The 140,889-nt window shown below is 48.1% G+C and overlaps 4 protein-coding genes, 1 long non-coding RNA gene, 4 other non-coding genes and 1 pseudogene across 16 annotated transcripts in view; 8 read left to right on the forward strand and 2 right to left on the reverse strand.

Annotated features, from left to right (window-relative positions):
- Window positions 1-21,369: 21,369 nt before the first annotated feature.
- LOC124958453 (cAMP-dependent protein kinase type I-alpha regulatory subunit-like) lies at window positions 21,370-25,527 on the reverse strand (annotated as a pseudogene).
- Window positions 23,254-45,230, forward strand: Slc22a8 (solute carrier family 22 member 8). 3 transcript variants are annotated; one of them, XM_047518127.1, is made up of 11 exons: window positions 23,254-23,532; window positions 25,661-26,017; window positions 38,158-38,261; window positions 38,807-38,961; window positions 39,620-39,788; window positions 41,920-42,043; window positions 42,262-42,377; window positions 43,283-43,497; window positions 44,175-44,283; window positions 44,430-44,633; window positions 44,723-45,230. In XM_047518127.1, exons 2-11 carry the CDS (start codon window positions 25,685-25,687, stop codon window positions 44,820-44,822), a joined length of 1,629 nt encoding a protein of 542 aa, XP_047374083.1. In that variant the 5' UTR covers window positions 23,254-23,532; window positions 25,661-25,684; the 3' UTR covers window positions 44,823-45,230. The 3 variants fall into 3 exon arrangements, with proteins under 3 accessions (XP_047374083.1, XP_047374085.1, XP_047374084.1); XM_047518128.1 differs by lacking the exon at window positions 23,254-23,532 and adding an exon at window positions 24,901-24,953; XM_047518129.1 differs by lacking the exon at window positions 25,661-26,017.
- A 7,871-nt stretch (window positions 45,231-53,101) lies between these two features.
- Window positions 53,102-60,349, forward strand: Slc22a6 (solute carrier family 22 member 6). The gene is made up of 10 exons (XM_047518232.1): window positions 53,102-53,770; window positions 54,113-54,216; window positions 54,429-54,583; window positions 55,729-55,897; window positions 56,343-56,466; window positions 56,598-56,713; window positions 57,773-57,987; window positions 58,126-58,234; window positions 59,640-59,843; window positions 60,091-60,349. The coding sequence occupies exons 1-10, from the start codon at window positions 53,402-53,404 to the stop codon at window positions 60,173-60,175; spliced, it is 1,650 nt and encodes a 549-aa protein (XP_047374188.1). The 5' UTR covers window positions 53,102-53,401; the 3' UTR covers window positions 60,176-60,349.
- A 34,324-nt stretch (window positions 60,350-94,673) lies between these two features.
- Window positions 94,674-107,256, forward strand: Chrm1 (cholinergic receptor muscarinic 1). Of its 5 annotated transcripts, XM_047517327.1 has the most exons (5): window positions 94,674-94,706; window positions 95,228-95,332; window positions 95,772-95,864; window positions 96,725-96,834; window positions 104,746-107,256. In XM_047517327.1, exon 5 carries the CDS (start codon window positions 104,820-104,822, stop codon window positions 106,200-106,202), a length of 1,383 nt encoding a protein of 460 aa, XP_047373283.1. In that variant the 5' UTR covers window positions 94,674-94,706; window positions 95,228-95,332; window positions 95,772-95,864; window positions 96,725-96,834; window positions 104,746-104,819; the 3' UTR covers window positions 106,203-107,256. The 5 variants fall into 5 exon arrangements, with proteins under 5 accessions (XP_047373283.1, XP_047373282.1, XP_047373284.1 ...); XM_047517326.1 differs by lacking the exon at window positions 94,674-94,706 and having other exon boundaries at window positions 94,947-95,332; XM_047517328.1 differs by lacking the exons at window positions 94,674-94,706; window positions 96,725-96,834 and having other exon boundaries at window positions 94,947-95,332.
- A 14,853-nt stretch (window positions 107,257-122,109) lies between these two features.
- Window positions 122,110-138,671, reverse strand: Slc3a2 (solute carrier family 3 member 2). The gene is made up of 10 exons (XM_047516545.1): window positions 138,359-138,671; window positions 128,570-129,001; window positions 127,971-128,144; window positions 126,945-127,039; window positions 125,203-125,271; window positions 125,041-125,096; window positions 124,720-124,900; window positions 124,466-124,609; window positions 122,761-122,838; window positions 122,110-122,647 (listed from the first exon to the last, which is right to left on the reverse strand). Exons 1-10 carry the CDS (start codon window positions 138,468-138,470, stop codon window positions 122,285-122,287), a joined length of 1,704 nt encoding a protein of 567 aa, XP_047372501.1. The 5' UTR covers window positions 138,471-138,671; the 3' UTR covers window positions 122,110-122,284.
- A 193-nt stretch (window positions 138,672-138,864) lies between these two features.
- Window positions 138,865-140,889, forward strand: part of LOC124958489 (uncharacterized) — a 3,376-nt gene continuing 1,351 nt past the window's right edge. For both annotated transcript variants that reach the window (XR_007103901.1, XR_007103902.1), the window contains exons 1-6: window positions 138,865-138,889; window positions 139,397-139,441; window positions 139,661-139,733; window positions 139,940-140,031; window positions 140,383-140,417; window positions 140,593-140,640. This is a non-coding gene — a long non-coding RNA (uncharacterized LOC124958489). The remainder of the gene's footprint in view (window positions 138,890-139,396; window positions 139,442-139,660; window positions 139,734-139,939; window positions 140,032-140,382; window positions 140,418-140,592; window positions 140,641-140,889) is intronic.
- Window positions 139,503-139,577, forward strand: LOC124960811 (small nucleolar RNA SNORD26). The gene has a single exon (XR_007104135.1). It is a non-coding gene; the product is annotated as a small nucleolar RNA SNORD26 (small nucleolar RNA).
- On the forward strand, window positions 139,781-139,849 carry LOC124960810 (small nucleolar RNA SNORD27). Its single transcript, XR_007104134.1, has one exon. It is a non-coding gene; the product is annotated as a small nucleolar RNA SNORD27 (small nucleolar RNA).
- Window positions 140,237-140,311, forward strand: LOC124960808 (small nucleolar RNA SNORD28). The gene has a single exon (XR_007104133.1). It is a non-coding gene; the product is annotated as a small nucleolar RNA SNORD28 (small nucleolar RNA).
- LOC124960815 (small nucleolar RNA SNORD22) lies at window positions 140,676-140,801 on the forward strand. Its single transcript, XR_007104139.1, has one exon. It is a non-coding gene; the product is annotated as a small nucleolar RNA SNORD22 (small nucleolar RNA).

A 140,889-nucleotide genomic window follows, 5' to 3' on the forward strand; every position in this document is an offset into this window, starting at 1 on the left:
AATTAAACCCCTATCTCTCACCCTGTACAAAACTCACTCAACATGGATCAAGGACTTAGGAATTAGACCTGAGACCCTTTACTAAACAGAACAAAAAGTATACCCGAATCTCCATCACATTGGCTTAGGACCAGACTTCCTTAACAAGACTCCCAGAGTACAAGAATCAATAAATGGGATGGATTCAAACTAAATAGATTTTTCTCAGTAAAAGAATCAATAATGTGAAAAGAGAGCCTACAGAGTGGGAGAAAATCTTTTCCACACATACTTCACATAGTGCACCAATCTCCAAAATTTATAAAGTACTTAAAAAACTTTACACTCAAAATACAAAGAACCCAATCAATAAATGGGCTAAGGAACTGGGCAGACACTTCACAGAAGATGTACAAGCAATCAACAAATACATGAAAAAGTGTTCATCATCTCTAGTAATTAGAGAAATGCAAATCAAAACCACCCTAAGATTTCATTTCACCCCAATTAGAATGGTTATTATCAAGAACACAAGCAATAATAGGTGTTGGTGTGGATGTGGGGGAAAAGGCACACTTGTACATTGCTGGTGGAGTTGCAAACTGGTGCAACCACTTTAGAAAGCAGTGCGGAGATTCCTCAGAAAACTTGGAATGGACCCACCATTTGACCCAGCTATCCCACTCCTTGGCCTATACCCAAAGGACTTAAAATCAGCATACTACAGAGATACAGCCACATCAATGTTTATAGCAGCTCAATTCACAATAGCCAGATTGTGGAACAATCTAGATGTCCTTCAATTGATGAATAGATAAAGAAACTGTGGTATATATACACAATGGAATATTATTCAGTCATAAAAAAATAATAAAATTATGGCATTTGCAGGTAAATGAATGGAGGTGGAGAATATTATGCTAAGTGAAATAAGTCAATCCCAAAAATCAAAGGTCAAATGTTTTCTCTGATAAGTGAATGTTGATACATAACCAGATGGTGATGGTGGGGTAAGAGAAGAATGGGGGAACTTTGGATTGTGTAAAGTGAAATGAGGCAGGAGTGGGGGAAGATAGTGAATTGAGACAGACATCATTACCCTATGTACATGTATGATTACATGAACGGTGTGAATCTACATCTGGTACAACCGTAGAAACAAAAAGTCATACCACATTTGTGTACAGTGAATCAAAATGCAGTCTGTAAAAATAAAAATAAATAAATAATTTTTTTAAAAAATTCTTAGATGTTAAAATAAATAAATTAACAAATACATTTAACTGAGTGGAAAAAAGGACTATGGGGACTTTGGAAATGGACTAAATGTATTTTGAATTGTGAGATGGGCATGATGTTTGGGGGACCAGGGGTTAATGTTATGGTTTAGATATGAGGTATTTCCCCAGAAGCTCAAGGGTGAGACCTGGCAAGAAAGTTTAGAGGTGAGATGATTGGGTTAGGAGAGCATGAACCTAATCCGTGCATTAATTCCCTGACAGGAATTAGCTGGAAGGTAACTGTAGGCGGGTCCGCGTGATGGAGGAGGTGGGTCATTGGGGGCGTGCCTTTGAGGTTTATATTTTGTCCATGGTGAAGGGAGCTCTAAGGCGCTCTCGCGCTCTCTCTCTCTCTCTCTCTCTCTCTCTCTCTCTCTCTCTCTCTCTCTCTCTCTCCCTCTCTCTCTCTCTCTCTCTCCCTCTCTCCTTCCTGGTGTGATGTCCCCAGCTTCTTTCCTCTGTCTCACCCTTCCATCATGCCATTCCGACACACCTCCAGCCCTGAGGAACAGGCCGTCTGTGGACTGAGGCCTGAAACCTTGTGTGCCAAATCAACTCTTCCCACTCTAACAAACGAGAAGAAGAGAGAAAGGTAGTTCTCTTCCAGCTGGTCACGAACACTCGTCCAGCAGAAGCACTTCTGCCCAACACACAATGAGTGTCCCCTGCCTTGGAACCCAGGTTTTCATCAGGAAGGCTGTTCTCTGCAGAAAGGAACCAGGCCTGACTGGAGGACATGTGCATTGAGGTTGGAAATGGGAAAGATCCACGGTAAGTTTATTGTTGCCCAAGAGCCATGGTGCTGTTAAAAATAGGGCAATGAGGGCTGGGGAGATAGCTCAGCTGGTGGAGTGCTTGCCTTGCAAGCACAAGACCTGAGTTCGATCCCCAGTACCGCAAAAAAAAAAAAAAAAAAAAAAAAAAAATAGGTCAACGACCCCGGAGCCAGTTCTTGGGGGCTCCCTTCTTAGTTCAGGGTCAAGGAGAAGCAAGAGAAAAGGAGAATGGAAAGAACAAAGGGGAAGGGTGGTTAATCAAAGAAAGTTGACTATGCAAAATTCTAAGAATTCATAAGATTCAAAAAAGAAAAGTTAATACAAAGTATTCAAAAAGGGAGTTAGAATTTAAAAAAAAAGTGAATGAATGATCTTTGTTGATTTTTAACAAGTAGAAGATTATCATTTGTGGGGAGGGGCTACTAGGAATTGAACCCAGGGCCATGTTACCACTGAATTGCATCCCCAGTCTTTTCTATTTTTCATTTTGAGGCAGGGTCTCCCTCAGTTGCTGAGGTTGGTCTTGAACTTGTGATCCTCCTGGCTCAACCTCCGGTGTTGCTGGGATTACAGGCACGTGCCATCACACCCAACTGAAGAACATTTATATATTTGAGCCTTTTGTTTCTTCTAGTAAGTTTATGTCTGTCTGTAAGCAATTAATATGCATTTATTTCCATTTGCAACTATAGAGAATAGCCTGGAAAGAGCAGGAAGCGTATAAAGAACAGGAAGGATTCGTCAGCATCGATGATAAATCAGGCAGATCAGAACTCCAACAGTGAAGCAGTCCCAGGGGTCACACAGAATGGCCCAGTGGAAGGGATAGGAGTCAACAATGAGTTCCAAAGTGATTCATCAGTCAAATACAAAAAAAAAACAAAAAGAGAGAGCTGACTACCCAGACTTTCTGCTGGTCTCCTGACAAATGAAACTTCCAGATGGCCCTGCTAAATATAATAAGATGCTAATAAGGCAAGCAAATTTTCTAATAATCCTAACAGACCAGTTCAGCAAAATCTTAATAATAAGAGACCAGCCAAAGAAGATTCTAAAAGAATGTCACCCGAGGAGGCTCTGAGTCGTAAAATCCAAAAATCTACTTGCTGTAACCAGTTATATTTAAGTACAAAGAAGGAAGCTAAGACCAAGGACCTGTGGGCTCCAGTCTAAATCACCTTGGAAGTTCCCTGCCCTAATTAAAAACCAGTCCATTTGTAATTCAGATTATTTACCCTCAGCTGGTTTAAGGATTTGTGGCAGAAAGTGACAGTTAACTTCCAATATCCATTTTCCCTGTTCTTTCATTTCAGTCATCCCCCCACCCCACCCCACCCCCCACAGACCCTCTTGCAGAAAAGAGTGGCCCAGGGAGTCCCCAGCTGCAGGACCTTCTGGAGAGTGGAGTGTGAGCAGAGGTCATGTGTGCAACGTCCCGCTCCCATCCCGAACCCCAGTGGAGAAGCGGGTGGGCGTGCTGAATGCTCAACCATCCTGCCCAACATGCTACTTTGCCATGCGATCCAGCTTCCTCTTCTGCTGTCCCTAGGGTGTCCTCTTCATCATCGTGGTCCAAACTGATTCACTCTCCCTCCAGCCCGCCGCTCATGGGGAAGGGGAGAGATGCACCCCAGGGAGCTGACATCAGATCCCCAACTCCTGACACTATGCTGTAGTGCTCTGTAGTGGAATCAACTGGAACTTTAGTCATTAAGTGCAGAAGGCTGAGAGCTGTGTGTGTAAAGGGCCACCAGGTGTCACTACATGATAAGAACAATGTCCGGACACAACAGGCTACGGATGGAGTCTGGCTCATTCTTCCATCACCCGGCTGGAGACTCTCACCCCTTGTTTAGTAAAAAGGACTAAAGGTTTCTACCAGAACTGAGCCCAAAATAACCACGGCTCCTTGTCTGAATCTGTCCTTTGCACTGTAAACATATTCATTGAGCACCCAAGGCTACCAAGCAGGGCTCTATCTCTAGTGATCAAGAAAAATAAAGTCCCTCTCTCAAAGATGTTCCTTCTAATGAGAAAAAGAAGGACATGGTCAGGGAAGGAAAAGACAATAATAAGAATTAAAGCAACCCAATAAAGGTTGATTGTGTAGCGCTTTGAAGGTCAAGGGAAGCAATTGGAAGGTTTTGTTTTGTTTCTTTATCCATGCAACAACGTCTTTTATTATATATAGACTTCTAAAAATCATTTCCTAAATCCCTCTACACACAGGCAAAAATAGTACACTGTTTAATATACTGGAAACTTGCAAACTTGATGATTGTTGACTGCCTAGGGAAGGAAATTTTATTCTTAAAACATGCTTAACCAGGAGTTCAGTTATCATCAGCAGACCTCCAAAGGCATGGAGGTGAACCTGATGGACAATCTGGCCCCCACTGGACCTTCAGTCACCACCATTTTATACCATTTCTTCATGTCTTGCCAACAACTATTAAATGTCCAACAAGACTTTCATCATCTGCTGCTGCTGCAGAAATCCAGGATATGTTTTTTAGGTATCACCAGAAAATGTAGTGGTGCTTGAGGGGAAATGTCATAGAAAACAAGACAACATTCATCCTCAAAAGCGATTTTGGCTGGGACTCTGTGGTGAATGATCTTCCCAAAGCTCGTGCCACCTCCAGGCCCCGTCACCTGAGCACTAGTGATCTGCCAGTGCAGATCTCCATCTCTCCATCTGCTATCTCCATCCTGCATAGAAGCCAGGGAAATGACAATCAGAGAGTTTTGGGGGTTTTTTTAAAAAAATTTTTTAGATGTTGATGGACTTTTTTATTGGTTTATTTATATGTAGTGCTGAGAATCAAATCCAGTGCCTCACATGTGCTGGGCAAGTGCTCCACCACTAAGCCACAACCCCAGCCCCAATCAGAAAGTTTTTGACACAGGATCCTGTGCTTGGATTCGGGGTTTCTAAAACACCACTCAGCATCTTGGTGAGAAATGGATCGTAGGGAACAAGAATAGAAGAAGAACATTTGGAAGATGACCGCTGAGGTCCAGTGGAAAGGGGAAAGTGACTTGGATTAGAAAGAAAGCAGTAGATTGATAAACATGAAAAAGTTGGTCTCCATGGCAGAGGGAAAGCCAGCAGGACTCGCTGATAGACTCGACTGGAAGAGGGATGTCTAGTCCATTTCTGCTGCTATAACAAAGTACCATAGACTGGGTGGCTTATAAATAAGAGAACTTTATTCTCACAGTCCTGAGTCTAGAAGTCCAAGATCAGATTCTGGAAAACTCTCTTGCGTGGTTGAAGATTGCCGTCTTTTCACATGGTAGGAAAGTTTCTAGAAAGTTCTCTGCAGGTTTCTTTCATAAGAGTAATAATTCCACTCATGAGGGCTCCACCTAGTGGCTTACTCACCTCGAAAAGGCCCCACCTACTAATGCCATCACATTGCTGGTGGGGATTTCGACGAGACACAAGCATCCAGTCCATTGTAGGGGAGTTGAAGAAAAATTCATAATTTATATATAGCTCTCATTTGAGACCAGACATCTGCCCATTCTCAGTGCATCCTCTTTTTTCCTTAACAGAATCCCAAATAAAAGAACCATCTGGGGACTGGTCTGGACGGATTCCACCAAACACCCGGGTGATTTTTTTTCTGATAACAGGGATTGAAGCCAGGGTTGCTTTTCCACTGACCACACCCCCAGTCCTTTTTATTCTTTTATTTTGAGGTCTCCCTATGTTACTGAGAGTCTCACTAAGTTGCCAAGGCTGGTCTTCACAAATGTACAATCCTCCTCTGTCAGCCTTCTGAGTCACTGGGACTACAGGTGTGCACCACCATATCTGGCCCAAGATGATTCTCGATTCAGGAAGGGGCAAAACTGGTGTGTTGCCATGCAACTGCCCATTGAGTTTGTAAGTTCCTGGCCTGGAGCAAAATAAGTTGGGCCAGTTCCTCAGCTTGCTCCAAGCATGTGGGGCTGGTAGTCTTTCATCCTCAACCCCAGAACCTGAGAGAACTTCAAGATGCTTTGGAAAGTCCAAGTATGAATATAACACAAGGAATCCCATATACAGATATAGATGTAGATACAGATATAGATGCAGATATAGATACAGATATAGAAACAGATATAGATATATAGATATAGATACAGATACAGATATAGATATATGAAAATAGATACAGATATAGATATAGATATATGGATATAGATAGAGATATATAGATACAGATACAGATATAGATATATGAAAATAGATACAGATACAGATATAGATACAGATAGATATAGATATAGATATATAGATACAGATACAGATATAGATATATAATGCACCACCTGAAATAATAACAGAAGGGAGGTCAGTAGAGCAGAGCAAGCTGAGCAGTGAGGAGGGAGAAGGGCAGGAAGGGAAGGTCCTAGGGAAGGAGACTGATCAAACTCTGTTACACGCACGTGCACGTATGGCCTAGTAATTCCTACCACTGTGTATGATTATAATGCACCAATAAAAATTTTTTTATTTTATATATGGCTACATTTCCTTTTTAAGGAAAAAACTGCATCAGGTACCAATAGAATATGATAGTATTTGTTTTCCTCTCCCTCATAACACTATATCAACATTAAAATTTTTTATTTATGTATTGTTTGTTTGCTTGTTTTTTTGGTATCAGGGATTGAATCAACCCAGGGGTATTTTATCATTGAGTTACACCCCCAGTCTTTTTTTTTTTTTTTTTTTTAATGAGGGGTTTCTCTGAGTTGATGAGGTTGACCTCAAACTTGTGATCCTCCTGCCTCGGCCTCCAAAGTTGCTACAATTGCTGGCATGCGCCACTGCTCCTGGTTCAACATTAAAAAATTTTTAGGCCACACACATACACACACAGTAAAAGAATGCTTTGGGGAAAGCCCTCCCCTGAAGTCCCAGGGACATCCCCTTTTGCCAGTCTGTCAACAGCTCACTATTCTGTCATAGGTGTACTTATAAAGGAAATACCCCTCCAGCCTCAAAGTCTTTGGTCCACACCAGGGTGCAGGTGAAATGTTTGCCCCACGCAGCAGCCCAATTAAATACCTCCTGTGGCTAAAACTGGAACATCCTTTAACCTGTCCAGGAAACCTCAGCATAAAAAGTTTTTTTAAAAAAACTTCAAGCTGAAGGAATCACTTCAAATGCCTTCTTTACTAGGTAAAGAAGAGTAGTTTTCTCTGACTTTCTTTGAACCTGAGCTCAAAGGTAGTGTGCTAAGCCCTACTCTTTTCAGTTCATTGGGGTTCTTATATGGGTTGAATTTTAGCCCCCCCCCCAAAAAAAAGATATAATGAAATCATCACCTTACCTCAGAATGTGAACGTATTTAGAAATAAGAGTTGCAGATGTAATTAGATAAAATAAGGTCATACCGGAATACAGGGGGACCCTAACCCAATGTGACTGGTGTCCTCACAGGGGACACAGACACACATGAGGAATGTGTGTTTTGAAGACAAGGATTGAAGTGATGCACTGACAAGCCAAAGTTTGCCTGGGGCTCCTAGAAGTTGGGACAGACGTGGAACTGATTCTCCCCCAGAGCCCTCAGAAGGAACCTAACCCTACCAATCCCATGATTTTGAACTTCTAACTTTCCAAATTGTAACACGATAAATTTCTGCTATTTTAAGCCACATGGCTCGGGATACTTGGTTATGACAGTCCTCGGAAATGAACACAGAGTCAACCGAGGGGAGAAACTGAGAGCTAGCATGCAATTGAAGGTTGTATTCGCCCAGTTTGCAGTAATAAAATGAAATACCTGAGACTAGAAAACTTTATAAAGAGGTTTATTTAGCTCACAGTTCCAGAAGTTCAGGGGCATGACACGGGCATTACTTCAACTCTCACGTCAAATAGTATCACAACAACAGGAGTGTGTGTGTGTAAGGAAGAGATCACAACTCCAAACAAGAAGCCTGTGTGTCACTGGGGTCCCAGGTCCCCCCAAGGTCACGTTCCTAACTGACCTAAAGACCTTCCACGAGGCCCCAAATCTTAAAGGTTCAGTGCCATCTCTCAACATCACCACCCTGGGGATCAAGTTCCCACCCATGAACTCCTGGGGGACAAATTATACCACAGCAAGAATTCCCCATCAAATCAACTCTCTCCTCAGAAAGCAGTGTGACCCAACAGAAAGATCACAGCTAAGAGGTGGAACTCAGCAGACCTGGGTTTCAAGGCTGTCTTAATGCCGTATATACCCAGAAACATTATGAACTTCTCTAAGCCCTTCTAGAAAAACAAAGGGAGGAGGGAATGCTGCTATTATCCAGCTCAAAATCCTGCTGAGGCATTTGATGGTGGTTTAGTTAATGATTCGGGAATATAAACGTTAGTTTTAAGATCTTTGGGCTGGTAATCATAAATTAGGAAGCAAATCCACTATTAACCTTAAAGGTAATTTGATTCATGCTGAGTCTTCTGTCTATTAGATTTTGGAAACTGTGGGAGGCAGCTTTGAAGATGCCGGCAGTGACCCCCATCTCCTGGTATTGGAATTCTGGTGTAATTCCTCCTCTGAAGTGTGGGCTGCGTTGATTGATGTGTGTCCAACAAATGAAAGCATTCAAAGTGCTAAGCTAGCATTTCCAAGATTAGGCTGGCTTCCCTCTTGCGTCTCCCTCCCCTTCCCTTCCTCTCCATCACTCACTCTGGAGGAAGCCTGCTGCCATGCTTTGAAGGAGCCATAGGAGGCCCAGCAGGAAGGGACTGAAGTCTGACCACAGCCACAAGGAACTGGCTGCCCACAACACAGCCTTCAAAAGATCCAGTCAGAGCCACTGGTCAGACTTTAACCTCAAAAGACAGACACCTTGAGCCAGAGGCACCCCGCTAAGCCTGGCTGGAATCCTGATCCAAAGAAACTGAGCTAATAAAAGTGGACTGTTTTAAGTCTCTTAAGTTTAGGGAATATTTGTTGCACAGTAATAATCAACTAATAAGTGTTCCAGAATAATCGGCGTTTATGGAATGATCTGGAATGTGTGTTTCAGAGACTAGAGTTTGGATTTTCCTCCAACGCTATGGAAATTCAGAGTGGACGGAGGCTCGGGGCTCATTCGAACTGAAAGATGAATGGCACATTTGGGTCTGTGTGCTTTCCTCCATTAAGGAAAGTCCCTGAATCTAAGTCCTCCTCCTTCAGTGCCCACCAACATTGCCCGGTGTGGGGAAAGATGTGATTAAGGACTTTGAAAGGAGGGGCTTGTCCTGGGTATCTGAGTTGGTCTTAAATCCAGTGGCAAATGTCCTCAACAAACGTAAGACGAGGGTGATTCCACTGACCCAGGAGAAAGAGACAATGTAACCACCAAGTAGAGACTGGGGTGATGCGGCCACAGGTCAGGAAATTCCAGGAGCCACCCCGAGCTGGAAGAGGCAAAGAACTGATTGTCCCCTCCGACGTCCAGGGTTGCGCCCCGAGGACCCCTATTCCTAGTCCTCACCCTCACCCTCCAGGAAAGAAGCAGCGCTCAGGAACGCCGGTAGCACCATCCCTTGGGGGTCAGGAGATGTTACGTGACAGCTCCTATATTTCTCCCGCTCCCCAGGCGACCGATCAAGCCCCAAGCCGCTGCATCGATCCAGGGCGGCAGTCAGTCTGGCTTCCTTGCTCGCTGCAGGGAAGGAGGTCACAGTCCCGCGGCAGCAGCCCGGCGCCGCCACACGAGGTCGCTGTCGAGCCAGCCCCGCTCCCGCGCCCTCCCCAGGGCCAGCGTCGCCCCGGGTCTGCTGCACCCGCCACTGTGCCGCTGGGACTCGTACAGGGCACCTGAGTGGGGAGCCCCAGCCCCACTCAGGCTCTGCGGCTCCCGAGTTCCTAACCACTGCCCTGTCACTCACAGTGCGCCCTTTCCCTGCTCCCGTCCCATCCTCGGAGAGGCTGGGCCATGACTGCAGGACCGCTGGCCCTTCCCGAGGAGGACACGGTGGTCAGAGAGGCCTGCGCCCAACTCGGAGCGAAAAGGAGGAGACTTGCTACCGCCTCTCTAAATACAAAGAAAAGATGACCCTCACCCACAAAAAATCTCTGGAGGGCACCTGCCAGGGAAATGCAAATTAGACAAAATCTGCCAACCCATGTGCAAAAGTGAAAGAAGTGGCCGTTTACTAGTTAAAAAAAAAAAAAAAATGCTTTAAACCAGAATGTGATGTGCATGGTGGACAATCCCCTAAGAGTGTGCCAAGACAGGAAGAACTCTCGCCCTTCTATCCAGCCAACTAGAAAACGGCCCACTGCATGCACGTTATAAAATAAACAGCGATGAGGATTTGACAGCACCAGTGGCCACACGGGTTCTTCCAAAATGTACTGCTTATTAGAGTGGCCACCTGTGTCTGCCAATTGCCTTCCTGCACAGGAAAAACGCCTTTCTTCTATCTTTATGATAGGATATAGGTTGGTAACTTGAGGCAGACACCAGCTGAAGTTGGTCTCCTACCTCCCGTAGAAATGAGGCCAGAGGGCACTAACTTCCCTGATGGTTGCATTTCAAGGAGATGCCTTACAGGAAACATTCCTGGGATGGGAAGCCGGGGAGAGGTTTATTTAGCATTTGAAAAGATTGGTGTGCATTTCACAAACAAAAGCTTGTAATTACAAGGGTTCTAAGTTAATGCTCTAAGGGAGTGAGCGAAGTCATTTCCAATTAAACACTTTTTCTCCTTAGCTTTAATTTGTATTCATCCTAACACACCCACAGCAATAGTAAGTAGAGGAGGCCTCCCCCTTTCCTTCCATCTCTCCTCCCCTCCCAGACCCTGATGGCGCTGGAAGCAGCTGCCAGCAAGTGGCAGAGGCGGTGAATCCAAGACAGTAAGAACGCAGGCCACACACCTAATGCCCACCACCACACAGAAAGTCAGGCCCCAGCCCACTCGAAGAGAAGCTGTATATTGGATGGAAGACAATTTTTTTTTATTTAAATGGAATTGGTTATGGGTTTTAATTTGGCAAAAAGTTTCCTTTTTTCACCCAAATATTTATGAGAATTTTCAAACATACAGAATATGTAAACGAATAGTACAACACCCACATATTCATCTCTTACAGTCAAAGATCGTCAACATCCATCTTGACGATGGATGGTGTATGCGTGTATATGTATACAGTTGTCCCTTGGTGTCCATAGGGGACTGGCTTCATGACCCCCTGCAGATACTAAAATCCATGGGTGTTCAAGTCCTTTATGTAAAATGGGATGGTATTTATACATAACCCATGCAACCATTTGATGTACTGGAAGTCATCTCCTTTCATATAAATGCTATGCCGGCAGCTATGCCGGCAGTTGTTACACTGTATTGTTTAGGAAGTGGTGTCAAGGAAAAAGTCTGCCCCGTTCAGCATAGGTGCCTTTTTTTCTAATGTTTCAGTGTGAGGTTAGTTGAATCCTAGGATGTGGAACCCAGGGATACAGAAGGGCACCTATATGGTTTTGCTGTAACACTTGAAAACAAACTTAAGATATCATTACACGTCACTCCTAAATCCTTTGATGTGCATCTTTTTTAAAAATCAGACTTTTTAATGCCTGAAATCAAAATTCCTCTAATACCTGAAAGAAACAGGTATCTGAAACATTGTCCAGAAGAAGGGAAAGAGAAGCAGACAGAGCAAGTACAAATAGGAGAAAATAAGGTACTACCTCCTGTTTTGTGTCCTACAAAGTCCAGCCAATTGAACGAAACGGTGTCATGAAGATCGTTTCAGATCGGGTCAGATGCTATGAAGAAACTAAAACAGGGCAGAAGTGATTAGACTGGAGTGGATGGTAAGGAGTGAAGCCCCCTGCGAGAGGAGGTGACATGTGAGCTCAGAAATGAGGAGAACCCAGAGAACAGTGTTCAAGGAAATGTAACCTTCAAGGTCAAAGGCTTGGAGGCAGAAAGGAGCATGGAGCCATAGCTTGATGGGGGAGGGATGGCAAAAAGTCCTGAGAGAGGAAAGGTGATCAGGAGCCAGATTCTTCTGCCAAGGGGAAGAGTGTGGGGAGAATTTTAAGCAGGAAAGTGACTTGATCTGACTTAGCTTTTTAGGTACTCTGGCTGCTGAGTTGAAAAAGTCTTGGTGGGGAGGTCAAAGTAAAGCTGGGAGACCATCAAGGATGCTGTCTGCAATCCTCAGGGGAGGGAGGATGGTGGTTTGGATCGGGTGGTGGCAATGAGGTAGGCATTATTGCTCCCCATTTTACAGAAGAGGAGACGGAGGTGCAGAAAAGTTGAGTTACTTTGACAGAGGTCATGTAACTTTTTTACATATTTTTTTCACTGTAGTAAAATATACAAAACATAAAGTTTACCGTTTTAACGATGTTTATGTGTACAATTGTTAAGTATATCCACAGTGCTGGGGAGCCATCACCACCCTCCACTTCCTGAACATTTTCATGATCTTGAACAAATCTATACCCATTAATCATTAACTCCTCCCCCCTCAAGCCTGTGACAACCTCCATTCTAATTTCTGAGCGTTTGAATTTCCTACTCTAGGTACCTCCTATCAATGAGATTATGCAGCATTTGCCTTTGTGTCTGGTGTATTTCACTTAAGCGTGTTTTCAGGTTCCTCCATATCGTAGCCTCCGTCAGCAATTCCTTCCTTTTCAAGGCTGAATAACATTCCATATTGTTGTTGGAGGTCTGGGATTTTTCCAAGAAGTCTGATTCTAACCGGGTCCTGGTGAAGGCCGCCCCAAGAACGCCCGCGGAGCCCAGCGCAGTGCCCCCTGCGGCCACCAGAGGGCGAAGAGGGACACCGGGGCGCGCTGCGAGCGAGGGCAGTTTGAGCGAGGCCGAGCGACCCTCGCCTTTCGCACACCGGTCCTCCGCAGAAACGTGGAAATGAGAGGGAAGCCGACCCCGGGAAAACGACTGGACGGCAGGAAGGGCAGCAGGTGGTGACAAGCGGGGACGCCGGCGAGCGGGGAGGCCACCCCTGGAATCCCAGAGCAACGCCCGAAGTGGAAGCGGACGCCCGCGGCCACCCACGGCTTCCCAGCCAGCGTGAACCGCCCTGTGCGGGAGCTCAGTGAGGAACGTGGGGACTGAGTCCAGGGAGGCTCGGGCTCCGAGTCCTGCCCTTCTCCAGCAGCTGGGTGACCTCCAACGGGTGGCCGGCACATTTTACAGATGAGAAAACTGAGGCCGGGAGTTGTTCATTGATGGTCCAGAGCAAGTGGAGGAGCAAAATCTGAATGCCGCCTGGCGGCTCTTGTGAACTTCTCCTCTCTGGGCCCTGATTTCTTCCACCGCACCTCCTGACACGTGGTCCCCAGCCTCGCTGATCACCCCGCGACTTTGTCCTGTTTGGCCTCCCCACGGGGTACAACAGAATGGCATGTGGGTTTTGAGGCTGGCCTAGGCACCGAGCCTCCGCTTTCTGAGCACAGGGCCTCTAATATGCCACCCAAGCTTGCCCCGGCTGCTTTGGCAGCCACCGCGTGTTGCCCAGAATTTCCACCAGTGTAAATTCCTCGGCTTTTCTCACATGTGCTGGTGCGAAGCCGGCTCTCCCCCACTGCAGCCTTGTGCAGCTGGGTCTTTGGATCCCGGTCCAGGAACTGACATTTATCCCTGTCAAATTCATCTTGTTCATTCATCTGACAAACATTTGTTCGGTGCCCACGCAGTACCAGGCACTGGGGATACCGAAATGAAAGACAAGTCCCCTGTCCTTAAGAAGCTCATGCTGGCATTAGTCACAGGAGGAGCCACCAGTTAGTAAGGGCTGACCATGTGTCAGGTGCGGGTCTGGGTGAGGTTCCATGGGTTGTCTCATTAGCCCTCACAACACGACAGGTGGTCCTGTTTTGCAGATGGGAAAACTAAGATTCAGAAAGTTTATGTGACTGAGGCTGGGGGTGTAGCTCAGTGGCAGAACACTCACTTCCCATGACTGAGGCCCCCAGTTCCATCCCCAACAACCCCCCACCCAGGAGGGGGAGAGTTTTTGTGACTTAAATGATGTGGCATTGCTACAAAGTAGCAGGCTCCAATGAAAACCTCCAACTGCTCTGGATCCTGATCCTGTTCTGCTTAGACCACCCTCTAGCCCAGTTTTGGGTTCTCTGAAAACCTGATAAATTTTACTTCTCTAAATTTCATCAATCGTGATGATGAAACTAAGAGGAGGCCAGAACCCGAGGTGGGCAAAGTGCCCCCCACCCCATCTCATCTGACTCTGCATCCTGTCAGTTGGAAGGCACCTGGATACAAACCAGCTGACTCCTCTCCCACTATCAACCCCAGACCCAGGCACCCTTCCCCAGTGGGAGCAGCAATTTATCTAGTTGTTGGCGTCTTTACCATCAAACTGGTTCCCACTGCTGAGTCCTCCATGTGCAGGAGGCCAGTTGTGCCTTTACCACTAAGGTGAAGCTGCTTCTGCCAATCCCTCTCTCCAGGAGGGAAATCCTAAAGCCCAAGGACAAGGACAGGGCAGTTGAGCTGGGCTTCCACAGACTGAGCATCTCCCCTTGCATCTGGGGCTTCTTCTCTTCCATACTGTCTGTTCCTGGGAGCTCAGCCCATCGTTATCACTCAGCTCTTCTATGCTGAGGGAACCAACCAGCAGAGCAGGTCTGTACAGTGGCCTTGGGCAGAAAACATGCACCAGTCTGTGGAGGAGGAGGGTATCAAGTGGGCTCCAAGCTCCCAGCCAGGAGCCAGAGACACAGGGATGCCAGGCCCGGTAACAATCTTTGGGCTTACCACCCCCCAACACCACATGTACCACCCCTGTCACAGCCCCATAAGATTAGAACTATTGTCATTGTTCCCATTTTGTAACTGAGGATACCAAGGCCCCAAAAGTAGGGTCAAGGGCTGATACCACCTCTGGTAAGACTGCTTCTGGAAAGCAGATCAGCGGTGCCCAGGGTCCCAAAGGATGGCAGAAAGCAGGGTCCTGCCACGAACACACCCAGCAGAGGTGGAAGGACTGTCCACGAGGGAGGGGATTCCAGAGTCTTAAGACTCTCAGTTTAGCCAGGCTGGTGGCACACACCTGTAATCCCAACGACTCAGCAGACTAAGGTAGGAGGATCACAAGTTCAAGGCCAGCCTCAGCAATTTCGCAAGACCTGAAGCAACTTAGTGAGACCCTGTCTTGAAATAAAAAATAAAAAGGGCCGGAGGCATAGCTTAGTGGTAAAGCGTCCCTGGACTCAATACCCAGTACCAAAAAGAAAAAAAGAAAACCTCCCGTTTCGTTTTTGTCCATGGAGTGCGTCTGCTAAACATGAAACCAAGCTCCAACCATAAGCCCAAATAGCAGTCAGTATGCCAGAACCAGGGGCTGGGGTTGTGGCTCAGTGGTAGAGCGCTCGCCTCGCATGTGTGAGGCCCTGGGTTCGATCTTCAGCACCACATAAAAATAGAATAAAGGTATTGTGTCCACCTACAACTTAAAAAAAATAAATAAATAAATAAAAATAAATAAATAAAGTCAGAACCAGGCTCTCCCTTCACAACCTCCCAGTCAGCGGCAAGGGGCCAGGTAATAAATGGGCACACAGCTTCAGGCTATCACTGCTGTAAAGAGGGTAAAGTCAGGCAGAGAAAGCATTCCCCGAGGTGGGGTGCTGCTGCAGCTCACATGGTCTGGGAAGGCCCCTCTGAGGAGGTGACATTCAAGGAGATGAGTATAGAGATGCTGAGGGAGAATGAGTGCAGGGTGGTACCAAATCCATCCAGCCCCGCATCACAGGGAGGACACCATGCAGCTCTAAAGTGTGACCTCAGGTGGCGTGGAAGTAAGTATGTGGGACGGTGTCCCCAGGCCCCTGACACCTGGCATGGGTTCCATGGATTCCTGTCCACCCCCTGCTCCCTCCCTGGGTCGGTGAAGCCCCAAAGCAAGGCTGTGTCTTCTCCACTTCCTCCCAACTTCACCAGCTCCCGCATCCATTTCTGCACAAGGCCCAGTTCAGGGCAGGTACCGGATAAATGTTTGCTAAATCAATAAATTTCCCGACGGCCAGCGAGAAGGAGGTGTGAGGACAAATCCAAGGCAATCCTACCTTCCTCCACAAGGAACCACTTGATGGAGCCTGTGTCCCCTCTGGGTGGAAGAAGCAGAGAAGACAAAGGGATTCCAGAAGGTGGGAGGAGGGGTCGCCTACACAATTGGAAAATTTTCACACAAAAGTCCAGATTTCAAGCTATTTTTAAAATATCTGAAGATCTGGCAACCCGGAGCCTGCGCATCCCCATGGCAACACCAGCTGGCGCTGAGCGGCCCCTGCCCCCTTCAGACTGGACCTGCGCTCTGCGTTTCTCTGCAGACCCGCCACCTGCTGTTGTGACATCCGGCCCACCCTACCCGTCACATCACCTGGTCCCCTGGGTATTGGGGTCTGCCAGCCCTGGCTTAAGGCAGTTGATGAGCACAAAACCTTGCTGGGGACATAGGGACTGTGGCATCTGTCCCATCAACTTGCAGCTAAGGAGCAGCAGCCTGGGGTACCCCCCCTCGAGTTCTTAGGGGCAGTTTTCCAGTGTGCGGGGGTTTCCAGATCCACATAAATCTGTTCCCTGTGCTGGGGAACTGAGGGTGGTGAGGGGGCTCCAAATCAGCCACTCCATCTTGAGGAAAGACATGCAGTTTGCGATACAAACCAGAAGGGGGCGACTCTCCCTGCCAATCCTTCAGAGCTGCTCCTGCCAGCCATTTCTAGCCTTGCTCAGCTGCCAGGTCCCAGTTGCAGGAGCACAGCCTCTGTCATTTTGGACCAGAGCCTATTCCAGGTGTCCAGGGAGATATCAAGAGGTCCAGCCTCCTCAAAATCCATCCAGCCTGTACCCTAGGGACCAAAGGTGCCCTCCTGCCTCCCTTTTTCCAGCAGCCTTCTCTTCCTCCTTTTTCCAGGAATGCTCAGCCTTTCTGAGGCCTGTTCCCTCAGAGCTGACCCTCAAATTAAACACTATGTGCGTGGCTCTCTGTTCAGGCTTTACATACTTTATGAATAAAATCTTGACAATCCTATATACCAAAATCGGGGCTTAAGAGGGGGTTATCACCAGCCCAAGGCCAGCTAGCAGGTAGGGGTCAAGGTTCACATCCAGCCCTGTGGAATCCCCTTCCCTGAATGACCTGGTTCCCACGAAGGCAATTTTAGAATCAGTCCATCGAGAGGGGCGGGGATTTGACTTTGAGAGCAGAGGACCTGCTCTTATCTGGGTCCAGCCTAAAGTCTCCCCAAACGGGCCACCTATTCTGTGGACCCTGCCTGAGTCTGTGGTCTCTAATAAGGCAGTGATGAGTTCCAGGCTGAGAGGCCCCTGCTCAACTACCGTGGAAGAAGAGCTCCTGGCCCTTGGGAATTTACCAAAGGCTTCACTGTCCCCGAGTGGTGGGGGGGTCATTCTGAACATGGGGACAGGAGCCACAGGTACTACAGTCCTGCCTTGAACCCTTGAGGAGGTGCAGAGCACACAGGCAGCAGTCGGCAACCTTCCTGGTGGAATCTTCCTAAGGACTGAGAGACCCAGTCTCTGCATGGTGAGCCTGGGTACCACTGAGTGACACTCAGTCAATCCCTGGTGCCTCATTGGTCATAGACCTCAGGAGCTCTCCCTCTTCTCTTCCCACAGGGGACAGAGAAGCCCAGTGAATCATCAGCCTCTCAGGCTGTCACAGAGATGTCCAGCCCCTGAGATCAAGGCCACCAACTGGGGAGAGAAGATTCTGCCCAAATTCATCCATTTTATCTCCCATTTCTCCAGTCCATCCTACACTCACATCCTTCTCCAGTTCTATCTATTGACCCCAGTCCACCCCCTGTCACCACAGACTGCTGTGTCTTTGACTCCAGTCCAGTTCCTCAAACCCGGGGGGTGTAGAGGTCAGTCTCCATTGTGCTCCTGTTCTTCTGGGCTGCTGTCGGGCTCGGACAAGCAAACGGAAGGGGAGGGCAGGCACTGTAACGCCCAGCATGGGGCCTCAGAGGTTCAAGCCCATGGTCCACATTGAACGGATGGAGGGCTGGATGGATGGATAGAAGAAGAAGTAGCAGAATAATAATAAGCCAGGGGGCTGGGGTTGTGGCTCAGTGGTAGAAGCACTCGCTTGGAACGTATGAGGCACTGGGTTCCATCCTCAGCACCACATATAAAAAAATAAAATAAAGGCATTGTGTCCATCTACAACTAAAAAAAAATTATTTAAAAAAATAATAATAATAAGCCGGGGCTGGGGTTGTGGCTCAGTGGTAGGACGCTTGTCTAGCATGTGTGAGGCGCTGAGTTCGATCCTCAGCACCACATATGAATAAATTAATGAAATAAAGGCCCCATTGACAACTAAAAAAGTATTAAAAAAAATAAGAAGAAGAAGAAGAAGAAGACTAGTGGCCCACAGAAAGTTCAGTGTGACTCCCTGCTCCCCCACTGCTCCCAGGGAGCAAGATTCCTCTGCCTCGGCCTCTTCCTGTCTCAGAGAATATAAGACTAAGAAAGACTGTGTGCTGTGGAGGTGCAGGGGAACTGGGACTCAGACCTGTGACCCTTCTCCTTGGACCCCAGTTTCCCAAGGATAAGATGAGGACATTGGACTGGATGATTTCTTCAACTCAAAGCACACATCCCTACCGAGCTCTGGCAGAAACTGACTGGTAACAGGGGAAACTGACCGGACCCAGCTCTGCATAAAGGAGACTCTGGAAGAGTTTAGACAAAGAGGAAAGAAAAAGAGAGAAAGGCAGAGGAAAAGAGAGAAGGAGAGAGGGAAAAGAAGCAGAAAATCGACTACTATATCTCAAATTAAAATGTGTTTAGCATGTAAAATTCCCCAAGCACGTAATTTCTTTTTAAAACAAAAGTCAATTTGAGCATATTCACCTTAGGATCACAGCACGTAAGAAGCGATAGACCCCCTAATATAGTGGAGATGCCTCTGGCAGGGGCAGCCTGGGTACAGAGGGACCAGAGGGGAGGGAGAACTTGGGGAGTGTGGAGAGTAAGGTGGTGGAGGGGGGCCCTTCTGACTACCCTCTGCCCACTTCAGCCAGATCCCCTCTCCTGTTGTCTGACTTGTATATTGATTTTATGAACCCAATTTACAATATATTGTATTTTTTCAATCTCTTTTTTATTTCTTGACCTACTGTTAAGACAATCTATAACAAAAAGAATAGCATATATTAGCACACACAGTATCATCAGACAGGAAACCAGGAGGCAATACGAAATGGTCCTTTAGCCATCTATACTTCTAGAGCAGTAGATCTCATAAATTCACTCACCAAATCCAGAAATAATGACTCCTAAAATCCTGAATATCAACTACAACAAAATTATGCCAACTGTGATTTCTCACATACACTTAGATTGCACAAAGATAAAGCTTTAAATGTGGAAATTTTTCAATTCAGATTTATCTTAAAATGTCTAATCCAAAACTACAAAAGGGAGTAAACAGCAAGCCAAATGATTTGAGTAAAACTCATTGAGAAAGCAGTATCCATACCTAAATATACATGAACATGATTATGTACATATAAGAAACTGATTTTATGGCATTCTACATAATTCATTTAAGTACATTTCTGGCTTTTAAACAAAGATCAAGCTTTAAGTGAATAACGATTTTATTTTTAGTTTTTTAAGTATAAAAAAGAGAGCTAAACAAAGTACAGAGTAGAAAACCCTCATTTAATATAGATTTTGGAAATTAAAAAATTTTAACAAGGTGGTTTTCTATCCTACACTAACATGTAAATAAAATTTCTTTCCCAGATTTATCTTCCAAAGTTAGTAACAACCTAAAATCTGAAAAAAAAAAAAAAAGAGAGAGAGAGAGAGAGAGAGAAATCTATCATGTCCAATTTAAATTACCTGGGAATAGGAGAAAGGATTATTAATAGGAACCAGTTGCACACAGAAGGAAAAATGCTTGCAGTCACTCCCAAATATTACCCTACGATATACATAAATCACAATGAAAATAAAAGTGCCTACATTATGGAACTGTGAAATTTTGTTTTAAAAAATCACAATAAAAATAAACCATTGGGTATCATTGGAATATTATAACACATAAGGCAGAAAAATACTGAGTTACAGGTAAGACTCAAAACACAAGGTGACTTTAAAAAATAAAATAAAAGACTGCCAGAGAAATAGAGGACAGACAAGAGAGCAGGTCTTCCAACAGGATGGCCTTTTAGACACACACAGATACATCCCATCCCATCCCATCCCACCCCATCCTACCCTCCCTCACCCCACCCCACCAGAAGTTCTAGCTGACATAAAAAGGAGGGGGGAAATGTTAAACCGAAGTACAAAATTTATTCCTAAACCTCATGCCCGAATGAATTTAGTGGGGAAAAAAATTCTCCACACTGAAATTTGTCCACCTGGTTCCTCCCTTTAACATCACTTTCATTTTTCTGTGTGACATTTACTCCACCTGTATCTACTCTCAGCAAATCCAATCTCCTGGAATCAGTCTACTGAACACAGGAGATCATGAGTCAAATGAAGAACATATATTAACCGAAAGCTCTAAAGTATAGGCCTCAAATTCTTATTTCCAATTCAGCGTCTGATGTATTTGGCACTAACTGGATAAATAAATCTGTGAGCAGATGAAGTTCAATCATAACCCAGTATTTGTAGTCTATGATTTGGTTTCAAACTTAAAAGGCTGGTATAGATAGCCACACCTAAGAATATTTCAGAGTTGGAGAAGAAACAGTTAACAAAATACAAACAAAACCAGGAAAATTAGCTTGGCGAACAAAAATTCAGGTAAAGGGTTGGGGTATGAACCAACCATATCCATCTGATAATTAGCAAAAATGGGCATTCTTTCACCCTTAAACTAGTTTTAATTACAGGCAGATATCGTTCTACTGTACTAAGATTTCTCTATATCCATTTTTCCTAATCCTTAGAACTCAATGAGAAACCATTTATTCAATAAAGAAATATAGCATTTATGACCACAGTCTACATATGCTTGACTGGAAAATTATGTCACTTACAAAAAAAAAAATCTTGCACTGTTACATCATTACTCTATGGTAACTCATTGGTGCTGGGATCTGCCCTCACCAAAAAGCATGGCACTCACTGCCCAGTTTGAACACTAACACTGCACAGAGAGAAGCAGTAACAGCAAAGTCCATAGAACTCTATTTATTTGTGTGTGAGCATTCAGTTAAGGCTCGAAATTGAGAACGGTGCAATAAAAGCAACTTTTAATATAAAGAGACAAGAAGCTGCGATGCCAGTGGCCACTTGTTACTGCAAATAGGGAAAATTAAGTAGTCTGCATAAGTGAAGCATGAACCGGGACAAGGAGAAAAGGGAGGCACAGGAGGCAGGTTTCAGACAGACAGTGACACAAAACTGTCGTACTGCTGGATGTTTCATTTGAGGATATCTGAGCATGGGCCGAGGACACGTTCAAATCGAGGTCGATCCAGCTTCACACCTTCAAGGGGCCGCGTGCAACCACTGTGGCAGCCCCGGGGCGATTCACCAGCAGTGCAATGTCACCAAAATAACCAGAAGGCCCCAGTCTTCCCACTTCAACCAATTCTTCATTTTCTGGCCATCGTTGCAGCACAGCAGCTGACCCGTCTACGATAATGAAGAACTCATCCCGTGGTCCTCCCTGCACCACAATCTTCTGCCCATCTTCAAACCGGACTGGTTCCAATGCATCAGCTGCAGTGAGACGTTCCCACTTGTCCGAAGACTCTAAAATAGACTCTTTACTAAGGAACTCTTCATAATCTTTCTCTTTCTCAGTGTGCTTCCCATAAGGATTCTTCTATAGCTGTCTCGGTCAATGCCCCACAGTTTCACATTTGTCTTTGCTTTGACAGAGGCCGCTCCAGGTGTTCCATAAGTCAGAGCAAGTTCTCCAAAGCTCCCTCCTTCCCCAACACTGGTTGTCTGTTCATTGTTAACACAGACATCCATCTCTCCTTGATCAATCACACAGAAGTTATCCCCTTCATCACCTTGCTGAATAACTGTCTCTCCAGCAATAAAAGAGACTGGAAACATGGCATCAAAAATACCGCTTCTCTCATTATCATTAAGATGTGAAAACACAAATGGATGAAACTGGAGAATATCATGCTAAGTGAGATAAGCCAATCTCAAAAAACTAAAGGAGGAATGATCTTGCTGATAAGCGGATGATGACACATAATGGGGGGTGGGAGGGGGGGCAAGAATGGAGGAAGGAGGGACTGTATAGAGGGAAAAGAGGGGTGGGAGGGGTGGGGGGGAGGAAAAAATAACAGAATGAATCAAAAATTATTACCCTAGGTAAATGTATGATTACAAAAACAGTATGCCTCTACTTCGAGTACAGAGAAACAAGATGTATCCCATTTGTTTACAATAAATATGAATTTAAAAAAAAAAAGATGTGAAAGCAGTACATTCTTTTCAATGGCTTTAGCTAAAGCAGCCATTGTCTTCTAATCTTTTGGTATAACCTTTCTAACATAAGCCGCAGCATCTTCCTCCAGGTAGACTTCAGCGCTAATAGCTGCCACGTCGCCGCCGACCCTTCACCACTGGACTGGGGGGCGGAGGAGAGATTTCCTCCTCCCTTGAGTCTGTGCGGTGCCTGCTTTCTGCAGATTCTGAATCTGTTTTGCCTCCTCCTTCTCCAGTTTCTCAGAGTCTTCCCTCAGGAATGCCATGGGTCTCTCAGGTCGAGGAGTACACAACTGCACAACAGAGTCCTTGACAGTGCCTGAGTGTTGTGCTTCTGCACACAGCGTTCACATGCCTGGAGCCTGCGCTCCTCACCGGCGGTACCCCCGACGCCATGGCGGACGCGGGACTGCAGGTGCCCGACGGCGCCGGTGCCCAGCTCCCGCAGCGCTTCTCTCGAAGCCCGGCTCCACTCTGTGATAGCCTACAATATATTCTTTGAATAAGAGGTTTCTGATGCTTTTTTTTTTTTTTTTTTTTTTTAAGCCATTTAACTCATGAAGAGAAGCCAGAGGTCGAGGGAGAGGTGATTTTCCCCAAGGTCACACAAGTGCATCACACGATTCCCAGTAGCCTTGATTCAGGTATCAGGAACCCAATCGCATCCGTTGGGGGCTGGGGGTGCTGCCCGGATGGGGCCGCCCCCGACTGGGCAGTTGGGATATGTATACTCTGGCTCAACCCCAGCAGCCTCAGGGAAGTCTCCAGGCGCTTTTAAACAACATTCCACCAGGTCGGGAACAGACGGATAACCCAGGCCAATTAAGAACCAGAAAATCTCTAAGAGGGCGAATACCCAGATCAGGGGGGCTGGGAGCTGCAGCCCAACTCCCTGCAAGCCTCACAGTCGAAAACCTTCCTAAAACAACCCCTCGGCTGCAACCTTCCTAAAACAACCCCTCGGCTGCCTTGGAGCGTGATTTAATCTTCCTTTGATGACTCCGGATCTTGCCCTGCCTCGGGCCACTGGGAGAACATCAATAACCGCTGAGCCCAGGTGGTAAGTGGAGAGGAGGGGCTGGACCCCGGGTGGCCGCTGAGCCTGCTCTGCAGTAGGGGGCTAGAGCTGCAGGCACTTCAGCTGGAGGAACCCAGCCTGAGCACTGAGGCTGGATGCCGCCTTGGTGGACAAGGGGGCCCAGGAAGAGGGGAAGGTGAGCCCTAAGTGGGCCACTCCCTAGCCCCAGAGTCAGCAGGATGGGACAGCTCCCAGGGGTCCCTGGACATAGGAACAGACAGTTTAAGTCAGGCAGGAGTGATGATGGAGACCAGGCTAGGTGACTTTGCTAAGGGAGAAGCAAGACGACAGTGCCCTACAGACGCAGAAAACAGTGGTCCTGAGGATCAGAAACGGGCTCAGAGCCACAGTGCCCCTACCCTGCTGCTTTTCCTGGCCAGGGGACCCTGGGCAAGTTACTTAACCTCTCAATTTCCTTGTTGATTATGCCAGGAGAGTAATAAGGTCCATGTGAGGGTTAATTGACCCTAAAATTGGCTGCTTGAAGACGGGGTCTTAGATGAAAGTATCTGTGGAGGAAAGAGCTAGAAGGACATACCTAAACTCTTCCCAGTTGACTCTCCAGTGAACACTGGCTATGTGGTTTGGTTTGATTTGACTTGTCTGTACACCCTACATTTTGTTCAGGAAGCACATTGTTATCTAATTTAAATTATATTCAGGGAAACAAAAACTATAGAGACTGTAGTTGGTTCTCAGAGGGAAGCACCCACTTGTGTCCATTGAGAGTAGGATGGAAGGGGTTTCTTGGGTCAGAGTCTCAGGCAGGGGAGGCCCTGGTTGTTCCAGCGGGTCAGTGCATGGCAGCCCTGGGCCCAAGGACAGATGTCAGGGACACATTCTGTCTGAATATGTCCTGATACTTCCTGGGAGGCAGTCTTTATGCACCTACCGGGGAGGCACCAGACAGAAATAGGTGATCTGGTAGAGAAAGCTGTCTGCTCACAGGCAATAGCTGCTCCCCATTGGTCGTTCTCAGAACATCAGAGTTGAGGAACCCTGGACCCTGGACTATCAGGGCTCAGGCCAGACCCCTTCCCAGACTCTCCATTAGGTGAACCTGCCTGGGCTGCCCAGCCCTCTTCCAGCCAGCACCCCTGCTAGGCTCAGTCACTCCCCCACCCCCTCCTCCCATCAGGCTTTGCTGAGGCAGCCCTTTCTGGAAAGCTGGGTATGGTGGGTCCAACAGCACTCTCCCTGCCAGTGATGTTAATCCTCCCAAGAAAGTCAAACATTAGCCCAGGAAGCAGCTTATGCCTTATATAAGGCCCCCCTGAGGGAGGCACAAACAGGGCTTGCTGGAGCTGAGCTGTCCAGCCACAGCAGCTGCCGGACCCTAGGACAGAGCAGGGGCCTCATCTCCATCCACCTCCAGCTCCTCCAGAGCCAGACTCAGCCACCAGGTGAGAGGGATGGAGGGCCCCCAAACCCAACACCCAGGACCCCACCCCCACCCCCCGCAAGGCCAGGCCCTACTTTTCCAACACTTGTGTTCAAGTCTCTAACTTGACTCCCAGAGGGTCTAGTACTATGTGGGCTCTTTTAAATATTCCAGTATGGGGGAACAACCAAAAGTCAGGAGGCTGAGAGCTTAGGCTTGGGGAGGCCCTTCCTGACAGGCAACTGAGTCCACTAGCCCTGTGTCTGCCTAGAGCAATCAGGATGTCCCCACCCATCCCCACCATCCGTCCTGTGTAGCCAACATCCAAGACTGGGCCTCTTGGTCTCTTCTATGTGGACTGCGCTGTCCCACGCCTGCAGCCTGTGTGACCCGTCTAGCTAAGGTCACACACAACATGCACACAGTCACCCAGCTGTGCCATTATGCTCCAGCCTCAATGCACACATACCTATAGACACTGCTGTGTCCACACACCTGGACACATGCCCACGCCTGCTAGCCCCCATCTCCCCACGCACCTGGCACATCCTTTTACATCCACACATGCGTCTACGCACACGCCCGAGCCCCCGCATCTCGGCACACATGGACACACGTGCTCGCACATACGCCTGGGCACGTCCATGTGCGAGTGCTCCTGCCCTGTCCCCGAGGCTGGCGTGCACACACCCACATGCCCCTCCCCCCGGCCTGTTGCCTTGCCTGCAGTTCTGGCTCATCTTGTCTGGCACCATGACCTTCTCCGAGATTCTGGACCGAGTGGGCAGCATGGGCCCCTTTCAGTACCTGCATGTGACCTTGCTCGCCCTCCCCATCCTCGGCATGGCCAACCACAACCTGCTGCAGATCTTCACAGCAACCACCCCTGCCCACCACTGTCGCCCGCCTCCCAACACCTCCGCAGGGCCCTGGGTGCTCCCCATGGGCCCGAATGGGGAGCCTGAGAAGTGCCTCCGTTTCGTACATCTGCCCAACACCAGCCTGCCCAATGACACCCAGGGGGCCACCGAGCCATGCCTGGACGGCTGGGTCTACAACAGCACCAGGGACACCATTGTGACAGAGGTATGCCTGGCACCCCCTCTCCCTCAACTCACCTCGGGTCTCCCACATATCCCGAGTCACTCGTGGACAGGAGAAAAAGCAGGAGGCTGAGGCTCACCAGGAATTCCGGACAGGGCACTGGGATGCAGGAGGAGGGGGCTGGGGGCAGACGCAGGCCAACCAAGAGGTCTGGGTTCTCCCGCACTCGTCTCTTCGTGGGTTTGCTGACTTTCTCACCTGCCACATCCAGGAACTGCTGAGTTAAATCAGATTCCTCAGTGAACTGACAGGCCAGTCAGGAGGCTATGATCAGATGAAGATGAGGAAATGGGAACTGGTATTTATTGAGCATCTACTAACCGCCAGGCACATTTTGGTGCTTTGCAGCACTGTTGTTTGATTCCAACAACAATTTTCTGTTGAGGGTGATTTCTATTTCCCTTCCCTACATGTGACCTTGCTCGTCACACACACATACACACACATGCACACACACTAAGACACACACATACACACACACGCACACACACTAAGATTCAGAGAAGGGAAGTGATTGCTCATTGCCACATAGCCAGTTGGTCTCAGAACTAGGACTTAAAGCAAAAACCCATAAGAGGTACATGGGTTTATGAGAGTTCAATGAGGGCAAAACCACAGAATTCAAGGGATGCTTCATGGAGGAGTAGAGATTCATCGAAGGCAGGATCCAGATTTTGCCTCTGTAAAAGAACTACCTGGTAAAAGCCTGGTACCACCCTATGGATGTGGACTCTTAGAATCCCAGGAGATGTAATCTCTTAGAGGGAAATGTTATTATCTCCAGTTCACAGATGAGGAAACAGAGAGGTTCAGCCTGGCTCCCTGAGTTCCCTTTGCTGGCAGAGGTAGGATTTGAGTTCAGTACTATCTATATTGAGTCTTTGTATTCTAATTCCTTTGTTTAATAATTTTTTTATACCATGAATTGAACCAGGGGTGCTTAAACACTGAGTCACATTCCCAACCCTCTTTTTATTTTTTTTTTATTTTGAGAGTTGTTTAGGGCCTCGCTGAGTTGCTGAGGCTGGTTTTGAACTTGCGATCCTCCTGCCTCAGCCTCCTGAGCCACTGGGATTACAGGCATGTGCCACTGCACCTGGCTACATGTTTACTTATATATAAAGCACTTACTGTGTGCCAGACACTATTCTAAGCTCTTAACAAATATTAATACTTTGAATCTTCTTGACAACGCTATAGGATAGTGAGTATTCTGACCCATTTTTCAGATGGGAAAACTGAGGCACAGAGAGGTTAAGTAGCTTGCTGAAGGTTGCATTTTGCATTGCCAGTTAGTGGCAGATTGCGGCTCTGCACTCAGGCACCTGTCCCCAGAGCTGTGCTTCTAACCATTGCATTGGCTGCTCTTGCAGCTCCTAGATGACATTTCTTCCTATGTTCACTTTTCCTCCTCAGCGTCAAGCATAGTTCCTGACATGCACCAAGTATCCAAAGCACTTAGGAACAACACCTAGTGCTGAATACTGAGGCAGCCCCGCCTGCTCTCCGGAAGCCCACCTCTAGTGGGGAGGCGGGCCCATGCCTCACGGGTAGCTTAGAGGGACGCGCCATGCTTCCGCGGCAGGGATTTTCAGCTGCTTCTCACTGCTCTATCCCCGGCACCTGGACTAATGCCTGGCGCAGAGGAGGCACTCTGCGGAATAAATATTTGTGGAATGAATGAATACGTGCTTTGTAAACCCAGAGGGCTCTGGGAGCCCAGAGGGGGCATTTCAGACGGCTTGCTGGAGTCGGCAGTGCTGGCCCTGCGTGTGAAGGAGGGGACCAGTGAGGAAGCAGGCTGAAGAGGGCAGGCGCACTTCAGGCACGAGGCACAGTGTTGGGGGTCAAAGGCAAAGTCACAGACGCGTGAAGAGTGCAGAATGGTCAGGGTCGCAAGTGCTGGGAGCTGGCAACCCGAAAGGGCTGTAGGAGGACCTCCGAGACAAAGGCAATAGGGAGCCATTGAAAGTGGTGCTGCTAAGCAGGAGAGTGGCATGCTCAAATCTCCCTCTCAGAATTGTCACTTTGGCTACAGGTCAGAGAGTGACTCGTAGACCTTTTTAGTCAAGCACCCAGGGTGACACATTAGCAAGTTGCACAGGAATTCAGGAGAGAGATGACAGTAGAAGGAATGGCTGAGGTAGACGCCAGAGAGGTTAGGGAGTTGGAGTCCGCGGGACATGGCCACTGAGTGGGCGTGAGGGTGAGGAGCGAGGAAGGAGTGGAAGATATGTCTGTAAGTTTCCCTATGTCTGGGTGACTTGCTGTGCATCTGGGGAAACAAAGAGAAGGAGTCAAAGCCACCATCCCTGTCCTTCAAAAATGTGACCTAGCAAAGAAATAAAAAACCTACGGGGAACCATTAAGGAGCCCCATCACTAACATCTCCAGCACGCTCACCAGGTGCCACCTGGGTGCACGCTCTGCTCAGATGGCCTCGCAACCACCCTGCTGTTTCCACAGACAAGGAGAACTGAGGGACAGGTGCCTGGGCCAGGCACCACATTCATAAAGGGTGGAGGGGGAGTCAGCCCACTGGGGTCAGGCTCCTGAGCCACACTCCTGGTGCTGCACGGTCCCCAGCCCACAATCTGTGAGACCAGCCACGTCGCTGCACCCCGAGAGGCTACTGGGTGGACAGGCCTGCCCAGAGATCAGCCCCCCAACATACTTTGCAGTGGCCCCTCCGGGTCAAGGAGTCTGCCGCCCATCTCTGTCATCACGGTTCTCGATGTGAAATTAGTGCTCAGTCAGTGCTAAGTGGAGGACATGCTCCCTGGCATCCGTGGGGACACAGACACAGCTGGGAAGTGGCTTCCTTTCCAGGTCATGCCCCAGGCAGGCTCCTTGGCAGGGAAGCCTCACCAAGAACCAAGAGGTTGTAGACCTGTACTCAGTCAAGTGTCAATTCATCTCTGTGCCCACCAAGTTCCTAGTCACTGTTCCAGCGACTGGGCCAGTGTGAACCTGCATCCCAAAGAGATACCAGGGTCCCAGGCCTCAGGGTACTGCGTCCTGCTCCAGGTCAGATCTCATTTAGCTCTGTATCAGAATCTCACTCCCTAGGGACTCTCGATGAGCTCCCACAGGACAGGTCCATAGGGGCAGTCCCAGCCAGCTGCTGGTACCTGCACAGCAGGGCCAGAGCCCTCTGATTGTTCTGTTCATTCAGCTATGAACATGAACGGGGCTCCATCTGCTTGGGGTGGGGTGAAATGTGGTTCTGGCCCCCATGAGGTGGAAGTAGAGCAGCGGCTGGACCTTACCTTGCGATGGATCTCTAGCTCAGAGGCAGGGGACTGGGTGGGGAGGGTGGTAACAAAGAAGGCAGGGTATTTAGTAATGAGCAAGCTGGGTCCACCTGACCCTGATGAGCTTGGGATAGTGGACTAGAGTTAGGCAGCCAGAAATCACCTGACTCTACGGCCCACCAGGAATGTCACAACTCCCAGAAGTCTTGGTGTCCTCAGCCATGAAAAGGAACAAGAAAGCAAGTGTGGAGATTAAAGAAAATAACCAAGGACAGCACTCAGCACGGGGCTGGTGCCTTCGAAGCATTCCATTAATGTCAGCGGCTGTTGCTGCTTTGTTGATGTTGTTAACAGAGATGTCTGAGAACTAGAGGATTAATCCCCACAGACAGTAGGGGGATCCTCTGGTAAAAGGGGGAGTCTGCTGTCTCAGCACTTCATGGCTCACCCAGGTTCCCAGATTTTGCCAATCTCGATGACCCCCGCCTCGAGTTCCTCTGGTGGACTTGGTGGGTCACCTCCCCTCTCCCACTGCAGTCCCCTCATCTGCAGGATGGGGTGAGAGGACTTGATCTGGTGGAGAGGGCAGGCTCAGCACAGGGTCTGGACAGGGGAATGGAGGTGGTCTCCCTCCCCCTTCTGATCCCCTAAGCTTTCCTGGCAGGGGTGACCACGAATTCCTTTCTCTTGGTGCAGCAGAGACGAGGTCAGGATTTTTCAGAAGGAGCTTTACTGGGACATTAAGAGGAAACAAAGGCCTTTCTATTATGTCTGGAAAGCATGGAAGGCTAGTTGCTGGGCCCTGGGTTCCCTGGAGCAGAGTGTAGTCCACAGCACCACCCCATGGAACCTCAGCCCTGTGATCCTTGTGGGCCTGGGCCTGGGTCTGGCTGTGCATGAGCAAGGTGCAGCCCTTTAAAGCCCCCGAGATTCCTATGTGAGCCTTGAGCCGCACCATCCTATTTCCAGGGCCACAAGAAACCCACCCCCCACATACTATACTGGAGGCCCTGGTCAGCTGCTAAAGAAGGAAGAAGCCCACCCAAGAGGTCCTCCCAGATGTAGGTCTCTGCCCTGGAGGCTCCCCTGCAGAGTCCCAGGTCAACCACTTCTGACTTCTCTCCATCCCCATCAACAAATTCCAGGCTACCCAGTTCCAGAGCATGGATCCATCTCTTGTCTCCAGTCCCATTCCAACTTCAATCCCCACTGGTGGCCCTCGACCCTGCCCTGGGCATCCCTCCTTCCACCTCTTTCCTAACCTCCCATCTGAATCCTGGATAAGGACTGGGGGAGTCCCTCCCTGACCACCATTCTGGCAGCATGACTCCCAGTGACATCCCTGACCTAGAAGACTCCTGATCACATGCACAGGAGTGGGATCTCCAGGGTCAAGAACTCACTGAGTGAGCACCTGCTGTATGCAGGGCCCTGAGCTGTAGCTTTGCACTCCTTCTCTCATGACCCTGCAAGTCAGGCATTACAGTTCCCACTTTACAGAGAAATACACTGGGCTAGATCCAGAAGGGAGACTTTCCAGACATGATGGTGACCCAGGGGGTTCTGTATCCAGAACCCATCCCATCTACTGCATCACAGGTTCACAATGGTATGAGACAATAATAATAAAAAGTCTATTGTGAATTGAGTGTCCACTGTTCTCCAGGTGTAGTGCTGGGTGCTCTTCACTGAGTACATCATTTATAATCATTTACAATCCTGAGAAGCAGGTACCACGTACCTACAGGTACAGATGAAGTAGCTAAACTACAGAGAAGTTAAGTAACTGGCTGAGGAACACACAGCTCTTAGGGGGCAGAGCTGGAGCTCAAGTCCTTTTGACGCTCCCCAAGACACTTGGCTCAGTCAGGAGCAGTAATTCCAGCATGCCTGTAATTCCGGCAGCTCAGAAGGCTGAGGCAGGAGGCTCATGAGTTCAAAGCTAGCCTCAGCAACTCAGCAAGGCCGTAAGCAACTCAGTGAGACCCTGTCTCTAAATAAAATGCCAAAAAGGGCTGGGGATGTGGCTCAGTGGTTAAGCGCCCCGGGGTTCAATCCCTGATACAAAAAAAAAAAACCCTGGCTCACCCCCTTTGGCCCTTGTTCCCAGTCCATTTTCGTCAGGGACCTACTAAGGACAGCAGCTGTTCTCCCCAAGGTCTGACCTTTTTTCCACAAGGCCCCAAAGTTAAGACAGGCTGTTTCCTTGCCCTAGATCTAAGAGGAAGAGAGGACATGTGAGGTCCTTGGCAGTTAGCTTGCCCACTCATCCTGCTGATCATGGTGAATGGCTTGTCCTGACCTTCTGCCTACTTTCTGCCTTACCCTCTGAAGGGGTCTCCTGGCCACTCTTCTTGCTGCTGCTTCAACTTCTGAACCTCTCCACACCTCACACTTTAGACTTTGACCAGTTCACCTGGCTCTGACCTCGACCACCTCCTCCAACCGTGATTCCATCCTGGGCTACACTGTTCGGTAGTAGCTCAGAACAACAGCTGCCATGTCTTACGCCTTTCTTCTGGTAGTCCAGGGCTCAAGACGCAGCACACGGTGGGCCATCAGGGAGCTGTAGCCATGGTCGAGGACATCAGTTGGGAATCCAGCAGACCTGACTTTGAGTCTCTGCCTTGAAATAAACCAAGCAATGCTTGCACACATCACTTATCTTCTGAGCCTCTGGTTCTTCAAAAAATGGAGATAATAATAGTACCTATTTCATAACATTGTTATGACATTACTCACAAAAACTTTCTCCTGAGCATAGTAGCCCTTATCTCTCTTCCCTGCCACCTTCCTGGTGCATCAGACCATGCAGGAAGATAGTGAGCTTCCTATCCATTGCTCCCAGAACCCCGTTCCCTTTGGGGCTCAGATAAAATTCCAAGAAAAGAAAAAAAAAAATACTGACATTGGACTAGGAGGGGGGGTGGGGCGGCAAGAATTCTATTACAGTTGCCCAAAGTTGATGAGAAGAATGAACCAAGGCCGTGCCAAGGGCCGGAGAGAAGCACCAGGCAGCTCGTAACTAGATCCCACCAACCAGCAAGTTATCTTTCCCTCTCTGGCCTCATCAGAAAATATGCATAATAACCCAGCCCTGTTCACCCATTAATTTTTCATTAGACAAACATTAATATTTACTATTACTAACAACTCTGATAGCTGCCAGGGATAAAAAGTCAAATGAGATGTTCTCTGTCCTCGGAGAGGTTGCAACTTACAGGAGAGGAAAACAAGTAAATAAGCGTCTGGAATGCTGTGTGACATGCAGCCTGCTGGAGGTGAAAATGGGAGAGTGGAGTGGAAGGAGAGCGTAGGGACACCTGACCACACTGGGAGTCCTGACCACCTACGTGTGCCAGGCATCCAGAAGAGGAGTTCCTGGCACTCAGAAAGGATGATCTTGACGTGAGTTTCAAAGGTCTGGCCACTTTACTGGAGTGAGGCAAGTCAAAAAGCAAAGAGGAGCCCAGTAGCTCTGGAGCCTCTGTTGAATCACAGTATGACCTGATTAAACCCTAGGATGCCACCAGCCTATGCATGGAGTCACAAATCGCTCTCTTTAATCGAGCTTTCTGCTCCAGGTTTTTTTTTTTTTTTTTTTTTTTTTTTTTGCCATGCTGGGGATTGAACCCAAAGCCTTATACTTGGCAAGGCAAGCACTCTACCAACTGAGCTATCTCCCCAGCCCCCAGGTTTTCTTAATAGGGCCTTCTTAGGAACTTTGCACAGCTAACTACCAAGAAGCATGCCAAAAGTCTCTCTAAATATCTTCCTCTCCCCCAAATCTCAGGCTGTCTTTAAAGACCTTTTCCGTTCACTCTATCTCTGGTTCCCTCAGTGTGATGCTCTTCTGTCCCTAACCCCTTCCCACTAGCGCCTCTCAGGCTGCCAGGACCAAGTACTACCAACTGGGGGCTTCCAACAACAGAGATTTTATTGTCTCACAGATCTGGAGACTAGAAGTCCAAATCAAGGTGTCCCTGTGCTCTTTACAAAGCCTTGGGGGAAGACTGCTTCCTTGCCTCGTCTGGCTTCAGGTGGTTGCTGGCAATCCTTGGCATTCCTCACCTTCTAGATGCATCCCACCAACCTCAGCCTCCATCCTATCATTCTCCTGTGTGTCTCTTCTCCTCTTAGAAGGACACCAGTCATGGTGGACTAAGGACCCAACCTACTCCAGTATGACCCCACTTTAACTCAGCTGATTACGTTTGCAATCCTCCTTGCATATGAGGTCAAATTCTGAGGCAACAGAAGGTGGAACTTCAGTGTGTCTTTTGGGGCACATGATTAAACCCATAATAACAGTTGCACACCTCAGATCTGAGCCCCAGGATCTGTGCAGCCCTGCAGGGCAGCCGTAACCACGTTTATCGATCAGTTCTGATGAACTTCAATAACCATGAAATCTCTGGGAGCAATTTAGAGTGCAATGGAAGTTCAGATTTTTAATCTTTAACCATGAAGCACTCCTCCTCCTAAGCTTCAAGACTTCACCCAAAGGTGATAACCCTCCAGTAGACAATTTTCCATAGAAGTTTTTCCAGTGTGATTGTGAAAGAACACTTCTCACTGACATGTGGCTGTGTAATTAGTACTATATACTCATTCTGACAATGTTAGTTCTCACAGCATGTGGAATGTAGTACGGATGACCTCTTCTTTAGACTTTCACAAATCTCTAACCACTAAGGTTCACCCTCCCTCTGTTCTTCCTGTAGAATGTTCACTCATTCAGTTCTGCAAGTATTTACTGAGTGCCTACTATGTGTCAGGCAATTAAAGTTCAGTAGTGAACAAAACAGACTAGAAGTCTTATCCTCATCAAGCTGACTTCTTGGGGAAGAACTAGACAATAAATCAAAAAAAGGAAAGATATGTAGTATGTCTGGTGGTATAAAAACCATAGAAAAAAATGACGTAAGGTAGAGAGAAAGAGTCTTCTGGGGGGTTAAGATTTTAAATAGGAGGGTAAAGGAAGGTCTCTTTGAGATGACATTTGAGCTAAGATCTGGAGGTGGTGTTGGACCAAGACCCAGGGGAAGAGCATTGCAGGTAAAGAGAAAGACATATGCCAGGACTCAAGTAGGAGCATGACTGACAGGTGTATGGAACAGCAAGGTGACCAAGGCATCTACAGCAGAGTGTGCAAGGGAGTAGGAAGCAGCAGTTGAGAGCAGAGACGCAAGAGGGCTAGGGGTGGGAGCAGATCCTACAGGGCCTCGTAGGCCTTTCAAACGTGTCCTAAACATGACTCAAAGTTCATTCCAGGAATACTATTTCTTGGAAATTTCTCAGTGTTCTGGTAGAAACTGGCATGTGGCAGTTATTCTAAAGCCCACAAGATCGTAAGTCCCATAGTAGAAACCAAGACCCAGCAGATCTGGTCTCAGACCGTGAAGCAGGCAGCAGCCTCAAACTAATACAAGCAGGTCTGACACTGACTCTCCCATGATCTGAACAGACCCCTGACTTCTTTTTTTTTTTTTTTTTTTTTAATATTTTTTAATTGTCAGTGGATTTTTTTTTTTTTTAACGTGGTGCTGAGGATCGAACCTAGGGCCTCGCACATGCCAGGCAAGTGCTCTACCACTGAACCACAACTCCAGCCCCCAAACCCTCCATTTCTTAAGACACTAAATATGGTAAAGGTTGAGATAAAAGTCTAATTTCCATTTGCACCTTCTTGTGGTATGTACCAGGATAGGCCGCGTTGCTATTACAAAAGAATTAACAATAATTTGTGGCTTAAAAAATACAGAAGCATTTTTCTTTCTCATGTTAAGAGTTGTGATTCAGTGCTGACGATATAGCCCATCTCGTAGGGCGCTTGACTTGCATGCAGAAGGACCAGGGTTCGCATCCCCAGCACCCCAGGATGGGGAAAAAAGAAAGAAAGAAAAAAAAAAAAAAAAAGAGTTGTAATTTAGGCTGTTGGTGGAATCCAGACTAAGAGTTCTGCCATCTTCAACACTGGGTTTCCAAAGTGATTCCAGTTGTTGCCATCCCCAACAACAAGAGGAGAGATAGCACAGAAGCCCACGCCAGGGATTCTCTCTTGAGCAAGGTGGAAGAAACATGTACCTTCCACTCCCATTCCACTGTCAAGAACCACATGGCAGCAGGTGCTGGGGTGCATGCCTGTAATCCCAGCAGCTCGGGAGGCTGAGGCAGGAGGATCGAGAGTTCAAAGCCAGCCTCAGCATGCAGCTTCGGGGTCACCTGGGAAATGGACTGTATAGTTGGAAGAAGGAGTGAATGAACTTACATGGACAGTAGGCCTTGCCTTTAGATTTTCCTAAAAGGGCTTTACACAGCATGTCACAAAGTACCAGAGTCTGTCTAGACTGGCCTGCTCTTTCCCATGCACCCTCACTTCATGGTTTACCTTCCCCCACCCTCATACCTTCAGGCTCCTTCCCTGCTAGAAGGGACCGCCAGGCTTGCTGGCCATGCTGGGCCTCTCTGGGACATCTGGAAGACCTGGAATCTTCATACAGCCACATCCTCCCTCACTTTCAGCAGAGAAAAGTAGAAAAGAGTTCCCCAGATATGTGGTCCTACCCCCACGCTGTTCTACTTCCAAAACATTCTAGGGAGATATTTCTAGTGAATAAAATTCTCCACTTCATTATACAAATAATTCAGGATGGCTGGGGCAAAGGGTGTGTGCTGGGGATTAGCAGGAGATTAGAGCAGATAGGCCAGGGCCAGAGCATGGAGGGCCTTGGAAACCTGTCAATAGAGCTCCATCATCAGCCAAAGGGAAACAAAGGGAAAGAGGAAGCCAGCGAGTACTCTGGCAAGGCAGAAACCTGGTTGGAGCTGGAGTTGTAGAAAGCCATTTCTCAACTGGAAATGGAAAAAGTGAGACTGGTTCTCGTGGAAGAAATGGAAAAGTGAGAATGAGAATAAAGGAGAGACCAGAAGATTGTCACAATAATTCTCTCTGGGCCTCATTCTATAAAATAGGGATGATGTTAGTCCCTAGATAGTAAATAGCTAGTGAGCCCTTGGTAAACATCAGCTATTATTATTAATCCAAGGAAAGATGGTGAGCCCCACACTAAGGCAGTTTTAGGGGAGAGAGAAGAATCCAGATTCAGGACATTTTTTTTTAATGAGAAGCTTAAGAGTCAGATGATTGTGGGGTTGGGAGAGAGCAGGAGGAGTCAAGAGAGGTTTACCATCATCATCTCACTTGTATGTGAAATCTAAAAGTAGTTAAATTCCTAGCCAGGTTAGGTGATGTGTGCCTATAACTCCATCTACTTGGGAGGCTGAGGCAGGAGGATACAAGTTGGCCAGCCTAGGCAACTTACTGAGACCCTGTCTCAGAAAAATAAAAATAAAAAAGGGCTAGGGATATATTTCAATCCCAGTATTTTTTAGAAATGTCAAATTGCTAGAAATGAGAATAAAGTAATGGTTGGCAGGGGCCTTGGGGGACATGGAGGAGAGTAAGTGGAGCACTGGTGAAGAGATACCAATGGCACCAAGTTTCAGCTAGACAGAGGAGTAGGTGTTAAGATCTACTGCACAGGGTTGGGGAGATAGCTCAGTTGGTAGAGTGCTTGCCTCGGAAGCACAAGGCCCTGGGTTCAATCCCCAGCACCGCAAAAAAAAAAAAAAAAAAAAGATCTACTGCACAGCAAGGTGACAACAGTCAATAATGACACATTGTATATTTCAAAATAACTAAGGTGAAATTTCAAATATCACAAAAAAATGAGTCAGTGAGGCAATGGATAGGTTCATCACCTTGATCTAATGTCTCCACATATATCAAAACATCACACGGCTCTCCATAAAGGTAACACCATTATAATTCATCAATTTAAAATACTATAAATTTATAAAATAGCTCTTTTTAAGAGAGAAAGTTGCCAGTCACTGAGATTGGGACCTTCCAAAGGGTGAGGTGACAAGTCCTCCTGAGTCTGAGATGTGGTTGGCGTCATCCTGGTAGTGGTTTTAAGAAGGCAGCAGAATCTCCTGGTCTGGAGGCCAGAAGAGAGGTTGGGCTGGAGACTTTGGTGTAAATAGTAATGGAAGTCACTGGAAAGACAGCATTGCCTGGGGAAAGCGGACAGAGAGGAGGACCCAGGAGGAGCCAGGCAGAAGGAAAGGCGTTCAGGTAGGGGTAGGCAGAATGGTGAAGAGCGGGAGGGTGGAGGGTGGAGGGAGAGGTCAGCAGTGGCCATGGCTGCCAAGGGCCAAGCCAGTTCAGGACACAGAAGGTCCCATTTTGCTAGTGAAAAGGGATTCACAGGGGCTTTGGCGAGTGCAGCTTCCGTGGCTAGTGGGGGCAGAATTGAGAAACAAGTGGAGATGAGGGCAGAGAGGTGCAAGGGAGAAGAGAAATGGAGTGGACGTGGGAAGGAAAGAGGTTGTTAAGTGGCAGAGATTTGAAGACACAGGAAAGCGGGGGAGGAGTCAGGCGAGAGGGAGAGGACTGGGGATGGGGGTGGGGGAAGTGGCCAGGCTACAGCCCAGGATGAGGTCAAGGGTGCCGGCAGAGGCACTGGCCCTGGGTGTCGGTGGGAGGGGAGAAGGCAAACAGAGCCAAGGAGACACCGGTGAGCTTGAGGAGAGAAGGAAGGAGGTTGGGATAGATCTGAATGGAGAGTTGAGAAGACTCTCAGCCATGTGACGGGACACACATGGCTTGAGGGATGTTGTCATTGCGCAAGTGTGGATCAGGGACCCACAAGCCACAGGCAGACCCAAGGAGCCCCCCAACCAGATGGAAGGAAGAGTTGGTGCTTGGGAGGTAGGGGCCAGGTTCAGGGTGGCGGGAGAGGGAGCGAGGGTCAGGGCTGGGTCTGCGCTGAGCTGGCCTGGCCCTGCCTCGTTCCCGTGCAGTGGAATCTGGTGTGCAGCTCCAGCAAACTGAAGGAGATGGCCCAGTCTATCTTCATGGCTGGCATCCTGATTGGAGGGCTCGTGCTTGGAGAACTGTCTGACAGGTGAGGCCTGGGGCGTAGCCCACGGGGACGGCCTGTCCCCTCGATGTTCCACCCACACACCCTTAAAGAGGAACAGATCTGGGAGAGAGAGAGGAGGGTGGGCCTCTCTGGGCGACCTTGGGCAGGTTCCATCCCCCTTCTAGATCCCAGCCTCCTGTCTGCCCCAAGGCCTGACCATTTAAGTCTTGGGGCCTCCCCACACCCAGAGGCAAAGCCTCCAGGTTTCTGGACACAGCATCATGACCACATGAAGGCGGTACAGATGGACAGCTTAGAGATAAGTGGTCCTTTGACCCCTGCCCAGTCAGCTAAGTTGGGGTAGAGGAGATAACTCATTAACTCAACCCTTTAACCGCAAACTTGTTGAAAAACAACAATTACTGCAAGGATTTGTCTGGGGAGGGAGTTATGTGCTCTACCTGGTCCTTGAGCAGCAGTGGGGAGGCCAAGGAGGGGTCCAGCCCTTTGCCCCAAAGCCTGCAGAGTCACTCACCTTGGCAGGCACACAGTGGCTAACCAGGCCCTTCCTCTCCTTTGAGCTGCAGGTTTGGCCGGAAGCCCATCCTGACATGCAGCTACCTACTGCTGGCCGCCTGTGGCTCAGGCACAGCCTTCAGCCCCTCCCTCCCCATCTACATGGTCTTCCGCTTCCTGTCCGGCTTCAGCATCTCAGGCATTACCCTGAGCACGGTCATCTTGAGTGAGCCACAGTGGGGCCAAGGAACAGGGTTTGGGGGTGGAGGGCACCAGCCAGAAGCTGAAAAAGCAGGTCTGAGCCTGGTTCCATCAGAGGACTCCCTGGGATCTCGAGAAAGGTGCTGCCCCTCTCAGGACCTCAGAGGCCCCCTCTGAACATAACTGCCAAAAGCATAATAATGGCAGCTCTCCATCCTGAGGACTTACCCTGAGCCTGGCACTCCTCCAGGTACAGTCTCATTGTGCCCATAGGCAGGAGTGACAGATACTGTTCTTTCTATTGTACAGAAGAGAAAACTGAGGCAAAACAAGAGAAGTTACCTGCCACTGGAGGGGCAGTGGTCAAGAGTGTGAGCCAGAGGGGCCGGAGGTGTGACTCAGTGACAGAGCACCTGCCTAGATCGTGCAAGGCCCTGGATTCACTTCCCAGCACTGCAGAAACATGAAATTTTTTTTAAAAAAGTGTGAACTGAGAGCAGACAGACCATGGTTTGGGTCCTACCTCCTTGGCCCTCAGGTGCAGTATTTGCAAGCAGGGATGGTGAACCCTTGGGATCAGGAGCAGGTCAGGTAGCTATTGGAAGGCAGGAGCTGGTGCCCTTCACAGGGAGGTGCCTGGGCCCTAACAGGACCCTAATCTGGTCCCTGGGCTCCTCCCACAGATGTGGAATGGGTGCCCACCTGGATGCGGGCCATCTCGTCGACAGCATTTGGGTACTGCTACACCACTGGCCAGTTCATTCTGTCCGGCCTGGCCTATGCCATCCCTCAGTGGCGCTGGCTACAGTTAACGGTGTCTGTTCCCTACTTCATCTTCTCCCTGTTGTCCTGGTATGTGGTCCTCTCTTTTTCTCCTCCCTCCTTAGACCTACCAAGGTCAAACGGGGGGAGCCCATGCCTAACCTGGCTGGCCAACTCTGTCCATCCTCAGCACCCTTCCCAGAGGCAAGGAAGGGCACCCAGGGTCGGGTAGTTACATAAGCAAGGCGTACTGCAGGAAGGAGCAGGGGAGGGGCACTTGGGGCTGCAGGCAGCTGAAGAAGTGGGTGAGTCGAGACAAATGAGATGAGGCCAAACTCTAAAGAGCACAGAAGTCCAAGGAGGCCTCGACCACATGTAGAGGGAGATGGAAAGGTTTCTATGGGGCTGTCAAGCCTAGCCGATGTTCTGTTTGTGAAAGAATGGTCCCAGATGTGTGGGGACAAGCAACAGAAAGGAAGGGACTATGCATGCAGAAGGACTCTGGGGGATAAATATGAGAAACATTTTGAAGGAAGAATCTGCAGAATTTGGGAACTTTCAGATTTGAAGTACAAAGAGTAGGAATGTCCAAAGAGAAACTCCAGCCTGGGAACCTACAACAATTGAAGTGTCTGGGTAGGAGTGGGCAGAGAGCTCGCTATCAGCACGTGGAGCCTGAGCCCACACCGAGACAGGGAATGAGCCTCTGTGGTTCATTGTTGAAGCCAAAGTACTGAAAATCACCAAGGAGCCCAGGAAAAGTTATTTTTTGGAGCAGTCTTTTTTTTTTTATTGAACATTTATTATGTATAAGGCCTCATTCCAGACACCAGCCTATGTCGTCTCTGATTCTCATGACATCTCCCAAGGTTACGTGAAAAGGTGAAGAATTGAGATAGAATCTCAACTTGGAAATCAAAATGGAAGCCTTTAGAGGGGATGGGCAATCTGGGGATAAGAGAGCAAGAGAGGTGGTCTGAGGCCCAGGGTGGAGCCCAGAGGCATGTCCCCAACCTTGGATGGGAACAGAGTAAGAGTAGTCAGAATTGGGAGAGAAAAAAGGAGCAGGTGTCAGCAGAGAAAAAAGTCAAGGGCTCAGACCACCTCACTGTGTGACTTACCTACTCTGAGCCTCAAGATTTCTTAGATAAAATGGGAATGATATTGACTGTTAGTCAGAGTTTTGTGGTCCTGGTCCACAGGGAGCTTCACGAATTAGAAGCTATTGCTGCCATTCTTCTCAGGGAGAGAAGAAGAGTTCAGGTCCTGCCCGTGGTGTGTGGGTCCTTGATGACCTTGGGGACAGCAGACTCAGAAGACGGCCAGAGTAGAAACCAAAACCACAAGACCACGAAGGTGGATAGCAATAGGCCCAGGAAGCCACCACCATCAGCTGAGGGCAGTGGTCTGAGACCAGCACACCAATATCCACTCCCAAGGACCTCACCAGAGCCAGGCCCTGAGAACCCTTGGAGGTCACAACTGGAGATGACCCTACTTTGGACCAGCCTTCTCCAATACCACTCCTTTCTCCCCTCATCTGGGGCTTCTCCTCTTCACCTAGTCCCTCAGGTGACTGCTCAGCATAAGGCAGCCCCAAAAGCCTAGCCTGGGACACAGGAGAGTAGGCTGCCTGCACACGCATGTGTGTGCGCGCGCACACACACACACACACACACACACACACAAAGTTGGTCCTTTGTGGAGGCGAAGGATCCTTCAGCCCAATCCCTAGGCCTCAGCCCTCACCTTGGCCTCCAACCTCCTTCCCAAGCTGTCCTGAGACTGCAACCCTGCCCCTTCTTCAACAAACAGTCAGGAAATTCAGCCCAAGGAAAGCTGGAGAGGTGGACGTGCAGGGCCCTCCATCTGTGCAGCCTCGAACATGCCACCCTGTCCCCAGGCTCCACCTGCCTTAGCCTAGGGCCTGGGGCTCTCAGCCAAGGAAGACACCCAACAACAACAAGAAGCCCAGGTTGGGGGGCGGGGGGCGCAGAGGAAAGTCTCTTCTGGAAGGGGAAGAAGAGAATATCAGAATCTGTGCTGGCCACAGGCAGCCCAGCTGCAAAGTTGGGCCAAGTTTAAATTCACGGATTCTGCCATCTGGCAGCTCAGGTTTCTAGACCTCCTACCCTTTGGCCCTGGCTGCTGATGTTCTTCCAGCCTCTCTAAAGGGACTCTGGAGTGGGAGGAGCAACTGTGACTTGACTCTGGCCCCCAGGTGGATACCAGAGTCTATACGCTGGATGGTCCTAAATGGAAAGTTCTCCAAGGCCCTGAAGACACTCCAACACGTGGCTGCCTTCAATGGCAAGAAGGAGGAGGGGGAAAAGCTCAGCTTGGAGGTAGGGGCAGAGAGGGATTGTAGTCAGGGGCAGGACCCTGTGCTCTGCTCTAGGGTGGCCCTCCACTTGCCTCTGTTTCCTCTGGTCACAGCCCACATCCCATCTGAGCCCCCAATTTAATTCTTCCAGAGGCTCCAGATTTGCACTTCCTTTCCTTCCTTCCTTTCTTCTGTCCACCAGCTGGTCCACTAACAGCACCCCTCCTCCTCTATCCCAAGGAGCTGAAATTCAATCTGCAGAAGGACATCTCCTTGACCAAGATCAAGTATGGCACAACGGACCTGTTCCGGATACCCATCCTGCGCCACATGACCCTCTGTCTTTCCCTGGCCTGGTAAGGCACCATCACTCCCCAGCCACACCTTGCCAAGGCAGGATGATGAACAAGGCCTTCAGTAGTCTCACATATGGGCAAGACCCAGGGCACCCACAAGAGAGGTCAAGGGGCCACCTCCCCTGAGCACCACGGTCCAGACTCAGTCCCAGATATCTGCTGCCTCCCTGCCCCACATCCAGGTTCACCCAACAGGGTATGCTTCCCTCCGAGGTCACACAAACCCCCTCCACCACAGGGCAGGTGCTTCCGACCCCTACACCAGAGTACATCCCAGCAATGGCAGTTTCCCCAAGTTCTGACTCTGTCATTGAATTTGCCCTCTGGAACCCCTCTGGCTGGCAGGCAGAAATTACGTGTCTCCCAAGTCTTCTCTTCGGTCTGACTTTCTCAACTTCCTCGAAGCCCTTTCTCCGACACAGTGGTGAGACCACACTCCATCCTGACCATCCTCATATGAATAGTATCAGACCTGTTCAGCAACCTGCAAAAGGGGTTCCACAGTTCTGAGAGGGGAAGAAGTACTTGACCTCTGTGCGGAGTTTGACTTTTATCTCCCCCAATCCAGATGTTCAACAGCTGCCTACCAAGAAAGAGCATTGATTGCCTCCTTTGGTCTCTGAGAGTCCTTCCCATCCCTCTATTCCCTAGAGAATAATATGGGCACCTGTGCCATGACACCCTTGACCATGCCCACGTCAGACATGGCCAATCAATCCCACACATTCTCACTGAGTGCAGACAGTCTCAGAAACCTCAAAATTCACGCAAGCATTCCTTCCCTGCCAACCAGTTGCAGATGCACAAGAAATGAAACTATTCATCATTCTGGTGACACAGTGACCAGTAGGGGAAGAGGCCTCAGTCTGGCTGCAGATGTTAACCAATCCCTTTCTGTCCCTCAGGTTTTCCACTGGTTTTGCCTACTACAGCTTGGCTATGGGGGTGGAAGAATTTGGCGTCAACCTCTACATCCTCCAGGTCATCTTCGGAGGGGTCGACATTCCAGCCAAGTTCATCACCATCCTCTCCATAAGTTATCTGGGCCGGCACATCACTCAGGCCTTTCTCCTGCTACTGGCAGGAGGGGCCATCTTAGCTCTTATCTTTGTGCCTTCAGGTGAGAGGCTGGGGCTACCCCAGAAACCCTCTAGGAGAAGATGCCTCAGCCTAGAAAATGGGTGACTGAGACTCCAACTCTGTTGGCTCTGCTTCTTATTCACTGTGTTGCTTTGAACTGGTCCCTACACTCTCTGAGGTCAGGTCTCTCCAGCTGAAAATAATTCAGTTGGACTAGGTGATAGCAAAGCTCTTTTCCAGATGTAACTTGGACTGGGCAAAATACGATGATATCTGAACAGTGTGAGGAATTGTTAGGGACCAAAGGTGTCCTAGGTAACATCACTACAGAGAATGATCTGAAATGGGGAAACAACAGAGTCCAATCCATGAGAAAGATCCCACAACCTATTCTACTGTAACTGTGGAAGAACCACTTTCATTTTATTTAGATGTTTATTGATACACATATGTCCTTCCAAAAGAACTTGAGGTATTTTAGAAGAAGAACATATACAACAAAATTTAAATGGGAATAAGAATTGGGGAAAACACAAACAGAGCAGGACATGTGTCAAGCATGCAAAGCATTAGGAATAGCAGAGGGACTACTACCTTTAAGTTTGGGTCTGAGCTTCCTGGCAGCCAAAGCAAAAAGGGAGATAAAGTCTGCTGAGGAATAAGAATACTCAGGTTCTCCTGATCACCAAGATCCTCCACAATTTCTTCTCCCTACAGACATGCAGATCCTGAAGACAGCACTGGCTGTGTTTGGAAAGGGATGCCTGTCTGGCTCCTTCAGCTGCCTCTTCCTCTACACGAGTGAACTCTACCCCACAGTTGTCCGGTAGGTGCTGGACCTGGGACAGGCCCAGCCAAAGCATACGGGGCAAGTTGGGAGTGTGGCATCCTCCCACCCCCACCCAGTGTCCCAGGGCCATCCTTTAAGAACCACACACACAGGCAGCCAATCCCTCCTCTGAACCCTCCCAGGCAAACAGGTATGGGCATTAATAACCTGTGGGCCCGCGTGGGAAGCATGCTAGCCCCACTGGTGAAAATCACGGGTGAGGTGAAGCCCTTCGTCCCCAATGTCATCTATGGGACCATGGCCCTACTGGGAGGCAGTGCAGCCTTCTTCCTGCCTGAGACTCTCAATCGACCTCTGCCAGAGACCATTGAAGATGTGCAAAACTGGTGAGTTCTCTGCCTCTGGCCCCCACCAGGGCTCCTTTGTGGGAAAACAGGTCAGGGCTCAAGTCTTTTCCTGCACTTTCTGTCTCTAGGCGCCATCAAGGAAAGGAGACAAAGCAGGAACCAGAAGCAGAAAAGGCATCCCAGAGGATCCCTCTGAAGCCTTGTGAATCAGGCCAGGACCCCAGCTGAGGAAAACAGATCCCCCTTTCCCAGTCCTTCAGACTGATCCCAGCCAGAATGCTGCCTGCCTCTGGGCTTCTTGGGCACCCTGGAGGTTGGGGGGAGGTCCTGGATGGGTCCATGCTCCCAGGACTAAGCCTTCTAAGAACCCAGTGAAGGCATCTCCACCTCCTCCGCCAGAGTCCCCAGCCCATCCCTGGCCAGTTCAAAGTTCTGGCCACAGCCCTTCCCATACCCACCCCTGAACTCCTCCTTCCTGCAACCCAGGCCCTGCCATTCTTCTGTCTATCCCTTCTCTACTGTGTCCCAGCCTTCCCTCTGTGTTCCAGCTTTGTTCCCCTGAGATCCCCTGAATCAGTCCTTATAGTTTCCCCTTCTCATCCCCAATTCTTTTCTTCAATGGGAAATTTCAATAAACAGCAGTAAATAACTTAAATCTCGTTGCTCAGAAATAGAGGTGAGGAAGGGGGCCAATCACCATGTGAATATGAGGGTACACAATCTGTCCATCTGTATATGAATGTACATACAGATATGGACACCCAGATAAATTCAAGTTGGGTAGGTGTAAACATGTGCATGTATCTCGTCTGTGTGTGCTATTATAACAGACTGCCAGAGGCTGGGTAATTTATAAACAATAGAAGTTATTGCTTCCAGTTCTGGAGGCTGGGAAATCCAAGGTCAATGCACCAGTATTCAATGTCTAGTGAGGCCCTTCTTGCTGCATCCCCAAGTGACAAAATAATGCCAGAGCAGAAATCCAGATCTGGGAATAGAGCTGCCAGCTTTCCATCACTGTGCCCAAATGCCTGAGATGAACAACTTAAAAGAAAGATTAATTTATTTTTGACTCATAGTTCAGAGGTTTCAGTCCATGGTCACTTGGTCCCCTTGCTTTGGGGGCAAGGTAGAACATCATGGTTGGGAACACATGGTGGAGCAAAGCTCACCTCATGGAGACCAGGAAGCAGAGAGAGAGCAAGGGGCTGGGATCCCTTCAAGGGCACGACCCTGTGACCCAACTTATTTCCTCTAGGCTCCACCTCCTAAGGGTTCCACCTTGGGGTCCCAGTTAGGTCCCAGCCTTCAGCACATGAGCATTTGCGGGACATTTAAAATCTAAACCATAACAGCATCCCTGTGACTTCTTCCCTCCCTGAAGTGCCCTGTCTCTTAATACCATCACAACGGGGATTAAGTTTCAACACGAGTTTCGGGGACATGCAGGGCATAGCAGCATGGTGTGCGAGTGCTTTGAGGTATGTGTCCATCTGACCTGTGCTGGGAAACTCAGTGTTCCTCGCATGCCTGTGAGCAGATGACCAAACAAACCCAGAGGGGCTGCAAACAGAAGCTGGGGCTCATCTGGTCTTGGCCCTCCTTCCCTGTGTGTCCCAAATATCTGATCCACGTCCCAACCTCATGCCCCATAGTCAGCTTTATCTCTATTTAACTGAGACCACCACAGCCAAAGCAGACTGCTGTCAACATCTGACGCAATGTTCCCTGGTTCTCTCTAGTCCCTGCAGAGCCTCCGACTGGGGCTCTGCATCCAGTCTCTCCCACCAGCAACCACTCCCTTTCCTCTGTGGGTCTCTGTTCACTCCCTCTCTCCATCCCCAGTTCAATGACCTCAGGCCTCTTCCACATTAACAAGATCCAAAAGCCTCCCTGGATGCCGGAACTCCCTCCAGGGGCCACACTGTCTGTTTCTCTTCTCTGAAGCCATACCTCATAGGTGCCTCCTCATTTGCCTCCTCCACATCTCCTTCCTGACTACATTCACTACCCTCCAGCTCCTGTCCCCTTCTTCTCTGACACTGCTTTCATGAAGGACACTCATCACTTCCCTGTGCTGAATCCACACCTCAGTAGATTCAGTCCCACCTCCTTTTCGGGGGTGGGTACCAGGGATTGAACCACTCAACCACTGAGCCACATCCCCAACCCTATATTGTATTTTATTTGGAGACAGGGTCTCACTGAGTTGCTTAGCACCTCGCTTTTGATGAGACTGTCTTTGAACTTGTGATCCTCCTGCCTCAGCTTCCCGGGTCACTGGGATTACAGATGTGCACCACCACACACAGCTGGCCCCACTGCCTTGGTTTCTGAGATGCTACATGTTTGGAGCTCCCTCCCATGAACTGGATGCTCCTTCTTATTCTCTTTGGAGTTTCCAGTAGATGAGAGTCACTTTGTCACTTTGTCTGTCCTGATCCCACTCCTTCTCCAAGGGTCTGCTAATCCAACAGTTTCATAACCCTCCACTTCTTGTCATCACTAACAAGACCAGAAAGCACTCTAGATCCAAATCTCAATGATCACATGCTCCCTCTTGCTCTGTGTTCTGAGATAGAATGTATTAGTCTGTTTTCTGTGGCTGTAACAAAATTCCCAAGGCTGGATACCTCATAAAGAAAAGAGCCCTATTTATCTCAATGGCTTTGAAAGCTGGAAGTCTAAGATCAGGTGGCCCCATCCATTAGCTTCTGGTAAGGACCCCAAGGCAGATGACAACACGATAGTGGGAGTTCATGTAGATGAGATCTCTTGGTAAGAGGGGGAGCCAGAGAGATTCAGGGGCAAAAATTGCTCTTTTTTATAAAAACCAGCTTCAGTGGGAACTAACTGGGGTCCTACAAGAACTACACTAATTCCTTCTGAAGACAATAACCCCAGTTCCACCTCCTAAAGGCTTTACCACCTCCAAAGGACCCATCTTCCAACACATGAGCCTTTGGGGAATAAATCACATCCAAACCATAGCAGAAAGTTCCAGTCCATCTCTTGGTGCTTGCTCTGGGAAGGCAGGTTAGCATGAGTCTGGGCTGGCCCAGAGCAGAGAAAGACAGTAGCAAAGAGAGAATAACATAGATGCACAGAGGAAAAGAGAATAAGAGGCTCCAGATATTAAAAAAAAGAAAAGAAAAGAAAAAAAGAAAAAGAGGAAAAAGCTGACGAGACTACTTACAATGGTTTTTAATGAATTCCAAGTCTCTGTTCCTTATCAGCCCAGGATGTACTTTCTGCCACTGAGTGCTGTTAAGTAACCCTGAATTCTCCAAATGAATTTCCCTTCTTATTTAAGCTGAGGGGGTTTTGTTCCTTATTATTAAACATTCCAAAAGCAGCAATCCTTCCTCTATCATTTCTGAAGCACTGATGTTCCTCAGAAATCTTTCCCCAGGACTTCTGCCTCTGACATTCCAATGGAAATATAATGGAAGCCATCTGTGTAAATTCTAACTTAAATTTCCTAGTTGCCATTTTTAAAAAGTAAAAAGAAAAAGGTGCAAATAATTTTAATAATCTACTATATATGAAAATACATATTTAGCCTAACAAATCTAAATACTACCATTTCAACATTAATTGATATAAAAGTTATTAATGAAATATTTTGTAGTTTTCAGTTCATCCTAAGCCTTCAAAATCTGGTATCTCTCTTACACCAACACCATAGTTTGATTCAGACCAGCCCAGTTCAAGGACCCAGTGGTGGCTCTTGGCTACCATAATGGACAATTTCAACATACTCTAGAGCTTTGATTGTAAACCACAGAGCTAATGACTATTCTCAAATCTGTATTTAGAGACTTGAAAGAGAGCTTCATAAGTATAGAAAAGATTATATTGCATCCCTGCTTCAACCTTTTGGTGACTTCCCATTGGGATGAAGTTTAAACTCTCTTAGAAGGCCCATCAGGATCAGACCCCAACCCTCCTCAACAACTTCTGTTCTTAACACCCTCTGCCTTGCACCCTGAAACTCAGCCTCCTTCAATTCTTTGGTCAGGGATCTGAAATAGAGTGTATTAGTCTGTTTTCGGTTGTTGTAACAAAATTCCCGAGTCCACCAGCAGTGGTCTTCTCCCCAACCAACCCCCACTACACTGGGCTCACCCAACCCATCCTCAAAACCTGAGTTTGGATTGCTTGCTCCAAAAAGTCTTCTCTGGCTCCCCAGAGCCTGGGTTTAGTGCCCTAGTTATCATATGCAGAATTGTGATTGCAGTTGTCCCCACTGGTCACAAGTCTCATGTTAGCCTTCAAGTGGAAGTCTGTAGATGCACTTATAATGTCTGCACTCTCTGCCAGCCAGAATAGCCTAGGCACAGGCACAAAGCTCAGTTTGGTCGGAATTCCTTGCTCAGAAGGTTGCTGTGGAGCCAGCAGGCATGTGGAGTCTGCTGAACTCTCAGGGTCATTTCAAACCCCTGCTTGGGTGGGTTTGAGCAAGACTGTTTTATTTGATCTACAAAGTATTTATTTGAAAAGTTTTACAAGGTAATCAAAATCACATGTAGTCCCCACTTTAAATCCCATATTTAACAGAATAAAGTTGTACAAAGTCAATACTTATCTCAGAAAATCTGAGATATGTGATAGCAGCTAGCACAGTGGGAAGAACAACAGAGTGGAGAGAGCTGGGTTCTAGACTTGCTTGCTGTGTGATCACAGACAAACCTCTTGCCTGTTCTGGGCCCTGGTCTCCTTATCCACACAGTGAGATGTTTCAACTGAGTAACACCTTTCCGCTCTGATGGTGTGTGGCTCTGGACTAACAGAAAATTCCCAGGTTTGATGCTTTCCCACTGAACACAGCCAGAATCTAACTCCACATTCCAGTTAGCACAGGGGAATCCAGTTCTAAGTTTTTAGTGACCCAGAAGGTCCCCAAGGGAAAAAGGTGCACTCATACATTGCTGGTGGGACTGAAAATTGGTGCAATCACTATGGAAAGCAGTACGGAGATTCCTCAGAAAACTAGGACTGCAACCACCATTTGACCTAGATATCCCACTCCTCGGTTTATACGCAAAGGACTTAAAATCAGCATACTACAGTGACACAGCCACATCAGTGTTTAACAGCTCAAGTCACAATAGCTAAACTATGAAACCAACCTACATGTCCTTCAACAGATGAATGGATAAAAAAATGTGGTACACATACACAATAGAACATTACTCAGTCTTAAAAAAGAATGAAATTATGGCATTTGCAGGAAATGGAAATGGATGGAATGGATGGAAATAGAGAATATCATGCTAAGTGAAATAAGCCAATCCTAATAAAAACAAAAGTCAAATATTTTCTCTGATAAGTGGATGCTGACCCCTAGAGGGGGGAGAATGGAGGAATTTTGGATTGTGCAGAGGGGAGTGGGGGAGGGGTGGGGCAGTAGCAATGGGAAGGACAGTAGAATGAGCCAGACAATATTACCCTATATACATGTATGATTACACTACTGGTGTGACTCAGCACCCTGTACAGCCAGAGGAATGAGAAGTTGTGCTCCATTTGTGTACAATGTGTCAAAATGCATTCTACTGTCATATGTAACAAATAGAACAAATAAAAAATAATAATTAAAAAAAGAAGGTCTCCACGGGATAATTCTCAGCTCTGCAAATCCTTTGACATGGGAGCATTTGCATCCAGAAACTCTCCTTGAACTGGGAGGCTGCTGGGGAATCCCTCTGCTACCTAATGATCCTGAGCGCTGATCACAGTGATCCTAACCACAATTCAGTCCCTGGAGCCTCCAGTGGAGCCTTTCTGGACTCACCCAGGCTTGGAGCTGCTCAGGTGCTAAGGAGGGAGTTCTTCTCCGAGACAGGGTTAGGCACAGGTTTGGAGAAGGAGGGTGCTTTCAAGGGCCCATCACCCCTGCTGCTCCCAGCACTCTTCCCACTCCCCCACAGGGGCACCAAGTCCTGGCAGGAGATTGGCCCTGCAGCCCCCAAGCTGTTTGTCCAGCTGTCCTTGAAGCCCCAGGCCACAGGCTCTTATATACCTTGGCCTGGAGAATGTTGTCAGGCATCTGGACACCCATTGGGCCCAGTCCAAAAACAACAGTGCGTGGGAGGGGGCGCTGGCTGAACCACATCCCCCTTCAGTTCTCCCTTATTCTCCTCTGTACATACAGGAACAGATAATGCAAAAATTCTTTCAGTGGGGCCGTCTACACCTCTGGAGCAGCAGTTAAGAACTCAGCTCCGAAGTTAGAAAAGATGTGAACTAATCTGAGACCTCGTGTGTCCCAGGGTCTCAATGGACAACAGAACTCCACCAACGTACAATTTGCGTAAACACAGCATCTTGACTTTAAACTGCTTGCTATCAGCAGCAAGACTTGGAGATTTCTGCCCAGAAGAATTGAGACATACCCTCCCCCTTATGGCACTTTGCACTGGTTGATTTGTAGAGGGCCTGGGCTCTCTCCTGTTAAACTAGGGAACCCTAATCATCCCTTGTGTTAGGCCAAACATATGCCACCATAGCTGATGTAGTGTGATGGAGGGTCAGTCAAAGGAGAGGAAAAGTCAGAGACCCAAAATAGAAACACACCATACAGGGCAAAGAAAAGTCTAGAATGGTAGCCAATGCCCAAGAACGAAATTAACACACAGCAGAGAAGACCATTAGACTGGACCCAGAGAGATCGGGGTCATGATATGGCCACCCCAGTGGAGAAAGTGTGGGGTCCATCTGGGAAGGGACAGAGCTACAGTACTATGGAGGCCACTCTGCAGAACAGAAGGAAGAGAATTTCTATTACTCACCTTGTAGGACATCTTCCCTACTCAAATGAGTGTCGACTTTCTTAGAAATAGTTTGATAAGAGTCATTTGGAATTTCCTTGACCAAACAGGTATGAGATTGGTCACTGTACAGAAAAGCTCAGAAACATCATTGAGGATAGGGTTTCTCAACCCCAGCACCATTGACACTTTAGGTCAGGATGATTCTTGGTTGTGGGGCTCTCCTGGGCGTTGTTGGGTGCTTCACGGCATCCCTGGCTTCTACCCACCACAAGCCAGTAGCACCCAGTGGTAGCAACCAAAAACATCTCCAGACATTGCCAAAATGGAGGCAAAATGGCCCCTGGTGGAGAATTGCTGTTCATAAGGTCAGATATGCTTAGACATACTTTCTTTCTAAAATCAATGTGATAATCTCACCTTTCTTTCAGAAACAAATAGAAAGCATTCAAAATCACTGAGCTATGGGGCAGAAACTTCTTTTTTGTTCATTTGTTTTGTTTTCTCTTTGTTTCTTGTTGCCCAAGCCAGTCTCAAGCTCCTGGGTTCAAGTGAGCCTCCCACCTCAGTCTCCCAAGCAGCTGGGGCTACAGACGTGCACCACCATACACCTGGCTAGAAGTTTTTTAGGCTCTTTTTACTTGTATTAGCTCATTTAACAATGAGGCAGACAATGAAGTTCAGAGGAGTTTAACAACTTGCACTTTGTCACACAGCCAGCGAATGTGAAGTGAGGACTTGGATCCAAGCAGACTAACTCCAGAGTCCATGTTTTACATAATATGCACTGTGCAAATCAAAAACAGAATGCAGCAACCTGCTCTCTCAGCATCCCTGATCCACGATCTAACCAATCAGATCCCATGGAAAACCAACCAATCAGAGTTCAGCACTACCCTGATCATGAGTGACCAGAACCTGGGAACCAAAAACTGTTGGCAGAATTCAAGTGATGTCTTAGAAAGGTGGCTAAAAATAAAATAAATTCATGCTCATTTTTTTTAAAAAAAATCCCACAGAGAGAAGACCTGACAAAAGGAAAAACCTGTCAGGAAGGTGTAAGCTGGGACTCTGGAAAAGCACACCCACATGATGTGTGATGCTGGTCTTGGGTCCCACTCCATCAAGAGCAGCCTTTAACATCTGTGGTTTCTTCCAATTGAGCAAAGTATGATCCTATAAGATGTGAGCTGTCCAGAGAAGAAGAAGAAGCTGTCCCTAGAAGAGCAGACTGAGGTTGCCCAATTTAGCAAATAAGAATACAAGATGCCCCATTGAATTTGAATTTTTTAAATCAATGAATAATTGTTTAGCATAAGTATGTTCTATGATATTAGGAATATACTCAGGCTTTTTAGAATTATTCATTGATCTGAAGTTCACGCAACTGAGCCTCCTGAATGTTCTCTGGCAACCCTTCCCAGAGAGACTGTTTGGATTCTGTCGACTAAAAAAGATAAAAAACCCTTCAAGAGACCACTGCGTTTCCCAGAGCTCAGTCTTCTCCCTATAAAGAGGACAACAGCGTCCCACTTTTTCCCCTTTTGCTCCCAGACGCCCAGATGGACACTCCCATCTCCTCTCTCCACTCCCACTTCCATCCACCCTCTCCTGCCCTTTATACCCACTTGGAGAAATTCCACTGACACAAGGAATACTCAGAGGGTTAATCCTTCTGATACCAAGTCACACTTTAACTCATTCTGTCCAGGCCAAGGATTAAAAGCTGCCGGTGTAAGGGTCAAGGCTCCAGCAGACCCTGAGAGCCGAGCCATCCGGACCCCTGAAAGTGAGAAGAAGCTGCCAGAGAAAGGAGGGGACAGAACAGGGAGAGGGCAAGAGAAGGAGGGGCAGCCCCCAGGCCGCAGTGCCCCCACAGAGCCAGCTCAGTTTCAGCTCCAGGAGCTGCTCCGCAGTGGAAGCAGTGGCAGCCCCGCTTCTCAGGCAGAGAACCACAGGCAGGCGGCAGACAGACAGACCGAGTCTTGGTTCTGGAAGTCCTCAGCCTCCAGTCAGTTGGCCTGGCTTGGCCCCATGGCCTTCAATGACCTCCTGAAGCAGGTGGGGGGCGTCGGCCGCTTCCAGCTGATCCAGGTCACGCTGGTGGTCCTCCCCCTGTTCCTGATGGCCTCCCACAACACTCTGCAGAACTTCACCGCCGCCATCCCCACCCACCACTGCCGCCCGCCTGCCCACGCCAACCTCAGTGAAGATGAGGGACTGGAGGCCTGGCTACCCCGGGACAGGCAGGGGCGGCCTGAGTCCTGCCTCCGCTTCACCTCCCCACAGCGAGGACTGCCCTTTCCCAGTGGCACAGAAGCCAACAGCACGGAGGTCACGGAGCCCTGCACCGACGGCTGGATCTATGACAACAGCACCTTCCCTTCAACCATCGTAAGTGAGGTGAGTACCTGGGCTCCCCGGTCCGTGTGCCATCTAGACTCTACCTTCCCCTCTGAGACAGACAGACAGACAGACAGACACACTCAACTTCTCCAGGGGCCAAAATTGAAAGATGGAGAAAGGGATTCAAGAAAGGGATTTTTATTTGTAAAAAATAAAATAAAAAATAGATGTGAGAACTTCTAAGTTTTAAAAAATTGCTCTCAGCTCCCAGAACCAGAGGGGCAAACAGGACAGGGAAGTGTCGGGGGAGGAGGGTGACGTGGGGCCCAGAGCGCTAGCCTGGAGGAGGGTAGGGCTCCCGGCTGGTCCCTGCCTGATCTCGCCACCCTCTCTCCACAGTGGAACCTCGTGTGCTCCCACAGGGCCCTACGCCAGCTGGCCCAGTCCTTGTTCATGGTGGGGGTGCTGCTGGGAGCCATGGTGTTCGGCTACCTGGCAGACAGGTCAGTCCTGGGTAAGGCCGAAACACTGGGCTGGGATCAACAGCCCCTTGGTTGGACTCAGGGTCCCTGGGCGGGAGGCCTGCATCCCCAGCTGGGTCTGGTTTTAGGACCTATGGAGCACTAGATTCATCGCACATCATGGGGCTCTCCAAAGACCCTGGCCCAGGCTCTCCTCTCCAGGCCTCCGCTACAGCTCTTCCCTCCCATGACAGGCTGGGCAGGCGGAAGGTGCTGATCTTGAACTACCTACAAACAGCCGTGTCGGGGACCTGTGCCGCCTATGCGCCCAACTTTCCTGTCTACTGTGCCTTCCGGCTCCTCTCGGGCATGTCTCTGGCTAGCATCTCTCTCAACTGCATGACGCTGAGTGAGGATTCTCCCCCGTCCATTCCCCTCTGTCCAGACCCCTTCCAGCCCCGGCCTCCTGAGCCCTGCCTGCACTCCAGTCCCTCCCTTGGGTCTGCCCCTACAGCCAGTATGACAGCCTCCTTTCCGGGATGGGCCATCCCCACCCCTCATTTAGAAATGAGATTGTTGACTCCACTGTTAGAGCCAGCAGGTCATGTAAGTGACTGAGGCAGGCCAGGTACAGGAGGCAATAGGGAACGGTGAGGACTGTATCCAAAGGAAAGGTACATCCCCTCCAGAGACACCACAGACGCACTGCTCCAGCCAAGAGGTCCTAGGGGCATCAGATCCTACCCCTCCTTTTCGATAATGTGAAATATTCCCGATCTTTAATGTTGCAGTAGATCTAGTTGCTCTAAACATAGAACAAACAAACCAACATCATACAGACCAAACACATATGTGCACTGAGAATGGTCTGTCATGGGTCATCAGTGTGCTTCCTCTGATAGATCAGAAGCACACATTGCTTCTCCAAGGAGGAACCTGAGGCTGGGGAGAAGGGAAGGGACTTGCCACAGTCATCCCTCAAGCCCAGAAAGAAATCCAAAAATGTAGAATTCTCTGGACTAAAAAAATTAGCAGACTGGGCTAGAGCTAGGACACAACACCTAAGGATCTGGCTCCAAAGTCCAATCTAAGTACCCAAGGGTAGGACCCACGGTCAAGTCAGGAGCCCACCAGGAGTCTCTGTGGGCCACAGCAGAGAGGTGGCCCCGCTCCCACCTCAACTGAGCTCCAAGATGGAGAAAACCCACTGCTCTGGCCACTCAAAGGAAATCCAGCCCACGGCTGAGGAAAAGGAGAGGAGTTGCTGTTGAGGATAAACTGAGTGGGCAGAGATGCTCGGAAGGGAAAGAGGGCTCTAGGCTGGTCGGTGGGGAAGAGGAAGGTGGCAGGAGCGGAGGAGGGCAGTTCTTGGGGAGCCCACCTCCCCATCCTTACCTCTACCCAAAGTCCCCCACGCCACTCACCCCAGCACCCAAACTCATTTGCTGCATCGTCCACGGAGCCTTGGGAAAGACCAAGGTTGGGAGGAGGGGTGGCCTTTTCCCACCCAGCAGCCTGATTAGTTGCACCACCCTGTTCTCACCCTCTTTGCAGATGTGGAGTGGATGCCCATCCACACGCGCGCCTGTGTGGGCACCGTGATTGGCTATGTCTACAGCCTGGGCCAGTTCCTCCTGGCCGGCCTGGCCTATGCTGTGCCCCACTGGCGCCACCTGCAGCTGCTGGTCTCTGCACCTTTTTTTGTCTTCTTCATCTACTCCTGGTTCGTGGGGCCTGGGGTGGGAGGCTGTGCCACAGGAGCCCAGAGGGTTGCAAGAGACAGAACATCTCCCAGAGCTGGGCCCACACCCTACCCCACAGAGTCAGTCAAAACCAGAAGGCCAAACCCAATCCATCACATCATGTGACAGATGCTGAAACCAAGGCTGTCGGGAGAAGGTTTTGCCAGGTTATCCAGTTCTCTGGCTTCCCCCGTCCTCCAGCCTGCCTGCCCTGCACCCACTGCCTAGCACCCAAGAGCTAGGCTTCTGGGTTGGGAAATGGGTCATCACAAAGCAGGGCACTGCCCTGCGATCATAGAGAGGGGTTTGGCAAGACTTTTTGGGCTCCCAACCTCAAATAAAATCCCAATGAAGGCCTCTGGAAAGCCCAGCCCAGCTGACCGGAACCAAAGCCACACCAACACCCAACCCCATCCCCACACCCAGGTTCTTCATTGAGTCTGCCCGCTGGTACTCCTCCTCTGGGAGACTGGACCTTACCTTGAAGGCCCTGCAGAGAGTGGCCCAGATTAATGGGAAGCAAGAAGAAGGAGCCAAGCTGAGTATGGAGGTGAGACCCCCTGGAACCTCCCACAACACCCCGAATCCCAAACCCAGGACTCAAGACCCAGGACCCAGAGGGATTCTCTGAGAGAGGATCCCTGGGAGGAGCTCAGGCCCTGGGCCCTTCCCATCCCTCAGGTGCTCCGAGCCAGTCTGCAGAAGGAGCTGACCATGGGCAAGAGCCAGGCTTCGGCCATGGAGTTGCTGCGCTGCCCTACCCTTCGCCGCCTCTTCCTCTGCCTCTCCATGTTGTGGTAGGCCCAGACAGACACACTGACAGACGGACAGACAGACTGGCCAAGAGACAAAAAGCAGGCTGGGGAGGGAGGGGATGCTATGAATGGGAGAGACAGATGAGAGGGAGGGAAAGTCAGTGGACCTGCTCTGTGGGGCGGTTTTCCCACACCAGGGAGTCCTGAACACCCAGACAGGCCCCACTTCAACTCAGTCGCAGCCCCCAACCTGGATACCAGTCTCCCCAGCTTCTTCTCTCTCCAACTCTCTTCAAAGACAAAAGCATCTCACCAGGACCACTGATCTCCAGAGTCAACAGAATCACAGCATGCAGTTAGAGGCTGGTGTAGCTTGCAAAACACTCAGAGACTTTACAGGCCTGGTAGTAGCTTCCAGAAGTACAGACAGAGGCAGTAAGAGAACCAACACCCATCTCCACAAGGACATTTCGGTCAAAGATGATATAAACCAAAAATCTTCCTTTCCCTTTGCACTAGTCCCCACTGCTTCATATGTGGTACCCTCTTTCCCATCACCATGGCAATCCCATCACAGTTAGAAGAGCCTCGTCAGAAGGAACAAGGAATTACTGGCTTCCACTCTGGGATTTACTCTCTGTTGTGGGTTCTATCCAAAAACCTGAGCTTCATTTTGTGGGCTCCTAACATCTTTACAACATCCATCCCAGGACCATGGACAGGTTCCAGGCTGTCCTGGCTTCTCCCCACACCTTGGGCCTAAAGAGGTGGCTTGGACATCCACCTGTCCTCCCTTGACCCAGCACCACTAGACAAGATAAAGACTAAAACTACATAAATCCTACATAACAACTAAATGAAAATCCCCCAATACACTGAAGAACCGCCTTATCAGAAGATAAGAAAATTTGGAGTATTGGAGGACTGCCCCAACACTGAAACTGCAGCTTAAATATGCAGCTAAGTATCTGAAGAAATATTAGCGAAGATGTAATTCCAGGCCTTAGGCAGGGTCCCAAATGCAGCCCACCGCATTATTTAAAAGAGCACCCTCCCTTGAGCCTCCCTAAAAACTTCACTCCCCTCCTCTCTTTCCCCTAGGTTTGCCACCAGCTTTGCCTACTATGGGCTGGTCATGGACCTGCAGGGCTTTGGGGTCAGCATCTACCTCATCCAGGTGATCTTTGGAGCCGTGGACTTGCCGGCTAAATTTGTGTGCTTTCTTGTCATCAATTCCCTGGGTCGCCGGCCTGCACAGATGGCCTCACTATTACTGGCAGGCATCTGCATCCTGGTGAATGGGGTGATGCCCCAGGGTGAGCACCCATAAGCACCTTGGCCCTTCATCTTCAGCCCCATCCCCAGACATAACCCAACTTCTCAGAAGAAGGAGAGGCCAATTCCTCCAATCCCCCACTTCCAAGCTTCCGCTGTTCCCCCTCCTTTCTCTCCAGACCAGACAATTGTCCGTACCTCCCTTGCTGTGCTTGGGAAAGGCTGCCTGGCTGCTTCCTTCAACTGCATCTTCCTGTACACTGGGGAGCTGTACCCCACAGTGATCCGGTGAGTGGGAGCCTCATGCAGGGAGGGCTTGGGGAAGGACATTCTCCTGCACACAGTTCACAATCAGTCCAATCCCCCTCCAGCACTCTCAGGTCAAGGCACAGAGTAGTCACTCAAAACACCTCTGCAGTCTCACTCACACTTAGTGTGGCTTCCCAGCCCTGACCTGACACCAGAAGAAGATCTCAAAAGAGTCAGCCACATGGGCAGGATAGGGAGCCCTGGAGACTCATGAAGGAAGAAAGACTGAATGAATTGAAGAATCTTCAAAACACGAGTTAGAAGCTGCCATTAAATCTAAATCCCACCTAAAAACAAAGTGGCCCAACTGAAACCAAAAATGACACAAACTTGAAGGTCATTTCCTGCCCCAGTAGTTACACCTGATGACATGCCAGCAGCACACATAAACAAGCACTGCTTTTTCGAGTGCCAAGATTAGGCAAGAAGGGTATTGTTTCCTCAAGAAACAAGAAATACCTACCTATTTCCAGAATAGACATCACCAGATGTCAGAGAAATTTCTGGCTTCCCTTGGCCACTTGAGATGAGAAACTGGAGGGATCATAGATACCATCTGTGCCCTGATGGGACTTCAGTGGAAAGAACATAGCACAAAGCTCTACTCTGTACCAGGCACTGTCTTAAACTTTTTACAAATATTAACTCAATCCTCATAGCAAGTCACTGAGGCTGGTATGATCATTATTTCCATTTTACAAGATGAAAACAGGGCTGGGGATATAGCTCAGATGGTAGAGTGCTTGCCTCCGATGCACAAGGCCCTGGGTTCAATCTCCAGCACCACAAAAAAAAAAAAAAAAAGTGAAAACAGACACAGAGAAGTTATTGCTCCAAGATCACACAGCAAGTAAGAAATGGAGCTTTCATTTAAATTTCAGCCCCAAGCAGTCTGCCTTCTGAGTCAATGTTTTTAAGCTCTTTTCTCAGAGAGAATTTTCTTAGCTCATTCTTAAACATGCAGAGTCCAGGTCCCTTCCCTGGGGATCCTACTCCAAAAGGTCTGGATGGGACTGAGTCCACTGTAACTCAAAACTTCTTCAAGGCATCTGAAAATCGCTAGTCTAATGCAACTGTCTCATTTGACAAATAAGAAAACTGAGGCCCAGAGAGAATAGGGACCTGCCCAAGGTCACACAGAAAGTTAAGGGTGGAGGTAAAATTCAATCACAAGTCTCCTGATTCTCTGGCCAGAGGTCTCCCAACTTCCCTTTAAAAAAAAAAAAAAAAATCACCAAAAGAACCGTCAAATTCATTTGCTAATCTGTTGAGGAACAGAGGAGACACCCAGGGCTGGCCCTGGGCTGGGCCTGAGCTGCCCTGCTCCAGATGTGGCCAGCACTTCAGCACTTACGCTAACAAATGCCCTACCTGGATCCCACAGGCAGACAGGCTTGGGAATGGGCAGCACAATGGCCCGAGTGGGCAGCATCGTGAGCCCCCTGGTGAGCATGACGGCGGAGCTCTCCCCCACCATTCCTCTCTTCATCTATGGCGCTGTCCCCGTGGTTGCCAGTGCTGCCACTGCACTCCTGCCAGAGACCCTGGGCCAGCCACTGCCAGATACCGTGCAGGACCTGGAGGGCAGGTGGGTCCTCTCTCACAGAGGAGCAGGGACTTACCCAGGTCACACGCCCACACTGGGGTGGCATAGGGCTCTTTGTCCCTTTGTCTCCAAAGATTCTCCTGGAATCCCTGGGGCTCCCAGCTCCAGGGGGCGGTAGACACATGGGGCAGAGAGAAGGTGGGCAGGCAAGCCCAGTGGAGAGCCCACCCTGACTTGCCAGTGCAGGCCTGGAGGCTGAATACACAGAGATCCCTTTTCCTGCCCCCAGGAGAAGAAGGAAGCGGCGACAACAGCAGCAAGAGCAGCAGAAGCAGATGGTGCCACTCCAGGCCTCAGCACAGAACGGACTCTGAGGACCAAAAGGGCCTCACACAGCCCTAAATGGAGTGAGGGTCCCATGGTCCCTCCAGCTCCCCACACAAGGAGGGGGAGGGGTGACAGCCTGAGTGTGGGGACTGTGGTTCAGAGAAGCACCTCCCAGGGGTCCCCCTCCCCAAGTACACCACACTAAGACTACATCATTAAACGGTCTGACTGTGCGCAGCATCTCGAATGGAATCGCCAATCCACGACCGCCAGCTTCTAGCCCCCGGGGTCTCACGGCGCCCCTCCACCGCCACCTCTTCTACCCCCAGGACTTCACGGACGAGCTCGGATGATTAGACAAGACTCTCTCTTCCTACCTCGGCCCCCGCTCACTCTCTTCTCCCTCCCTCCTGCTCTAACCTGTGAGGTTTAGAGACTATCTTCTGCCCCACCCCCTCCCAGAATTTGACAAGAAGTTGAAATGAAAGCAGCCAATCAGAGGGTTTGTCTCAAGCTCCTCCCCTCTCTGTGAGCTCAGGTGGGAACTTCTAGCTGCAAAGGAGGAGAAAAGGGACAGACCTTCCAGAAATTCTCTAGATTACTGCAGCGTGTCCAGACTCAACACCAGCCAGCCCTCCCAGTGCCGAGGTTAGAAGTTTAGCACCCTAGCTAACCTGATCTTTCCCCCTGCACTTGGTGGTCTCTCTTTATTGTTCTGCCTCCTGTGGGCCCAGGGCTGATGGAGGGGAAAAAGGAGGGAGGAAGAGTCTAGATTTCCAGCAGGAAGAACCAGTAGGACTGTTAATTATGTGCCAGTCACTGTCCTAATCAATTTGCATATACTACCTCATTTCCTCCTCCCAGGAGGTAGATACCTTTATATTCCCCACTTTACAGATAAGGAAATCAAGGCACAGAGAGACCAAGTAACTAATCGTGGAGTCAGGATTAGAATCCAGACGAATGCACCAGAATATGTCTGCTTAATCCCTCTACTGCCTGGAGCCATGAGGCACTGAGGCTCTAGCTTTCTCCACCCACAAGGCCTAGTTTCTCCTCCTTCCCCCTCAGATGAAAAGAAAAAGAGAAGGAGAAGGGGAAGAGTGGAGGGGATCATGGGAGGAACCTTGCGAAGGGAGCAATGGAAAGCAATTTAGAGTCTACAGTCAGGAAAATACCAGGATGTGCCACATCTGTGTCAGCAAGGGACCCTGCTTCAGGAGAGCCTGGGGTGGCGTGGGGAAAGGCAGCCCTTTCGGTGGCAGTAGTGAGGGGACCTACAATGCCCTGCCATAAATGTGCTTGTTCAGCCATGCTCTCTGGTGGCACACTGCCTGTGACCCCTTTCCCAGAAGCCAATCCAGACCCTCATCCCCCAGGGAATGTCCACATGCCTCAGGTCATACTCACTGATTGAGACCCTGGGGTTCAAGTGGAGTCTGAGCCATCTGAAGCCGACAGGAGGCCTGGAAAATCCCAAGGCTGTGCGAGAGCTCACAGCAGGACTCTCAGGACAAATCTGGTAGACCTGAAGTCCTCCTCACCCACTCCTCCTGGAGCCTCTGGAGACTTGGCATGGCCCATGGTGCTGCCACTCCCAGGCCATCATGGTCCCGCTAGATGACTGAGGACCATTGATCCCATGCTTGCTGAGATTTCTCAGACAGCTCTGAGCCCCATGGGGCACCAGGAGTCTTCACCAGCCTGGAGCAGGGAGCTGGGACTGAGACTGGGAGGTAGACACATGACGAGACTCCTGGATCTAGCCATGCTTCTACAGATCTGGGATTCTTGAGACCAGTCGGTTTCCCTACCCCTCAAAATCCTGTCAACAACTCTGACATGCTCTGATTCCTCCTGTGGGTCTCTCATCTCTGTGCTCAGATCACCTGGTACTGCACTGGCCTCAATGAGGCTGCCCGGAGCTAGCCCCTGGCCTGCCTAGCTGCTTCCTCACTGGTACAATCCTGGATGCTGACTTAGATAGTTCAGACCATGTCTACAGAATATACTCCCCTAGCTCCTGACCTATACTCATCCTGTGCCCCTGAGTAAATAGAGCCTGTATTAGTCTGGTTTTAATTGCTATAATGCAAAACTTGAGGCAGGCTAACTTTAAAAACATAGCTGTTTATTTTCGCTCAAGGTTCGTTCAAAGGTTGAGGGCCTGTATCTGGTTGGTGATGGCCCTCTTACTGACAACACGGGACAACACGGGACATCACGTGGCAAGAGACAGGAGCACATATGTCTCCTTCAGCCTCTCTCTTCCTGTAAAGCTGACAGTATTCAATCATAATGACCTTATGATAGCTGATCTGGTCACAATTACCTCCCAAAGGTCCCACCTCTAAACACCATCATCAAATTAAGTTTTCACCCTCCTAATACTGCACAATGGAAATTAAACTTCAACACATGAATTCTTGGGGAATACACTCAAGCTATATACAAAGCACAGTAGAACCCGGCCTTCCTCCCACTTCTATGTCACTAGGAGGTGACTTCTGACCCTGCCTCCCCAAGAAGTCACACACACAAACACACACACACACACACACACACACACACACACACACACACACATCTGAATACAGGCTCAGATCCCATTCTCCAGCCTTGGCCCTGAACCTGAGTTCTGACATTGTCCTGCCCCAACCCCAGGGTCATAGATGTTATCCCCAGTCTGAACCACAAGGTCCTACTCTCAGCCAGTGTGGCAAGGACTTTGTGACCACTCTCAGTTTCCTGACCAGGAGAAAGCACTTGAGAGGATCCTCAAGAGGAGATCCTCACCAGATCTGGTAGAGTGCTCACCAGGTCCCACCTCTACAACCCAGGCTTCAATCTACTCCAAAGCCCACCCTTGGGTTCTTTTATCCCCCTTCTCGTGGGACCCCTTAGAGAGCAAATGTCCCACCAGCTAGGCTTTCACATCATGTGGTAGGCTGAACAATGGACCTTCAAGATGTCCACAGCCTCACCCCAGGAACCTGTGAATATGATACCTTCCATGATAAAAGGAATTTTGCAGATATGATTAAATTAAGGATTTTGAGATGAGGAGACTATCCTGGACTATCTGGGTTGGCCCGATGGAATCGTGATTCTAAGTACTTTTAAGAGAGAGACAGATCAGAGTGGGCAGTCGGAGATGTGGCAACAGAAGCAAGAGGCTGGAATAATGCCATGAGGAACCACAATAAGTTCAAGTCAGGATCGATACCATAAACCTCAGTTAACTGTTCACAAGTTAAAATAATTTCTGATCATTTTCAACCAAATAAACACAGTTGGTGTTATTAATTAAAAAATGGAGTGGACTGGGTGGCCAGGCATGGTGGTACATACCTATAATCCCAGCATCTCAGGAGCTGAGGCAGAAAGATCACAAGTTCAAGGCCAGCCCAAGGGCTGGGGATATGGCTCAGTTGGTAGAGTGTTTGCCTCCCAAGCACAAGACCTTGGGTTCTAAACCCCAGCACTGGAAAAAAAAAAAAAAAAAAGAGGTCAGCCTGGACAACTCAAACCCTGTTTCAAATTTTCTTTTTAATTTAAAAGGACTTGGGATGTAGCTCAGAGGTAGAATACTCCTAGGTTCAATCCCCAGTGCTACAAACACACACAAGAAAGAAAAGATGGAGTTTCCTCTGGGTTTGATGATGTCATTGAGGCACTAATCTAACCAATCTCAGAGCTACCTACATCTATTCTAATTGTCTACTTTCAGTTACAGAAGGAGGCGTGTTGTTTTAAAACCTTTAAGAATGGAAAAGAAAAATTTCCAGTTATCAGTCAGCCATGGTGATACACACCTGTAATCCCAGCAGCTTCAGAGGCTGAGCCAGGAGAATGGCAAGTTCAAAACCAGCCTCAACAACTTAGGGAGGTTTCAAAGCAACTCAGTGAGACCCTGTCTCTAAATAAAATATAAAAAGGGCTGGGTACGTGGTTCAGTAATTGAGCATCCCTGGGTTCAATTCCCAATTTAAAAAAAAAAAAAAATCCAATTGTCAGGGAATAACAGGGTCCAAAATAACTCCCCCACTACAAACAACTAGAAAACTGAATGAAATGTGGGAAAAAACTTTCAGATAACTGGCAGTACAGGACTAATTTCTGAGAGAAGAGAAACAAACTAGGTGAGTCCTACCACTGCCCAGACTTTCTTCCTGGGGGCAGCTTGGCTCTTTTTGGATCCCACAGTTCAAAAGTGAGAGCCAAACAGAGCCTGGCAATCTCATGGAGCTGAAGAGAACAAAAGAGAAGTTCAGAGTGGCCAAGGCAAATAGAATTTACAGAACAAAAAAGAGCTATGTAAAATTTCTAGAAAGGAGAAATCTATGCAAGCATGGAGGTCCACAAGTCTGTAGAACATAAAAAGAACCCCTACCACTCAATAAAAAGAAGTCAATTTAAAACTAGGCAAAAATTTTGAACACACACTTCACTGCAGAAGATACATGACTATCCAATAAGCATAAGAAAAGATGCTCAGTCATTAGTCATCAGAAAAATGCAAATTAACCACAATGAGATACCACTTCATATCAGTGCAAATGGCTAAAACTTAAAAGACCTAGTTCTATCTCACAGTGTGATGCCCTGTGCCACCTTGGGACTCTGCAGAGTCCCCAGCAGCAAAAAGACTCTCACCAGATATAACCCTTGACTTTGGACTTCCGGTCTAGAATTCCATGTGACCAAGATGCAGGCACATACCAAGACTCGGCCAGAGAGACATAACCACCCTGGACTTCACCTAGGAGTCAGTGATTCACAGATGAGGCCCAGCAGAGAATCCCCATGGCAGTGGGTCCACAGTTCAGCTGTGGACAAGTGTCTTCACCAGACTAGTTGGTGGGTCACACCATTCAAAGCCAGGTTTGCCAGTTGTTTTATTTGGCTTTTTCACTGCTTTGACTAAATGATCTGACCAGCACAATTACAAAGGAGGAAAGGTTTATTAGAGGGCTTATGGTTTCAGAGGTCTTAATCTATAGAAGGCTGGCTCCATTCTTCGGGGCTCGAGGTGAGGCAGAACATCATGGCGGAAGACTGTGGCAGAGGGAAGCAGCTTGCATCATCGGGAAGCAGAGAGAAGGAGAGACTCCACTATCCAGATACAAAATATATACCTCATAGCTACGCTGCAATTCCCACCTCCTCCAGCCACACCCTACCACTTCAATTAGTTCCATCAGGGATTAATTCACTGATTGGGTTAAGACTCTTACAACCCAATCATTTCTCCTCTGAACCTTCCTGCATTGTCTCTCATGTGAGCTTTTGGGGGACAGCTCACATCCAAACCATAACACCAGTCATCCCTAGAATTTCCCCAGCTACCCAATGGACTGTCAATAAATTCCTTCCCCAACGAAAAAAATAAAATAGAAGACTGATCATATCAAGGTGTTGGCAAGAAGGTGGAGTAAGGGGAACACTCATACATTACTGATTGAAGTGTAAAATCTGGAAACACTTTGGAAAGCAATTTGACAGTTTCTTTTTTTTTTTTTTTTTTTTGCGGTACCGGGGATCGAATTCAGGGCCTTGTGCTTGCGAGGCGAGCACTCTACCAGCTGAGCTGTCTCCCCAGCCCGACAGTTTCTAATAAACATAAGTATAGTCAACCCTCTGCATCCATGGGTTCTGCCATAGGGATTCAACCAGCCACAAACCACAAATATTCAAATAAAATTGTGGGAAAAAAATTGTGTCTATGCTGAACAAGTGTAGACTTTTTTCTGTGCCATTATTCCCTAAATAATACAATATACAATTTACTTTGTATTGGGCATTTTAAGTTATCTAGAGATGAGATGACTTAAAATATATGAGAGAAAACTAAAATAAATGAATAAATAATAAATAGCATCGTTATCAGAAAAAGAAAAGTATATGGGAGATTGTACATAGGTCACGCAAATACGGTTCCATTTTACATAAGGGACCTGGGCATCCACAGATTTGGGTGTCTAAGGAGAAACCTGGTATCAATCCCCTATGGATACCAAGGGACCACATATGACCCAGCATTTCCACTTCTAGGTATTTTCCTAAGAGAAATAAAAGTATGTGTGCACTCACTGTCCACAAGTGTTCAGAGAAGCTTTATTTATAATAGTCAAAAACTAGAAACACCAATAGAGTAGAAGGAGGGGGCTAGGAAAAGGGAGGAAAGGAGGGAAAGAGGGTGACTAAGGACTGAAATAGAGCAAATTAAATCCCATGCAGGGGCTGGGGCTGTAGCTCATTGGCAAAGCACTTGCCTAGCATGTATGAGGCATGCAGGTTCGATCCTTAGCACATTAAAAAAATTAACAACAAAAAAAAGAGGCATTCTGTCCATCCACAACTACAAAAAAAATTTTTTAAGTGAAATAAATAAATCCCACGCATGTAGGTTTATGTCAGAACAAACCTAACTATTATTTATAACTATAATGCACTAATAAAAGCATTTTTTAAAATGTGAGAAACAACCATTTTTACTGACAGGTGAATGGATAAACCAACTGCGGTCACACATGCAATGGAATGCTACTCGGTAATAAAAATGAATGAACTACTGACACACCATGATACCCACGAATCTCAAAAACAATTTTGCTGAGCAAAAGAAGCCAGACACAAAAGAATATGTAATGTATGATATTGTCCACCTGAAACTCTGTAAAAGACTAATCGATTGCTGAGGGCAGAAGACGAGGATTAACTGCAGATCTGGGGAAAGGGTGCTGGAAATGTTCTATGCAGTGCTTATATAGGTGAAAAATTGCCAAAATTTGTCAAACTGTGCCCCCTAAAAAGATGCATTTGACTGTACCTAGTAAACCCCCAAAAAGTTTGTTTTTGTAAAATATTTGAGAATGTTTGATGAGCTAATGAAGTGGATTACAGTGGACATTTCCTGGGTGTTAGCCCAGGTGAGGAAATCCAGTCCTCTGCTACCTTCTAACCCCATGTCCCCATTTTACAATTGCCACACACAGTCACAGACTGTGTGACTCTGAGGTGAGTTTTCTGAACATGGGAAGACCCTGGCGTTACAAAGAGCTTGCCCTAAATGCAGGGAAGAGACTTGCTAGAGTTAGGGGGCTTGATGGCAGAGGGGACGTCAAAACCCCTGCAGGAAGCTGCACTCCCCCGCCCAGCCCCACCAGAGAGTCACTGCCACAGTTTAATGTTCAACTTCAGTATCTCAGAATGTCAAGGACCTGGGGAATCAGACAATTCCACAAGGTGGATAGGTGGTACAGAGGAAGGGAGGAAGAAGGGGTAGGGACAAAGGGGACATTCCTGAAGACATTGGGCTCAGAGTCTTAGAGACAGAAATAGCTCTCGGTAGCTGGGGCTAAGAGACAGAGAACAATCAAGGAGCTCCGATGGGAAAGATAGCAGAGTTGGGAGGGGTCCTTTCATCTCTAGCAAATTAAAACACCTCTCCCCAAACCCAAACATACCAAATTATGTTCACCCAGGCCTGCCAAGTGGTTCATCAGGCTGAATTCTGTGCTTCGTAGCTGTCACACTGATCATGTTCTTAACTTCTGTTCTCATCAGTGGTCTTTGGTCCCAAAAGGGGGCATGACTGCAAGGACACAAAGATTTCAGGGAATCAGGAACAGGAAACAGTGCATTCAGGCCCCTTGGAAACCAGAACCAGGAAGTGGAGCACCATTTCTGCATGCTCACTGCATTTCTTTCTCAACCCACTTCGTCTGTGTACTCATACTGCAAGGTGACCACCAGTCCCCGCTCAGCTTCCTCATCTCACAGACGGAAGGCCCAGCACCAGCTGGAACGTTTCTGTGTCTCTTAATTCAAATTCTTCGAGACGGCTGACTGGCTTCGAGCAACCCATTGCTAGGCTGCCTCACCACTTGGCTCAGGCAACCACATTTCATCTAATAAATGCACCAAGGTGAGCATGGTGGGATTACCAGGCCCCCTGCCAGTTAATCATGGCTGTGTGAAGAGGAGACACCCTGAGAAAGGGCTGTGGTCAGGCACAGCCCCCAAACTTACTAATGCAGCGTCTGAAAGTGGTAAAAGTGGAGCCACATCCCCACTAGGAAGAACCAGGACCCGGAAGCTGAAGGTAACTAAGCACAACTAGTCCTCCCTCGAGGCTCACAGGCAGCCTATGCAAGACTCTCCCTGCATGGTTGTGGGAGCCTCCTTCAGCACATGCCTAACCCAAGTTCTGAGAAATCCTCATCCACTCACCCTGGCTTATATGTAACCAATCCTCCCATTCTACTCCCCACTTTCCCTTCTCTGCTCTCCAAAGGAACTATCAGCCTACCTCTTGCTCTTCTGTTCAAAATAGCAGTTTGATCCAAAAGCTCAGAGTTCTTGTCATCCATAGCAAAGAGTCTGCATGAGTGAGTGAGCATCTTGACTTTCCTCCTAAATGGAAAGTACTCAGTAGTACTCTAACCATTTTTTTATTTCACTGACCGACAGAGTCAGATGCACACGGTTATGCCATTCCCTGAGACAACCCCAAATATGTCTGTGTGGAGATGCCACGGATAATATCATCTTTCAATGGGTACCGTACATGGGACTATCATCCACCACAACATATGGATGGAGCCACTAAAAAGCCTATTTTATATAAAGCACAGCCAAGATACTTCTTCCTTGGGCCAATAATGTCAGTCTGTGGCTGCCTCAGAAGAATATCTCATTAAGATAATAGGCAGCTTACATGCCTAACCCAATGTGAAGCTGGACCTTCTGGGATATTAAGCAAATGAAAAGGCTCACAAGCCAACAGGGACTACTTAAGTGAGATGTTTAATCGTCATAATGAAGACACTCCACCCCAGGCCACATGGCTGCATCTAGTAAGCACAACGACACTGGTAGGTCATCTGAGAAAGACAAGTACAAGCTAGCCCCTTGGGAAGAATTCCCAAATGACCCAATACTTCACCAGTTTGAATGCAAAGCAAAAATAATAAACATAACAAGAAAAAATGGTCAACGCAGGTTATGATAAAAACCTATCCCAACTCTTCTTGTTGTTTTCTCCTGAATTAAATAAACTGGGCAATAAATAGCAGCTTCTCTCTGAACCTATGTTAGTTAGGACTCTTGTTTCCAAGTGGCTATAATTCAACTCTAGCTAATTTGACCATAAAAGGTGAGTATTTAACCAAAACACAAGATGGGCAGAGGTGGGACTGACTCTAGAGACAATGGAAACCAGGACCATGGATGTCACCAGAATCTTTGCTGGTTCTCATCTCTGCTTGTCTTGCATGCTGGGTGTGTCTACTGGGCATACAATGCTTTGCATGGTGGCCCCTTTCCATTCTGGTCTCATTCTTACTAATTCCCTGACTAGGGAGAAAAGGAATCTTTGTCTCCCAACTCCAGCTTGGAAAATTTTTATGGAAGGACTGAGTTCCTGGCGTGAGTTATGTCCCTACCCACCGAGTCAATGACTTTAGGGCAGGGGGCGTGAGTTATTACAAATGACCTAGACCAAGTCTCCTGTTTACACCTGACCTGCAGATTGATACCAGCCACCACCTCACTCTCTACTTCCTGGTGTGACTGCCGTTTGTTTTCTCATTTTCTCTCTATACCCTAAGACCAGTCTCACATCTGTCATTTATCATAGCCTTTATCAAGTTAAGTGCAAGGTTCAATTAGGCAGTAATTCTCTGGGTCTCTCTCAAATCTGCCACTGTCTATTCCTAGATATTGGTTCCTGTTAGTGATGATGTAATTCTCTTGACTCAAGGCACAGAAGTACACATAGATATTTTGATCCCTAGGGGTTTCAGGTGCACACAAGGAGAACACAAATGGTACAAGCCAAGAATAACCCTAAGGTGGCCCCTGCAACTGTTGCTCTTGCTGACGACAGGTGCCTCAGAGCAGACCAAAAGCCCAAAGAGTCTGAGTACTGCACTGAGCAATTTCTAATCTAGGCTACATGTGGATTTCATCGCTAGACTACATACAGATTTTGTTCTTTTCATTCCTCCAACTTCTCGCCTCTGTTCTACATCCTCTTGCTTCCTGTCCTTCTGTTCTTCAGTTTCTGTCCAAAATATCTTTAACCTAGTTACCACAGGGTGTCCCATGTGTAGCTCCAAAGTCCTATTTCATTCATGTATTTCCATTAAAGTGTTGTTAAAATTAATCTGCAGTCTTCTTTGGCATGGCCCCACAATATATTTCTTTTTTTCTTAGTATTTTCAGTTGTAGATGGACACAATATCTTTATTTTATTTATTTATCTTTTATGCGATGCTGAGAATTGAACCCAGTGCCTCTCATACATGCCGGGCAAGCATTCTACCACTGAGCCACAACCCCAGCCCCAACATATTTCAAATAGAAGCTATATAGGACAACATGTAGAATCACAGCAGTTATTTAAATAAAATAGAAATTCCATTGCTCCTGGAATAAGATGTTCGAATGCCAATATCCTGAATTTCATATCATATGGTGTTTGCATACACGTTACTAAAAATCCCACAGTAATAATAAAATTCACGATGAAAGATTTTCCTCCAACAAAATTAAGATTATCAAGCAGCTATGCTTGAAGGACCTACTCGCTTGGACACATGTTAACACATCTTAGGGGCGTCCCCTAATCATCCTAGTCATGCCAGCCCTTTTTCCTCTTTTTCTGATAATAAAAGAAATGGCAGAGGCTGGGGTTGTGGCTCAGTGGCAGAGCGCTTGCCTGGCATGCGTGAGGCCCTGGGTTCAATTCTCAGCACCACATATAAATAAATAAAAGATCCACTGACAACTAAAAATATATATAAAAAAAAGAAATGAAATGACAATTTTACAGCCCACTCAAAAGTATACAAAAATAAGTTTCTTAATTTTAGAGGAAATGCCACATCTCTTTGTTATTTCGACTTAATTTTAGTGGTGCATCCTTCAACGGTATGATTTTTCTGTAGGCTGTGAAGCTGCTTTATTCCACCTAGACAGGAAGCACTTTCAAAATGAGAATTCTTTTCTTATCTTAATTTAAAAGAACAACAAAATTACTCAGCGATGAAAAGGAGTGAGCTATCAAGCTGTGAAAAGACAAGGAGAAACTTAAATGCATATTACCAAATGAAAGAAAACAATCTAAAAGGGCTGTGTGCTGAGCCATTCCAGTTGTATGACATTCTGGAAAAGTATCCGAGGTCACCAGGGGTTGGGGAGGAGGATTTTTAGGCAGTGGCACTTCTTCCTGACACTAGGATGATGGATCCATGTCATTATACATTTGTCAAAACCTACGGAATGTGAGATATCAGGAGTGAGTCCTAATGAACCTGGGATGAAAACTAGTATACTTGAGGTACCATGGACTTGGGGCAATAACGATGTGTCAGTGCAGATTCACTAGTTGTGACCAAAGGACCACTGGACCTGTCTAGCAGGGAGTGTTGGTGGAGGAAACTGTGTGTATGTGGGTGCAGGAGGTACATGGGAAACCTCTCTACCTTCTGCTCCATTTTTCTGTAAACCTCAAACTGCTCTAAATAATAAAATCTATTTTTTAAAAAGAAAACACCATTTAAGTTATCAGTGGTGGTCTATTTCAGGGTTGCAAATGACCACAAATTGAGTATGCCAAAATGGAAAGTTAATAGAAGGATGCAAGAGTATTCTACAGAGCCTAAGTCTGGGAAATTGAATCCAGTCCTGGGAGGGTCCAAGGTGGCGGGTAGCCAGACTCGCCTCTACTTCTGTGGTGCTGACTAAGCTATTTTCCTGACCTATCTCTGGCTGGGCCAAGGTACTTCATTCTTCTCTCCTCTCTCCTCCTCCTCTTCCACCTCTTCCACCTCCTCTGGGGTTGGGTTGTCTTCCTCTCTCTTTCTCTCTCTCTCTCTCTCTCTCGTTTCAAGTTTTCTCAACTTTTCTTTTACATTGGCTCAAACTTGGCCCTCCCACCCCAACTTTAGGCCTCTTTACAAATTCATAATAAAAAGGATCTAACTCACCAGGGAAGTCCCAGAGTCAGGTGTCTTCAGTGGCACGAAGGGGAGGGATGGGCTGGAGGGACAGGAGGGACAGGAAGGACAGTCCTAAGAAGCGTGAGAAGTCACTGCTCAGAAAAGGCTGAGCATGCACCGTGAGAGGCATCTTTCACAAATTATAAAGTAGCTTGACTAATTCTCTCCAGAAGTAGATGATGGGAAAGACTGTGGGTCAGAGAAGGAGGAACGCTCCTTGTGTGCTAGCCCACTGCAAGCCCCTCGGCCCTGCTGGGAGAGGGCGATTCGTGAAAGCTGTCAGGAAATGAGCTCCATTTGCTTCCAATCCAGGTCGTCTTCATGCAGTGGTCCTGAGAAACAGACGAGGTGGGGGCAGTTCATAGACGTGTGGTTTATTGGACTGGTTGCCCCCAAGCCAGCAGCAGAAGTAACAGGCAGATGGCAGAAGTTCTAGGGCACATAGGTCAAGCGTATTCCTTCCCTCACCACGCAAGCCTTCCCCCTTATTAGTACAGTACTCTCAAATGCCCCCTTTCCCTTCTCTCCCTTTCTCTTCGAGACACACACACACACATGTGTGCATTGTACACTCCTCTTTGTCTCCAAGCACCTTGTTCTCCAGACTTTTACAGCTATTATTGAGGGAGCCTTTCCCAGGTGTAACCAAATTACTCTCCAGAAAAGCAAGATTTTACAAAAATTCACACCAAGGACTGACTGAATGTCTCCCCTTTCTACCAAAGACATGTCACAGGTGAAACACTGGCAAACATGCAGGATCACATACAGATTCTCTTACAAATATTTACTGTACATATTACTTTCTCTGATAGTTTCTCCTTGTTTTATTACAATAAATTTTCTCCCGCCTCTGATCAGGATTCCATCTTTAAAGAATACCCTGTGTGGGCTGGGGAGATAGCTTAGTCGGTAGAGTGCTTGCCTTGCATGCACAAGGCCCTGGGTTCGATCCCCAGCACTGCAAAAAAAAAAAAAAGACTACACTGTATTGCATAATTTTACAGTTTATTTTACTAATATGAGTGGTGGCTCTTTCCAGCTCTTTCCAATCTTAAGCAAAGCTGTCATAAATATCCATACATGTGCATCTGTCCAATTAAACCCTTGGGATAAACCTTAAAAGTGTGAATACTGGGTCAAAATTATGAAGAAAATGTAGGCATTTCACAGGTATGGCCAAAATGTAAGATTTTATAAAAATGTATAAGATTTGTTCAACACTGACTATGCTTGCTTTGAGAAGCAGAAAATAATATCTTGTTCTGATTTACATTTATATGATTCTAGAAGGAGTTGATAAATTTTTTTTTAAATTTCGTGTTCATATATCTCTTACCCATTTTTCCTTTGTACTAATTTGTAAGAATCCTCTGTTACATTAACAATGTTAACCTATTACCCTATTTAATCAACAGTTTTTGCATTTGAAAACTCGTCTTTCAAATATTTTTTTTCTTTTTCTTTTTTTTTAATAGAGACCTTTTGTGGGAGGAGTACTGGGGATTGAACTCAGGGGCACTCGACCACTGAGCCACATCCCCAGCCCTATTTTGTATTTTATTTAGAGACAGGATCTCACTGAGTTGCTTAGCACCTCGCTTTTGCTGAGGCTGGCTTTGAACTTGCGGTCCTCCTGCCTCAGCCTCCCAAGCTGCCACCACGCCCAACTTAAGTAGAGACCTTTTATTCCTTTATATAATCACACCTAGGAACCATGTATGGTGGTACTCAGGAGTTTGAGGTGGGAGAATCAGTTAAGGCCAAGAATCACAGACCAGCCTCAGCAACATAATCAGATACCACCTAAAAGAAAGGAAGGAAGGAAGGAAGATAATGCTACACTATTTTTCTTTTCTCTTTCTTTCTTTCTTCCTTTCTTTCTTGCACAACTGGGGTTGGAATCAGAGCCTCACACATGCTAGGCAAGTGCTCTACAACTGAGCTACTTCCACAGCTCATATGCATTTTTTTTTTAATTCAACTTCCACGTTCCAGGTTACTCTTAGAAAGGTGTCCCCTCCCCCTGAGTATAAAATTATTTGCCTAGACTTCTTTCAAATGCATTCATACTTGTTTGAGCTTTAGTATCTTGTCATAATCTGCCAGAAATTTAATTTAGCATAAGGTAGGAAGTCAGATTCTTTTGAGGGTCTAGATTAATTAATTGTCCCAAACCCATTTAATGAACAGGTCCATCTTTACTGGCTGGTATCACATACTGTTACTGAAACACTCAGTCCCATGGATTAGTCTGTCTATTCCAGTGCCAATAGCATTCAGTTTAATTATTGATTTAAATGGGCAAGAGTACTTGCCTGGCATAGTGACACACCATGACTTGGGAGCCTGAGGCAGGAGGATCCTGAGTTCAAAGCCAGCCTCAGCAAAAGCAAGGCACTAAGCAACTCACTGAGACCATGTCTCTAAATAAAATACAAAATAGGACTGGGGACATGGCTCAATGGTCGAGTGCCCCTGAGTTCAATCCCAAGTACCCAGAAAAAAAAAAAAAAAAAGTACTGAGTGTTGATGAGGGTCTCTTACACACTCTGGTCTAATCTTATTTTCCTGGAGAGTAGGGTGGCTCGTTCAAGATTGTCCCCTTGCAGACAGCTTCTTGCTGCGCCCCCCGCAACTCTGAAGCAAGATGCAGCCCTTCATCACGCTGCAAAAGAGCAAAACTGCCCACATGTGTCACCAAACATTGTTGACTTTACAAGATTCCATGGAGAGACAAAAGAGATGCTTATAGCACAGAGCACACAGCAAAAAATGCTTAGCAGGCATTTCAGTTCCCTTCAAACCCATCCTTGGCTAACAACCATTGATTTTTCCCCTCTGTCTCCCGACTGTTCCCTCATGTAACCTCTCAAGTCTCCTCCGTGTCCTAAGAATTCATCTCTAGATTCAAAATGCACACATCACTCAGAAAAACAAAACTCCTGCTGTAATTTTTTTTATGATACTGGGGATTAACCCGGGGTTTCATGCTTACTAGGCAAGTGTTCTACCACATCCCCTGTCCTAAATTAATGTTTTCTTCTTTGAATTCATCAGTTGTTACTTGAGCACACCTAGGGAGAAAACACACACACACACACACACACACACACACACACACACCCTACCTGGGCATTCAGTTAATAACAGCAAGCACCTGTGAAAAATCTATGCTAAGTTTATATATATTATATATATACACACACACACACATATACATAAATATGCCTATATATATATATATATATATATATATATATTCCTAGATAATTTTTAAATGCCATCTAATATCTGATAGGTAATATCCTGTCTTCAGAGTTAAGAAAAGATTTTCTTATCTGTATTTGAAACATAACCTCACTCATAGGGATGATGTAAGACCAAAGGGAGAAAATAGAGGTGGCAGCAATTTGCCAGCTGTGATTGCTGGAAAGACGAGGCACAGCTATCATCCAGAACATATCCCTCAACTTCTGCCCAGGATTGCACTCTTCTTTAGCTTCTATAGCTCAGTCTTGAGTATACACCATTTAGAGATCAATATATACCTGAACCACTTCACAATCATGGACCTACTGTTTTATTTCCTGGACTCTCTGGCCACAAAGCTGCCGAGACACAGGCTTATCCAAATGACTTTATTGCTGTAGTCAAGGGTCTGCATTTTGGTTTGTGCAACTGCCCCCCTAGGTAAGCATATGCCCATCCCTGCCTCCTGTCCCGATATGCCCCAAGCTAGCTGCCAAGAAGACTGGGGAAAACCCCAGGTTCCTTTAAACTTTTCCCATTACACTTTCATCTTCTTCATTCCTTTCTAGACTAGTTATTCCTCTACATCACAATGACTGTGTTAGGAAAAGGTTGTACTGCTGGTCTATAACCTGCATCTCTGGGTACACAGGGAAGCTATACCCTTTGGTAATGCAATAAGATTTGGAGGAGGTATCTGGGAGGTATCCTGGAAATATCCTGGGAAAATCAGGCCCTAGATCAGGAAGAATATTTTCAACTGGAAAAGACACAAATGTCTATCTATTCTTTAAAAGAAAAAAAGGAAGACAAAAAATACGAAGTTGCCACAAATAAAAGACAGAAAATAAGATAGTATTGATAACTCCAAATACATTAATCAACACAATAAATATAAATGGATTAAATTTACCAGTTAAGGAAGCAAAAATAGGACTGGGATGTGGCTCAATGGTGGAGTGCTTGCCTATCAGGCACAAGGCCTTGGTCTAATCCCCACCACTACACATACACACACAGAAAAAGAGAAAAAAGTATTTTAAAAGTCCATAAATAGGGGACTGGGGATATAGCTCAGTTGGTAGAGTGCTCAGTTGGTAGAGTGCTTGTCTTGCAAGCACAAGGCCCTGGGTTCAATCCCCAGCAACGCAAAAAAAAAAAAAAAATCTTTAAACTAGTATATGCTGGAGTTAAGTTTCTATATGAAGTTGACTTTTCCTTTAAAAGATAATAGAGGGGGGCTGGGGTTGTGGTTCAGTGGTAGAGCAGTAGCCCAGCATGTGTGAGGCACTGGGTTTGATTCTCAGCACCGCATATAAATAAAGGTCCATCAACAAACAACTAAAAAATGTTTAAAAAAAATAAAAGATAATATAGGAAAACTAAATAAATTAAAAATTCGAATAGCAAACTTTCAAAATCTGCCTCAAACACCTGTTCTAGATAATATTACACTTGAGTTTTATCACACTTTTAAAAAACAATTCTTCAATCTTACATAAATTCTTCCCCCCAGGTGTGGTGGCACATACCTCTCATCCCAGCAGCTTGGGAGGCAGAGGCAGGAGGATTGTGATTTCCAAGTCAGCCTCAGCAACTTAGCAAGGCAAATTAGTGAGGTCCTATCTCAAAAACCACACCCAAGTTCTCCCCTAAAAGAGAGAAAACCAGGAATTATCTCAAGTTCCTTCTAGGAGGCCAGTGTAAACTTGATACTGAAAACAAAGAAGGGTAATTATGAAAGAAAAAGCATGGAACAGTATCACTCATAAACACACAAAAATCCTAAACAAAATATTAGAAAAATGAATCCAGTGATCTATAAAAAGATACCACATTGTGACAGAATAGAACTTACTCCAGGACAGCAAGGATGGTTTAGCATAAAAAAATGCATCAATAGATTATGATCCCAAAAAAGGCAAAAAAATGCTTAACAAAATTAGCATCTATTAAAAACACTCTTTTTTTTTTTTTTTTTTTTGATACCAGGGATTGAACCCAAGAGTGCTTAACCACTAAGCCACATCCCCATCCCTTTTTGTGTTTTTATATTTTATTTAGAGATAGGATCTTGATAAGTTGCTGAGGCTGGCTTTGAATTTACAATCCTCCTGCCTCAGCCTCCCAAGCAGCTAGGATTACAGGTGTGCACCACTGCACTCAGCTCAATAATAGAATGCTTGCTGAGCATGCCAAGGCCCTATTTCAATCCCCAGCACCACAAAAAACAAAACGAAATTTTTAAAATGCTCTTTAATAAAATAGTAATAGAAGGAAACTGAACTTGCTACGGCACAGATACCAAAGATCCACAGCAAACTATTCTTAAAGGTAAAGCATAAGAACTTAGGAACAAGACCAATGTACTCATTTTCTCCTCCTCAGTTCAATATTATCCTGGAGAGTGTGAAGGATAATAGTAGCAAATAAGAGAAGTAAGACTGAAAAGAACATCAAAACTGTCACTATGATTTATCCAATTGTACTGTTACGTTGTGTGCATGAACCAACACGTAACAACGAACCCCAGTGCTATGTGTAATTATAATACATATAATTATAATACATATATAATTATTGGGAGGCAGAGGCAGAGGCAGGAGGATGGTGACCTCCAAGTCAGCCTCAGCAACTTACCAAGGCCCTAAGCAACTTAGTGAGGCCCTGTCTCAAATAAACACATTATAATATGTATTATAATTATAATTTCCTTCTTATTTCCCAATAAGAAGGAAAAAACATGTCACTGTGTATAGAAAGATAATTCCCTACATGAAATGTAAAATTATCAGAACTACTAAAGTTTGGCAGAGTGGTTGGATACATGGTCCATATATTTAAAAATCAGGATGGTAGGGGCTGGGGTTCTAGCTCAGTAGTAGAGTGCTTGCTGAGCATGTGTGAGGCACTGGGTTTGATCCTGAGCACCACATAAAAATAAATTAATTAATTAAATAATGGTATTGTGTCCTTCTACAACTAAAAATGTAATATCAGGATAGTAGTGGGGGCACACACCTGTTATCCCAGGGACTGGGGAGGCTGAGGAAGGAGTATAGCAAGTTCAAAGCCAGCCTCAGCAACTAAGCAAGTTCCTAAGCAACTTACGAAGATTCTGTTTCGAAATTTTAAAAAACATTTAAAAGGCTAGGGATGTTGCTCAGTGGTGAAGTATCTCTGAGTTCAATCCTTAGTACAAAAAATAAATAAGTAAATAAATAAATTTAATATCAATTATACTCTCTACTAAAAATTTAAAAGTATAATTTTTAAATTCATGTATCAAGAAAATTTAAAGATTATACTGAAAGGTACTAAAGAAAATTTAATTATACCATGTACATGAGTAGGAAACCTCGTGCCAACTCATAATTGGCATAGTATGATATTAAAATGTTGATTATTTTATACTGACTTATAGATTCAGTGCAATTCTGAAATTCCAGTATACATTTTCAAGGAACTGACAAAGCAAATTCTAAAACTTATATGAAAGTGCTTAGTGTAACTAAGATGCTGTTTTGAGAACAAGGTGAAAGGATTGACCTACCAGAAATCAGTACCTGTTATAAACTCTTCATAGAGGACTGGGGATAGTAGCTTAGTGGTAAAGTGCTTGCCTCACATGCCCAATGCCCTGAGTTCAAGCCCCAGGACCACAAAAATAAACAAATAAATCAATAAATAAACTCTTACTATAGAACTGTAGTAATGAAGGCAGTGGGTGATGGAGCAGGAAAAACAAATAGGCCAGTGAAAAAGGATCCCAAGCCCAGAACAGACCTATCCTGGACGGAACCTGGAAAGCTGTGAAGGTAGCCCTGCAGCTCACACAGACTATTCAGTTAGCACCAGGACATCTATTCACCCACGCTGGAAGCCAACAGTATGCAATCCATATTTCAACCTGGAACCAAAAATAAATTCATTCCAAAGAGGGAAGATAATTCTTTTTTCAAGATAGAATCTTGGACCCCTGGGATCAAGTGATCTCCCATCTCAGCTTCCTAAGTGGCTGAGACTACAGATATACTCCACCATTCCTGGCTTGCAGATTTCTTAAGACTTAAAAAAAAAAAAATTGGAGGTGGTCGCAAGCCTATTCTGGGGATATGGCTCAGTGACAGAGTGCTTGCCTAGCATTTTCAAGGCTCTGGATTCAATCCCTAGTACCACAGCTGCCAGCCCAATCGCTGTCCTCCTGCCAGAGATCCTGGGCCTTCACAGCTCAACACAATGCAGGACCTGGAGAAAATGTGGGCTGCACTCTCTCCTACCCACTATCTTCAGGGTCATAAGAAGCTCACAGTTCCTGATACAAACCCTTTTGTCAAAAAATGCCAGACCCAGGGAAGAGCAAAGGGTCACTTATCTGGGCCCTGGTGGAATCAAGGCAAACACCCAGGTCCCCTGCCACCTGAGTCTCCTGAGTCCTATTTCACAGATAGCTGAGTTTCCTGGAATCCTCCCTGCGATTCTTGGCTCTTGGAAACAGTGGGTGGTTTGGGATATAAAGTAGGACAACTAAGCACAGACACCTCAAAAGGATTCCCCAACTCTCCTCCCAAACCCTGCTTCTTCTCCGGGTGAAGTAGAAGCAGCAGGTGGTTCTGCACCAGGCCTTGAGGACAGGGAAGGGGAAAAGGGTGGAAGGAAGTATCCCCTGCATCTCCCAGAGAGTCACACCAAGAAGAGAAATGAAGAATGGCAGCCAGCGGAGGGCAGGAGGGACTGTGGGCCTGGGGTCTCACAGCAGCTCTGCCCCTGGGTCCCCCACGCCTGGCCAGACCCACCAAAGCCACTTCATTAAAAGCAGCTATGCACAACTTCTTCCACTCTTCTCTCCAGTCCCTGCACAGTGGTCACACCACTTTAATCAACCCTTGGTTTAAAAAGTCACACAGTGACTGTCAATGGAGAAAATTCAATGGAATCAACCAAAAAAAAAAAAAAAAAAAAAGGTACTACAACTAAGAAATGAGGTTAGCAAGGCTGCAGGTTCTACGATCAATGTGAAAAAAAGAACTGAAGCTCTATATACTAGCAATAAGCAACCAGAAATTGGAATTAAAAAGACAATTACAATAGCATCTAAAATACAAAATACATGGAAACAGTAAAAAGGTGAGTGGTTGTCATGGGTTTGGAGGAGGAAGATGGATAGACAAAATAGTTTCCAGGGCAGTAGAACTATTCTGTATGATAATGTAATGGTGGACATATGTCATTTTACATGTCTGAAACTCTCAATAACCTATAAGGTTAAGAACTAGCATTATGAAGTACTAGTATTATCCTCAAGGTGAAAAAGATGAGAAACACAGCTAAGAAACAGTGGAGTTATGCTTGAACCCCAGCAATCAGCTTGACAGGATTCATGAATGTGCTCCTCATCCACTTTCTCTGCTCCTTCAAGGCTTTTTCACACCTTGAAAACCTTTATGCACCATTCTCCTCTCCCTCCTCTGTTCACCCTTTCCTGGAAGTGGAAAAGGAACTAAGATGAAGTCAGCTGATCAGGAGGCTTTAAACCTCTTCCCCTCCCGAAGGCAAGTGCAGACATCTGGAAAACAAGGAGAAAGGAAGAAAGGAGAGAAGAATGCTTTGACAGAGGGCAACAGTCCCTCCCTGCTGGCCAGGTCCTGGCTGCAGGAGCAGTTTGTCACCTCCTCTGGGCTCTTGTCCAGGAAGTTAGGCCTCCCAGATAACCTAAACTTTCCTGCTTTATTTCCGGTTTCTTCTGTAATCTGCCTCCAGTAATCTACCTATGTGTTGGCAGTGGTGAGACACCAGCAAGCAAATTGCAGCCAGGAAAGTCTCTGAGGTCTGATCTCTCCATCCTCCATCCCTCGGGCCCTGCCTCCTCCTGGTTGGTAGGAACTGATGGCATTGGGGAGATAAGCAAGAGGGATGGAGGATGGCTGGGATCTGCAGTCGAGAACAGAACTCAGGGTTTCTGGTCCCAGTACAAGTTCTGGTTATCACTTCAGGAAGAACCTGGGGCTGGTTCAGGAGCCCTGGCAATGACAACAGAGAGGCAGAAGGGGCTTAGACACAAGCTGTGACTGCTCAATGACAAAAGTTAGCAGTTCATTCAGATCCATCTTCTCACCCAAGCCATAATCCAGTCCCTTCCTGAACTCATGGGACCCTACCCTAAGCCAAGAAGCCTGACTCCTGCCACATCCAGAAAGAGGCACACATCGCCCCAACCCCAAAGAGGAAAGGAGGAGAACCGGCACGATCTGCAGCTGGCTCTGCAGGGGCAGGGGCGAATGCCTGAAGACCTGTGGCTTAGGCAGACAACAGGTACTTGGTCAAGGTCCCAGTTTCTAGATCCACCTTTTTTCCATTCTCTGATCCCTGAGAGCCCTTAACCTGGGCCCAGCCCATTTTCATTGATTCTGTGAATGCAGCCTTCAGATCACCAACACAGCTCCAACCCCTGAGACACTGTCACCAGGGTCATCTCAAGGTGCCATTCTCCCGATCCTGCCTCAGCTGGGAATGACAGAAGGACTTCTGTGGTATTCACCCTCACTTCTCCACCTGCTGCTGTCCTGACAGGTTCAGGACAGTCTGAATCAAGACAGGTGATCGTCCCTTCACTCACACAGCCCTGTCCCTCCCTGATCTTTACCCAACCAACTTCCCAACCAAACCTGCACCACCACTAAGCACAGGGTTTCTGTCCTTTATGTCATTCACTTCTCTTGAGTCCATTTTTCAGGCCAGGTACTCCTGTCTAACCCACTGCTACTCCCCTGGCCCAGGCCACTGCACCTTATTTTCTCCCTGAACCATTGCATAGTGTACCTGTTCAGCCCATCCCCCATGGTTCTTGAAGGATCTTGAGTCACTGAGCTGCAGTACAAGACCAGGTCTATCATGAATGAGTAAGACTCACCTCTCTCGCCTCACTCTAATCCCAGCCCTGTCTGATCTTTTCTTTAATCATGTTTGATATTTCATTCATCATATTTTTTGCATAGATTTTGGTTTGTTAAAATATTTATCATGATTGTTGAGTTCTTTGGCACCCCCTTAAATTCTCGCTCCTCATCTCACCCTAGTCTCCACCATTCCCTGCACACATACACCTTCCTTGACTGCATGAGTCCTCAGGAACTTTTATGATCTGGCCCCCTGCCAAAGGTCTCTGTGCTCCCGTCTGTGTGGCCCACTGACCCAAGCCTCTCCTTTGCACAATCTCTATCATAACCTTTATTTGTAGAAACCTGACTGTTTACTATTACCTGAGCAAAGTAACAGCTGTACAATGTCCTTGAGGCAGGAAAGTGGTTGGTGTGTCCTGGGCACAGCAAGGCCATTGTGGCTGGAGCAGAGCAGTGAGCAGCAGGAGCGGGAAGGAGGTCAAGGAGAAAGCAGAGACTGCTCTGGGGCCAAGCAGGTCACTAGAAGGACTCTGGCTTTACTCTGAGAAAGAAAGGACCCTTCTGATGCTGTGTTGAGATCAGACTAGAGATGGGTCTGGACAGAAGCAGGTAGACAAATGTGGAGATAGTAATCCAGCAAGAGAAACACTATCAAGGACCACAGTGGCCACCTTTGGATATGCTTAAGGAAGAGACACAGGACTCCAACTAATTAGATTTGGGATGTGAGAAAAAGAATGGAGTCAAGGATGACTCTGGCAGATTGGATCTGTGCTACTAGAAGGACGGAGATGCCATCTACCGTGATGGACAAGGCTACAGAGAGAGCAAGTTTGGGGATGAGGATGAGTCATGTCTGAGATGATTCTAGACATCTGAATGGAGCTGGCAGGCAGTGACAGCAGTAATCACAGCTGCAGTCTTAGTGCTCGCTCTGGACTGGGGGTGCAGCCCGGTGGTAGAGCGCTTGCCTAGCATGCATGCAGCTCTGAGTTTGATCCCCAGCAGCACAAGGGCTCACTTAGCCAACAGTTTACATGTCTGAACTCATGCAACCCTCACAGTAACCCTATGACAGAGAGCTACGGTTGTCCCCGTTGTACATGTGAGGAAGACTACATGTCTGGTGGTCAAAGAAGCCTGAGCTGGAGACATAAATTTGGGATCACTGGTGTGCGGGTGTGGCCTGAACTCACCCAGGGAGCAGGTGCAAAAGTCCAGACAGAGCCAGAGTTCCAAAGTTTAGAGAGTGGAAAGCTGAGACTATCAGCAAAGGAGAATAAGGCACTATAGTCAGGGAGGTAGAGGGGACACCCTAGAGAGGCTGTCCCCAGGGGCTAAGCGTCAAAAAGTATTTCAAGGAGGAAGCAATGGAGAGAAAGCACTTTGGAAACTGCAAACAATTTGGGGTCAGGTATTGGCCACTGAGTTGTAACAGTCTTTGGCAAGTCACAGGGCCTCAGAATCCCCCTTTGCAAATGGTTGGGGGTTTTTTTTTGCTTTTTTGTTTTTGTTTTGTTTGTTTGGTTTTTGGTACCAGGGATTGACTCAGGGCACTGGACCACTGAACCACATCCCCCAAACCCTTTTTTGCATTTTATTCAGAGACAGGGTCTCACTGAGTTGCTTAGTGCCTCACATTGTGTGTGTGTGTGTGTGTGTGTGTGTGTGTGTGTACTGGGGATTGAACCCAGGGCTTTGTGTTTGCAAGGCAAGCACTCTACCAACTGAGCTATATCCCCATCCCTTCAGTGCCTCACTTTTGCTAAGGCTGACTTTGAACTTACGATCCTCCTGCCTCAGTCTCCGAAGCCGTTGGAATCCCAGGCATGTGCCACCGCACCCGGTTGCAAATGGTTCTTCAGAAATTCACCAGTTCAGGCATTGTGTGATTGACCTTTATAACAGCCCCTCTGTCTTCTCCGTATGTCTATTCTTTCCTCCTGCTAAGTTTGGACGTAGTTTGTCCCCCAAAGATTAATGTGCTGGTGTCTTGGTCCCCAGTGCGGTGATGTGCAAGGCGGTAGAAACTTTGAGAGGTGGTCCTAGTGAGAGTCCTTAGGTGGTTGGGGACACCACCCTCAGAAGGGATTAAGACCTTTCTCCTGCGACTCTGGTAAGATAGTGGTTATACAAGCCTGCACCTGGCTCCACCGGGTCTCTCTCTGGCTTTGTCTGGCGTGTGATCTGTTCCTTCCACGTGTACTCCTGCCACTGCCACCCACTACCTAATCAAGGGGGACCCTCACCAGAGCCTGCACCTTGCTGCTTAGACTTTCAGTATCAAAAATGGTTAGTTTAAAAAACCTCTTTTCTGTATAAAGTTAGCCTGCTTCAGTTATTTCACTATAGTAAGAAAAGCAGACTAATCCAGTAAACAGGTACCAGGAGTGAGGCCATTGCTAATAACAAACACCTAAGAGTATAAAAGTATATTTGGAACTGAGTTACAGGTAGGGATTGAGAAAGGTTGGAGGAAAGGGCTGGAAAAGGTCTAGAATGCTATCAGTGGAGCATTATGGGCAATTCTAGGGAAGGTTCCGAAGATAAGACTAGGGACCTAATCTCAGATGTAAATGAGGATTCCACTAGAATCAAGATATTCTGGCTATGCCATGGCAAAGAACTTGGATACCCTGTGTCCATGCCCCAAGACCTCATGGAAGGCTGAAATTAATAGGAATTGACTCTATTTTTAGCAGAAATTCCAAAACAACAAAGCTTTCTGGCTATAGCCTGGGTATCACTGGCTGCTTTAGTTAGATTTACAGTAAGATGAAAAGGAGAGTAAAAAGATTTTGAAAATTCACAGGTTAGCCAAGAAGAGAGCAAAACACTGTTTAGGATGGAAAGATGCAGCCAGGGTACAGAGCAGCGCAGATAAGAGGGAGTCTGTGCTAATTGGGAAAAGTCCTCGAGGGCATCTCAGAAATCTTCCAGGATGCCCCTCCTTTCACAGGCTCGGAGGCCTAGAAGTGCACTTTTGTTTTAAGGACTACACCCCAGGCTTGCTGTCCAGGGCTCCCTGGGGATTCCTGCTTTCCAGCAAAGTGCTCCATAATCATAATTCAAATAGATTCAGGTACGTCTTGCTCAGGCAGCAGACTTCGATATCCACATGGCACTATTTTGCAGGCGTACAGAAAATAAGAGCCGCCGGGTCATGGCAGCTTCCATCAAGATTTCACAGGAAAGCCTGGGAGGCCAAGCAGAGGTTTGCCACAGAGTTGCTGCAAAGAATGCCCAGCGGGGTGGTGTCTAGTGGAGCTGTAGGGATGGAGCCACAGTGGGCACCCAGGAAGGTAAAGCTTCCAGCAGCATGCCACACCCACCCAGGAAAGCTGGGGGCATCTGCATGCAATTCCAGATAGCATTTGGGGAACAACCAGCAAAGCCAGAGAAGTAGGCCCCCAAGGGTCCCTTACACCAGTGGGCACAAGATGCTAGAAGGGAGCTTAAGGATTTAATGTCTGCACTTGCCTATTCCTTCCTTTTGAACTTGTACACTTTGTGCCTTTCCTACCATTGGATGTTAGAAGTTCCTAACTTGCTTTGATTTTATAGGCTCACAGCTAGAAGTCTGTGAGTTTTAGATATGATCTTGAACTTTGGACTCTTTAATTGTTGTTGGAACAAGTTAAGACTCTGGGACTATGTGGATGGAATGATTGCATTGGTATGTGAGAAGCCTAGGAGCTTTGGGAGACCAGGGGCAAAATTTGCTAGGGTTTAAACATGGTACATCTTCTCTGAAACTCATGTCGAAGTTTGATCCTCATCGTGAGGTAATCACAGGGTCAAGCAAGATGGTGAAGGGAGTACCATCCTTTGGAAAGTGTCCTAATAAGACACACACAGTGCCACCGCTGTGGCCCTTCAAGAAGTAACCTGTGACAATTGTGACTACCCTGCCAAGCCCAAGAGAAAGCACAATTGCAGTGCCAAGGCTAAAAGACCACCAGAACTGAGTCACCTAAAACTTGTACGTGGAAGATTCAGGATGAGGAGCGAGACTTAAACCTAAGAGGGCAGTTGTAGCAGCACCCAGTTCATCCTGGAAATGTCAATTATTAGTCACCCAGTAATTGTTCTGGTTTTTAAAAAATGGAAAAGAAAAAGAAGGGAGACCAAAAGACACACACATGCACACGGACTCTGCCTCTTGCCGTGTGAAGCGCTGCACTGCCTCAGGAGTCTGCCAGCAGGAAGGCCATCTCCAGATGTGGCCCTCCACCTTGGACCTTCAGAACTGTGAGCCAGAATAAACTTCTTTTCTTTACAATTCACGCACCGTATGGTATTGTGTTATTAGCAACAGAAAATGGACTAACATGCCCCCAGCCCCCACTTCCCAACATTCAGTGCACTAGAATGTTCCTGTTTATATCTGTACTGTGCCTCCAAGGAGCTCCCTCACCTTGAACCAGGCTGGGCTTTGGGGTAGTCTCACTGTAAACACTTGTCCTCATCTCCTGGGGTTCACCCTTCATCCTGCCAGTATGCTCAATTGCTCTCCTCTGGCCCAGGCCCCTGGCTCAGGCCCAAAAACCAAGTAGGTTACAGCTGCAGCCAGGGAGAGGAAAGGGGCTGCCTGTTAACCCTCAAGAACCCAGAATCTCAGAAATCATTTTGAGAGGAAGGTTGGAAGCCATGATTGGGAAGTTGGATGAGGACTTGGGGCTACAGATTAAGGTATTGGATCGGAGCTGAGAACCAGGAGACTCTCATATAGGAGGATGGTGAATGAGGCCTGTTGACAGGACTGGGGCTGGGGGCTTCAGAACGAGTATGGGAAAGTCAGGGCTGGGCCTGGGACTAGGAACCAGGGCTGCAGGTGGATACCACATTGACCTTGTCAGGAGAACCCAGAGAGTGCCCTTCAGGTTCTCTGGGAACCAGAAAGGTTCAGGGAAAAGGCAGTGGAATTGAAGTTTAAGTCCTTTAGGACCAGGGAGGCCACAGGAAAGGCACTCTCAGGAAAGAACAGTAAGGGAGCCAGAGTGGGCAGTGTACAGGATAGGTTGAGGCCAGGAAAAGGAGCCCTTAAAGAGGTCAAGAATTCAGATTTGCTGGGTGTGGTGGTACACATCTATAATCCCAGTGGCTCAGGAGGCTGAGGCACGAGGATAATGAGTTCAAAGCCAGCCTTGGCAACTTAGAAAGGCTCTAAGCAATTCAGCAAGACCCTGTCCCTAAACTTAAAAAGTATAAAAGGGTTGGGGATGTGGCTCAGTTGTTAAGCACCCCTGGGTTTAATTCCCTGTACCAAAAAAAAAAAAAAAAAAAGAATTGTTTTTTGACCTGACAGGTGGAAGGACATGCCTCAATCACATGTCAGAACTGGAAGATTTCTCAATAAACTAGTCCAGAGTGGCCCAAGCACGCAAGCATGTCTCTCAGCTCCAGTTCCATGAGATGCTCCAAGTGAAAGTAATGTTGTGGTGAATTGAGTCTGGGAAGCCCTATGTGTTCTCTCTGCCTCTCGGGACTCTTGATATACATTCACCATTGAAAAGGCTCTGGTCAGTTAATGCAGTAAAGAAAAGCCTGCCTACTTTTCTACTTTATCACAGAAGTTTTTCTTCCTGTAAGTAACACCTACCAACGTCCATGAAACAGACTTTGAGGAGCACTGAGCCAGCCTGACCTCCCATCCTATTTCCCGGGAAACCAAAGCTCCAAGAAAAGGAAGGCTCTGCTGGGAGAAACAGAACTGAGTGAAATCCCAAGTGTCCCATCTTAAATGTGTCCCATCTTAAAAGAACGCCAGAGCTGCAAGAGTGCCTTGGGGCCATCGGGGCCATCTTTACGCTACCCCCACCCCATTTGCAGATAGGTCGACTGAGGCTATGAGAGAGGCATGGACTCCTTTTCTTCCACACAGTTCTAGATAGGGTTTGAATAGTTCAATTCAGTCTGATTTCTGATATGCTACACAAACTCTGGAACCAGACTGTCTTCCTCCCAGGTTTCCACCCTCTCCACTGGGGACAGCTTCTACTGGCCACCTAGCTCTCTAACTTTCTTCACCTTTTTTTTCCCTCCCAGGAAATTCTGTGGGTTCTGCTTTGCCTGATCCCTTTTCCAAGACCATCTTCTCTACCCATTTAGCTCAAAAGTCCCCCTGGTTTCTCCTGTTCCTGTCCCAGTGTGGAACACAGAGCTGGACATAGACTCCAGAATGTTCTCTTAGTATGGAGCTTCATTACAAATCTGCAGCAGTTAAGACATGTATGGGCTGCCCTGTGTGGTTTTTAAATGAGTCAAACTCTACAGGCCCATCTCCTGAATGCAGGGCAAAGGAACAAATGGTCCCCACCAGGAGGGCTGGAGCTGCAGCTGGGTTTTTATCCAAGTGGTTTGCAGAATCAGCCCACTAACCGTTGAGGTAAAAAAGCTAGCCAGGCTGGGAATGTGCTAAAGAGAGACATTGTTCACAGACCTGTGGGGAACTACAGACACGCAAACTCGCCCCAGAAGTGAGAACACTTGGGGCCCCTGCAGGAGGGCTGTCTTCCACAATCCAAAACACAACCTGGTCCCTAACTGTCTCCCTGCCTTGCCGCCTTTTCCTGTTGGGAGGTAACCCTCAGGGAGGGGCTTCCTTCCCTTCTTGGGCAAGACCTGGGGCTCAGACATACCCAGCCCCTGACCTCTGTGGAAAGGGGATGGGGACAAGAAGGACAGAGAAGTTTGGTTCCCCCACCCCCAAGATTCACATGCTCCTTGTCTCTTCAGGTTAAGCACAGCCCCTTCTCTGTCTCCTCTGGGGGCTCCAGCCTCTTGCAAACCCCTTAAATACCAGAAAGCAGTAGCTACAGCCACCAGGCCCTCCCCCACCCCCTGCAACCCAGAAGCTGGAGCCCTAACTTGATTGTGCTTGGTTAATCACAGCAAGAGCAGGCGACTGAACAAGCAGGCAGCCTCTGTGGTCCTCTCGTCATCAATCCCTGCCCTGGTCAAGCCTCCATCAGTGCTGAGGCTGACAGGAGGCGCCAAGGGGGCTGGGAAGGAGGGCCCTGGGGCCAGGGTCTGGTTAGGCCTTAGCAAAAAGACTGACTGCCTCCCAAGGGGTGGGGAGAGGGAAAAGAGAGGGGCAAGTGATGAGGACACAATGACAATGATATTTGGGGGATCTTTAGGACAAGACAGAAGCAATCATCGGCTCTGCACCTACTACCTGTGTGATCCTGGACAGGTTACTGAACATCTCAATGCCTCCATTTCCTCATGTATAAAATAAGGTTAATAATTCTACCTACTTCATCGGGTTATTACAAAATTTAAGTGAGCTAAAACATGTAAAACGCTGAGAACCAGTACTATGCAAGCGTTTGTTAAATAATGAGACTGCAGAAAGAAAGACCGAGGAAACTGGCTTAGTGACTTTCCAGAATACCCCTTCCTCCTATATGGAGGAACCGGTTCTAAGTCAGGTACCAAGTTAGGGGCAAAACCCACAAACTGTGGAGGGGTCAAGAGGACCCACTGAGTTAACCTACCCTTTCTGGACCACAGTTTTCTCTCTGTGAAATGGGGGCCATAATTGCCCCTACAGCATGGGACTGTTGTGGAGATTGAATGACAATGTACACTGGTAAAGAGCTAATGAATGTGGGAGTTAGGAAGAAGGGCTAACCAGCCAGCTCCTATTGCCTTCTGAGCTTTAGTCATGAGCCATCCCTTACCCACCTCCTCCAATGAAAGGCCTACCCAGTAAGGGCATGACCGAGGTATATGTTATTTCTCCCCTGTGAAGGAAAATGCACAACTCCACACCCGGCACACCCTGTCCCCAGGCACCCCTGCCTCCAGCCCCTCCTGGGCCTGAAGCTGGAGAGGTCGGCGGGCGAGCACTGCGAAGAGCACACTCATGGGTGCCACAACGGCGGCTTCTGCAGGCAGTGAACTCCGAAGCCAGAAAACACTGGAAGCCAGTGGTCCTAGGCTGGCAATGCCTAGGCGGGAAGGTAGGAGGCAACACCTGCCCACCTAGTATTTGTTGCGCCTGAGCCAGAGCCTAGGGTCTCAGGAGAGATGAGTAGAGAAGGCGGCTGAGGGCCCCTCACCTAGCTCCCTCCCATCCCTCACCAATGTAGGCTTTGCACTTCTAGGTTTAGGTGGGGACTGAGAACAGGGCGCCGGTGGGATTGTGTAAGGGGTGCCAGGGAAGGAAGCAAACTTGACAGGGCCAAGGGCAGGGACCTGGAAATCAGCCCTGGCATACCCGCACCACGCCCCTGGACCCCAGGACTCCTCTGCAGACCGGGAGAAACTTTAAGGTCCCGACTGAGACCTTAAAGAAATTCCCACCCCAAGTCCGGCGGGACTGACTCCACTCCAGCAATTTCACGTGAGACCTAGACCTGCGCCTGGAAGAGACTACCCTGTGGTGGTTGGGGTCGTGGCCAACGGAACCGTCATTGACCAATCGAAACAGTCGACGCCATTCATTGATTTTTCGAGCTACTTTGGCAAGGTTAGAGCCGAGGCACCGCCTCTATGGTTCGGGGGAAAGCGCCTTCTTCCTCGTGTGGGCTGCACAACAGTGTTTCCAATTCCAGGCGTGAGCAAGTGACCTAGACTCCGAGGTCCTGTCCTCGTAATAGGTGATAGAGAACGTTCAGGGATGCCCCCATTGGGACGCAGTTCTTTGCCAAGGCCCAGTCTGACATTATCCCGGTTCCCACCCCGGCCGGATCCTGGGTGCCATGTCAACTCAACGGCGTCGCCAGTCGTTCCGACCTGACGGACCAGGGAGCGCTCTGCCCAGATCCCAGGCTGCTCCGGAAAACACCAGGCGCGCGCTCCCGGCTGCCCCAAACCCAGCCTTTTTTCGGAAGCTGACCTCGAGGCTTCCAGGTGGAGATGGGGTCTGCTTCCAAGTCAATCCCCTGTGCGGCGGTGCCCTGCACCGAACTGGGCCGGGAAGGCGACGCTTCCGGCAGTGGTGGGGAATTGTGTCTGCTAGGGCTCAGCTTCGGAGCAGGCTCGGAAAACCTCAATTTCCTGTCCCAAGAGTATTACTTTGTTGTGGCTGTGTCCGCCCTGGCCCTGGGCAGCGGGGCTCCGGACCCCCTTGCTGGGCCACCTGTATCCTCAGCCCCGCCCGGGATTTTAGTTTCTCCTTTTAAGAATTAGTCTCTTGGGGAAAGCGGGGAGGACAGCCATGGAGGGGTTTCGAAGAGGTGCGCCCTGGAAACGTCTCTCTGCTTTCCCACCTATCTCCAAATGGAGGTTGCTTCTCAGGACAGGTGAGACCACATACTAGTCAGTTTCCTGAGGGCCCTGAGGACCAATCAGCTGGGCTGCACAGGCCTGATGGGGAGAAAAGAACCGGATCGCCCATTCTAGTCTCCATCTCCTAGGACAGTAGAATCAGTACCGTGAAGTGTTCAGTTTAGGTAGGTTTGAGTTTCTGACCTGATTCAGGCGTGTAAGGGTTTAATCTTAAGCGGGCTGCCAACTGGGGGGTGCGCTCCCTGAACTGGCTCACTTCCTCTCCACCCAAAGGAGGCCTTCAGACTAGATGGATTTTTTTTTTTTTTTTTTTTTTTTTTTTTTGAGACAGGTCTCCATAAGTTGCTGAGGCTGGTTTTGAACTTGGCCACCCTCCTGCCTCAGCCTCCCGCACCGCTGAGATTACAGGCATGCTCCCCCTGTAAATTTAAAAATACTGTCCCACAGGACCCTGGAACTGTAGCCTGCATGATTCCACTTCATGCCCAACCCCAGGATGGCTTGGTCGCACAGAGTGCACCCTCCATGCAGTCCCTTGGGATGCACAGCTGGTAAATCTACTCATCCATAAAATGGCAACAATAATAAAGCTTCCCTCATGAAGTTGTTAGCAGCCAATGGTTAATGAATATAGAGCGCTTACCAGGGCCTGGCACGTAGTAAGTGTTCAATACATTTAAAAATAACACTAATGACTTTAACGGGCTGTTTGTAGCCTCAGTAGAAGGTTTCCCTAGCATGCACAGACACCCTGGGTTCAATCTGGGCACCACAAATTAATGATAATAATAAGAATGCCTTTCATTTTTAGCAGAGGTACGTGCCACATTTAACTTCTCAAACCCAACTAGTCAGTGGTCAGACAACCCCATCAAAGAATGTATTTCTATCCACCAGCCCACACCAGTGACTTAGAGAGGAGCACTAACTTGCCCACGCAGGTTCGAGTGGGCAAAGGTGGGATGGATTCGTACCCAGGGAAGCCTCTCTCCTCCAACACGGGAAGACTAAGATTGGGACCGAACCACCGAAAGGGCGACCCCGCGTTTCCTTGGTGGCTTGGAGGAGTGAATCCTCCCTTGGAGAAGTGAATCCTACTAAAAATACTAACTAGCAGGAGCTGAGACCCAGAATCCTGCCCTGCACGGCCCGGACAAAAGAAAGCTGGACAGGGGTCAAGGCGGCTGGGGAGTCACGCGGGGGCGGGTCTGGACCCCATGAGCGCTGCCTGCAGCCGCTTTGCAAAGCCCTTTGTCGCTAGCAGCCGCGTTCGTGCCGCACTCGGCGGCTTAAAATAAAGACAATGTTCCCAGCCTCCCTGCGGCTAAATCGGGCGCGGGTGCGGGGGTGGTGAGCGAGCCGGGCGGGAGCGCTTCTCCCCGCCCTACCTCCCTTCTCGCCTCCTGCCTCAGTTTCCCCATTAGTAAGGGGACCTAGACGAGTCTAGGCGGGAGGCAAGAAGAGTTCTACAGGAACAGGGATTGTAGGGGGGCGTTATCCCCCTGCCTCCGGCCGCTGCTCAGACTTAAAGAAGCCTCGTGGGACAGAGCGGGGCAGTCAGGAGGAGGCAGGGGAAAGCTGGACACCCTCCCCTCCCGCCCACCAAATAAGTGTTTTTATTTCTAAAGGGACGTGTGCAGAGGCGGTGGGAGAAGAGAAAAGGGAGACCAAAGAGATTGGGGGGAGGGGTAAGGAGAGTCTGATTCAGACTCGGAAATGGATGTTGAGCGTGGAGGCCTAACACCCCCACACACAGCCACGTGTACGCGCACAAGTACACGCAGCCCCACCGCGCGCAAGGCGCATCCGCAAACCCAGGACAGCCCAGCAGGGGGCAGCCCACTGGCAGGGACCAACTGAGTTATGAGTCAACACTGACCGGCTGTGATCCTGGGGTCGGGGGCGGGGGCGACTCAGATTCCTCTCTGAGCTGCAGTGTCTGCCCAACTTCAGAAATGAGGCATATGGGTGCTTGCTGGAGCCCCAGCTTCTTAAAAGTATAAATGCCCCCACATGTACCTGCCACGTGTACCCACTACTGGCACCGGGTGGCTGCTGATCAAGCCCTAGGGACTCCAGTTTCCGTTCTACCTGGCTCCCTAGGCGACTGGGCTCCTGGGTGAGAGAGCCCCAAATTACCCTCCAACGTGAGCAAGGAAAGGGGTGTTTGGTGGGAAGATGGGCAGAGGAAAGAAAGGAGTGGGGCAAACCCCAGCCCAACCCGGTGTCCCAGGCACAGAGCTCCTGGACCTGAGTCCTAACCGGTGCCCATTGCGTTAATCACCTCTTCAACTTTCTCAGTTCTCATCTGCATAATGGGGATAATGATTTCAATGCTTCCCACCTCCACCCCAGGGCTTTGGCACAGCCCATGGGGCAAAGAACACAGCAGCCCCAGCAGGCAGTCCCTGTAGCCTCCCCAACTCTCCTGTGGTCAGCTCCCCAGGAGGTCTCTAGGGCCAGACAGGGCGGTGCAGGACCAGGTCTCTATGGTAAAGGGCCCCCCAGGGGTTGTATCTCTGAGGAAACGCAACACAGAAATCCAAACGGACCTGGCGGGGAGGGGTGCTGGCCAAGCAGCAGGGCTGAGGGAGGTGAGAAGGAGCAGCTCTGCACTTCCCAGGACACACCTGTGAACCCTAAGTGGGAGTCAGGGGAGACAGAGTTTGACAAACTGGGAGGAGAGCTGTCTGTCTGCCTGTCTGTCTGTCTTCCAAGGGGAAGCTGGGGGTGGAGCAGGAAAGGAGGGAAGAAACTGCCTGGCTTGTCAGAATTAGCAAGTTCCATAGTTGGGCAACACTCGGATATATTCCCGATACAGACACGCACATGCATCCTTCCTCCACACCAACAGGGTCACACCTGCATTTCCACAGGCTGCATGGTGACATGAGTACTAGGGACACACACATGCCGGGCATTCCGCAGCACCTGGAGCAAGCACACAGCCCCCCACTGATCCCCACAGAAAAGACACCCCTGGAGCCTCACACCCAGGCTGTGCCGGCATGGGCAGACGCTCCAGCACAAGCCCAGCACACGGGCACGTCCGCTCAGCCCTGGGGCGGGTGCGCCAGCCCTCTGGGTTTGTTCCAACTTGGAGCCTCTCACGTGAGGCCCAATGTGTCATTTCCAAACAGAAGGAATCTAGCTCCCTCGCAGCAGGGAGGAAGAGCAGGGTGTGTGGCTGGGTGGGTGGGTGGGCGCGTGGGCATGTGCAGGGGGGCATGTGTGCGAGGGAAGCAGGCATGTGAATACCAGGGCATGTGTGTTGGGGCATGGCGCACCGGCTTGGGGGCTCTAAGGTGGGTGGGGGAAGGAGCCTGGGGAAACAGAGTGTGCCTTTGTGAGGGTGTGTGTGTGCCGCGGAGTCTGTGTGCAGTGGGTGTGGGTGTTTGTCTCCCTGTATCCGCCTTCTCTCCCGTCCTGGACTTTTAGCCTTGCTGGGCTTGCCTTCCTCATGTCCTGCCTCCTCCCTCTCGGGGCCCAAAGTGGGTGCCCTGGTGGAGGAGGGGGCCATGCTCCAGGACCTAGTCCAACCCCAGATGCTGCCTGAGGCTTCCCTCCAGCTCCCCCTCCCTTCCTTTCCTCCCTTTCCTCCCTCCCTGTCTTTCCCTTCCTCCCTCCCCCCCCCCAGGCTGGCGTGCCAGGGGGTGGGACATGCCAATCACTGGCTGTGCCTCTCCCGCTGCCAGCACAGGGCGCAGCTCCCCCCCGGGAGCCAGGTGTTTGGGTCCCAGGAGACGCCGCCGGCCCAGAGAAGCAGTGGGGCTGAGGACCCTACAGACCCCTCTCCGGCCCCATGGTGAGTGCATTTGGGAGGGGCTCTGCTGAGGTGGGGGCAGGAGAAGCAGGGTCCTCGGTGGTAGGGCAGGGCTGACGGGGATGAGACAGAAGTGGGGGTGGATCCTGGAGAGAGAGGTATCCAAGGAGGGGTCTAGAGGCCAAGGGAGCTGTGTAGCATTGGACATTGGCTGCTCTAAACACCCTGTCTCCTGGCTTTGAGTGGATGCATCTGATGTTTTTCCTGGGCTTCAGCCAGCAGAGGAGATGGAGACCCCTTGGGAAACTAACTACCTGGAGCCCAGAAAGGCTGCCAAGTAGCAAGCAGAGCCCCCAGCACCCTAAGGTCAGAGTGGGAAGGGCAGGGGGCCAGGAGGCAGCCCCTGTCACAGTATCCTGTGGAAGGTTGCCACCCCTTAACTGGGGCTCCAGTCCCAGAACCTCCTTCTCTCCTCCCTCAGGGCACCCTGAGTCCAACCGCTGCCGTCCACCTTCAGCCCCCCGGGGATGTATTGAACCAGGCTGCTGGCCAAATGGACAAACTGGATGTTAAGGTGGGTGTTGGGCTAGAAGCCAAACAGGAGACCAGGTGGAGAGCCCCAGGGCTCTTCTGGGACAAATGGGCACAGGGACAGCCACTCCAGCCAGTGAACATGGCCCTGACATGTGCAGGGGCTCAGAGGGCCCTCCCTGTATTTTCAGTATTTGGGGCTCCCCTGAGGGAGAGCTCAGCCCAGTGTCCAGGCAGCACATGGATCCTGATGGGCACCTGCTCCAGGTGCTTCCAGATTCCACAATGTGGGGAGGGACCAGGACCAGGAGCTCTGATTCTTACAGAGTTGCCAGTTTCTAGGCGGGCAGCTGGGGAGGTGGTGGTCAGTTCCCATTAGGTCATTCAAACATGTTGCAGCTTAGGGGTTTTCAGTGCCAACAACAAGGGGGTCACCTCGTTCCCACAGAATGCACCTGCAACTCCACCCAGACTGACCCAGGGCCCCCAGTTCAACTGGCCGGAAGGAGCCAGGCAGTCTCCGGTCCCTGGGTGATCAGCTGCTCACTGAGCTGTCAGATGAGAGTTCTCTGCCCCCTGACCTCAGCCACTAGGCAGGCAGTGATCGGTGATCGCTGCTGAGATATGGAAGAGGAGGAGATGGAGCAATGGGCTGCAGATGTGACTCGGCTCCCCTGCTGGGCTGGTGGCTGGAGATTTGAGAACAGGATCCTAACATGCACAGGGAAGTTCAAATTGTCAAGGAGGGGTTAGGCGGAAGTCACTTTGGGTCCAGAAAGGAACCTTCCCATTGTACCAACGGAGAGACTGAGGCTGAGAAAGGGGGATGGACAGGTTCATGGCCACAGAAGGGAGACTTATGGGTCCAGTTGCACTTAGAACCCCATTCTCCTTAACCCTCAGCACAACACTGCCCTGCCACCTCGGTGAGCGAGATGATGGGATGGCGAAGCAGGGGGCGCAGCAAGCTTCGTGAGGCAAGAGCTTGGGCTCCAGGCAGGCAGGCGGGAGAGGTGGGTGAATCTCGCTGGGTTTCTGCTCTGCGGTGGTGCCATGGTGATGCCTGGGAGGATGGGGGAGGGAGGGAGAGAAGAAAGGGAAAAGGGAGGGGAGTGCGAGGAGCGAGGAGCTGGGGGCACGGGGGAGGAGGGCGAGGGACCAGCACCTCTGGCGCTACACCCACCTGCAGAGCTAGGCTAGGCTCTGGCATGGTCTGGCTAAAGAGAGGCGACCGGTTAAGGGCCCTCATGGGTGAGCAAATCTGGCAGTGGCTCTAGACTCTCCTCTTCCCGCTCAGTAGTGTACTTAACTCATGGCCGCTGCCCTCCCCAGGACTAGCTGTCACTCCCAGCGGTGACTTTAGCCTGAAAATACAATGAATTATTTGTGTTCACTCCCTCATTCCCAAGGCCAGGTTTCGGGGTGAAAGTCTTGTGCCTCTTTAATGGGTCAAGAGCCACCTTCAGAGAGAAGTCAACCCAGTGGAAGAGAGCCACCTGGGAAGGGGCTAGCTGCTGCATTAGGGCCAGCAGAGGGGACCAAAAGGAGCATCTCCCTCACTGCATATATGAGTCAGATCCCAGGCCTCGCAGACCCCCTCTTCTCAATATTGCCCCTTTGCCCCGGCCAGGGTCTTCTGCTGGCTTCCAGGCCCAGAACGACAAGATGGCTTCAATCCTCCCTCCTATGTCTTTTCCACACGCCCTTTATCCGGTCTCCTCTCCATACTCCTTGACCAGTGGTAAGGCTTAGGAAAGCCTAGTGTTCAGGAATCTCTCTCCCCATCTCTTCTCCTGCCTCCCTCAGTGACTCTCCCCTCCTGCTTCCTCTCTCCAGCCAGATCCCCAGCCCCTAGGGATTGGTCCAGGGTACTGGCAGTCTACAGTCTGGCCTGCCTGTGCGAGAGGCTCTGACCTCATCCCTTAACTCTTTGAGACCAGGCTGACTTACACACTGACACACACACGTGACTTACACACTGTCTCTCTCTCTCACTCACACACACACACTGATAGGCACCAGGCCAATCTACACCTGTCCTGTAACCTCACTTAGCTTCCCTGCAGCCAGGTAAGGAGAGTTTTCTTGGTCCATTTTAATGATAAGGATGCTCTTGGCTATTTTTCTTCTGAGCTCTCAAGTCAGGAAGGGCCTTGCCCGAGGGAGAAGAGGCTGACCAGATGAGGGTATGGGAGCCGAGCCAGTCCTGACCCCCTTAGGCTCATTTTCTGCTCCAGGGCCTACTGTCAATAAGGAGGAGGACCCCACAAGCACATTTGTATATTTAGCCCACAGATATTTATTGAGCAACTACTATGTGCCAAGCCCTGAGACACAGTAGTGAAGGAAGCAGACAGAGGCCCCAATCTTGCCTCTCCCTCAGAGAGCTCTGATTAGACCGCCCCCTCTGCCCAGCGCTGTCATCATCACATCACACAGATAAACAGTAGACGGTCACATACAGGCCATGTTCTAAAGGGAGGACCCACTCCTCACTGTTGACTGATTCAAACTAAGGTTTGGCCCAGCTGGTTGAGATGGGCAGGGAGGCTAATAAACAACCCCATCCCCTCAACAACAATTTCCAGCAGGGGTCTAGGAGGTTGGTCTCAGAGGCAGACTGCCTTTGTCCAAATCTTGGTCACACTGCTGATGAGCTGTAAGTTCCATAAGGTCTTAAAGTCTCAGTGGCTCTTTTTGCAAAATGGAGATAATAGAACCTATTTCACAAGGAGTCATAACAAGTAAATTAAATCATGCATGTAATGCATAGAGTCATGTCTGGTATATTCGAGCAGTCAGTAAATATGAGTTGCTATGATGATATTAGTAATCTCATTAAAGGCTCTCAGCATCCTTCATCAGGAGGCCACAGTACTGGCAGAAATTCACCCCCGCCTCCTTGCCACCTTCCTGTATCCCCAACATGACATCCTCCACAAATGAGTCCCAGCCCAGCCCCACAAAGCTGTGGTCTCACCCGACCCTTCCCTCGTCTCACTCAGCAATGCCCACACCCTCACACACCGATGCTGGGGTTAACCCAACCCACAGAAGGGTGCCCAGGTCAGGAGGATGACTTGCCCAAGGTCATATAGCAAGACGAGAGCTTAAAGTCAGGCAGAGGCTGTGTCAGGGACTGCCCCTCGCCCACTGCATTCCTGGTCCACCAGCTCCCCTGATACACCCCTAGGCATGTTTTCAGAGATCATGCTCTGCCATCCCCCTTCCAACCAGATAGCTGACCCTAAACCCCTCCTCTGTAGAAATTCTGGGGGCAGCAGAACCCCAGCACCCTGTCAGCCCAGGACTGATCTTTCCAGGACAATCCGTCACAATCATAGGAAACCTGGTTCATTCACAACCACCGTCATGCTGATCCCCAGTAGCCTTGAACAGATAGGGGATTATTCCCAATTAAGACTTAAAGAGGGCTGAGGATACAGCTCAGGTGGTAGAGTGCTTGCCTCACATGCACAAGGCCCTGAGTTCAATCCCCAGCACCGCCAAAAAAAAAAAGAGTTAAAGAGCTATGTGCATGGCACATATCTTAACCAGTCTCAGCAGATTAGTGAGGCACTTAGCCACTCATTGAGACCTTGACTCTAAATAAAATATTTTTTTAAAGGACTGGGGATGTGACTCAGTGGTTAAGCACCCCTGGGTTCAACCCCCAATACCAAAAAAAGAAAAAAGTTAAAAATATCAAAAGACTAGAAATGGAACCACCATTATAACCCAGCTATACCTACTCTTCAGTATTGTCCCAAAGAAGTACTTACCTTAAAGATACGTGCATGCTCGCATTTATAGCAGCATAACTCATGGGAGCCAAGTTATGGAACCAACCTAGGTGTCCATCAACACACCAATGGATAAAGAAAATGCAGCATATATACACAACAGAGTTTTATTCAGCCATAAGGAAGACTGAAATTATTTCATTTGCTGGGAAATGGATGGAACTGGGGAACATCATGTTAAACAAAATAAGCCAGACTCAGAAGTCAAGGGTCATATTTTTCTCTCATACATGGAAAGTAGAGAGAAGAAAAGAAAAAATGTGATTTTGTGAATATAGAAGGAAAACCAGTTGGATAGAGGAAGGGGGTAGGGATGGGAGGGGAGGGCAAGGGAAGGCACTGGAAAATGAAATTGATCAAATTATGTTATGTGCATGTACGAATATGTCACAATAAACCCCACTATTAAACGTAATTATTATGCACCAATAAAACTTATTTTTAAACACTGGAAAATTTCAGGTGACAGTAAACAAAATTCTCTCTTAGTGGTCAAAAAAAAAAAAAAAAAATAGAGTAAAGGAGAGCCAAGAATGCCAGCACGTACTGTAGCCCCAACTACTTGGAGGTTAAGGCAAGAGGACTGAAAGTTTGAGGCCAATCTGGGCAACTTGGTGGGACCTTCTCTCAAAATAAAACAAAAGGGATTATGATATAGCTCAGTATCAGAGCACTTGCCCCAAATGCACAAGGCCCTGCATTTAGTCCCCAGGGCTGCAAAGAAAAAAAGAATTAAAGTGACTTACCCAAAGTCACACGGGAGGAACCAGAGTATCCCCACCAGGAACCTTCTGATCTCTCACTAACCAAGAGAGTGTGGGAGGAGCGAGGACCCCTGCTCAGATTGTGGAGGAAAGGCTGAGTCACCGAAGGTCTGTTCTTGGGCTGCATTACAGAGGAAGGTCCACAGGGTGGTAAGAATCCAGCAGCAGTTCCCCAGAACCGCTGCCCCTTTTTTTTCCCCCACCAGCTGTCCCCAGTGGGAGGCTTTAGCCCCCCAAGTTCATAGAGTAGTTGGTCAAGTATAAAGAACACCAGCCCTGGAGGCCACGATTCAAGGTCAGAATCCCACTGCCACCATTTCCATCAGAAAGCCACTTAGACCTCTTAGCCCCCATTGGGATGCCATGAGTACAGTTGCAGGAGGTATTGGTCATGGTGGTTATCAACATGACCATAAAATGGGAGAGTTGGAAGGCCTTTCCAGACAACGGGTGAGGGACTGCCAGGCTCTTCACCTCCAAGGACCACTCAGGTTACTTCTTCTCGCAGGTCCCCTGTTCAGAGTCATAGCTAGCCTCCAGCAAGAGCTTGTGATGGGCAGAGGTCACTGAGCCCCCACCCCAAGGGGCTGTCACTCCAACCCCAAGTGAGGCAACCTAGGTGAGCCTTGAGCCTCACCTCGGAGACTTGGGTCCTTTCTGTGCAACATCTAAAGATGTTGGTTTCAGCACCCCACAGAATTTACCCAGAAGCCAGGCTGGTCCATCTCCTCCATTGAACAATGAGCAAACGGGGAACCAGAGAGGAGCTGGGGCTGGGGTCTGAAGAGAAGGGGCACAAGGAGAGGGAGTCAGGGAAAACAGCAGAGGCTTTTAAGTGAGTGTCATCTTCAGGACACAGGCTCATGAGCTGGGGGTGACCGGCAGCAGGAGAACAAAAGGTTAAGTGATTGCTGATCGTCACAGCTGGGAGGGAACAACCCTAAGCTTCAATCCCAGGGCCTGGGCCACAGTGCCAAAACTACAGTGAGCCAAGTTGGCTCACCTAGGAGAAAAATTTAAGAGGCGGTCACAGGGTCAGGGGTGCAGCTCAGCAGGTACACCTGCTTAGCATGAGTGAGGCCCAGCTTCCACCCCAGCACCACCAAAATAATAAAAATAAAATTTAAAAAGAGGGTGCAACCAAAAAGAACCCTCACTAGCCCAGAGAAATAATATAGTAATGTAACTTCTTTTTAAATCAAATAACAAGCCGACAGCCTCAGCAACTTAGCAAGGCCCTAAGCAACTAATGAGATTCTGTCTCAAAAAAAAAAAATAGGACTGGGATATGGCTCAGTGGTTATGCACCCCTGGGTTCAATCCCCAGACCAAAAACAAATAATAAGCCAAGCACAGTTTCACACACCTGTTAATCCCAGGGACTGCAGAGACTGGAACAGAAGGATTACAAATTTGAGACCAGTCTTAGCAACTTAGTAAGACTCTCAGCAAATTAGGGAGACTCTATCCCAAAATAAAAACTAAAACAGGACTGGGAAATGTAGCTCAATGATAAAGTGTCCCTGGGTTCAGTCCTCAATACCAAAAAAAGAAAAATCAAATAACAAACTACAGCCCACGGACTGGTCGTCTGTTTTTGTAAATAAAGTTCCACCAGTCACAGGACCAGGGTTAGGGTGAGATGAGTGAGACAGTGTGGACTGGATCCCGTCTTTGATCAACTTTTGTTCATCATGGATTCTTTGCCTTGATTTCTTTCTTTTTTTTTTTCTTGGTACTGGGAACTGAATTCGAGGGTACTTTACCACTGAAGTACCTCCCTAGTCCTTTCTATTTTTCATTTCCTCCCTAGTCCTTTCTATTTTTCATTTTGAAACAGTTCTTGTGAAGTTGCTGAGGGTCTTACTAACATGCTGAACCTGACCTTGAACTTGCGATCCTCTAGCCTCAGCCTCCAGAGCCACTAGGATTACAGGCATGTGCCACCGCACCCAGCAAAGCAAATATTTTTAAAATTCAGATTGGCAAACCAACCTCTCTTGTCAAACGAAGTTTTGCTGGAACAAACTGCTTGAATTCAAATCCTAGTTCCTACCTTATTGGAATGATCATGTGAAAATTCTCTCACTTTTTTCAGCCTCAACTTGCTCATCTATAAAATGGGAGATGAGAGTAATACCTAGGCCACAGGTTTCTGTGAAGATTTAGATAATATATATATATAAGACCTAAGAGACTAGCTCTCAGGGAGTACTACACAACAGCAATGAGCACTATTACTATTAATTATTACGATTTTTATTGGTATTGGCTTCTGCTGTAGTATCAGAGGTTTTTTGTTTGTTTGTTTGCATGTTTATTGTGTGTGCTGGCAAGCAAGCCCAGGACCTCAGGCAGGCCAGGCAAGTGCTCTACCACTGAGCTACTTCCCTAGCCTTTTTATTTTTATTTTATTTTGAGACAGCATTACTCTAAATTGCCTAGGCTGCCCTCAAACTTGTGATCTTCCTGCCTTAGCCTCCCAAGGGGCTGGGTTTAAAGATGTGTGCCACCATTCCAGAATAGACTCAGAGACTTTTAATTGCAGAAATGGACACTACTAGGCAGGAGGAAACTCATTGCTCCTCAGAGAGCTCATGGGGACCTAATGCTTAGCATGTGCCAGGGACTCTTCTAAGCACTTCACATGTACTGACTCAATTAATCCAACGATCCCTTGAGTTGTTAGCTAACGGTATTAACCTATTATCCCAATTTTTAGTTGAGGAAACTAAGGCATATAGAAGTTACATCGCTAGCAATAATCTCATACTGAATAAATGGCAAAGCCTAGATTCAAATCCAAACAGTCAGGCTCCAGGTTCTGGATTCTTTTACCATGATGCTTCATGCAAACGATCCCATACACACAAGAGCATCCCAATGGCCACAGTCCTTCATGTTCATGCTGTCACGAGTGTGTCTCCCCACACTGCTGGCTCCTCTCACATGCTGACAGCTCACCACAAGCTACGGAGATGACCACACACAGTCCGGGTCACACACGATGAGCCACATTCCACCAAGGCCCTCTATCACAGGCACAACACTTTAGTCAATCTCTCACATGATGGGTACCCAAGGAACACCAGGGCTTGGTGGACCCTGGCCCAACATCTCTCCCTTGAAACTTTCTCAACAATACAACTCCTGAAGGCCACAGCTGTGGACTAGGGAGACCCCAATCTCTTCAATGAATGCATGGGTGCTGAGGCCCAGGACAGGAGGGAACTGACCAAATCACATAGCAGCAAGGCCATGTCTGAGCTGCGCCCTCTTCAATCTGGCTTTGCCTTGACTGTGGGGCTCCTGCCTATTCAGGAGGTTGCTATCCCAGCCTTCTTTGCTACCCAGCCTCAGTGCCTGGGCCAGACTCCAGATCCCAGAAAAGTTTGGGGGGATCTTCCCGTTCCCCTTGCTGCCCCCAACTCAGCTGGGACCCAGGAACAGAGCCGGGAGCAGGAGGGAGGCCTCCCACGTCCCATCTGGGGCCAGACCCCCACTTAGCTGGTAACTGAGGCCCTTGTCTCTGTTGCTGCTCCAGACCTTCATACCACAAGGCACAAGTCCCTTGCTCATCCAGGGTCCTGTCCAGCCCCAAACACTCCCTGTTCTTACACAAACACAGAAAAATGTGCAGACATACCTGTGTGTACACTACATGTGCGTTCACACACACACACACACACACACACATGCATGTCCTTTCCTCTCTTCTCATCTCCCCTCTCTTCCCATCTCTCCGTATTTGATGACTTCACATACTCGGCGAGAGTGAGAACCGGGTTCTAATCCTATTCACCATCTTGTCGCCAAGGTGAAGACTTGCAACCGCCCAGGGCCACCATTGCCCAGCAGGGAGATGGGGATAATGAGGACCTTCCTCCTAGAGATGCACAACGGCTAAAGCAGATAATTCGATTAAGCGCTTAAGTGCTATGTCTGGCATGTAGCGACTGCTCAGTAAATGAAGGCTTTAATAAGGTTGACTGAAATGCTTTGAAAATTTGGCAGGACTGTATACAAAGTGAGTCTCCCAACTCCTGCCACATGAGTTAAGCAAGACAGGAATTGGTAGCAATTTCCCAATGAGAAAATTGAAGCTCTAAGTCTGAACGGCGTTGCTGGGGTGAGGACTCACATTCTCTGGATTTCAAAGCCACCCCGGGCTGCTGGTAAATCTCCTTGTGGCAGGAAAAGTGCGCTGCAAATGACCGTGTGTGGGTGCCAGTGAGGGAGGGCGATGCTGGCTAGCCTGGGGTTCTGGGAGGGCATCGACTGTGTCCTTTAACCCTTCTGCTCTGGGCTACCAGAGAAGTGCAGGGGCCCAACCAAAGCTCATGTCCTCTATTTTCAGGTGATGACCCTCCTCTGAGGAAGCCCTTGGTGTGACTGGAGGAAGGGACTGGCCCCTCATCCTACCTGGCCACCATGAACACCTCAGCCCCACCCGCCGTCAGCCCCAACATCACTGTTCTGGCCCCTGGGAAGGGTCCCTGGCAGTTGGCCTTCATCGGGATCACCACGGGCCTCCTGTCACTGGCCACAGTGACAGGCAACTTGCTGGTACTCATCTCCTTCAAGGTCAACACAGAGCTCAAGACAGTCAATAACTACTTCCTGCTGAGCCTCGCCTGTGCCGACCTCATCATCGGCACCTTCTCCATGAACCTCTATACCACGTACCTGCTCATGGGCCACTGGGCTCTGGGCACGCTGGCCTGCGACCTCTGGCTAGCCCTGGACTACGTGGCCAGCAATGCCTCTGTTATGAATCTGCTCCTCATCAGCTTTGACCGCTACTTCTCTGTGACCCGGCCCCTGAGCTACCGTGCCAAGCGCACACCCCGCCGGGCAGCTCTGATGATTGGCCTGGCCTGGCTGGTTTCTTTCGTCCTCTGGGCCCCAGCCATCCTCTTCTGGCAGTACCTGGTAGGGGAGCGGACCGTGCTGGCCGGCCAGTGTTACATCCAGTTCCTCTCCCAACCCATCATCACCTTCGGCACGGCCATGGCCGCCTTCTACCTCCCTGTCACAGTCATGTGCACGCTGTACTGGCGCATCTACCGCGAGACGGAGAACCGGGCCCGGGAGCTGGCGGCCCTTCAGGGCTCCGAAACACCAGGCAAAGGAGGGGGCAGCAGCAGCAGCTCAGAGAGGTCCCAGCCAGGTGCTGAGGGCTCACCAGAGACTCCTCCAGGCCGCTGCTGCCGCTGCTGCCGGACCCCCCGGCTGCTGCAGGCCTACAGCTGGAAGGAGGAAGAGGAGGAGGACGAAGGCTCCATGGAGTCCCTCACGTCTTCTGAGGGTGAGGAACCAGGCTCTGAAGTGGTGATCAAGATGCCCATGGTGGACCCTGAGGCACAGGCCCCCCCCAAGCAGCCCCCAAAGAGCTCCCCGAACACAGTCAAGAGGCCCACCCGGAAGGGGCGAGATCGCGCTGGCAAGAGCCAGAAGCCCCGGGGGAAGGAGCAGCTGGCCAAGAGGAAGACCTTCTCGCTGGTCAAGGAGAAGAAGGCGGCTCGGACCCTGAGTGCCATCCTCCTGGCCTTCATCCTCACCTGGACACCGTACAACATCATGGTACTGGTGTCCACCTTCTGCAAGGACTGTGTTCCCGAGACCCTGTGGGAGCTGGGCTACTGGCTGTGCTATGTCAACAGCACCATCAACCCCATGTGCTACGCACTCTGCAACAAAGCTTTCCGGGACACCTTCCGCCTGCTGCTGCTCTGCCGCTGGGACAAGCGACGCTGGCGCAAGATCCCCAAGCGCCCCGGCTCTGTGCACCGCACCCCCTCCCGCCAATGCTGATGGCCCCCTCTCCTGCATCCTTCCACCCCAGTCCCAAGGAGAAGCCGGTGCAAAGCAGGCAAGGGCTGTGTCCCCAGCCCCAGGGCTCTGCTCAGGCCTCACCGGGCGTCCCAGGCCCCTGGGTCACCTTCCTGGACAGCCCAGAGAGACCCTGCCAGCTTTCCAAGCTTGGCTGTTCCCAAGCAGGGAGTGAAACCCGGGGAACTGGTTTTTCTGTTCCCTGCTGGGTGGGAATGGGCTCTTCACCAGGAAGAAGGCCTGGGAGGAGGATCCGGGCTTTGGACTCCTTGTTTGCCTTTAGACAGGAAGTCAGGAGCCAGCAGGGCGAGCCAGTAATTTAACATCACAGTCTTCCTTGGCCCTGCTGTGGCCCAGGTTGCAATAGAGATGGCGCCCCCTGGGGACCACAGCTGGGAACTGACACCAACCATTGAGAGAAAAGCTTGGCTCGGAGGAAGCTGGAACTTCCTGGCTGGAGGGCTCCTCCCTCTCCAGACAAAGCCTGCCCAGTTGGGCCCTGGGCACACTCTCCAGGATTGTCCACCTCCCGAAACATGTCCACAGAACATCCCTATGTGGGTTACCTTCGAGGCAAATGTCCAAGCATCAGCCAGTCAATGACACCAGAGGGGATCAACTTGCTTAATCACACATCGAGTCCCAAGGCATCAGCAGGACCAGGGACCACATGTCCTAAGCGTCCCACTATGTCATTTTCCTGGGGTAGGGGTAGGGACAGGGGTGCCTTCTATCCAGTGCCACACCCATCCTTCCCTCCCCCTGCCCCAGAGTAACCTCAGTCCCTCCCTCCTGGCTCACAGCCACCACCTGGATGGATCTGCTCTGTTCGGATCTAGCCAGGCCTCCTGCATGCTGCCTGCCTCCAGCCCTGCCCCACACAGGCCTGGCCCAGCCAGCAGGTTCTCTCCTGTGAGCTCCCCAAACTGATCCATGCATGGCCTCCTTATCTCCAGGCTCAGCCTGGCCCCAAATGTTCTTTCCTTCCATCCTCAGCAAGTGCTGAGTCTGTGAATAAAGCCACATAACCAGCGGGCACTAAGGGGCCTTCCTCCCTGCGTTGGCTCAAGGCCCTGGTCTCAGGCCAGGACAGGATGGGGCATGGAGGGCCCAGAACTGTGGAATGTGGGCCAATTCCCTGAAGTGGTTCCAGCAGGGGCAGCCTGTGGGCCCCAGCACCCCGGGGACGCTGGCTCAGGTAAGTGGGGCTGAATTAGGCAGACCTGGTCTCTGAAAGTGGGACAGCTGGGTAAAATAAACTGCCCCTGTGCAGATCCCTGTGTGTTCTCTGCCATATGTGGCTGCTCTGGGGTCTTGTCACACCAAAGGACAATAAAACTCCTTCAAACCCTCATTATAGAGGGCGGGCCTGAGGCCCAGAGACCCAGGAGCAATTTTTAGTGTTATCCCACCAAGCAACACCCAAGTTTCCAGACAACATAGTCTCCTGACCCCTAGATGGTGGAGACGGGGGCCTGGGGTACTCTTAAGTCAAAGCGCTCCATCAAGATGACCTGCAGGGTCACATTATAAAGCATTGCATTGGTGTGGAGTCTCCAAAATCCTAACAGAGGTTATTCCCACAGCCTAGAGCGGTAGTTCTCAAAGTGTGATGGTGATGGGGGTCTCCAAGATCATGGGTTTAATAATTTGCTAGAAGGAATGACACACAGAACTCAGCAAAGGTTTTAGAGCCACAGTTACAGTTTATTATAGTGAAAGAACACAGAGAAAATTAGCAAGAGGTACAGAGTCCAGGAGACACCAGGTGCAAGCTTCCAGTTGCCCCCTCCTGATAAAGCCACGTGGACAGAGCTTAATCCTCCCAGAAATGATGCGTGACAACATACATGACATACTTCAGCCAGAAAAGCTCACCAGAGCCTTAGTGCCCAGGATTTGGGGGATTTTGTTGTTTGGTTTCAGGATAGGGAGTGAACCCAGGGCCTCCTGCATACTAGACAAGTGCTCTACCACTGAGCTACATCCCCAGCCTTTTTGTTTTTATTTTATTTTAAGACAGGGTCTCACTAAATTGCCCAGGCTACCTTGAACTTGAGATCCTCCTGCCTCAGCTTCCTGAGTAGCTGGGATTTCAGGTGAATGCCCCCATACCCAGCTGGTGTTTTTACTACAGGTTGGTCATATAGGCATGGCTGACTTTAGTTACTCAGTCTTCAGCCTCTGCAGAGGTGTTTAACCTATGGGTATAGGGTGGCCCATGGCCTCCACCAGAAATCACATTTTTAGCAAGATCATCTGGTGTGGTCCAAGGCATACAGGTGAGCAAAGACACTCTTGCCAGGCAGGATATTCCACAGGCTTGACTTTCCAAGGAGCCAGACAAAGCCAAATCTTTCTTTGAAATGTACAGAGTTTGGAACAACCAGTAGTATCAGCAGGACCTAAGAACTTGTTAGACAAGTAAATTCTTGGAGTCACACTAAATTAAAATGGGAACTCGGAGGATGGAAACCAGCCATGTGTTTTAACAAGCCCTCCAGGTGATCCTGAGGCAGGCTGAGGTTGAGAAACACTGGCCTTAGAAGGATGAGGTCCTTGGTGGGCCTGAATCATTGCAGAGGGAAAAGCGGAGATTTGCCCCACACTCAGAAACCTTTGGAAAGGGATCTTCCAAAACCATGGTCAAGGCCAATCTGGGAAAAGTGGACAGGACAGGCTTAGCCAGGACCCAGCAGGAAGTGTAGCCCTATGGGAATGACTCTCAGACACAAAGCCCTACCCCACCAGGGCAGCTTCCTAGATTGTCAACTCAAGACTCAGAGAAGGCCCCTCTCTTGCTACTGTTCCCTCACGGCCCTGAACCCCCTTTGGGGATAAATGTCCTGTCCAGTGTTGAAGGCATCAGAACTAAGGTTCGGGGAGGAGGAGAGACTGAGGAAGCTGCGCAGCATTGGGAGAATGTAAGCTTTGTAGTCAGCTGGCTGGCCTCTCCCGAAGAGTGGGAGTGGGGCTCAAAGCTGGTATCGGATCCCCAGTCAAATAAACTTGGGCATGTCTCCTGTGTCCAAAAGGGGAAGGAGTCCCTTGCAGAAAAGGAAGGAGGATGAGATAGATTACAGGGAAAGGACTCAGTGGCTTTATGATCAGCCTCATCACAGGGCAAGGCTGCCACCAGTAGAAGTTAGAAAACAAGTCTAGTTTCAGACCCAGTTCTTTCCCTATACCTCCAGCCTGGCTTGGGAAAGTTCAGAATTCCATCTCTCCAGCCCAAGGAGAAGAAACTTTGCATCCTGATGTTGCTTGTTAAAGGAGTATTCAGGGAGCAACCCTGGGTGGGAAAGGGAGTGTGATCCAGGAAGGCCTCCCAGAGATGGGATCTGTGTCCTGCAGGCTTCCAAAACAAGATTCCTGAAAACCCAGCGGCCAAAAAAGGAGAAAATGACATGCACTGTAAGGGAGGGGGTGGTCTTTCTGCATCAGTTCACCCCCACACCGTAACTACTCCTACCCTCAGGAAGTCCTTCTTTGCCCCTTTCGTTCCTGAGCAGGAAGGAGAGAGAGAATGAAGTGACCTTGTGCATGCCACCTCCTCTCCTGCCACCCCCACCACCCTGGGGCAAGGCGGGAGAAGGGGAATGCCCAGCCCCGCCCCGACCTCCAGTCCCACTGTGACATTTTAGCGCCATCTGCTGGTCATGAAGGAAATAGCCCTCCAGAGAAACCTGGTCCTCGAACCTGCAGGGACCTGTGCAGACAATTAAGACCACAGGAAAATGATGGAGAAGATGATCTGCGTCCTGCCTCCGCAGGAACTCAAGACCCCCAAAGGGTGTGCTCACTGGGCTTCTACTGTAAATGTGCAAAAACAGGCCCTGCCTCTCAGCAGTATGCCAACCTCACCAAGTATGCCCTGGATGAGAGGGCACTTGGCACCAGCCGCACAGCTCCACATTCCCCCAGAGTCTCCCAGGCCTTTGAAATCCTTGGTTTCATTCTTAGGAATCTGGTTCAGGTTTCACAGAACTCATGCTGAACAACTGGAAATTCAGACAGGTACCCACCCATGTTTAGAGCAGGAACGTCTTGTTTGTTTGTTTGTTGTTTGTTTGTTTTGTGATACTGGTGATTTAACCCAGGGGTGCTCTACCACTGTGCTACACCTCCAGCCCTTCTCTTCCTTCCCCGCCACTGCCCTGGAGTTCCAGGTGTACACCACCACATCAGGCCCCCAAATGCCTTTTGAAGGCCCAAGCCAGTCTCAGGCTCTTGAGGGCTCAAGGTTCTTGCTTCTGACATCTTTGTTTTTAGCTTCTTTGATAAGGAACGACAGAATTCCAGGAATCAGGGCTGGGGATCTAGCTCAGTTGGTAGAGTGCTTGCCTCGCAGGTACAGGCCCTGGGTTCAATCCCCAGCACCACAAAAAAAAAAAAAAAAAAAAAAAAAGAATTCCAGGAATCAGACTATCCCACAAAATAGACCTGAATATGGTTCTCACCCTCCCAACTCCCAACCCCTGTCTTTCCTCCGCCCTCCTCCCCCCCACCACTCTGTTCTCCCCCTTGGTGTTCCTGACCGACACCATTCACACCATTCACACCATTCACGTAGCTGCTGCTCAAGCCAGAAAGCCTGGAGTCAGTTCAGACTCCTCTTTTTCACTCCCTGTGTCCAGTCTACTCCTGAACCCTTCCCAAGTTCATTCAGTTTTCTCCGTCCCCACCGCCACTATCCCCTTGCAGGCCTCTTGCCTATGGCACTTAAACAATCCCTTAATTTGGAGGTTAGCAAACATTTTCTGTCAAGGGCCAGATTGCAAACATTTTAGACTCTGCAAGTCAAGAGACAAAATCAAAGCTATTACGTCAGTACTTACAAAGTCTTCGTACTGTTTCCGTCAAAAGCAAAGAGCAGTCGCAGACAACATACAGAAGCAACGGAGCATAGCTGGGTTCCAATAAAATTTCATTGAATTTTGCAAAATTTTCATGTGCCCCCAAATAATATTATTTTGATTTGTTTTTCAGTTTTTAAAAAACAAAACACATTCTTAGCTCAGAATTGGTACCAAAACAAACCCACTAGCCATGAGTGGCCCCTCTCCCACCTATTCTCCATGCTCAGCCAAAGCGATTCGCCAAAACACAGGTTCGTGTTTTCGATCTCTTGCATACAAAGAGCCAATAACTTGGGATTAAAAAAAAAAAAAAAAAAAAAAAGCTGGGGAGATAGCTCAGCTGGTAGAGTGCTTGCCTCACATGCACAAGACCCTGGGTTCAATCCCCAGCACCACAAAAAAAAGAATGAGCTTCTTGGGGCTGGGGCGTAGCTTCATTTTGGAGTGTTCGCCTGGCATGTCTGAGGTCCAACCCCAGCAAAATAAAAAGAGTGCAAAAGCTTCTTGGCCTTCAAAAGTTCTCACATTCGACCTCTTGGGCAACCCTTGGGTAACTGGAACTCTCTTGGTCCTCACACGGGCCCCAAGCTCGTTCCTTCATGCTTTCATTCCTCCAGTTCCTATGCTTGGGATATCTTTGCCTGCTGTCTGGAAAATTCCTATGTTTCCTTCAAGGTTCAGAGAGAAAAGACAGCCTCCTCCTCCCCGACCTCCGACTCCCCCACCAAACACACACGCACCTCAGGGGACATCAGGTTTTAGCTGAAGTCAGAAGGTGGAGAAGAGAGGAGGCTGGGATACAGGGGCAATAGAAGACCCCCAAATAGAGAGGGCAACCGAGAGGTCCGAAAGGAAGGGCATTACAGTGGAGAGAGGAGATATGGACACAGCCCACTCCTCCTCAGCAGTCCACCCTAAGAACCCATCCTGTGGGGGGTTTTGTCTGCTGGACCAGCTCCTAGGTCCTGGAGAGAATGGACCTTGTCTTTATGACCTCATCGCGCCCCTAATGCCGTCCCCTGCCCCCCGCCCACCGCTGCTTTGTCTGGTTAACTGGGGGGAGACCTCTCCTAAGGAAATGGCCCGAAGGGTTCAGCCTTGGGCAGCCGGAGTGCTTTCTTGGAACCAGACTAGTAATGCCAGGGCCAGGCCAGAAAGCCAGAGCCAAAGCAAGGCTTCATCTCAGCACTGACTATTGACAAGCTAGATGACTCTGTGCAACTTATTCGACCTCTCTGACCCTTCATATTCTCACTGGGAAAGTAGAGCTGCTGTAGCTACCTAATGGTGGGTTCAGTTAGCTAAACACTGGCTAAGCCCCCACTTGATTGCCGAGGCTGAGGGGAAGGCAGAGGTAAAGAGAACAGGGCTTCGCTGGGCACAACTGCGCACACCTGTAATCCTAGACTCAGGAGGCCGAGGCAGGAGGATTGCAAGTTTGAGGCCTGTCTGGGCACAGAGCAAGACTCTGTCACAAAACAAAAAATGAAAAGGTCTGCGGATGTGGTTCAATGGTAGAATTCCCCTGGGTTAGATCCCCCCTCAAAAAAGTGCACGCTGGATCTTGACCTCTCCTGCAGTACGTGCTTCCTCATTCAAACCTCCCAGGAGTGGACTCCCCATCCCTTCCTCCCCTTGTCTCCCAGGCCCCTCATTGAAGACAAAATGGGGTGCAGTATGAGTTGGGAGCCAGAGTTTGTGAACCTAGACAAATTACTTCTTTAGGCCAAGCCTCAGTTTCCTCATCTGTAAAAGGGTAACAGTCATGCTGGGTCTTTTGTATGTCACTCAGAAAACATGGTGTTCCTTCCCTTCCCCTACAGTCTCCATTTTCCCCTTCGCATGCATTTGTCCCTCTACCCAACCAAGCCCAGGAGGTGCCCCCTGCACACTGCAGACCCTGGCCCCTCTGGAACAGTAAGCAAACTACTGGGAAGTGGTGGAAAGTGTAGGAGGTGGGGCCAGTTGAAGAGAGTGGGTCTCCCTGCCTCCCCGCCCCTCTTTCCTGAATGCCATGAGCTGAGGAGACCTCCTGGGCCATGACCTCCCACTGTGATGTTCCTCCTCACCTCAGCCTCCAAGCCAGGAGGCCAATCAGCCATGGACTGAAACCTCTGAAACCACGAGCCAAAACAAATCATTCCTCCTCTAAGTGGATCTCCTCAGGTTTTTTCCACACTGCTCAAAATTTGATTAACACTCCTCTTGCCTCCCACCCTCTGCTGGTCTCCAGCATGTTGATATGAATATTTACCCAGATAAGACTGTCTAGCTACCATGGCAGTGGGCACCTGTGATCCCAGCTGCTGAGAAGGTTGAGAAGGAGATTGGCTTGAACCCAGGGATGTAGACCAGTCTAGGCAACATAGCAAGACCCTCCCTCAAAAGGAAGAAAATAGGGCCCCGGGATGTGGCTCAGCAGTAAAGCACTTGCCTAGGGATGTGGCTCAGTAAGAGAGCACTTGCCTAGCATCCGCAAGACCTAGAATTCAATTCCTAGCATCCACCACCCCTCACCCCCGCCCAAAAAAAAAAAAAAGATAGAAGGAAGAAAGAGAAAGGCAGGCAAGGGTCTCAAACTCTTTGATTAAGAAATCTTTCAGCTCCTGGGTTTATTTTACCTCCCACAAGTGGGAGAGGAGGGATGTGTCAATGCTTCCTCTCTGGCTTAACAAAGAAAATCCACAGGTATTTATACCTTCTAGAAAACAGAGATGTGAATTTAAATAGTATTGCCAGGGCAACACATTATTAAGAAAGATAGGCAATCCTAATCACAGCTTTTTAAGTTAAAGGTTACTTCCATGGGCAAAGCAACAGCCTGTGTCTGACACAATTGGTGTTAGAGATAACATTTACAAGAATGGCTTTATAATACAGGGGGCGGGGGGTTGGGGGGAATCCTGCTTTTATTTCTGCAACTGCAGAACAGGAGGGAATATTTTTTTCCCTTCTTATCATAACAGGGGGGTTTGGGGTTTTGGTGTTTTGTCACCACTGATACAGAAAAGAAAGCCCAGGTCTTGTCCCCATAACCACAAGCCAGACAAGGTTTTGAAAAAAAAGGAAGAAAAAAAAAAAAAAGGAAAAAGAAGTTTAACTGCTTTACTAGCAAAGGAGAATACACAGGGGACTCCTTTCTCAGAGGCTGGGATTCTGACTGCCCAGGGGAACAGTGGACTTTTAAAGGGGATACAAAGGTTAAATTCCAGGTGGGCTCAGGAGTCCTTGTTTATTCATAGCCTTGAGAGATAACCATTTTTCAGCCTGGCTGATGCCAGCCCAGAAGTCTGGATCTCTTCATTCCTGGGCTCAGGGAGCCAAAGAATAGATAACTCGGAGAGAAAGAAGGTAAGTTTTGCTTCCCCCATGGTTAGGGAGTGGGAGAAGGAGAAGGGGAAAAATACATCAGTTTAAAAATAAGACACAGTGAGATTTATATTTAAAGCATAAAGCAGACTCCCATTTCACTACCAGTTAGGGAGACCACCTGCAGTGGTTCAAGGTAATACCAGAGAAACAAAGACAGGTCTGGGTTGGCAGGGTGGGTCAATGGGACAGCGCTTGCCTAGCACACATGAGGCCCTGGGTATAATCCCCAAAACTGCAAAAAATAAAGATAAAAATAAAGAAGCAGATCTGACCTCCAGCTGGTTGTCCCAACATCTGCTACCTGCCAATCAACTTATACTTCTTCTGTCAAACAGTGTGACTCATAGCCAGGTACAGTGGCCCATACCTGTAATCCCACTCACTCCGGAAGCTGATGGAGGAGGATGGCAAGTTGGAGGCCAGCCTCAGCAATTTAGCAAGACCCTCAGCAACTTAGCCAGACCCTGTCTCAAAATAAAAAATATAAAGGGCTGGGATGTGGCGCAGTGGTTAAGCACCCCTGGGTTCAATCTCCAATACCAAAAAAAAAAAAAAAAAAAAAAAAAGGAAAGAAAGAAAGAAAGAAAAAGAATTGGTAACTCCCTACTCTCCCGCATCAGGGTTTATCACACTTCAGTGCACATATGAATTTCCTGGGAGCTCATTAAAATGCAGATTCTGATTCAGTAGATCTGGGGTAGGACGGAGATTCTGTATTTCTAACGAGTAAGATGTTACAGGATAGTGGTGGGGTTTATTCATTATTTCTTTCTCCTCAAACCTCCAGCGCTTGGAAAGCAGCCATCCTCAGTCTCAGTTAACAATTTTGTTTCCCATGGAGAAAATAAAAGCAACCTGGGATACATACATCAAAATATCACATTGTGCCCCATAAACATATATAGTTATTGCTTGTCAATTAAAAGTTAATTTAATCATTTTAAAACAAACTGGAGAGACACACCAGGGCATGTCTGCACAAAGGGAAGACCAGGTGAAGAGGGAGCAAGAGAACTGCCATGAGCAAGCTAAAAAGAGAGACCTCAGAGGAAACTACTGGCATCTTGATCTTGGACTTCCAGCCCCTTCTTTCTTTCTTTTTTTTTTTTTTTTTTTTTTCAGCCCCTTCTTTCTACAAGAAGAAGAAAAAGGAGAAGGAGCTGGGTGTGGTGATGCACATTTGTAATCCCAGTAACTTCGGAGGCTGAGGCAGGAGGATCATGAGTTCAAAGCCAGCCTCAGTCACTTAGTGAGGCCCTGCCTCTAAATAAAACATAAAAAGGGTTGGGATGGAGTTCAGTGGTAAAGCACCCCTGGGTTCAATCCCCAATACAAAAAAAAGGAGAAGGGGAAGAAAAGCAATCTGTGAGAGACACTCCACAAAGTTCCCCCTTGTCTTCCCACCAGCTCTATGCTCATGTATGCTGCTTCCTCTGGGACCAAGCTCCTAGCCAGGCCAGCCCTCCCTTCTTCCCCAACCCCATCCAGACTCAGAGGCTTCTATGCAACAAGATTCCTCTCCCACCTCCTCAAGGTCAGTCTCTCTACTAAAGTAAACAGGCTGTTTTTGCTTCCTTTAAAAAAAAAAAAAAATTGCAAGGGAGAGAATAAAAACACTTTTTGTTCCCTTTCTTCCTGAGCTGCTGCCTCCTTTCTCTCCCTTCCTTCTCAACAACCCATCTGTAGTCACCCCACGTACTCTCTAAAGCACTGGACTCCTAAAGCACGTCCAGTAGGACATCTGCCCCCACCCCCATCAAAACTGCTCTCATCAAGGTCACCAAAGACACCCATGCAGCAAAGCTCCATAGCCAGTCCTCTGTCCACTCACCTGACCCTTCAGCAGCAACTGACAGAGTTGAGCAGGTTCCAGAACACTCCTGCCTGTGCATTGCCCTCCTTGGTCTTCACGCAGAGCTTGGCCATTGGTCCTCTTCTCGTCCCTCCCATCATCTCATGGTTTTAAATTCCAGCTGTACATACAACTCCCAAACCGTTCCCCACCTCCAGAGGCTGGGGATGTAGCTCACTAGGAAGTAGAGCACTTACCTAGCCCACAAGAAGTCCTGAGTTCAGTTCCTCGTTTCTCTCCACAAACACAACAGTTAAGTCCAATTATTTATTCTCTTCACTTTCCACCTAAATCTCAGATCTCAAAGTCATTATGGCCCAAACTGAGCTGCCTATTTCCCCTCTTCAGCCCCCTTCCCACAGTCCTACACATCTCATGAAGTGGCAAATCCAATCTTACAGGTGCTTGAGCCAAAAAAAAAAATTAGACTCATCCTTAATTCTTCCATTTCTAGGGCACTCCAGCTCCATAGACACTACCGTGTGAATTACAACAGGACACCCCTCAGTGCAGGGACAGTAACACGATACATGACTTGGCAAAAAAAAGGTAACCCTGTTTAGTCCTGGGACTCAGGACACTCCAGGGACACTGCAAGGAGAACATGTTCTGAATTTCAGCAACACCCACACCCCACCCAGGGTGGCCAGTGCCTTTGTGCCCAGCCACACACATCTTGGCAGTGTGTCCCTTGTGGCAGCATCCCAGGCTATTCCAGTCAAAAGACAATTGTACTTCCTGCTTCTTGGTGCTGGCTTCCTGCCCATTTTCCAAGTCTGGTTCTGCTTCCTCCTGGCAGTCCCGGCTGGCCTTCCAACAAATTCTTTTGGTGCTTAAGAAAATCAGGTATTCCAACTGGTACTATCTAGAAATATGTATACATTTCTCTCCCACTTAAAATTAGAAAACTCCATTTCTCCACCAGCCCCTAAGAGTGCTCTGGAGAAGACCACCAGAAACCCACCAATGATATAGTTGTCACCAGATCTGAAAGTGTATCACAATGACCAAAGAAAGTACAAGTCTTGTGAAACCAATGATTTCATATGGGAATGCCCGTAACCATTAAGGAGGCCCTCGATGCTTCGAATTTCAAGCATGTTGCCTTTTGGAGATTGGAAATCCTGTTGGGTTTTTTTTCTTCTGGTCTGTTTGTTTGGTTGGTTGGTTGATTTTTCAGTGCTGGGGATCAAACCCAGGCTTTGCATATGCTAGGCAAGTGCTCTGCCACTAAGTTACACCCCGTGTTCAGGCCAGGTCTCGTCATCCTGTACCCAGAAAGTTGAGGGTAGTATCAGGGACAGAGCAGTAACTGCAAAACTGTTGAATGAATGAAGGAATGAGGGCAGAGGAACAAAGTGCCTCCCTTCCTGTGGGAGCTGCCTGTGCGCCTCCCCCACCCCTCAGTAAGTCCTGCTGAGGTCATGCTGCCCTTGGAAGAGGCATCCAGCTTGATGAGGCAGTTTCTATGATTGCACTTGATTCCTTAGTTTCGTCATTTCCTCCTCATCCTCCAGGATAAACTTGGTCAGTGTGTCTGTTTTAATGCTGGTACCATACTGTTTTGACTACTGTAACTCTGTAATAAATTTTCAAAGGAAGACTGATGGTGTTAGTCAGCTTTTCATTGCTGTGACCATAGATCGGTGAGGTAGAATAGAGACCCCACAAATAAAATCACACATGGGATCTTCAACAAGGGTGCCAAGAATACACAATGAGGAAAGCACAGCCCAGCCAGGTGGTGCACCCTCCCAGAGACTCCGGAGGTCAAGGCAGGAGAATGACAAGTTCCAGGCCAGACTCAGCAACTTAGCAAGGCCCTGTCTCAAAATAAAAAAATAAAATGGGCTGAAGATGTGGTTCATTGGTCAAGTGCCCCTGGGTTCAATTCCCAGTACCTAAAAATAAATAAATAAAAACAATGGAGAAAGGACAATATCCCAACAAATGGCGTTCAGAAAACTGGAAAGCCACATGCAAAGAAATGAATATGGACCCTTCTCTTAAACCATATACAAAAAAACAACTCAAAATGGATTAAAGATTTAAACATGCTAGGTGTGAGGGCACATGCCTGTAATCCTAGCAGCTCAGAAGACTAAGGCAGGAAGATGGCAAGTTCAAAGACGGCCGCAGTAACTGAGCAAGACCCTATCTCAAAAAATAAAAAGGTCTGGGGATGTAACTGGGTGTCACTGGGTTCAATTCCCAATATCAAAAGAAAAAAAAAAACAAAAAAACCTGACACATGATCCAGTCATCTCACTTCCAGTTATTTACCCAAAAGAACTGAAATCAGAATCTTGAAGAAATATTAACACACCCAAATTCTTTGCAGCCCTGCTAACAATAGCCAAGACATGAAAACAATATAAATGTCCATTGACAGATGAATGGAAATAGAAAAATGGAATACTATTTGGCCTTATAAAAGGAAATGCTGCATTATACAGCAACAAGAATGAATTCAGAGGACATTATGCCAAGTGGAAAAAAACAGGCACAGAAAAACAAACACTACATATTCCACTTATATGAAGTATCTAAAATACAGTAGTCCCCCCTTATCCTTGGACCCTTGTTCAAGACCCCCAGTGGATGCCTGAATCCAAGGATAGCACCAAACCAATTTATGTCTTTTTTCCCCCATACTTGCACAAGATGAAGTTTAATTTACAAATTAGGCATGGTCACTAGTAATAAAATAGAATTAACTATAGGCTGTAAAAGTTGTGTAAATGTGGTCTTTCAAAATCTTATTGTATGTAGATCTTAGCAACTTGGTGCAAGATTCTTTTCTTTCCTTGAGAACTTTCACCTTCTCAAAGAACTTAATGGCTTCTCTTTGTCATATGCAAATTGCTAACACTGCTACTCTTGAACTTCAGGGTTATTATTAAGCAACATAAGGGCTACTTGAACACAAGCTCTGCCACACAACCAGTCAATCTGATAACTCAGCTACCAAGCACCTAAAAGGCAGGTAGCACATACAGTATGAATACATTGGATAAAAGAACAATTTTTATCGCAAGCAGGACAAATTTCATCACACCACTCATAATGCACAATTCAAAACTTATTATTTCTGAAATTTCCTACTTAATATTTTTGGACCAAAGATGGCCATGGGTAACTAAAACCACAAAAGCAAAATCATAGCTAAGGAAGGACAAGTGTACTCAAATTCAGATTCAAAGAGAATAGTGGTAGTTAGGCCCTGGAGGGAGGGGAACATGAGGAGTTACCAGTCAGTCCATGGGGATAAAGTCTCAAGTAACCAAGATGAACAACGTCTAGAGATCTGCTGTACAATATTGCACCTGTAGCCAATAATGTATTATACATTTAAAAATTTGAGAGTAGATCTCATGTTTAGTGTTCTTACAATATTTTTAAAAACAAACAAGGGAGTTATTATTTAATGGATGATTGCAAAACAATGTGAACACAATTCCACTGTATCATATATCTAAAATTGATTTATAGTGTTTTATGTCATGTATATTTTATCACAATTTTTTAAAAGCCAAAGTCCACAGCACAGTACATAACCCTGCTGAGGTTCCATCTGTAGCAACAGCAGCATAAAAACTGTCAGAAGGGAAATGAGGCAGCAGAGAAAGGAAAGGGGACGGGGAGGGCTGTAGCTGGGACCCTGGGAAAGGCCATGAAGAGGGAAGGGGTGAGGAACCTCAGGAAGAGGCCTAGACAAGAGGCGGCGGGGTGGCCAGGAGGGAGAAGTCTCCTCAGGAACCGTGCTCCAGAGCGCCTCAGTGACAGCATGTACTCCTGCCCGACAGGGCTCTTGCTGGGCAAGGCAAACAAAGATGAGCAAACAAGGACTGGGCCTTAATTTGGGCTTTCTGATCTCGATGTTGTCCCCCACAAGATTCCCTCAGAGGCTCAGGCTCACCCCATGTCCCAGTCCATGGAAGGGAAGCCCCGTGCCCAGTGTAAGTGATGTGTTCTGTCCCATTGGGCGGAGAGCCAAAGTTAACCTCAAGGACTGTGAGGTCTAAGGGTCACAGAAGGATCCAACAGCAATCAGGTGGGCCTGCTTAGAAAGGAAGGACAGGACACAACCCCCTCTACCACCTCCCAGTTCACCATCCTAGTGAATATTCAAGGTTGCAGTAGCAAACTAGCCTCACTAGCCAAACAGCCAGTGGGCTTCTGAAAATCAGCCAGATCACATTGCTCTACTCAAAACCCCTCACTCCCTGATGCTGTGCACGGAAGAACCGCGCTTATCCCAAAGTACAGCCTTTGTCCTTAGCCCCGAGGTGTCCTTAGCCCCGAGGTAATCTCTAAACCCCTGGGATGTCCTGATAGGAGTCTGTCTGGGAACTTCAGCTACCAGCAATGTGGTTTAAAGCACATGCCCTCCGATCTGCGTAGGAAGTGGAGACTACAGTATTGGCTCAAGGTCCTGGCAGGGGCTGGAGAGTACAGCTCAGCCAGGCAGACAGCATGTGCTTAAGCTCCAAGGCAATACCCACAAAGGCTTCCTGCTTCCCTCCCATACATTATGGCTGGGAGGTACTGTGCCTGGAGACCACACTCACGGAGGACTGCAGTCAATCTCAGATCTGGACTCTTCCCAGATTCTGCCCAATGCATCTCAGCTTTCAGCTGGCTGTGAATCCTTTTGCTGTAAAATTGAGTCTGAGACATTCTAATGTGTTACACACCTGAAAGTAGTCATGGGGACCCCCGGCTTGCAGTTGGGGTCTGAAGTGAGGGGTCTTATGGGAACTGTGCCCACCATACCATAACATGCCCTTAAAATCTGCCCAACCTGTACCAACTAGACCTCTTTCATTTTTTTTGTACTGGAGGTTGAACTCAGGGGCACTTCCCTCTCAGCCCTTTTCGAGACAGGGTCTCAATAAGTTGCTGAGGTTGGTCTCAGACTTGGGATACTCCTGCATCAGCCTCCTGAGGCACTGCAGACTGTTTCTTACCCATCTCCTGCTTCATAAGCATCATCTTTTTCCCACCCCAGGGCACCAGAAAGCCCCTTCCCCAGATTAACAACCCCCCCACACAACTTATGTTACGTCTATTACTCCAAGGTCACCTCCAGATGTGGCCTCCTCTAGACCCCTCCACAAACTCCCTCTTCCCACAAACATCTCTCCTACCCTACCTCTTCCTCCTTGCACCATCACCATATCCACTATACATTTTATTCCTCTAATTTCTTCTTCATCTCCCCATGAGAATACGGGCCCCAGAGGCAGGCACAGTTGGCTTGTCGCTGGAGATCAAACCCAGGGCCTGCCGCACACTAGGTGAATGCCAATCCGCCAAGCTACACCCCCAGCAAGGCAAGGCTTTGTTCCCTGTTGTAAACCCAACTTTGAACAGTCCCTGGCATGTACTGTGTTTAACACATCCCTGTTAAATAAATGATCTCAGGTACCCTTTGGAAGTACCTTTAGGAAACCAGGTCATCCCACCCTTACTTTCTCCCTGAAAGACCAAATCTACAAAAACAGAAAAACTGAGAACACTTAGCTGGAAATCTTTGCTCTAGGGGATATAAACTGGCAATACCCAATACCTCTAGGAGAACACTCTGAGTCAGACTGAGTGGGACATGGAGGGGTCCCAGCCCTGACACCTCCTTGCTGTTCACCTTGCAAAGCCCCATCTCTCGGCCTTGTATCCTAGGGTGAATAATAGAAGAGCTGGAGCAGAGGAATGAACCTCTGGCTAAGATCACTGTGGGGCAGACTCAGGAGGGAAAGGGGGAAAGAAATTTCTGCGGTGACAGAAGGACAAAGGGAAGACAGGACCTCACCAAGCAGGGGTGACTTTTATTTGGAGGCAGAAGACACCCTACTTGGGGGTTCATTTGTAATCGACAAGTTTAAAAAAAAAAACCAAAAAAAAAAAAAAAAAACAAAACAAAACAGAACCCAAGGGGCTGGGAGGGACCAGGGAGGGTACTGGGACCTAGACAGATGGGGTCAGGCCACATAGGGGAAGTGCAGCAGGAGCCCCTCATGAGGATTCAGGTTCAGGTTTTCCAGCTCCAGGGAAGCCCCTTCCTCACGGCCTGCCTGGGTACTGAGCAGCAGATCAGCCCTGTCTGGCAGGCTGGGGCTGCCAGGCAGGGTGGAGGCTCCTAGCCTGGCTGGCAGGTCCATGTCTCCAAAGTTAAGCACCACCAGGAAACGCTTATTCTGGTCCCAGTGGCGGACATAGGAGAAGAGGCCAGCACTGGAGGAGAGTGGATGGAAGTCCCCATGCATCAGGGAGCGCTCTTTACCCCGCTCATCACTCAGGCGCCGGAACAGGGAAAGGAAGGAGCCTGGGTCACCATTCTGGCCCTGAGAATAATGAAAACACAGAAAGAGGGGGTGAGGGATCTTCTAGGAACAGACTTCTACAAGCCACCTGCCCATCCTCTGCTGGTCAGACCCCACCCATCAAAACCTCTCACCTTCACTGTCAAGTTGACGTTTACTAAAGATTGGGGGAGGCTGGATTCATCCCACAGCATGACCGGGGCCTCCACAGGCTGTAGAACAGAGAGGATAAGGTTTTAAGAAGACCAGGCCCCCTCTCACTCCTCTCCCTCCACCTCATCAATGCACAGCCTTCTCCACCAAGGTGTGGCTAACTCCTACTGGACAGACAAGGCAGACTCCTACCTCCTTGTACACACACTGTCCCCTCAGCCTGCAGGACTTCCAGACAGCCACAGACCAACTCCCTCACTTCCCTCAAGTCTCTGCTCAATTATCTCTCCAGGTTTTATGCCCCATTCCTAGTCCCTAGGCACCTTCCTCGCTCTCTTTTCCACAGCACTTATCAGCAGCTGGTGTCTTTACTATATCTACTTATTATCCAATTCCACCACCTCCAGTATTTTCATGTGCTATTGCTATCCTCAGTGTGTAGCACACAAGACTTATTAGTAAGACCTGCGAGTTAAGTGAATGACTGGTTCTACAAGTATCAGCTGGGCACCAACTCCAATGTATGGCTACAGCCAGCAAATGCCTTAATGGCAGGATCCCCACACAGAGCTCACTCGCCACCATGTATGTCTCTGCTTACTGGTCTGGTTCCCTCACTAAACAGTAAGCTGCTAGAGGACTCAAAGCCTAGACTGAGAACCCACCGTGGAATGAATGAATGATGGCTACCACACTGAACATCTACCAGGTACCAGGCACTGCCATTAAAAAGAGCCCTTAGAGCCAGGTGCAGTGGTACAGGCCTGTAATCCCAGAGGCAAAGACAAGATTGCAAGTTTAAAGCCAGGCCCAGCAAGTTAGTGAGCCTCTAGACAACTTTTTTTTTTTTTTTTTTTTTTTCCTGCAGTGCTGGGGATCAAACCCAGGGCTTTGTGTTTGCAAGGCAAGCACTCTACCAACTGAGCTATCTCCCCAGCCCGCCCCTAGACAACTTAATGAGATCCTGTCTCAAAATAAAAAATAAAAAGGGTTGGGGATGTAGCTCAGTGGCAAAGTACCCCCCAGGTTCAATCCCCAGTACCTACCAAAAAAAGCCTCTGGGGGATGAGAGATATTGTTTAGAGGTAGACAGAACACTTAGTTAGCAAACACAAGACCCTGGGTTCAACTCTCCAGCAATAATCAATCAATTAATTAAAAAAAAAAATTCATTCATTAATAAGCCCTTGGAGGGGCACCTTGGTGGTACACAGATATAGTCCCAATTACTAAGTAAACTGATTTTTGGTGTTTTTGCAGTGTTAACAATCAAACCCAGGATCTTGACAATGCTAGCCAAGTGCTCCACCACTAAGCTACATCCCCATGTCCTACTAAGGAAACTGAGGCAAGTGGACTGCTGAGCCTATGAGTTCAGAGCCAGCCTGGACAACATAACAAGAGCCCATCTATTTAAAGGAAAAAAAAAAAAAAAAAAACAAAAAAAAAAACATTTAATTCCAACTACTCTACAAGGAATGCAGTGTCACAGAAAAGATGACCAACATTCCTAAGAGTAAAATAATACCCAAGGTCATATAACTACTGATTAAGCGGCAATTGACCAGGAACCAAAAACAGTACCATCCCAAGGGTGGTATCTATCTGCCACTATCCACAGGAGCCACATGACATGATGAGTGAACAAGACCTCTTCTACTGTGCCAGGCAGAAAGCAAGGGGTACCTGTCCAGGAACAGCCGCTGCCTGCAGGCCAATCTCATCTCCGTAGCTGAAAACGGGAGTCCCTGGCAGAGTGAAGAGCAGCAGGTGGTAGAGTCGGAGGAGCTGAGTTGGCACGAAGGAAGTCAAGAGCCCTGCTTGAGACAACTGCAGGGACAGACACCAGTGAGCCCCAGAGCCTGCCTCTGCCTCCACCTCCCAACCAGCCTTTCCTGTCCCAAAGGCCCTGTCCCCATACCCGACAACACAGTACTCACACTCCAGCTACACCATCGATTGTCAGTGGCATTCAAATACTGGGTGACGAGGAATTTTACATGCTCCCCACTGGAACTGGGTCTTGACAGGTATGAGCTGGTTAACAGCATGTCCTTGGCATTCTCAAGGACGCTCAGGATCTGATGCAGATTGGAGGAATCTGTCCCTGCAATCAAGAGCCTGCACAGGAGGAGAGAGAGGTCAAGGTTGGTACAGGACAGAAAATACAGAGGGGTAAAGAGAGTTCTCTGAATTAGGAACGCCCCTCTTGGGGTCTCATACTCCACTGAGCTAAGTCAGGAAGGGGGCCTGGCACCCACCTATCTTCACTGAAGCTCTTGGTGATGTTTTGCCACTCAGCCAATAAGGATGCATCCTAGAAGGAAAACAGCAGAATCAAGGAAAAGGTAACATTTCCTGACCTTGGTTGGGACCCTCTGTTCTCACCCCAGCTTTGCTCCTGATGTGGAAAGGACACTCACTGTCAGATTCTCCACATTCCGAAGTTGGAATCCATCCACATCAGCCTGCAGCCAAAAATTCAGAGCTGCCTACAGGGGACAATGAACATAAGAAAGGTATCATTATACAGGCAAAGCTCCGGGAATGAGAATCCCAGCCCGCTTCTCTACAACCCCAGGCAGCAGCCAGCCTTGCCTGGGCCTCACTCTCCCAGTCCTCTTACAAAGGGTCTTAACATCCCCTGTCCTTTTTATTTTTGAGACAGGATCTTGCTAAGTTGCTTAGGGTTTCACAAAGTTTTGCTGTCCTCAAATCCTGCCTCACCTCCTGAGTCACTGGGATTATAGGTATGCCCCACCATGCCCAGAGGTCCCTTCCATCTCTAACTTCCCCTTGATTCTCTTACATTTGCAGCATTTTGGGGTTTTTTGGGTTTTTTTAGCATTTTATTTCTCTATTCCTGCTTCTGGCAAATCACACAGCTTCATCTTTAATAGCTATGCAAAGGCCAAAAAGAAGACCTATCCATAAACATAACTCCTTTTAACATTTAGCATGTGAAATACTAGTATCCTCTATTGTGGAGATGAAGAAACAGGCTAAGAGAAGGAAGACATGCCAAAGATCATAATCAGGAAGCAGCAGAGACTATCTAAAATGCCTGTGAAGATCCCAAGGCAAATACATTTACTCCTCTCCCAGTTTTCTGGGGCCTGAGAAGGGTATGAGCACAAAAGTTGGTCAGAGCAAGACCAAGAATGAAAGCTCAGAATTCAAAGCACAGCCCCAGGGCAGCAGAGATGGTTTGAAAGGAGGCCAGCTCTGCAGAACAGGCCCCAGCCTGAAGCTCTGGCATTCTCTGGCACACAGTGTGGAACCCCACCTCCACCTCTGTTCTTCCCTTTCTCTCTTCAATGTACTCTCCCCTCTGGCCCCCATTTTCACCTGAAGCTACTCCTGGTACCCTACCATCTGAAAACAATCTATTACCAGTAACTTTCAAAGGATCTCCCAGCAATAGGCAAGGGCCAAACTGGATGGTCCCAGGGGTCCTACCCAAATGCTGGGAGTCCTGAATTCTCCTTCAAAATCACAGCTACCAGAATCTGCCTCTACTTTTATTCTGTCCACTCTGAGCCTGTCTGTGTTCCAGAACTCAAGCATTAGGAGCTGAAGTGATATTGAAAGCCCATACCCAGCCTGCTGGGTACTGAGTTTGATCCACTACCTTGAAGAAAGGCAAATTAGAGAAGAATACTCCAGACTGCAAATCTTGGGCACTTGAAGCTCCTCTGAACCTCACCTTCCTCATTTACAGATTAGGGAGAATACGTATTTTGTATGGTTATATAGGCAATTAGAAAACATCTACAAAACACTTGCACAGTCCCGACACAACGGAAGACCCCATCCTTACAATTTCAGACTGGGCTCCACTCCAAACACATCAAACAAGAACTGGAAACCAGTCAGGACAGGATTCCCACAGAGAAAAGAAAGGACTTCCTATTCCAAAAGGATGAAAAAATCGAACTTCCACACTGCCCTCTGAGAAACTCCCTTCCTGTCACTGTCCCATCCCAAGAGTCAAGTAAACAAGAAAACTCAGTGGTCAGAAAAGATCGAGAAAAAAACAGGTTTACTGCTGGCCTGTCCTCCTGCCTACAGGCCAGAGGCAGGCGAGATGTAACGGGCTTACTGTGAAAGGAAGAGCACAGCCCCACACCTGCCTCCCACCAATGATTAGCTCCAACACACTCACTTTCATCTTGATGGCTACAGCGTCAACCTGAGTGGGGAGGAACCATGAGTTCTCGCCCCGGTAGTTGGGAGTAAGGTCCAGAATGACTCGAATGCCTGGAACAATGAAGGAAGAGACAGCTGTGACAAAGTCTTAAGTCTTTAGAGTAAGGGAATACAAGGACGTGTTTCCCATGTTACTAGGTACAAAGGTTAAAAGTTCTAAGGCAAGTTTGTAGCTTAGCAAAGTAGACTGAGCTGTGGAGGCCCAAACTCCCCACCCAAAAGAGAATGCTTTTAAACATCTGTGTGGGGTTTTTTCCTTTTTTTTTTTTTTTTTTTTGATAGTAAGTATTGTACTCAGAAACACTTTACTACTGGGCTACATCCCCAGGTTTTTTTTTCTTTTGGGTACCGGGAATTGAACCCAGGGCACTCTACCACTGAGCCACATCCCCAGGCCTATTTTTTGTATTTTTATTTAGACACTGGGTTCCCACTGAGTTGCTTAGGGCCTTACTAAGTTGCTGAGGTTGGCTTTGAACTCCTCCTGCCTCAGCTTCTGGAGCTACTGGGATTACCGGTGTGCACTACCATGCCCAGCTCCCCAGTTCTTTTTTTTATCTTGGAACAGAGTCTCACTAAGTGGTTAAGGCTGACCTCTCAACCTTGCAATCCTCTTGCAGTAGCCTCTTAAGTCATGAACGTATTTCTACAGTGAATTGTAAGACAGTATTTGCCACCCACCAAGGATCCACAGATTTACAAGTGTAAAAACCACTGATGAACAGATTAGGAAGGTTCTGATTTAGTAAAAGTCAGCCTTTTGCAAATAAGGGCACTAAAGCCCAGAAGTTAAATGACCTGGTCAAGACTGCCCAGCCATGTAGAAAGTCCCTAAGCCACTTGATAAATCCATTTTAGGCTGAAGGCTGACAGATCTCCCCTGTGCCTGGTCTAGAAAACTCAGGAGAGTCAGACAAAAAACCCTATCCTGCTTTCCTTCTGTCCAGGACGTCAAGCCCTTTGGGAAGCCCTGGGAACCCACTCTTTTTCTTGGCCAGTTGAAGGAAACTGTCAAAATCTTCCTTGGAGCCCAGTGCAGGGTCTATCTGTTCCAAGTCGGTCCCAGCAACATCATCCTTCTGGTTCTTGTGAATTGGGCCCAGCACAAGGCCCTTTACTTTCAGAGTGCTCAGGTAATCAAGATGCTTCTTCAGACCTGAAATGGGAGTGGGGAAAGGGAAGCTGGGTTAAGGAGCGAGGCCCCTGATCTCCCGGTTCTCTCCTCTCTCAGGCCTAAGGCAGTGTAGGGCTGGGGTGGGAGGGAGCGGATCACGAGGCACTGAGGAGCTGATGTAAGGAACCTTGCACATTGCTTCAGAAACCGGTTGTGACCGGCTCTGGCACCGCGTGGCGTGTGAGAGCAAGAGCGGAATGCTGAGTCAGCCACCCTTGAGTAAAGCACGGGCCGGGTTGTTTTCTTCAAAGAAAAGAGGGGGCAGTCCTAGACAACGGGGCGGGGTGGAGAACTGTCCCCAGTCGTCTAGGGAAGAAGAGGGGGAAGGGAGTCCAATGCAGGTGGCCAGGTGAAACCAGGGGTGCGCCGAGATGGGGACAGGGAGGGAGGTGTGCACCAGAACTCACCTTCCAGGTTGCCTGCGTCGCTGCCCTGGAAGGCCTGAAGGTCGCCGATGCGGTAGAGGGCGCCTTTGTGCCACCACCTCTGGACAGGCAGCTCGCGACAGCGCGGCGCCTGCACGATGATGACCACGGCGCCGGCCAGCATACCGAGCCAGCCCAGCCAGAAGAGCAGCAGCAGCGCCCAGCGGGTGCGAACCCAGCCAGGGCTGCCCGCCACTTTCAACAGCTCCTCCTTAGATAGGCCCGTGAACTTGGCCGCGGCCTCCGCCTCTGCGTCGTCTTCGGCCACCTTGATCTTCACCAGACCGTTCTTTTCCCCACCGCCTGCCACCGCCACGGCTGCCCCCGACGCCGCGTTCATCGGTTGCTTCTCGGGTTCCAGCTCATTCAGCTCCACCTCCTTCATATCCACCTCGGCGTCCTGGCTCATGGTGCCTGCGGACCGGGGACACAAGGCAGCCTGCGGTCAGCTTCAACCAGAGGAGTCCTCCCGGCCCGTGTGGCTCGGCGTAGCTTGCTCTCCGGCCTCTGGAAAGCTGAGGGCGCGGCGTCTGGGAAGTGGCAGGGCAGCCCCGCCCCGGCCCGCCCCGGCCCGCCCCTTAAAGCGCAACCTCTGGGACTGCTCTTTCTGGGACGTCCTGGGTCAGCCTGCTGGTGATCATGGCCAGAGAGAACACGCCTCTGACCGACACGAGGTACAGTATCTCAGCTTGAACCTGTCTACCCCTAAAATTCCTTTGAACGGACCCCTGGAGGGCACTGCACAGATCCACCTTCAGGAGGATGAATTCTGTGGGTTGGCCTTGCCCCACAAAGGCTTGCCTGAGGTCCCCATTTGCCTACTCCGCAGGCTGGTAGCTTCCCTGGACGTGATCATCTGTTTACCCCTGCAGGCCAATTTCGCATGTGCACCGGCACTCAGAGCCAGCCAGACTCAACTTCTGCTTTTGACCCCCCGCCCCTCCAGCCTTGTCCTCTCAGGTCTCTGGACTTAGTGCTAGACCTTCAGGGCTTATTCCCACTCATCTTTGAAGACACATTAATTCTGAAATTATTGACTCCGCACCTACTAGTCCTCTGCTTCATTAACTTTACTGACTTAACTAACCCATTTTTCTCCATGACTTCGAATGAATCTGAGCTGGGGATGCCGCTCAGTGGTAGAGGGCTTGCCTAGTACGCACAAGGCCCTGGGTTCAATCCTCTGCAACATGGCGGGGGGGGGGGGGGGGGGGGATATTTGGGCAAGAATGTTGAAATGGACAACCCTCTTCTTACCCTAACCCAGCTCAGATACTGACACTAAGATATTGGGCAACTAGGAGTCAAACATCCAGAAGAGACTAATGAGTTGTAGCAAATATTACAGAACTGGGTCTCAGGCATTGAGGTGTCCACCCTTTTCCTAGGACAGGCCAGATGCCATGAACAGACTCTTCCCCGCCTTGCAGGGCCTCCAGAACTCCCCTAGGTGTCAAGGGTGTCATTTCACTATGTTAGGCCTGGGAGGAAGCAGATTCTGCAAGGTTTGTTTTTTGGTTTTGGGTTTTTTTTTTTTTTTTTTTCCCAGTACTAAAGATGGAACCTAGGGTCTTGCACACACTAGGCAAGTGCTCTACCCCTGAGCTACATCCCCAGTTCTTTTTAAATTTTTATTTTAAATCTGGGTGTGATGGCACACACCTGTAATCCCAGCAACTTGGGAAGCTGAGGCAAGAGAATCACAAGTTCAAGGCGAGCCTCAGCAACTTAGTGAGGCCCTAAGCAACTTGGCAAGACCCTGTCTCAAAATATAAAATGAAAAGGGCTGGGGATGTAGTTCAGTGGGAAACTGCCCCTAGCCTCAATCCCCAGTACAAAACAAAAACACAACAAAAAATAAATTTTATTTTACATTGAGACAGGGTTTCCCTAAATTCCCCAGGCTAGCCTTGAACTTGCAATCTTCCTACCTCAGCCTCCTGAGTAGCCTTTGCCACCACACCCAGTTTCTGCAAGGGTTTTGTCTGTTTGTCTGTTTGTACTGGGGATTGAACCCAGGGTGCTATGCCACTGAGCTACATCCCTATATCTTTTTATTTTTTCTTTTCTTTTTTTTTTTTTTGCGGTGCTGGGGCTCGAACCCAGGGCCTTGTGCTTGCAAGGCAAGCACTTTACCAACTGAGCTATCTCCCCAGCCCTCTTTTTATTTTTATTTTGAGACAAGATCTCACTAAGTTGCTGAGGCTGGCCTTGAACTTGCAATCCTCCTGCCTCCGATTTCTGAGTTTAGTCACTGGAACTACAGGCATGTGCCACTGGGCTCAGCTCTGCAGGAGCGTTTGAAGAACTGAATTCCCTCCACAGAGATTCTTGGATAGAGAAAGGGTCAGTGGAGCAGAGACAAGGTTCAAAGCAGAGACAAATGGACATCAACACCAGGAGGTGCCAACACTCTCAGGAACTACTTGTTCTTGAGCAGAGCCAGAGGGGTGAAACGAATGGGTTGGTTCTTTCTTTCGCTCTCACCTAGGCTAGAAGCCAGGATTTGAAATAAAGCAGAAGCCAAGATTTGAAGTATAACAAAGAAAAAAAGAGGTGTGAAGTCTTGTCCTCTGCAATTGCCCTTCTGTATCCCAAAGGATACTCTCCCATCCCCACCAAGAAAAGCTAAAACCAGCTCATAGGGGAAGGCAGGCAAATGGGTAGAGGTTGGGATTCATAACAGTGCTCACAGACGATAAGAGGCCCAAGGTGCCCTGGGCATGCTAGATAAGAAATGCCATCCAGTGGTTCCAAACAGACCTTATCCTCAGCATGAAAGTCCAAGGTCGAGAGAATTGTGGGGTCAGAAGCTCTTGTTGAGATGGTTCAACATAACACCCCCTAGATACAGTAGCTCAAAGCCCCATATGGCTCCAGATGGCTGAAGCCTATTCCTTCTCCATATCTTAAAGAAGCTTACACCTTACCCCACACCTTCTTACCCACACCTTCCACAGGCACTACCCTACAGACACATCAACTTTCAAACATCTGCCAGTCTCTCAACACACCAGACTTTCTCAGGCTTTCTTTTTTATATATATTTTTTAGATGTTGATGGACCTTTATTTTATTCGTTTATTTATATGTGGTGCAGCACCAGTGCCTCACACATGCTAGGTAAGTGCTCTACCACTGAGCCACGACCCCGACCCCCCTTTTTCAGGCTTCTGCATCTTGTACAATCCCTCTGGTGTTTGGTTCTTCTTGTTCTGCAGCTCAGAAGCTCCTATATGTTCAAGACCTAGCTCAACTGACAGCTTTTTTCAATTCCACAGACAAAAGTACTTTCCCACCACAGTGCATCTACCTCTGCTACATTTCATGTCCCATTTGTTTATATTTCTTTTCCGAATGTCTGTTTGCCCTTGTAGGCAAATGGCAAGGGCCTTGTGGTATTTGCCAATGAACTTGTCTGCTCAGAAACAGCATATAGTAGACCCTTCCTAAGTAAATGAGTGGATGAACTGTATCAATTAAACTCACATATTTTCCTTCTTAAACAACTGAGCATGTGAAGGTAAAGGACAGAAACGAAAAGGAATTTAACACTGTATAATACCAAGATGAAACTTGTTTATGCAGGAAAACAAACCTGAGACTTGTAACTGTTCAACCAAAATAAAACCAGGAGAGGGAGGACAGAAAAACAAAAGAGGTCCAAGCCCAGCACTGTGGCATACACCTATAATCCCAGTGACCCCAGAGGCTGTTTGAGGACAGCCTCAGCAACTTAGGGAGATCCTGCTCAAAATAAAAATATAAAGGACTAGGGATGTAGCTGAATGGAAAACACCCCTGGGTTCAATCCCCAGTACCAATAAATAAATAAAGGTTAAAGGTCTTACAAACATATGTTGACTGAAATCCCAGATACTCATGAGCCTGAGGCAGGAAGATTACAAATGCAAGCCCAGTCTAAGCAATTTAGCAAACCTTATCTCAAAATAAAAAATAAAAAAGGGCCAGTGATATAACTCAGTGGTAGAGTGCTTACCTAACATGTGTAAGGCCCTGGGTCCATACCAATACCACAAATAATGACAACAACAATAATAATAAAACTTAATGTTTACTATAAGAATACAAAATATATAATCTGTCAAGAATTTAACCTTCCAGTCAGGGACCAGCTCACCTGCCTATAATCCTAGCAACACTGGAGGCTGAGGTAAGTTTAGGGACAGCCTCCCCAATTTAGCAAGACCCTATCTCAAAATTAAAAAAAATAAAAATGGCTGGGGATGTATCTCATTGTTAGAATGCCCCTGCATCCAAAAAAAAAAAAAAAAAAGTTGACATGAATTTGTTAATAGGAGGATAATATAAACCTTGCTTGCTAGGGGGATGGAAGAATAGAAGTTCATAGGATTAGACAAAGGGGAATGAATGGAAGGAAGGGGGATAGGAAAGGAAAGACAGTAGAATGAATCACACGATTTTCCCATGTTCACATATGAATACACTGTGGTAGAACAGAAGGGAATCTTTAGCAGTTTAAGAGTTGACAGGCTGTGGTTTTGCATGCTGACACACGGCAGCTTTGTTTACTGACATTTAACCATAGAGGCTTGTAGTGATAATCTCGGTAGCAGAAGCAGGAAACAAAGCAACAGGGATACAACAATCCCCCTTTAGGCTTAGTGCAGTAAAAGTCCTAAAGCTGTATGACCTATGAGACCTAGGTTGTTGACAAGCGAGTACCTATATAAGGAATATAGAATGCATCCTCCAATAGAATTGCACCAACTCTCTTGCCCAATGTACCCAAATCTTGCTTATGTATAAAAGTAAAATCCCTGCTGTGCTTGGAGCTCAGACTTTGGGAATTACCCCTCTGGGCCCTGGCACCACTAATAAAGTGTTGCTTCCAGATCTTGGTGTCCTGCTACTACACCACCAGTGAAACTCCACATCATGTACAACCACAAGAATGGGTTCCTAATTAGAATAAGTTATGTTCCATGTATGTATAATATGTCAAAATACACTCTATCATGTATATCTAAGAACAAATTTTAAAATTTAAAAATAAAAATTAAATTAAATAAAAACTTGCTTGCTAAGGATTTACAAGATAATTAGAGGGCAAAATATCCAAATCAATAATAACCAGGAACCAGGCTCAGTGACACATGCCTGTAATCCCAGTGACTTGGGAGGCTGAAACAGAAGGATTGCAAATTTGAGATCAGCCTCAGTAACTTGGGCCCTAAGCAACTTAGTGAGACCCTATCTCAAAAGAAAAAATAGGACTGGGGAGATAGCTCAGCTGGTAGAGTGCTTGCCTTGCAAGCACAAGGCCCTGAATTCCATCCCCAGTACCACAAAAAAAAGAAAAAGAAAAAGGGCAGGGGATATGGCTCAGTGGTAAAGTGCCCATGGGTTCAATCCCCAATACCCCCGAGAGAGAGAGAGAGAGAGAGAGAGAGAGAGAGAGAGAGAGAGAGAGAGAGAAAAGAAATAATAACTGGGAAGTAAAACAGAGACATATACCCCTAGAAAACTAGATAATCCCTAGGCAATGTAGGCCTCCTTTTTACATCAGGATACTTTTTTTTCTTTTTGTGGTACTGAGTGTTGAAACCAAGACTGCTGTACCATGAGCTACATCCCCAGCCATCCCCCTTTTCTTTTGAGAAGGGTCTCGCTAAGTTGCTTAGGGCCTCACTCAGTTGCTAAGGCTGGCCTCAAACTTGGCAATCCTCCTGTCTTGGCTATGAATATAGACATGTGCCACCACACCCAGCCAGGATATTTTTTAACAAGGTCAGAAGCACAGACTAAATTTATATAAAAACTCTGCCACACTAGTTGTGCTTGAATAAGCAACGTAATCTAATCTCGATTTTCTCAAATGTAAAATGAGGATGGGCATAATAACAACACAGTGTTTATCATGAAAAAGCACTCAATAAATACTAATGTTTTAATATTCAATACCCTCATGTCCCCCAAAAGGTCATGTGTGAGACAATGGAAGAATTTCAGAAGTGAAATAAGATTATGAGAGATATAACCTAATCAGTGGGTTAATCCATGTTGTGGAATAACTGGGTGGCAACTGTAGGCAGGAAGGGTGAGACTGGAAAAGAAAGATCACTGGGGGCATGGCTTTGGGGTTTATATTTTGTCCCTGGTAAGCAGAGACGCTCTCTACTTCTTAGTTACCATGTGCTCAATATGTTCCTTCACCATCCCTTCCAACATGATGTTCTAACTCAGGCCCAGAGCTATGGAGTCAGCCAAACTCCTGAAACCTTGAGCCAAAACAAACTTTTCCTCCTTTTAAATTGTTCTTGTCAGGTCTTTTAGTCACAGAAAAGAAAAACTGACTAAAACACTCTCCTCATTTTACCTCATTGTTTTTTCTCATTTGAGAGAAAACAAATATATTTATACACATATATACACAAGACCACTATATTATGCTCATAAAACATCCTCTTTACTTTATTCAAAGAAAAAAAGTTTGGGGCTGGGGCTGTAGCTCAGTGGCAGAGTGCTTGCCTAACACGTATGAGGCACTGGGTTTGATCCTTAGCACCACATAAAAAAATAAATAAAGGCATGATGTGCATCTACAACTACAAATAATTTTTTTTTTTTTTTTTTGCAGTGCTGGGGATTGAACCCAGGGCCTTGTGCTTGCAAGGCAAGCACTCTACTAACTGAGCTATATCCCCAGCCCCAAATAAATTTTTTTTAAATAAAAAGAAAAAAAGATCAAATTCAACTATTCCATGGAAAATGAAACTTGCATTATTTTCACCAAACCTCAATGTCTTCTTGACAAAAATAAGTAAAATTTCCTGTTTTATTTAAAAATTTCAAAGCATGAAAAATAACAAGAACAAAAAATTCCTAAGCACACCCAGTAATTTTACCTACAGATCAATAAGCACAGTTCTGTTCTCTGGTCCTTCTGCCATGAACAATTTACCCCATTCAGCTCTCTCCTCCATCTCCTTTAGAGTTCTGTGCAAATGCCACCCCATGAGAAAGGCCCTATCTGAGTGAAATAAATCTCCCCCTGTACCTCAGCGCTCCCTCTCACCTGCCCTGCCAGTACCAGATCAGTACCACTACACTGATCTCCACTGGAAATTTTCTTTCTTTCTCTTTGTTTATCCATTATAAGCTCCAAGTGGGCACAAGATAGACTTTTGCTTTGTTCCCTATTGCATTCCTATGCCTAATAAGTGTTCAACAAATTAATGCTGGTACAATAATTGTTGAACCAAAGACACCTGTGTCTCAAAGTGCTAAGAACATTGGTTTTGGGGGGCTTTGTTTTGTTCTTATCTCCTTCAGTCCTTTTAAGCTTCCCAAAAGAGCATCCACTATTTTGGAAAAGCCCCCTTTCCAACGGATTCCTTGTCGTACCCAAGAGGTGGCATACTCATAACGATGAGCCATCTGAGAGCCACAAGCCTATTTTCATTAGCTCACAGAATATGCTTGAAATGTTTAAGTTAGAGGCTGGGGCTATAGCTCAGTGGTAGAATGTTTGCTTTGCATGTATAAGGCCCTGGGTTTAATCCCCAGAACAACAACAAAAACAAAATTCAAATCAGATTTCAAATGGGATGTCAACATTTTCTTTTTCTTTTTCTTTTTTTTCCTTGTTTTTTAGATGTCAACATTTTCAAATGGCAATTAACACAGAACTCTGGATTCTATTCTCTTGAAAACTCTAACCATATGATCACACAGTGAAACTCCACATCACACAGGAACAATATTCTAGTAAGGAAACAATCAGCTGGAGCTGAGACAGAGCTACCCAGTCTGCATAACTTATTTGAAAACTTGCCTGATTTTGGTAGGCACATAAGTTGGAGACCCCTGACTTAAGTCCCTACCCTATATTTCCACTGCCAATTCACTTGCTGGTACAGAATCCACTTACCTCTTGTTTAAACTACTATGATAATCTAATTAATGTCCTTCTCGCCCTCTTATTTCCCAATTTTTCCTCAACCCTTGCTTAGCTTTCACTAGCTTCTTTCTCACTATCTACAATTCCAATGATTTAGCTTTTCTCCTTTTTTTTGGTACTGGGATTCAAACCCAGGGGTCTCTACCCCTGAGCCCCCCTTTTTATTTTTAGTCTGAGATAGGGTTAACTAAGTTGCTTAGGGCCTCACTAAATTGTTGAGGATGGTTTCAAAATTGTGATCCTCCTGTCTTGGTCTCCAGAGCTGCTGGGATTATAGGCCTGCGACATCACCCCTGGCTCCAGTGATCCATAGCTTTGCATTCCAGGCTCCCCTCATCTGGCCTTTCCCTGGAAATCTTTCCAAGTTTTATATCCTACCAATCTCCTTTAACCCATCTTTCATGAATTTTATTGATACACTTCTTTCCTAGCACCAGGTCTGTGCTCAAATTGTTTAAGTAGGAATTCCCTCCCTCCACTCTGTTTATCTATCCTTCCAGGCCCAGATACTCTATAAACCATTTCCTCAATTTTCATTCCCACATTCAACCTCCCCAGTATTGTCTGCCAGAGTAGGACCTTGATTTTTCAGCCTATCTGTTCTATTTTCTAAATATTTTGTTAAAACTTCTTAATCTGTATTTAGGGTCTTTATATATACATCCTAATACCCTCCCAACCAGACCAAAATCTCTTTAGGCAGAGTGCCTTTTCTCTTCCCCCATATGTTGTACCATGCACAGAACAAGCACTTAATAGTTACTGAATAAATCGATTCATTCCAGTCCATAACTTAATCCAAACTGGAATTCTTTCAGTATTTGTGTGCAATGTCATTCATTGTTACCCTGAGACATGTATGGGAATAACACTGGCCCCAAGGGAGTGAAAACTGCTTTGTAGCAGGTGGTAAATCTCAGATATTAAAAAGGTTTCTGGCACTCCAAATGGTGAAGGAGAGATGCAGAAAGACAGTATTACCTGTGGCACTAATATTTCATGACAGATTAGGAGGAAAAAAATGTGTTTTTTAGCTTAGGCAGGGTGACAGAAAGATTAAGAAACAGTGCCCAAGGATTATTCCACTTGTTTCCTGTGTCTCTGCTTGCTCCCCAACTATCTTCAGAGGTCAGAAGCACAGGCTCTGAAATAATACTGACTGGATGTTTAACTTGGCTTTGGTATTACTTAGCTAGGTAACACTCACTGGAATTCCTTAACCTCTCTAGGTCTCAGGCTCCTCATCTATAACAATACCTTCACACCTTCCTCCTAAGATAGCAGTATTAAATGAGGACATGCAGAAGACCTGTAAGCTTAATGCACACTTGTACATAGGTGTTTATAAATGCCGGCCGATCTCAGTAACAATAATTTATAGTTGACTGCAACCCAGATAATCAGGAGGGAATTGTAAGCACTTCCACGAGAGCTCTTTATACCTAAAGTCGTTCATCTATAAAACAGGATTCCTACCTCTTGGAATTTTGGAGAATTAATCAACCCATATAGTGCTTAAAATCGTGCTCCAGGCTTGGGGTGTAGTTCGCAGGTGGCGCCTTTGCCTAACATGCGTAATACCCAGGGTTTGATCCCTGCCACAAAGGGAAAAAAGCAAAAAGCCAGTGCTCCCTGAACGTCCCCTAATGTTGGTCTTATTATTAGAGGTCAGGCTCCTAGCAAAATCGGATCAGACAGAAGGGTGGCAGTCAGGAAAAATCAGACCCTGTCTTCAGAATCAGGTGGGGTACTTACAGGCTGACTTACTTTCCCCATATGGCTCCCTGCAAGGAACCTCCACTAGAGGTCAGCCCGGGACCCAGTACCTGAGTCGCCCCCCGCGCTGTGACCCTGGACATCAGGCCCTGAAAGGGCGCCGGGAGGCTGGCGCGGAGCAGAGAGGTCGCTGGTCGAGGGCTCTTGAGGTTCGGGATCCATCGAGGCGGGTCCGTACACAGGTTTAGCGTGTGTGGGTAAGAGGGGAATTAGGACAGGGTGCAGGGGTAGGCCTAGCGGTGACCGGAACAGTTAGCCCTGGATCCGCCCCAAGCGGGAATCTTCAGAACTGCTGTCACATCCGCGGGAGTAAAGAAACAGCGGCCAAGCCGCAGAGCGGTCGGCGCGCCTGCGCACTCCTGTGGGGCGCATGCGCGTCTTTTTCGCGCCGCAAGTTCTGTGACCCAGCGTTCGAGGCCCGCCCTACCTAGAATTCTCTACCCACAATTCCTCAATATTGTGCGTCGTTCCCATCTGCGCGTGCGCTCGCTATGGGCCCGCCCCCAATCCCGTGGGCCTTTACGGAAAAGTATTTAAGCGCCTCGCGTTGCTTCTTTCGGTCTCATTTTTCCTTACAGATGGTAAGTACTTGCGTTAGCGGGTTTCTTGGTTTTATTTTCTTTGCTTTTTTTGACGGCATGGGGGATTGAACCCAGCGGTGCTTTTGCCACTGAGCCACATCGCCAGCCCTTTTGATTTGGGGGACAGTCCCGCTGAGCTGCGCAGGCTGACTTTGACCTGGCGATCCTGCTGCCTCCACCTCCCGAGTTGCTGAGGTCATAGTCGTCGTGTCGCGCGCCTTAGACCTCCCTCCTTTTACCTATTGGTGGGCAGGGAGAGAAGGTCTCGTCCCGGGCCTCCAGTTATCTCCCAAGCAGTAGCGGGGTTTTGCGAAGGACAAAATGGCGGTAGTGGGCCGCGCCAGTCGCCCTCCCTGTGATGAGGACCTTTTCACAGACCTGTACTGAGCTCCGTGAGGATGAGGAACTCTGAGGAGACGGGCCCTGCACAGCTTGTGCTCCATGCGGCTGTTGCTCTGTAGGAAGCATCTTTAAATGCCCTGTGCTAATCTGCTGTTTTGTCTGCAGGGTTAAGGCGCACAGAGAACAATCGAAGAAAGCCCTCTGGTTGGAGTAAGTGACTTTGGCTCTTTCATTCTTATTCTTTAGTTGACTGGAAGTCCTATTGGATATGCTACAGGGATGATTTGCAATTTGAACTCTCTCTTTCTGATGGTTTAGTGGAGAAAATGTGAAAGTTCTGAGTAGCACCGTCTGCAGCAAGCGGCTGAGTTTGCTTTGTTTTCCTTTGGTTTTAAATTGAGGTGTTAGTGAAGGGCGTTCTATTTTCAGATGTGGTTCAGCTCACAGAAGCCGTGGTGTTTGGAGAAGGAAGATGCTTTCTGCAATTTCAGTGATGCTCCATGTAGGTGTACACGGTTTGTGGAGAGGGGAATACTTTAGGGATGCCCGCGCTGTGATGAATGTAAAATGACAAGCATATGACTGAATTCTAAGTGATGTCATCTTAATACTGAGGAGTGGGCCAGAGGTAATAGAGTGATTTTAAAGGTAATTCTTAGATATAATTTTTTTTTTTTTTTTTTTTTTTTTTTTTTTTCCTTAAACCAGGGATTGAACCCAGGGGCACTTAACCACTCCTGTTTTTGTCTTCAGTATCTCATGACCTGTCCTAAGGAATTTGCCTCCCAGGGTGAATGCAGGTAATTGTCCAAATAGGATCTCTGGTTATTTTATCTCACAAGTGTTCTCCACAACCAGGAGGGCAAATGGTCAGTGGAGCAGTGTTACCTTCTTGCTCCATCCACCTTGTTCCTCTTGAAGCGATTTTCTGGGGAAGGGAAGGCAGCAACCAACAGTACAATTGGTTCTTACAATGATATGCTCTTCCCTCATCCATATATCACTGTCAGATGATTTGAATCAGTAAGCTGATGCTCTGTGAGGTACAACAGTTAATAGCATGTTAGAGTTCTGATGGCAGTTGTTGATAATGAAGGAAAATATTGTTCTGTCCTAATACTTTGGAGTAACCATGTGTACCTTTTTCCCAGGTTGCCCTGATGGTGATATATTTTTCCATCTTACGGTAAGTTGCTAGTACTGATACTGTTGTAAATTATATGAGTAAATGAGCCCATTTTCATCTGTAGGGTGTCTTTACCATCATGATATTAGTCACAAGAGCCCTGATTCTGCCTTAAAGATGTCTGATTCCTCTGGTTTCCATGGTGATGTTTCCTGACAAATACTCTTTCTCCTAGATAGTCATTGGTCTGCCCAGGACCAGACATCTGAAAGAGTTGGAAGTGGTGAGTACTTGCCAATTGTAGCTTGCCATAGCCAGTGCCAGTGAGGACAAACAATCCTGTCTTACTCCCTGTTCTAGCCCCAGAGCCAGTAATGGTGAACCCACTGGGGTAGCTGGGAGAGAGGATGAGAACTTGGTTCCATAAGGAACTGTCTGAGGTCTAGTAAATGGCAGTAGCAGTTGCTTTGCTTTGTTTGGACTATTTACAATAGCTGGGTATTTTGAATACTTTGCTAATTCAGTGTTTTTC

This window comes from Sciurus carolinensis, chromosome 11 (assembly GCF_902686445.1).
Source record: "Sciurus carolinensis chromosome 11, mSciCar1.2, whole genome shotgun sequence".
NCBI classification, from domain to species: Eukaryota; Metazoa; Chordata; class Mammalia; order Rodentia; family Sciuridae; genus Sciurus; species Sciurus carolinensis.

Bases quoted from the DNA above. Each gene is read 5' to 3' on its own strand.
- Slc22a8 (XM_047518127.1), top strand. From the start codon at position 25,685: ATGACCTTCTCCGAGATTCTGGACCGAGTGGGCAGCATGGGCCCCTTT. The intron at 38,962-39,619 runs GTGAGCCACAGT...CTCCTCCCACAG, and splicing joins CCTGAGCACGGTCATCTTGA to ATGTGGAATGGGTGCCCACC. The intron at 42,378-43,282 runs GTAAGGCACCAT...TCTGTCCCTCAG, and splicing joins CTCTGTCTTTCCCTGGCCTG to GTTTTCCACTGGTTTTGCCT.
- Chrm1 (XM_047517327.1), top strand. From the start codon at position 104,820: ATGAACACCTCAGCCCCACCCGCCGTCAGCCCCAACATCACTGTTCTG.
- Slc3a2 (XM_047516545.1), bottom strand. From the start codon at position 138,470: ATGGATCCCGAACCTCAAGAGCCCTCGACCAGCGACCTCTCTGCTCCG. The intron at 124,901-125,040 runs GTGGGTGCCAGG...CCTCCTGTGCAG, and splicing joins AAGAGCTTCAGTGAAGATAG to GCTCTTGATTGCAGGGACAG. The intron at 122,839-124,465 runs GTACCCCTTGCT...TCTGTTCTACAG, and splicing joins CAGCGGCTGTTCCTGGACAG to CCTGTGGAGGCCCCGGTCAT.
- Slc22a6 (XM_047518232.1), top strand. From the start codon at position 53,402: ATGGCCTTCAATGACCTCCTGAAGCAGGTGGGGGGCGTCGGCCGCTTC. The intron at 54,584-55,728 runs GTGAGGATTCTC...CCCTCTTTGCAG, and splicing joins TCTCAACTGCATGACGCTGA to ATGTGGAGTGGATGCCCATC. The intron at 58,235-59,639 runs GTGAGTGGGAGC...TGGATCCCACAG, and splicing joins CTGTACCCCACAGTGATCCG to GCAGACAGGCTTGGGAATGG.